The following is a 144,179-nucleotide window of genomic DNA, read 5'->3' as shown; positions in this document are numbered from 1 at the left end:
TAATATTGTACAGTAGTGGGCATTCTAAAAACATTTAAACCCATAATGTGAGTAGCGGTTGCCTGATAATGGTGACCTTGAAATCTGTAAGTACCATCTATAACTCACAACTGTTTGGGGTAATATCTGAGCTATGGCTCCAATATAACTTTCTTATTTTCAAATTTGATAAACCTATTATAAATTAAACAGGCCAATACTGAAAAATTTCAAAATTGCCCCATTACCTTTAATCCCGCAGCGCAGTTGATCAGTCCGAAGGTGTCTTTCATCGGTCCTGCAATGTCCCGGCATCCGTCTCCGAGCAGGCGCGCCAGGCAGCGCCCTCTTCGCCTCTTCTTCTTGGTTCTTCTTCCCACGTCACCTGACCCAGGTGTGAGATCGGGTGACGTAGGTTGGAAAAAAAACTTGACGACCCCACTGCGCATGCGTGATGCTCAGGTGTGCGCAGAAGGAGCACCCAAGAGCCTCCAGGGATGCGTGACGTAGGTGTCCCGGGAGGCTTTGCGCTCCCATTCATTCTCTATCGCCTAGGCAAACGAGAATTAGGGGGCAGTGCTGCACCCCTTTTTTTAAAAAAAAAAACAAACAGAATTTTTACCCTTTTATGTAAAGTGAAATTTCTGAGTTTAGGTACGCTTTAAGGAGTACACAAGTACGAGAATCAGGGTGGTTACAATGCCAGGGTGGACCCAACCAGACAAACTGGGAATCCCCTGAATAATTTCTACATATTAATATGAATTCTGTGGCTGTACAGCACTACACAGTACAAATACACCGAGCTGTAGCTTTACATTCTATGGCTGTGCTGGCCTAATATCTATGCAGAAACAATGAGATCCGTTTCTGATACCAGCTGCAAGAGGGCAACAACAGGATTACCAGGAAAACATCCATCCTGGCCTGCCGGAATCCTCATCTCAGCACATTGCTAATATACCTATTATATCTAAGGCCGGCCATCTAATCCTGGCTGCTTTTGTTGGTGCTTCTCCTTCATCCAGCTAGATGATGAGTCTGTATTCCACGATATACCCTCTGATGTTGGAGTAGCTGGGATTGCAGCAGATGTCATGGGTCCTGTTCTGTTTTTAAACATTAACCTTTCATAGCTTTTACTTTCTGGCCATAGAAGGGCCAGGGCCAGGGCAGGGCTCCCTGGGACGGTTCTTACCTTGCAGCACTAGGGTCCCAGGTTCATCTGCTGGTCAGGACCCCTACCTGCATGATGTTTGTATGTTTTCGCGATGTTTGCATGCATTTTCTTCAGGCATATTTGGTTTCTTCCAACATCCTAAAAACATTATTAGCTTCTGCATTATTATACAGTATTTAAATAGCACCTGCATATTACACAGCCTTGTCACTAGCTGTCCCTCAAAGGAGCTTACAATCTAATGTCCCTACCATAGTCATATGTCATTATTATAGTCTAAGGTCAATTTTGAGGGGAGGTCAATTAACCTAACTGCATGTTTTTTGGAATGTGGGAGAAAACCAATGCAAGTACAGGGAGAACCTCCAAACTCCATGCAGATAGAACCCTGGCCGGGTTGCGAACCTGGGACCTAGCACTGCAAAGGCCAAGGTGCTGACCACTGAGCTGTTGTCCTGCTCATTACTGCTGCAGAAATTGCACTAAATGGGTCCATACATCGTAGATCAGTACCAATGATCAGTACCAATGATAAGTATCTATTTTATATTGATCATTTACCTTGGTACCTCCGTGCACTTATCAAACAGCAAAGCAAATGTACAGCAGGAGTGCTCCCTTACAGCTATCCCAGCCACAGGGATCATTCGCCATCATTTTTTCTGACAATTCACATTGTTATGGTATTACTAATGAATTACTATCAAAGATAAAATGGGCATTCACAATCAATATATTGATCAGGTATCCCTTATTTTAATTATGATAGCAATATATTCAATGATTTTATTGAATCTAATGTCCACTCTTTGTTGAAAATCTGTTGAAGTAAATGGCTGCCAGGCCATTGAAATATAGTGAGGAAATTAGATAGTGAGCTCTGGGGACCAGATCAGGAAATGAACCCTGTAATATGGACCCTGTAAAGTGCAGTGTAATACACATTTTTTTAAACAAGGTTTTATTTATTTTCATTTTTACCTAAACTTGTATTCAATAAGAAAATGTGTACATCAATGTTTCAAGCATTTTTTAATTCAATTTTCAAAACGTATTGTGCAAAGTTGGGCGAATCTTTGGTGAAAACATTTATGAATAACCCCCTATATTTTCTCTTCACAGATTCATTTAAAGACAATTTATAATAGCTGAAGGGGGGCGAGGTGATATTTAATGAAACGTTAAACATTGACCTGAATTTATCGACACTTTCCAGAGGTGGTTATGGCTGATCGTAATGTGACCGATAGAATCATAAAATTTATAGCTGAATTCAGCTCCTGATGTAAATGTTGTGCTTTACCCGGCAGTGATTTTAATGGGAAATCTGTTATGATAGACGGAGTTGAGGATAATATAAAGACTAGGTTACTTATCATGAAATGTGGCATTTAACTGCCAGCCGTTGACTCTCGTCGGCGATGAAACTGCACCCGTGGGGGAGCTTTGCCTAAGGGACCCCAGGGACCGTTCACCATATGTCAGTGTTTATCACTGCTGGGTTTGCCTCATATAACTAGCAAAGGGATGTTCCATTACAAAACTAATTATTACAAAGTGATGTTTTCTTGAGACAGGTTAATATAGCATCTCCCAGGGTAACAAGGTGCGCTTGGGATTTGTGGTCCCACAGAAGCTGGAGAGTCTTGTGTTTGTCTAACTGGTATGCCGATCGTCTATTTTTGCTTTGGATGGAATAGGGATGGGGTAAAATTAGAGCCCCTTTGCACACACTTTGGAGGATCCAGTATATTCATGGGGATATAATCAAAACCTAAACTATTTTATCAGGGAATTGTAATAACAGGATTATCCAATTCTTGAAACCTTTGGTGAGGATTTAGTACTCCTGCCATGGTAGCCATTCACTAACTGATAAATAGAACCAAGCCATGTTTAATTTATTATAAATGGAAAGAAGAGATGAGCCTAAAGTTCAATAGTTGATTAATTTTATTGATGCATTTAATGCAAATAATCAATGGGCACGGTGAACTAAAATCAAATGTGAAAGGTCAATGCTCTTCGCATTGTTATGTATGTGCAAAATCAATCGATTATGTAATCTATCGTTATTAGGTTTTTCTTCCCTTATTACCCCCAAGATATACTGACTGGCCAAAAAAAGTCAGACACTGTAATATTTTATTGAACTGCCTATAATTTCGATTTAGTATAATTTTGATAAGTTTATGCAATGTTCTCAACATTTATTTCTGTCCAGACCTGGATTACTTTTTGACCAAGATCTTGTATTGATGATAGGAGAGTCAGATCGCTGTGCAAAGTCTTCTCCAACCCATCTCAGATTCCCAATGGGGTTCAGGTCCGGCCAATCCATGACAATGATGTCTCGGGGTTCCTAAACCACTCTTTTGCAATTGAATCCTGACATTATAATCTTGGATTATGCTGTGGTATCAGGGAAGAAAAAAATCCATTTTAGCATACCTAAACTCAACATTTTCACTTTCCATAAAAGGTTTTCTTTTCAATACATAAATGGGTGAACAACCCTTATATCTAATGGGAAAATGTTAATTACTTTTTAATTTTATAAGTGCAACACCCTTGATCAAGACTGAATGGGAGCGCAGATCCTCCCAGGATACCTTGGTCACGCATCCTGGGTGGCTCTGGGTACTCCTTGTGCGCATGCTCTAATCTCGGACATGCACAGACTTTTTTTCTATTAGGGTAAAAAGAAATGCAACGTGATTGGCTTTCTTTTTTACCCTTTACAGCGTCACCAGATCTCACACCTGCACATAGGGTGACGTAGCAAGAAAACAAGAAGAAGATGGAAGAGAAGAATGAAAATGGCAGGGCCTGGTGCCTCATTAGCGCCAGGAGGAAGAGGAATTCCCTGACGCTGCGGGACCCGATCGTGGGAAGGACCAGCACCATGGAGAAACCTGCAAGATTAAAGGTAAGTGTAAATTTTTGGTTTTCAGTTTAGTTCCGAAAAACACGGTCTATCAGTTATTCAGTATATTCAGCTGACCTCATTTTTTGAGCACATTGCTGAATGACCAACCAAAGCCACCCCAGATCATAACACTATGTATGGGAATCATAGCTGGGGCGTCTTTCATTTCATTTTCACTTGTGAGCCTGCTAATATTACACTAACAATCCTGGGTGACAACACTCACTTATTACACTGATTTGGATTAAAGCGGTCCATGCACCACCCCATGAAAAAAACTCTTAATAGTCCCCTTACCTGTGTTTGTTTATTGAGCATACACATATCACATGCCAACTATATTCTGCATTGTCTCACATTTCTGCATAGGCATCAGCCCCTTGATCACATTGGGCCTGATTTATTAAAGCTCTCCAAGTCTGGAAAGGATACACTTTCATCAGTAAAGCTTGGTGATCCAGCAAATCTGGAATAAATCTGGTCCAGGTTGAAAATATTTGCTAACAATGACTTTTAAGAAATCCATTCCAGGTTTGCTGTATCACCCAGCTTCACTTAAAAAGTGTATTTTCTCCAGTCTTGGAGAGCTTTAAAAAAAATAAGGTCCATTGTGTCTGATTTTGCCTATGTGTCCCATTGTAATAGTTAGAAATTGGCAACATGAACATCCCAGTCCTTGTGGTATTGTGAGAGCAATAAATACAGCTTCCTGATAAAAGTGACTTAGGTCTTCTAAGAGGTCTCGGTAGACCAAAGTAAATGTCAAGCTCACCTGGGGCAGAAGAAAAGAGATGATCAGATGATTTTTTTTCATTATAGTTAAAAAAAGATCTGTTTTAAAGTGCATCCCCTCTTATCTCCTTAACATACGGCTTTTTGTAGTCCACCGAGGAAATCCGAGCAAGCCTGATAACACTGCTTGAGATACCATTGCAGATCATACGGCCTCATTACAGCACTGGAGAACATCGACGGGTATTTTTTTTTAATTTTGTATTTTTTTTTATATAACAAAACACATTTCCAATGGTCAATTAAACCAATCAAATGGGAGGACACATACAATGTTCATTGACAGAGTAAACATGTTAATGATTTAATTAATTCTTCTTTAAATCACACCTGCATTCCTTAAATAAATGAAAAGTGTCCGACTTAAGCACAGCTGTCATATCAATCCCATTAACAGTTCATGGAATGCTTCTGGCCCTTTGAAATGCCCTTGAAGGCATTCTGCACAGGCTTAGAGTACTAAAGACTACATCATTCCTTCCCCCTTCCTTAATATTCCACAATTGCTAAATGGCCTTCTAATACACTTTTATGGCAATTGAATAGGCTGCATTCTTCCTAGATATTGGTCCTGGCTGTGACAGGTATACCCTGCACCATTTGAAACCAACTCTGCGCTCAGCAATTTATAAACGAGGGCCAACGTCAGGGCATAGCAGCATAGAAATACCAATGAGATAAGGGCTTTCTAATTCTGGTTTAGCTCTTGGCCGCATCGAGTTACAACCGAACACAAACCCAGAGGACTGTTATGGAAACATACGAGCTTGCATTGTGTCATTACATGTTCTTGCCAGGGGTGACATGTGGAGATTTACAGCTAGGCTTGCATTGTGTCCATCCCAGCAGATATGTCCTTGGATTTATTCCAAACCGGAATGTTTTCTGAGTTCTGTGAAACCGTATGAAAATCACAGGAAAGAAGGATGAACTGTGAATCAAAAGGGCTGGGGGGATATTGAGAGTCCCTAACCATAAGGACTGCATTTCTGGTAAATTGCAAGTACTGAAGACAAGCAAATGTCCACGCCATTAGACAGCTGTAATGGTAGAGTTCCCAAATGAAGAGAACATATATATGGCAATAAGCTAATAGCCCATAGAAGGTTAAAAATCAACAGCTTTCGTTGCTATATTCTCTACAATTGTTATATTCTCCTAGATTGTAAGCTCTTCGGGGCAGGGTCCTCTTCTCTTTCTCCTTACTGTCTGTATCAGTCTGTCATTTAAAATAATAATAATAATATATTCAAGAAGAATAAATGTCCCCAGCAGTACTTCTTTTTCACCACTAGATGTCCTCAGTCTGATGACTGACATAATTGAACCCAGCCTGTTGACTGGACGGGGAAAGGAGAAGCAGCACTGAGCCCATCCCCCTAGCTCTCTGATTGCTCCCTTCAGCATGCTTCTTAACTGTTTGTACTGCTTCTATATTACAACCCAGTTCTGCTGTACAGGGACTATTCCAGGTCAGCTACTTACACTTTATATATATATTTAGAAACACACATTTCTTTTGATATAATTTTCTTTCTATAAAAAAAAAAAAAATGTTGTGCAAAGGAATGCATGTCTAAACAAAGCTCCCTTGTTCCTGGTATGTAATTCCACAATTGCTGCATGCAAACGAAAGTAATTATGTCATGTTTTACAAGGCATTATCCCAAATCAAAGCTAAAATACTTACCAAACGAAACTGAACCAAGACAGAACGTGCCCTGATGTTATTTTCCTTTCTTTAATTACACTTCTCTTTGTTGAACAGACCCGTCTATAATTTTGCCACCGGAGTGAAATCATTAGAGATTTCCGTTCATGATAACAGGTGTGCCGGCTGGTATCTAGTCTGGTATTAATGCCAGGCGTCTGTGCAATACAATACCATTGCCTATTGGCCTAATTACGAAAAAGGGGGTCTAGCTTGCATTGGGGGGGTTGCAGTATTGGGGTCCCGGGTTAATTTGCAGTCAATAAAGTCAATGAATTAAAGAGACCTTATAATCGGTCTTTTTTTCAAAAAAATTCTTCCCATAGGATTAGATGGGCATTTAATGTTGTTCAGGTGTTAAAAGTGTAGACATCAAAAAGCCCTGAGACTCCTCTGCAAGCTGGGAGACTGCCCCCAGGGTTAGATTATCCCAAAGACCACCTAGGCTGGGGTCTAGGGCAGCTAGGATCAGTATTTCCTCCATCACTTACGCAGCTCCTGCCCACTCTTATCATGGCCACTTTTCTATATCCAGCCCTCGCCCAACCAGTGTAGCCATGCTCATGTGCTCTGGATACCTTAAGCATGCGCCAAGGAGCAGACCATATATGGAAGCAGCCAGTGCCCCTCCCCCAGTATGTAAAACCTGCACGGTCCTGGACCTATCATCTCTGCCGAGTGGCTGCATACAGATATGTGTGTTCCATGTTTGGCAATTATGCTGTGAATACTTGTTGATTTTGGGAAAAGTTTACCACCCACTGAGTTGCCATTTAGATGTCACTCTGTATTTTTATTGGAGTGATCAAAATTTTTAGCAAATAAAAAAAAAAAATCATAATGCAAAGAACACCTAATCAAATAAACCTAGATCCTAGATTGTAAGCTCTTCGGGGCAGGGTCCTCTCCTCCTCCCCACTGTCTGTATCTGCCTGTCATTTGCAACCCCTATTAATGTACAGCATTGCGTAATATGTCGGCGCTATATAAATATTGTTTATTATTATTATTATTAATAATAATATTAATAATAATAATAATATCCTAAATACACCCACAACCCCCAAGTCTCTGCTATTTCTCAGGAGGAACCACAGACAAAATGTTCATTCTCAGGGTACAGCTTAGGCACAATAAAGTGTTTCTAAGATAAAAAAAAAAAAATATATTTGTCTTTTTCCTATTGCTCAAAACATATGTGTTCAGTGACCCCCCAAAAAATCCCTTTATCCCTTGCATAGAGCTGCATATCCTTAATGCTTGCGGCTACAATTCATGCTTCATTCATAATACCAACACTTTTGATACAAAGACTGATTTAAATCAATCGTAACTAAAATCATTATCCAGTATTTATATAACATAGCGCTTTACAAAGTCCATATCATGTCACTAACTGTCCCTCAAAGGAGCTCACAATCTAATGTCCCTACCATAGTCATATGTCTCAGTCCAATTTGGGAGGAAGCCAATTAACCTAATTGCATTTTTTTGTACCCGTGGGAAACTTACGCAAACACAGGGACAACCGCAAACTCCATGCAGAGAGTCCTGGCCGAGATTTGAACCTAGGACTTAAGCTAGGTACAGACTTCCAATAATTATCGCTAGAAAACTAATGAATACGACCGATTAATGATTATGCATGAATATACTTGAACAATTGTATTGTGCACAATTCTGTACATGCTGTAACAATACGATTGTTCAAATATAATCCACCAACAGTGTCCACACACTAGATACTATCTGAACGATGCAGGGAGTGACATGTAAAGGAGAAAGTGTACCCCAGAAACATGAACGATCACTGTACACACGATAGATAGTGAACGATCGTCGGCTAATCAGATCCGCCGTGCTGGTCGTTCATTTCTAACGACCATCCTGGTTCGTCTGCGTCATTGGGCACTTTTTTTTTGAACGATTTTTGGACAATCGGTCGTTCGTCGTTCGTTTCTAACGATATGTAGATAGATGGATTATTGGCAAAGGCCAGAGTGCTAACCATTGAGCCACCATTCCGCTGATCATAAAGTTGCATAGCATTGAATAGCATTAGACAGAAGGGGGCAATCCGGACCGCAAATACATTTTGGTGGATGAATATCCTCCCATCCTTTTTTCATCATACATAAAGCATTTTTGTGGCTGTAAAAGTCCATAACAATATACAGAAGAGCTGTGTAATAAACAGGGTGGAAGAAATGGGTTTTGTTAATGGCTAAGGCAGAAGTCCTAAGAATAGTAATGGATTGCTATGAGCACTCCCGGAGATAAGTGCTAGAACAGAGTTCTTAGACAATACATGGCTTTAGCAGACAGCATAAATGACTCTTCTAGGTGCTGAAGACAGAACAGCAACCATTCACCAGATAAAAGGGGCCATGGGTGGGAGCGTTCCTGCAAATTGTCACAGGGATACTGGAGCCAGAATGGAGTGATAACAATTTCTATTTTCACCCCTGGGACGAGAGATATGGAAGAGCAGCCAGCTTGGGTAATATGGTGCTATTAAAGCGGACCGTTCAGTAACTTTGCATGAATTAACCTTAGACAGGCCACTCTATTTGGTATTTTTTTCATAAATAATCTTTTTGCTCTGATCGGTGACTTTGCCTAGGCTTGGATAATGTCACCAGTCTGCTGCAGGACAGTGGAAGCATTTCTGCAGTCGGTTCTTCTAGTGATTGCAACTTTGTAACAAGTCACAAGATGAGAGGCATCAGCAAGGGCAAGGGATGGTTAGTAATATGTCCAGGTCCAGGAGGAGCATGGTGACCCTGGATTATTCCTAAAAAAGATGGCTGTCATTATGTCAAGAGCAGCGCTTTATATTCACACATTACTTTGTAGTGCATTGAAGTAGAAAAAGATTGAATCACTTGGAACATTACAGCTGTCAGTGGGCTAAAGTTAAAAGCTGGTTATGTTTCCAATAACCAACACCTAAAATATTAGTTTTGGTTGGACTGACCCTTTAAATCCAATCAATAAGCACACAGTGCATGCAAACACTCTGCGGAGGGCTATACAAGCACCATGCCATCCTGATGGCCCAGCACATCATGCCATAGCATCTTGATAGGAAATGTACTGTTATGTACTAATGGAACATGCAAATGGATCTGCTAAGTAGGGCACCGAGCCCACAGTAATAGCTTTTCAGGTGTTTTAATAACTAAATGGTTTGATGGTAATGTTATCACTCTTCTCGGAATATTGTTGGATAATGAGCGCAGATGCATAATATGGCTGTGTTATTAGGTTGAGCACCAGCAGATCTTGTGTATCAGCCACAAATTGCTCATCGGTTCAGTTCATCTCCTATAGGATTATTTAAACCAGGGGTGCCCAAAACGTTGATCTACTAGTCGATCGCAAAGGCAACGCGAGTCGATCGCGGAGCCCTGCCTTACCCCTCCCTGCTATTTACCAGCAGCCCTGCTGTACTTCTTTAGGGATGCTAGGGATGTCTTTCGTCAGACAACACCAGGAACTTTGTGTCCAAGGCTGGTGTAACAGAGGGGAGGGAGGCAGAGAGGACGGGAGGGCAGTCTGAGGTGAGGGGCGGCCAAGTCAGTTCAGGCTCGGTGTCAGGGTTCAATTACCGAGATACCTTTGTACAGATTAGCAGTTCTTTTTCTTGTGCAGCACGTCATTCTCCTATGACAGGTGAACTGTAGCTTTCCTGTCATTATATAGTCTTGTAGTGCAGTGTCTGTGCAATGCTCTGCCATTCAATGTCTCATTAGCTTCAGTCACTTCTGTGTCATATTCAGTATATATATAAATAAAGATATATTTAGCATTTTTATTGTTGGTAGATCAATATGACTTAGTCATTTTAAAAGTAGCTCGCAAGCCAAAAAAGTGTGGGCACCCCCGATTTACACAAAGTTATAATTTTCTGAACCTGAGTTAAAGCAACCCTGTGAGTTGCCTAAAATTATAATGTCAATTCCTTGCAACAGAACTGTTATATTCACCTTTCCAGGCACCATCACTCCAGTTCAGCACTGCAGCCTGTCTGTTCAACAATTCCAGGTGTGACTGTTTTCTGTGCTCCCTGCTGTGCACATTGGTTTCATCCAATGTATAGTGATGAAAGGTTGAAGGAGTGAACCATGGCAAGCAGCAGGGGACACAGGAATTCAACACTCCCAGAAGTGTCAGGTGATGATTAGTCTGAAAATTATTCATAAATGTTGGATTTCCATGTCCCCTGTCATACAAAGTGGTTCCATCCTCTGATTTCTGTGTCCTGTGGCGAGGTAAGGCTTAAGGGATAGAAACACTGTGAGCGGGGGAGGGACATAAGAATCCAATCCATTCCTCCTGGAAGTGTCAGGGGAGGAATCCAACCCTCCTGGAAGTGTCAGGGGAGGAATCCAACTCTCCTGGGAGTGTAAGGGGAGGAATCCAACCCTCCTGGAAGTGTAAGGGGAGGAATCCAACCCTCCTGGGAGTGTAAGGGGAGGAATCCAACTCTCCTGGGAGTGTAAGGGGAGGAATCCAACCCTCCTGGAAGTGTAAGGGGAGGAATCCAACCCTCCTGGGAGTGTAAGGGGAGGAATCCAACTCTCCTGGAAGTGTAAGGGGAGGAATCCAACCATCTTGGAAGTGTCAGGGGAGGAATCCAACCCTCCTGGAAGTGTAAGCGGAGGAATCCAACACTCCTGGAAGTGTTGAATGAGGAATCCAACAAGTAAAAGGTATAAAGAGGGATAGTCTCTTCAAATCAGGAATACGTGGAAGGTATGAAGAGGGACAGTCTCTATAAATCAGGAACAGATGTAAGGTATAAAGAAGGACTGTCACTCAAAATTAGAAATTTTTGGAAAGTATGATGAGGGACATTCTCTCCAAAACAGTTGGGAGGTACAGAGAGGTACAGACTCTAAATCTGGGTCATGTATATTTATCTCTGACCTTTGGATTTACCTTCTCCAGTGATTGAAGTGACATTCCAGTACCTACACATCCTAAAAGCTTGGTGCAATTCATTATATTGTACAGAGAATCCTCCATCCAGTAAGTGATGCATATTGATCAGTAAGTGCTGGCAATCTGCCTGGAGTGATCTATAAAGATTATTGCTTTACTACATGTTTCTGATGCACTAAGCAGCTTTGTAGAAGCAATGGACCTGAATAAATTAAACATGTGTTGCTGGATGAATTCTGGAACTTGATCGGTCATGAAACAAGTCCAATAAAAAAAAAAAAAAATAGTTTCCCAAAAACTTTAGGCTTGCAGTAAGTTTCATTCGATTTTTTGAACACTTTAAGTTGCTTATTGCTTTTTAATCCTATATCTTGCCTTCCCTAGTTCCAGTTTTTATCCCCTAATAACACGCTAATATAATTTTGCTTTATTACGCACCTGATTTTAGACCCATTGAGGTCATCACTTTTTGCTTTTCTTTGCTGGTGGATCATGGCTGGTGAGAGGGCCGGCCAGGATGCTGTACATAGCTTCCCGAAAACATCACAACACTGAACCTCAGTATTATTCTATAAAGCCCTCAGCCCTGATGCAAGCAGTTGGCTGGATTTTAGGAAGAGTTAAGCAAATCTTAAAATGCCAATGAAGAGTAGGAGTTTCCATGCTCAATGGGTTTGAATTCTGGCCATTCGTTGGTGATGAAATCCAATGGATGTGAGGGGCAGACCCAAGCCAGTCAGGTTGGGGAGGGAGGGGCTAGATAATCCTGGATGTGCTGAGGCTCTATCCGACATGCTGCAGCTTCTAATGCACACCTTGAGATATTTCCAGTAAAAACAATTGAGCAGTTTTAGTATAGTAGAAAAGCTTGTACAACAGTGCATATTACCATGGCACAAACCCATTAATATAGGCTACACAACAAATTACTAAAAATGTATATTAATGTAATAATTCTTCAAATTTTGTAATACTGACTTCACTGCAGATGCCAATGCAGCCTCCAGGTGGTAGTCTTGAGCTGTAGTTTTTATTTTTTACCATTGAAGCCTCCAGCCTGTAAATGATCACTATGCCATGGCGGACATAGTGATCCCATGATCAGAAACTGTTTGGAGTTTTGATTATCAGTGGGGACCTGAGAAGTGGCGGCTCTGAAAAGAGACATTTATTACTGTATCCTCATTATGGAGCATTATACTGCAGATGGGAAGGGTTAATGTATAATATTTATAAATTTTAACCATGTTTGTAGTTGTTTTTCTTAAGTTCAGCCACCATCGGCTGCAAAAAAAAAAAACATTGTGTGAGCTTTACAGAAAAAAAGATAGCAGGAAAGGTATTTCTATAGATATGCAGGTACCAGGATGGGGCCCAGCTGGCGATATTTCCGCTTATTTTGATCTTATTTTTTTTGCGATCCCTGCATTGTTTTCATTTTAGGGAGAGGGATCGTAGCCGGGTAAATTGTCAGCGGAGTGATCTCCGGCTAAAGCTGTCTCCACTTTTTGGAATAGGCGCTGGAAAACAGCCCGCTGTCCTTAAATATGCTGCTGACAGATCAGCTCCAGATGTTAACATGGAATAAAATATTAACAAATGGGCCCCGAGAGCCAAAAGGAAAAAGAAATCTGTGAGTGGAAAGTATTAATTTAACAGAAGACATGGAACTCTATATCAATAAAACATCCAGAGCCATGTTTATTATTTATGCACGCCTGTGTCCGCTGGAATCTTGAATGGATTTGTCGATCTATTATGTCATGTGTACTTGTACCCTTCCAGGTGTTTATTACCACTCACGGAGATCATAGTATTCACCTGACAAGCCTTTATCTGCTTTTCTTTCCAGGAAGACCGAACCATCTTTGTTCAGGTGTCATTCAGGGTCACCATGGACTTCTTGGGCTGAGATGCTGGTTCACGGATAACACAATCCTAGTGGCTGTTTCACTAATTTCTGATAATACCCTGCTACAGCCTTTCAAATTGCTACAAAGTTGCAATATACAGTCTGACAGGTCACTGAGGGAGAGGAGATTGAGGAAATGATCCATTCTGCCTGCAGCAGATTGATGACATCACATGAGTTTAGGAATCCAGGAGCTCTAAGAATGTTTTTTAATGATGTAATGCAACTGGAAATTGCACATTTTGCATTGCAGTGTACATTCGAACTATCTGTAAAGTTGCAGGATAATGTAACCCCAATATGGGGGTGACATAATCAGTGTGCAAAGAAAGAGGATACCAGTCCAGAATAAGAATCTGACAATGGAGCAGCCATTGTGGAGCTGCCAGTGCTTAAGGAGGACAACCTAAAGCCGCATACACACTTGCAATTATAGTCGTTGGAAAGGATCTTTCACGATCCTTCCCAACGACTAAGCACTGCACGATGCATGAACGAGTGTTTTGTACATAGCACATAGCACCGTTCTGCTCTATGCAGAGGGGAGGGGGAGAACGATAGAGCGGCTCCCTGCAGCGTGCTCTCCTCCTCACTTGCATTACGATCGTTCGTCGTTCATCGTCCATAGATCTGCCAGGATGGTCGTTCGGATGATGAACGACGCACGCTGTACACACATCCCATATCTGCCCTGGGACGATTATCAGGCGGGAACCATTGGAAGTGTGTATGTAGCCTAAGATGTACGTTAGCCATAATGCCACAAATGCTTTCATATTACAGAAAGCCTCTGGTACCCCCTGAGCAGCTTAGTTCCACTTTAAAGGGAACCTGTACTTTGATAATTTATTTAAAAGCCCCCGCCACTGTTAATACTAACTTTGATTATTCCTTACATACTACAGTCATTATCATGCAAAGATTGTGATAAGCCATGGCATCGCTCCTTTCGGAGGAGGGTATATGACATCCTGCACTCACAGTATTTCCTAAGTCTAAGGGCGTCATTTAAGCTGGAAGACTGAGGACATCTAGTGGTGTTGCTTGGAATTTTTCTTGATTACGCATTGAAATCCCCCCAAAAAAAAAATTATGGAAAAGCATATACATCATATTTTCTGCAACAAGTTATCAGGGGATGACTTGTATCTGATGCATTCTAGCTGGAAGCACAACAAATCTGCAAAAAAACAAGTCTGTGTAGGAGTAATTCAAAGGAGCTCCTCAATAGTCTTGAGCACAGGTCATATAGGACCATCCCAACCTTGCATACATGCTTCAACATGGGACCATTTCAATGTTGCATGCACACCTGTGTTTAGAACCAGGAGCCCCAGTCAATCAAATGAGGAGGAGGGTACTGGCCTGGTGTAAAAAAGGTCACATACCGGCCTTTGCATGGAACAAAGCTCATGCATGCCTGTCCCATACCTTGGGAGCCACTATCAATTAACTAAAGAGTAGTGGAGTGGGGGGATAGTTGAAACAAATGGGCTGCAGGCTTATCTGTGCGTGCAGAGCTATTCTGATGTAGTCAGGAGCAAGCCTGCAAGGGTGGCTACAACAAGGCCCCATGGGACAATTCAAGGTGGTGTAGCCACCCTAAAAAAAAGGGGGAAGAAAAAGAATATATATTACACCATGTAAGTGCAGTGCTGAATTTTGATGGAGGAGTAATCTCACTTCTATCTTCCTGAATCTGGTTACAATAAGTTAATTAAAACTCAGCCTAAGGGAATGAAACGGTGAAATTGCTGTCTGGAATTGTTCTGCCTGCTAAATAGGGCTAAAGCTAATGTAGGCACAAACCCCAGGTATTAATAACGCCGTTACTGCTCCTAATCAGAAATCCTAGCAGCCAGGACCTGAATCCTCGATCCAGCAGAATGAAGTGTTGGATCGGCTTCTGTCCATTATTTTATGGAACTCATTCAGTTACGGACATCTGTCGGCTCTTTCCTGCGCATTCGCTTCCACAAATAATCTGCCTCTGTTTTGGATACTAGAAAACTGTTTATCCAATGTCCCTTAGCAATTTTTAGGCCCAGCCGATAAAAGCAAATCAACAAATGGAGAAGTTGGTTTTGGAGTCCTGCCTGCCATGGTGTGGGCATGTATCCATGGAACGCTGGTATTTAAAACCCCAGTGGGTTACACGAGCAGGCATGTGGAAGGCCTTCAAAGCAGTATAAATAAACGAACCAACTTGTATTGTTGAGATTTTCTTGGCATCCGCGTTTGGTTTGCAGCCACCACAATCATTTGCTGGACACAACAGTTAGATGATGTTGTTTTGCGGCAGGAAGGCTTGTCAAGTCTAAGAGGTGCTTGGTATAAGTTAGTGAATGGCTTTGCTGTCATCATTAGCGTTTGTGGCTTGACGTTATTATGTGTACAGCTGTTAAGTAAATAAGTGACGCTATCATCCAAATCTACACATGGCCACACCAATCCTTAAGCTGACCTTGCAATGCAAATTTATATCCTTTTCATTTGCTGCAACCTGTGCCAAATTGCTGCAATAAGTAAAACAAAAAATGCATAAAAGAAGTTAATAAAGTTACTTTTTCCTGTCTTCTGTTCTGCACAAAGGTGGCATCACCCTTCCATTATTGGAATCCTGAGAAATGATCCTGAGACTTTTCTAAAGCTGCCCCAACTCTCTGGAATGGTCTTCCTCGTCCTTTTCAGCTTGCTCCTACTTTCTGCTTATTTAAAAGAGCTCTCAAAACACTTTTTCAGACTTGCCTACTGGTCTTCTTCTGTCTCCTAAAACCCTCACTACTTCCCACCACTCCATATCCCCCCCTATTGTGTGAGACTTCCCCCACCTCCTAGATTGTAAGCTCTTCGGGACAGGGTCCTCGCCTTCTCCTGTGCCACTGTCTGTATCGGTGTGTCATTTGTAACCCCTATTTAATGTACAGCTCTGCATAATGTGTTGGCGCTATATAAATCATGTTTATTATTATTATTAATAATAGTAATAATAATAATATTAATATTAATAATATTAAAATGCAAAGAAGCCCAAACCTTTGTGCTCCTGCAGGACCTCCACGTCTATTACTGCTTTTGTTTCAGGAAAAAGAAACTGATATAATTATTTATATGGGTCAAAGAATTCAGAAAATGAGAATATGATCTAGTCCGTCAATTGCATCAGGACAGCAGTTTTTATTTTTTTGTTTTCTTGCTATACCAATGTTTTATAATAAAGTGACAACGCTATTTATTCCGCTGAGAAATTGAACAGCAGCAGTGTCATAGCAGACAAGGCAGTCCTAGTTCTATATGTAGGATTTTTGGGGAAAATATCTGTTTGCAATGGTTTATTTTTGTGTAATTTGTCCTTTGTAAATACTTTCATCAGTGCTGCTATGCGTTCCTCTTGTCATTCTTTAAATTCTCTTGCAAATCTGTGCCAGCTCTGCACGATGACCGGTCCCCTTAATACCTCTATGTAGCTCTCTGCATGATTGCTCATCTATTATTATTATTATTATCATCATCTACCTCCCAGCTAGAATGCCCCTCTGTCTGGCATCCTGATTCAGTGGATAATTAGAAGCGAATTGATGATATTTATATATCTGCACAAATCAATACGACTTTTGTGTTGACTATGGCATTGAAATAAAAAAATTATACATAGCTACTGGAAATGGGAATTCTGAAGAACTTTGAGCAAAAGACAACCCATTATAACTGTCACCTTTACTGGTCTTCTATTTTATTGTATAAACTCAGATGTTCTGTATTCCAACAAAAAGTCTATTCCAGGTTTGATGACAGCCATCTTTATTCTACCCACTTTCTACTTTGCCGGGTGTCATGGACCCGTCTCCAATGGGAAGTGGCTGCAGCAACATGCACTCCTAGGGCCTGATTTATTAAAGTTCTCAAAGGCTGGAGAACATACACTTTCATCAGTGAAGCAGGGTAATCCAGCAAACCTGGAAAGGATCTGGTCCATGATTCAAGACATTTACTACCAAATAGCAAATGACTTTTTAAAGAACTTAATGGATCACCCAGCTTCACTGATAAAAGTGTATCCTCTCCAGCCTTGGAGAGCTTTAATAAATCAGGGCCAAAGTATATGCTGCAGATGGCAGAGCACAATGGAGCAAAGGTGAAAGTAGAAAGACTGTGTACTCTTGATACTAAGGGCCTGATTTATTAAAACATACCAAGGCTGGAGAGGATACACTTACATCAGTGAGCATTGGTAATCCAGCAAACCTGAAATGGATCTGGTTCAGGATTCGAAACATTTGCAAGAAGAGAAGAAGAAAGAGAAGAACTCCATTCCAGGTTTGCTGGATAACCCAGCTTCACTGATGAAAGTGTATCCTCCCCAGCCTTGGAGAGCTTTAATAAATCAGGGCCATAGTATATGTTGCAGATGGCAGAGCACCAACACAATGGAGCAAAGGTGAAAGTAGAAAGACTGTGTACTCTTGATACTAAGGGCCTGATTTATTACAACTTACCAAGGCTGGAGAGGATACACTTACATCAGTGAGCATTGGTAATCCAGCAAACCTGAAATGAATCTGGTTCAGGATTCGAAACATTTGCAAGCAAATTGAAAAGACTTTGAAGAACTCCATTCCAGGTTTGCTGGATAAACCAGTAGCACAGTACACAGTGCACAGTATACTGTGCACAGTAGTGACCCCCCAAATCTTGCTCCAAATGTCTGGGGACAGCAGAAAGTGGCTGTGGTGATCTCACACTGCAGATACGCAGGCACAAAAATACCTAGGGACGCTCACAAGTGCATTGCAAACTTTTAGTAAAAGTTCCAGAAAAAAGGTAAATTTTTCAGAGTACTGCTTAGGAACAATTACCAATTCTACATTTCTCTTTATCACCTTTTAAATTCAGTTTCATTTCGAGTTTATTGAAAAGAATCTCTGCAGATGCTATGTCCCTCTTCCAGACATCATTCCATTATAAATTCCCAAGCAGACCGCTGCAGCCCGCAAACCATAATCCTTCACTGTATCTATTTCCTTTTCATTAACCTCTACAACATCTCCCTGCTCTCCTCTTCCACAACCATGATATTTCTTTTTTTTACTTTGTCTTCTGGATTTTTCACAAATGTCTTGGACCAGATGTTTCTGGCAGGATCATCTTACATTTTTTTTCTGTTGCTAAGTGCAGCTCGGAGAAAAAATAGGCAAAGAAAATAAATATTATTGTGAATCTACGAGGATGGCTCCACGGGGAATTCTCTTTGCTTGCTGGGAGATTTCCAACATTTCTTCATAACGGCAGCTGTAGAGCATTTTTAAATTCTCTTTTTATTTTAGGGGCAGTGGGGGGTGAAGATTGTGACGGTTTATTATGTGCATATTTTTAACCACAAACACTGGAATCCTTCACGATAATTCCTTTGCTTTAGGCATGGTAAAAATGTTGTGAAAGGAAGTCCATCATGACAGTGAAGTGTGAAGAAGATTGATAGATGGTGACTGGGTTGAGGGTTTTCCTACAGAAAAAAACTTCAAAGGTTCAAAGTGAAAATCTGAAGTTTAATATCTATAATGTTATGCAATATTTCACAATTCATCCGAATTGGAGAACAGTTCTTAGAGACTGATTTCTGCAATGCCAACACAGGGCTGGGTAGGGTGATACAACAAAGGTTTAGGGAGGACTTCCAGATGTGGCACAGCCACCCACCTATCGTGTTGCTAACATTACCGATTTATTTTTGAATTTTTGAGTTTTTATTTGCATTTTAAAGTTTAAATACCAACTGTACAGTCATCAAAAACAATAATGAAAGGAAAATGTTACATCCAACAATAAACAATAAGAATGAAGTGCATGGAGGGGGCTGGGGGTGATAGCGGGACAAGCGGAAGGTAGGGGGCTTTGAACAACCGTCCTGTCTCTCAGAAATCTGGTCTGGTCCCCACTGATGGCCGTTAAGGTTTGTGTGTGTTGTATGTGAAATTGTGTTACAGGTTATTCATAGGTTGGCCTATGAACCCAAAACCAATCTGCAAGTAGAGTAGAGTGACAGTTTACCTTGTTCTTCTAGTCTTTGTGATTAGGTGAACTAAGGGGACAAATCGTTTAGTCTTTCTGCCCAAAAAGGTTTAGCCAGGTGACTGGAGTAGGAATATATATATATATGTCCCATTTGCTATGTTGTGAAGTGCTTTTTGGAAGGACTTTGGATAGAATTATTGTCTCTTTTCCATTGATTCTGCATTGTGCTTCAGTGGGAGTGGGGAAGAGGCATAGTAGTGATGTGAATAATTTCTTTATAATCGGGAGGAATGTGTGCATAATTAGAATCTGGCTATGTAGAAGAATCTATTTTAAAACATACTAGCAAAAGTGTACTCATTCCAAAATAAGTAAGCAAGCAGCATCTACACAAAATAAAACATTAAATTCAAATAATAATCAGAATAGTGTCATAATTATATTATTTTAACGGATGAGGAGCTGTATTTCGATAGGGTTCTAGAGAAGGCGTGTACAATTGTTATACCCCAGTGTTTGAATCTGAGGGTATTTTATATTGTTATAGATGTCTATTGTATATTTTGTTCCCTTGCAGTTACTGTTACAGCATTTTCTTTTACATTGGTATATGTTCATGACTCATTACTGATTTTGACTATGCAATATTAGTGCCTTATATAATAAATATTGGTTGTAGGCATCCTGAAAATTTTTTTCACTCGTTCAAGGTTGAAGTTGATTGCACTGGATTCTATTTTGTAAGGGTCTTGAAAGACTACAGTTATGATTTGCTGTACAGTACAGAACTCCACTGATTTTGTATTTACTGTATTTGTGGTACTTTTTTGGTAATTTGTTCAGCTTTGACACTAGGGTGTCTGCAGTGCTAAGAAATGTAGACATTTGCCTATTTTCTATTTACCTTATTTATTGCTCCTTATTTTCTTTTCTACCTTGCATGTCCTATTAGAGACTTCTCAACCTCCATTTGCTCTCATGGGACACCCTAGGCTGTAGTTTCGGCATCTAATTGGCTCTTGAACCTTTTAAGCTTCAAGGGTCAAAGTTTTTTTTGATTTGCCTTGAATTGCAGCATTCAGAATGCCACAGGGGAGAACTCGTCTGGGAAGCCAAACAGAGATAGATGGCTCATAGATGGGCTTGTGGAAATATTTCATCATTCAGACAGACCGAACCCTAGTTAGTGACTTATGATGGCCAATATATACCTACCTTCTTCTATTACCAACATTCTTTGTAGCACTGATATGCCACATGACCAAATGCCAAAAACCACAATGGACGTTGATGATGGACGATATTATCCGGCATATCCTATATTGACAACCACCTTTCACCATGCCCACCAATAATGGTGCCACATTTTACACTTTCTTTAACCCACAGAAATCTGTTTCCATCACTAAAGGGCTAATTGGCAGCATCTGTTCCCTTAGGCAAAAGGATCCCAGTCCCTCCATGTGTACATTACAGTGAAATATTTTGCTCCAATATATTTTCATAACATGTTTCTGCTGCTAGGAAGTGTACAGGTCGCTAGCAGTGTATTTGTTAGTCTTTTCCAGAGATGTACACATTGTTATCAATATCCTATTCACCTAGGATACATTCCTTGTTCTTGCTGACGTCAGTTGTTTTAAGAATAATGGCTGCTTGTTCCTCTGAGGCCTTTGACATTGCCATTAATCATACATTTAGATTTGAAGCTACTGGTGCATTATATTGATTTAAAGCAGAACATGCCAATGTTTTTATCCAATATGCTATATTAGATTTTTTATGCCCCATGTATTATGACTATATCATCTTTTTTCAGTGCAAGAACTTTGTATATTTCCCAGTAACTGCATAAATTCCATCTTTTAATCTGGTAGGTTCATTGGGTTTTAAAGAAAGTGTTCTACATTGTTATTAAATTGTTTCAATCCCTCTCTCAATGTCCCAGCATTATCATTTGTTTTTACCTTCAGTATTCTCCCAAGCCCCTTTTAGCTGCACGTTTCGGTGACCACCTAGCTGTTTTTGGGTGGTTACTAAAATGTTGGGTCACAATCAGGGGCTTCCACAGCTTCTTTTCATCCAGTTTAACAAAATTCTGGGAGAATACTGACCTTGTTTCTGTAGCAGATCACAGCTTTAATTACCCCCTGGCATATCATCACCAGGCTTATAAAAAGTTTGCAGTAGAAGTGGCTGGTAATTTAGTTCCTATTGATCTAGGCATGCCTCCAGAACAACACTCCTCAAGAGCTCTTTCTTTACACATTGATGCTAAATTATTAATGGAATTTAATCTGTGCTCACTTGTCAGATAATAGTTACTTGAGACAAACGATCTTGCTTGTCTCAGGTGAAAATATGACGTCACCCGTTGTCAATCATCAGTCCCTCACATTCCAGACCCTAACCTATTTATAATCATTGGGATGTGCTGTAGAGGAATGAGTGGTCCAACTTTTGCCAGGATTTATTGGGATTACATTGTGAAAGAGTGGTTTGGGGAGCATGGGACATCATTGCCCTACATGGATTGGCCACATGGAGAGTCCAGACCATAACCCCATTGAGAAGGTGCTGGAGAAGGCTTTGCACAGTGGCCCAACTCTTGCCAGGATTAATTGGGATTAAATTGTGAAGGAGTGGTTTGGGGAGCATGGGACATCATTATCACACATGGATTGGCCACATAGAAAGTCCGGACCTGAACCCTATTGAGAAGGTGCTGGAGAAGACTTTGCACTGTGGCCCAACTCTTGCCTAGATTCGTTGGGATTAAATTGTGAAAGAGTGGTTTGGGGAGAATGGGACATCATTGTCCTACATGCATTGGCCACATGGAGAGTCCAGACCTTAACCCCATTGGGAAGGTGCTGGAGAAGACTTGACGCAGTGGTCCGACTATCCCATCATCAACACAAGATCCTGGCAAAAAATTAATGCACACCTGGATGTGAATAAATGTTGTGACTTAAGTTTATGAGTTTATCAAAACCATACCAGGGTGAACGTGTGCTGTAATCTAAACTAAAAGCAGTCCAATAAAATATCAGCGTGTGTGACTTTTTTTTTGGACAGGCAGTGTATGTTTGCAATATCCAAAACAACAGAATTCATCTGGTTGCAGTTCTGCTTAAAACTTCCACAGAAAATAAAACCAATGACATTACTGAACTGGCCTAAGGACTGCAGACTTTAAAGTATGTATAAATATTTTTTTAAATGCCTGGAAGGGAGGGCAGTAGGCGTATAATAATAAAATAAAGATGTGCACTTAACAAAATCAAAATTCCACATCCTACAATAATCAAAAACCCTTTGTTACCAATCCCAATATATATTATAATACTCAAATATAAGCTGCAGACCAAACAAAGGATAATATTAGTGGGATTGGTAACAAAAAGTAATGGATTGTTGTGGGATGTGGTATTTATTTTTGTTGGGTTCACAATTTCTATTTGAGTATTATATTAGAATTGGTAACAAGTGGACAGAGGGAGGGTGGGAGATTTTTTAAAAATAATAATAGTTATGGTTTAAACATGCCACAACATGTGAAAGATTAAAATTGTTACTGAATCGTTGCTTAAAATAGGCAGATGGGATGTTAGTATACTGTATATAAAAAAATGTGAAGGTATTAGCATAGTTATGCACTAAAAATAAACATAAAAAGAGAAAAAATCTGGACCACTTGGTGCTTTTAATCTATTTTGTTTCTAAACTGTTTTCTAAACTTGATTTTTTTAAAGAAAGGTTTGTTTAAAGGATATTATATATTTAACTGTACTTTTCCTTTGGGTTCTTGAGTAGGTCGTGCCTGAAATTCTACCTTAGGGGATCTCCGCTTATCACTAAGTCTAATGTATCAGTCTTAAAATATTCATACTGCTTTCTTACATAGAGCACAATCTGAAAAAGAATCAAGCAAGCAACCAAGCTTAAACGTTTCGCAAACACTAACATCCAATGATTAGATATTTCCTCTTTACAGCATATTGTTTAGATAGTCTTTAGTTAAATAAATGTTATATATCGAAAAAGTTGAAGAATATCAACTTTGTATATGGTTTTAGCTTCAATTCTATTGTGAAAAAATAATGTAATCAGAAGTAATATAACAAAAAGTGTACCTATTAGGAAAACCAAGGAGTTAAAGTAGATAAAACTCCTAAGGGCCCGTTTCTATGTTCCAATGCACTGCAGCAATTTGCATTATAAGGTTTATTATGGTGTGAACCTTTTAGTTGGCCATGGCTCTGTGTATCATATTTGCCAAAGGGAACTGGGTGTACAAGAAGGAAAGTGCCAGGGGCAATATGTATAAAGCCCAGATTTCATTTTATGTGTACTCTTATGTCTTAAAAATCAATGCATTTTGGGGATCCCAAGGGTCCTAACCAGCATCTGGAGCAATCATCAGATTAATTAGTCTGCCTCTATATCTGAGGTCTAATAGGGCTGGTGGGTGGCATGGCCCTTGAGCACCCTAGGGCAACCTGGCTGTTATGTACCATCTTCCTAGGTACATCTCTAATACAATATCACTTTTTTTATTCTTTGCATCTTTATTCATTGCATCTTAGTGTTGCCAATCTTCTTGCAGCCCCTTTCAATTTAAAATGCAATGACTGCATGACATTTCTTAAAAAGGGTTATCTGATGATGATGACAGTAGACTATATGGGCCTGGTTTATTAAAGCTCTCCATAGCTGGATAGGATACACTTTCATTAGTGAAGCTAAGTGATCCAGCAAACCTGAAATGGATCTGGTCCAGAATTCAAAACATTTGCTAGCAAATAACAAATGACTTTTATTCTTTTTATTTATAACAAAAGAAATTTATTCCAGGTTTGCTGGATCACCCAGCTTCACTGATGAAAAGGTATCTTCTCCAGCCTCAGAGAGCTTTAATAAATCAGGCCCTATGTGTGCAATGTGCATCTGTATAGCCACTTGTAGTGTAGAGTATATGACAGGGTGACAACACAGAATCTGAACAAGGTCAAAAAGGAACAATTAAAGGCTTGACTGGACTGACTTTTCCTAATTTTTAGTGCCTCAGGGAGGAATTTCATGTAATTTATGCATGTAACTTAAAATTTTAATGATTTTAATTTTCAGTTCTGTAGTATAAAACTGTAAGCTGTCATTGGGCTCTATTTATAAAATAGTGAATCTGACATTCACTGAAACATTCCATGGTGGAAAATCAATTACTGCCATGAAACACATGGACTGGGAAGATTCCACACCAGTTTCAGCAAATGTCAGTTTCACTCAGGTAAGTATATAGGGGGTGCAAGGTGTGCAACAGCACAAGGGCCCTGGGCCCTCCTCATCCAACAGGGCCCCCACAGGTGCCCTAAATCAGTTCAGCAGTGGTCAGTTCTTCACAGGGGCCACTGGATTCACTGCTTTATAAATACACCCAATTGAGTTATTCGCCGTTGTTTGAACAACTTTTGTCCCCATAACCTCATGTGAACTGCACTGAAATGGCAAACAATTATATTAAACTTCCCAGATATCCTAAATGAGCAAGGAACAGAGGGTAAGGTGTTTGTTGTCCGAATTGTGTGATACTTCCCCCACCTCCTAGATTGTAAGCTCTTCTGGGCAGGGTCCTCTCCTCCTGTGTTATTGTCTGTAACTGTCTGTCATTTGCAACCCCTATTTAATGTACAGCACTGCGTAATAGGTTGGCACTATATATAAGTCTTGTTTATTTATAATATTAAAAGTAATAATCTGCAGCACAGCCTAAGGTGACAACTCTGCTCCTCCAAAGATGCAATGTAGTCAGAGCTGTTACCCTATGACACAAGGGCCTCTGTTTATAAAACAGGGAATCAGACATTCCCTCAAACATTCCCTACTGTGAATTATTTAATAATTTCTTTTAGTAAATAGAGCCCAAGGTGAGCCACTGGCTGTATAAAGGGGATAAAGATGAAAAATAAAAACGTATACAGCCAGAATCTGCAATTTAATACATTTCTGTTTTTACTATACTTTAATAAAACTTTCCTATAGCTCTAACACAATAAACAAAAACAAAAAATTGCACGGATGCCTGGGCAGAATGAGCAGCCATTTTTCTTTCTTCTCTGCCAAATGAGACCATACAGCTGTGATATTTTAAAAGGTCCACCGAGAGTGTTTACTGGAGTCAAGAAACCAAACACCTCTTCATTGTCTTTATTGACTGTTTGCATCCTGGTGATAGAAGCCTCCCTCAATTATTCATGGACCATTTGGTAGAAATATCCTGAAACAGTCAGCCATTGTAGGATGATAGATTTTTATCTATTAAAAAGAAAAAAAAAGCCATGCAAATACTTGTATATTAAATTGTGCATCATAGAGTAAATCGAGAATGTGTCTGTTTTATATTCAGTGGATCCCAGATACTTTAGCAGTGGTGACCTCACAAGCTCAGGGATGGATGTTCGGTTTATTAGCTCGGCTCCCGGTGAGAGAAGATGTATTGTTCAGAGCTGAATCTGTGTTGCTGAAATAATATGAGCTGAAGATGGATAGATGCAGTTTGAAGTTTTGTAACTTTGAAGCTACAAACCATCCATTAAAAAAAATTATTACTGCTGAAACTTTAAAGTAGCTTCTCAAGAACGGATATTCAATTTATTTTTTTTACAGAATGGAAGGCTTGTATTGGATTTTTACTAAAATCGTCCTAAATTGATGATGTGTATAATAAAATATAAAGTACATTTCTCTATATATACCTAAGTTATGTATTAGAGTGTACTGACTAAGAAGAAAAAAACATGAATCTGGTGCTGGGAAGAAGGTAACTTACCTAAAAGTACAATAATTGGTTAAGTAAATCTAAAAAGATTACAGAGGATGTCATTGCCATTTACGAAATTGCCCATAATAATTACTTAAGTTCTAAGCAAACTTTAAATGTATTTGCAATGTACACTATCCTAAGCCTTAAAGCAGAGCCAAAATTGCATTGGTAGGGGTGAGCTTTTGCCATAATCTTTTTATCTCATTCTATGCACCCTACATTGGTGATAGTTCCAGGGTGCTATCACCATTACATCCTCTGAAGCTGCCAACGTTGCCACTAAGTCCACCACAATCTTCTTTAGCCATTGGGCAGCCACTGATGATCTGATTGAGTGTGCAGAAGTTACATTGCCTCTGACATCTAGGTCTACTCTTGGGGCCACTAAGAATAGAGCTGACCCCTGTACACCATGATGTTTTTTCTCATGCATGTCTCTTGTGCTAAAAAAAAACTCTCTCTCAAGACTTGTGGCTTGAAACCGCGTGGTTGGCAGCTCTACACAATGCAAATTGCACTGCAGGTAACCAGGTTTTAATGTGGCTGTGATTTTCAAGCAACTGCATGGTCATAAGCAACATGTGACTTTTGGGAAACATACCACAATTCACCATTGCTGCAAAAAAAGGTTAGCAACCTCCCTCTTTCAGCTTGGAGCAGATTACCATGGTTCTGAAATTGACCCAAGTTTTCTGTGACTTTAAAGAGCTGCAATGTAAAACATAATTGAAATAGGAAAACAGTAGCCATAGGCAATAACACCACTGGAATGGAAGGTCCACTTACCATAGCCGGGCCCCTCTCCCCAAATCAAATGCTATATGTAGGAAATATAAATCTCTAAAAAAAATGTTAGGAGTAAACTTGCCTCTGTCTACTGCAACCCTGGGAATGACATCATTATCATTCTGGACTAAGTTCTTTGGAATGCAAAAGACCGTAGACTGTAGACAAAAACAAAACACAGAAAAGTATATTGACATAATATGAAAGTGGAATGTGTTGCCCAAAACAACCAGACATTTCCATTTCCAAAGCTGTTCTTTGGACATACACACAACAATACAACAACAAAAAAAGTTCAGTGTTTCCATTGTTAGGACATTTGTTGTCACGTAGGTAATGTTGTCTTGTAACCTGTAGCCCATAAAGCAAGAGATGCAAGACTATTATATCAATGGTTACTCTGGCAATTCAAGGGTTGTTTGAAAAGGATGTAGTGAAACACGAGAGCAGTTTGTGTTGCTGGTGTGCATTGTGAGTTGTATTTGGTGACGTTGTCATACCGATATATTTCAGGCGTGGCGCCTAAGCCGTACAGTGTAATCAGGTGACAATGAGTCATTAAGTCTCTGGGAAGAAATCTCCTAGTAAAAACTATGGAACACAAGCAAACTCTGACTAGCTTGATTTTTTCACCTGTTTCCAAAATGAAAAGAAGGCTACAGGCTTCTGCTTTTCATTTAAGTTTAGCTGCTGAGCACCATGTCAACACATTTGCCAATTCTACCTCGTTGCTGGTCACCTTATGTACTGGAAACATCATCTTGACAAAGATTAAAAGTTTTGATTTGAGAAAGATAACTCAAAAAGTAGTAGAAGCTTAGGGCCTATGGGCCTAGTTGCAACCATGGTTCTGATAAACCGGAGTGAAGGGTAATTGGTCAAAGCTGTGCACCTGCCTATGACTTTTTCAAGAGAGGATGCTCTTGCTAGTTCTGTAGCCTTGCCAGAATGGAGAATGCAATTGTGGTGGCTTCTCTGTGCCTACTGAAGTCTTAATCAAAGTCAGTGGATAGTATAGAGGAGGTGAAAGTTTGACTGCAAAGCTTTTTTCTTCCACAAGACTCCATTCTGTCCTAATTCATCCACGTGGTTAACCAGTATGTCAGAACCTGCAACACCTAAACTAAGAATTGGAAAGTCATAACAATATCAGTGGTCATTGTTGTCTTCTCCATTGTGCTGAGACTTCCATTCTCGATTAGTTTTCAGATCTGCATTCACTTTTCTTCTTTTATCCTGCAGCCCACTGAAAGACATTTGTCACCCCATACCAGAAGGAACCTGAACAAAGCACTCCCTGATAGGATCAACAGCTATTATTTAAATTAAAGTTCCAGAAAGTTTGAGGGCAACTTCTAAAATTACAATATAGTGAAGCTGAAGTTGATGAGATGCTAGCCATCGTTCAACCAAGAGTGGTGCAGGACATTGAAGTCCGTTAGGGACAACACCTCTTTGTAAAGAAAGACGTAGGTGGTATTAAAAACCTGGAGCCCGAAACAAGACAATGATTTTGTTTATACCCTAAATTTTGGCTTTAAGAGATACCTGTACACTTACCTAGCCCTCCAAAGTCAAGCCTTTCTGATAGAATGTTCCCCTGTCTATTGATTAGAATACTATGGTGTATCAATTAGAATACCTTGTGCTGCAATTTGCATGCAAAGTCAGATTAGGATCCAGCAGGGATGTTTTCCAAGCAAAAGCTCAGTAATTATCTGTGCAATGGGCTGGAAGCTACATTCAGAGCAATTGGGGGTACTAAAGGTATAGTTTTCCTTTAACAAAACTTATAGAAAGATATAAGCACTGCCAGCCTCCTTTAAAACTGTCTGCCTCTTTGCTTCAATGCTTTCTGACAGCATACTTGAACTTCTGTAGAGTCATCTGGGGACGACGTTAATCTAGTCTGAGAATTTTGTGGTTAAGACAGGCTTAATAATTATTTCCAAACCACGAAGCCTTACAGACTGCTTCTAAAACAGATATTTAAAAGGAATACCATAAAAACCATCACATGCTTATGACTAGCCACCGCGAAAGGGAAAGGTTACAGAACTGACATCAACGTCATTTGTTATTAAACACAGTCCCACTAACGTCTTTATGACAGTAGTATTGCAGTCTTCTCTGGGTGAATGGGAAGTTCCCCAGGTACTGCACACGTTGCCGCTTGTTGTTGGGGCCTGCCAGGTTTCGCTTGAAAACTGTCAGTAGTAGCTGTGGTTACCGAAACAGGACATGTGGAAACTTTGGCTTCCATGACTTGTGTCTGTTATGGCGGGGATTTCTATTTCCCAGCAGGGAGCCTACAGTCAACGCTTGAAAGGTTCCAATGAAAAGTAAAAATATATGTTTTTCTGCACAATAAATTATATCTTTAAAAAGTTTATTTGTAAGTTAGTATAAAAGCATTCCTATACGTCATTACAAAAAACATAAGTTCAGTGCATGTGGACGGTTTGGATTTGCAAATGTTTGCAGCCAGAAAAAAGGAACAACTTAATGCCATGCATAGCCTTTGCCCTAGTCACGGGAGCCAGTAATTGGAAAAAATAGATATCCTAGCCTTTTTTTTTTAAATAAAACGGTGAGCCATATTGTCTGTAGAGGGAAGTATACTGTTTGTTTAAAATTTTCACAGGCATGTTCAAACTAGCAGTATTTTACTGCAGCATTTACTACCATGTGCCCAGGAGCGTACTATGCTCTTCCAAAGGTTTGCAAGCACCTGTGCAGCTATTTGTAAGTGGCTAAAAAAGCCTAGCAGAGCAGCGTTTTTCATGTTTTTTTTTTAATTAAAAATGCGTGATAAAAGTTTGCATATGCTTTAAAATGCAATGGAGACAATGAGCCTGATTTATTAAAGCTCTCCAAGGCTGGAGAGGATACTCGTTCATTAGTAATTACTTTTACAAAATCCATTCCAGGTTTGCTAGATCACCCAGCTTCACTAATGAAAGTGTATCTTCTTCAGCCTTGGAGAGCTTTATTAAATCAGAGCCAATAAGTGTGGCAAGCTGCCCCTGGATGCTGTATGTAGCTTCTGAAAAAGATCCACCACCTTACCCTCTGTCAAATTAAAAAAAAATATCCAGTGTTAACCCCTCTTTTTCTTGCAAGTGGTTTTACGTGCCAAAAGTGTTTGCAAATATCCACATGTCCTAATTTTGAAATTAGTATATGCCCCCATGGCAGTGCCAAGATTCTCATGTCCTTATTTATGTATTGCTTACTAACCCTACAAATTTGCTTGTTACACACTTTGTCTTAGTTCTCTGCAAACTTAAGCAAGATTTGTAAAACTATTTGCCAACTGACCGAGGCAGATTTTCTCATCCCTACCTTTTCCCTGTGCTGCTATGAAGCTATAAAGTCAAAAGGAACTTTAAAAGTGTGTTAGATGCCTTGTTCCTGACATTCTGACATTTTCTACCTGCTCTTCAATTACTGTTGGGTCCTGCTGTAACATAGAATGGGAGAAGAAACCACAGAGCACAATGGTAGGCACCTGAAACTCATGGAAGTGTGGGATGCTTTAGGTTCTGCAAAAAAGGTTAGTCTGCAAAGACTGGGGGAAAGAACGGCTGGATGAGTAAGTGTTAACTATTTTTGTTTTCGCAGGAGCCCTCTAATTGTTGGTTGTTGTAAGTCTAACCCTTGGCAAGTGGAAATTCCTCTTAATTGCTCCAAAAAAAAACTTCAAACATGACAACTCTTCCATAATTATTACACAGTATTTATAAAGCACCAACATATTATGCAGCACTGTACAAAGTCATGTCACTAGCTGTCCCTCAAAGGGGCTCACTATCCCATGTCACACATCTTTAATACATTCTAAAGCCAATTAACCCAATCACATATTTTTGGAACATATTAGGAAACGCATGCAAACACAGGGAGAACCTGAAAATTCCATGCAGATAGTGTCCTGGCCAAGATTCAAACCTGGGACCTAGTGCTGCAAAGGCCAGCGTGCTAACCACTGAGCCAGCTGTGCTGCCCATGACATTTCTTCTGGTAGTATAGACTAGTGATGTACAGTTGCAATATCGGACTGCTGCTAACCATTACTGTAGCCACCTCTTGCCATGAGATCAACACACCCCTGATAGAGTGTTGAGCACCACGTGGGGACCCCACTGATGGACTCTCCTTTTAGCTTACAGGAAGCAGCCATATCACCGGGGAGGGATGCAGATGCTCGAAAGAGGAATAGATAAGACTAGAGACCTGATTTGTTAAATTTTCATAGATTTGGGTCATTTAGTTTAGTATTTTTAGGATAAACTTTAGGAATCATTTAAATGTAGTAAATTTTAATCAGGGGTACCCTGGCCATAGACCATTAATTCTGGAAATTTTGATTTAGGAAAGATTGCAGGTTAACTAATAAAAAATATATAAAATGCAAAAAAAGAGATGATTGTATCAGCGGTTAAACACAGTGAATAATTGTCAAGATCTTCACCAATGCCCTCCAGATTTAGGGCCTGATGAACTTAACAGTAAAATGCAGGTTTCCTTCTCTTCACCGCACTTCACCTCACTTCATGCTTTAGCAATAATCGAATTAATCTGTTAGTGTCCATCCTACTGAGTCAGCTTGATGATACATAACCGAGGTCTGGTGAATTTTATGCAATGGTGCATTACCGATATCCCCTGGCGATCACAGTCAATCCTGCACAAACATATTTTTCAAATGATCAGTGATGCTAAAAAAAAACAAAAAACAATTGGTGAGCTAATTAGCTTATTACGGTTGTCTCCTTATATAAACCCTAAAACATCTGCAATTAAAATATTGATGAAGAAAGGATCAATTTGACAATACCCCTGCTTTATATCCCCACATCAAACCATTTCCTTTATTTTGTTGTCAACAAAAATAGTTTCTTTGTGGATTAGACATAAAATAGAACACTGACTCATTCTCAAGACGTGTAATTATTATTTTTTGTCCCTTTATAGACTATTACTATGTCTAGCATGCTGCTGTGTTTTCAGACGTGTAGGGGAATGGTGTCTGACACAGAAATGAATTGTGTAAATTTCACTTTGACTCATTAAGATTTATAGGTGAAAGACATATCACCCAGGGACATGTATATCTCTATATCTCAGACATGGTTAGTGAGGCCTGCACTATATGGAGTCATTCGAGTGTGTAATGCTCTTTCACCATACTTTCACTCTAACAGACAGGGTATATTTATTCATTGCACTCTTACCGCTCCCCCTGTCTGATCATGAATCATGAGCATCTGAACATTTAAAACCACCCATGCTGGTGGCTTTGAAGGCAATTTCCTAATGATAGTTTTAATTTTAATTTGTTTTTAGCTAACATGGGTGTATTTTATTTTGCTTTACGGAGTACATTGAATTATTTCCTGCCAGTGAATAGGGACAAACAAAAATTAATTTAATTTTTCCAAAATTTTGGTAAAAAAAATCAGGACATATTTAGGAAATTTTGCCATTCTGGATCTAAGTGGCAGGCTGAAATTTGGGGGTTTTGTAGGGGTATAATACATTTGAAATGGTACCTGAAGGTTATGGAAGCTCCTTTGAACTAATCTGGTCCTGTTCTTCCATAATTTTATAGCATTCTTCTTATTATTTTTTCTTTTATACAAAAACTCGAAGCAGCTGTACATAATAATGATCATGTAAATACATACAAAACTACAAAAAAAACACTGAAATCAAATAACTACCCAAGTGTTTCACTAAAATGGAACCCCTTTAAAAAATTATGACCAGGCAGGTGCTAAAAGGCGATGTCCCTTCTGTAATAATCTTACCTGCCTGATGGCAATTTTTTAAATAATAACCTACCCCTGTTTCATTGCTCTCCTCCAGGTTACCAATTTGGTAAAAAATTGGGTAAAAGCATAATAAATTATCATTATATTGGGTGGTCATGGACATACGTGAAATAATTTTGAGAAAACACAATACATTTTTATTAGTTTTTATTGTGAAGTTGTTTACAGACACACATATGTAGGGCTCTATTTAAAAAAAAAAAAAACAGACATTCCCTTAAACCTTCCCTATTGGGAATCAATTACTGCCATTGAAACATATGGACCTGGAAGATTCTCTCAAGGGAATGTTTGAGGAGATGTCAGAGTCTCTGTTTTCTAAATAGAGCCCATGGTGTAATTTGGAGAAAGTACAATCAAATAATATTCACTTATTGTTATTGGGAAGTCATAGATTTGGGGTCATTTGGAATAATCGATTATTATTATATTTTTGTATTGGGGAGTTGTATACAGACTCACACACATGGGGTAATTTAGGGAAAGTTTATTAAATTAATATTATATTATTAATATTGTTATTTGGTAGTCACAGACACAAACATGGGGGCTCAGGGATATTTTTGTATCAGGTTGGGTTTTAAGAGCTTTTTATTGAGGCCAAGCTGCATGTTGTCCTCTCACAGCAACCCCTACGTAAAGTACAACGCATGGGCCAAATCTTGTGGCACATGTGCAGTTTTAGCAAGTGGCTGCTGGAAGAAACATGACAGGGATTCTAGTGCTTGCTGCTACCACAGGTAAAGGCTGTCTTGTTGGTTTAGCTCAGACCTTCCACTTACACCGGGCTATTCCTTGCTGGCTAGACTGGTCCTGTTTTGTATATGGCTTCCATGCGGGCTAGCCAGGGGCATGAGAAAGGGTCTGAGCTTCACTTAGTGTTGCAAATGTTGGGTTTGGGCCAAACTGCAAAAAGAACCTGGTGCAAGGTCCGGCAATGCAACCAAAAAGGGAGCGGGTGCAAAAGGCATCCAGGCTTGCCAAAAAGGTGAGCAAGTGCAAAAGACAGTCATGCTACTGTGAATCTGACATTCACCTAAATATTGCCTGAGAGAACGTGAGGTAACTGTTTACAGTTCATGGTTTTAAATGTATGTACTTTATTGTATAAAAAGTAAGATTTTATTGTAACTATAAGGATGATGACACCACAGTATATGGAATTTAGAATAAACTGAACCCCAAATCTTCTCGTCATGCTTACAGACATCAGCACCTCAGCTGAGGCGCCCATGAAAAAGGCGGGAAGGGGCGCGCTTAAGTAGAGCGCGAGGACCCCAGCTTACAGCGCGGCCAGTGACGCAGCCACTACAAGGGGGCGTGGCCACCGCTCCTCCTCCTAGCTTTCTGCCCAGCCACTAATACGTACCTGCGTGCGCGGTCTCGAGACTTTGACTGACAGCAAGCGACGCAAGGGCTGCCTCGTGCACGCGCCCGCTCGTTCGCTACCTCAAGCCCTTCCGCAGTGTCTTTTCTGTGAGGGGGGACAGTCCGCGCGCGCGCTGGGAAACCCGGTAACGACGGGAGGAGGAGGCGGTGGCGGCGGAGGAGGAGGGGAAGAAGAAAAACAGCAGGCTTTTACGTGACAGGAAGGGCGGCCGAGCAGAGGTGAGCGTGCCCGGGTCTGTTTCCTGAAGAAGGCCCGAGTGTGTGAGGGTCTTATTGTAAAGCGGATGTGTGTGAGGTAAACATGAGGTAACTCATCCCCCCCCCCCCTCTCATAGCAGATCCTAAAATCCCTCCCCCTTCAATGTACCGGGTGTCTGTGTGAGCCCCCCCCCTCCGGCCTAATCCGTAGTATCCATCCCCCACCCTACCGGGCCTAATCCCTCCTCTGTGTAGCCGGGTCGGTGTGTGTAATGGTCACTATGGAGGCCCCTTTGTGTCTGCCTGTCCTCCATTGTAGATATTTATTCCTCTTCCATGTCCCCTCCCAATAATCCTGCCAGCCTCATTGTCTTTTATTTTGGCCAATCGCTTTTTACTGAATTGTTGAATCCATACATCCGCCATGCTATGTATGCCATGGCGAAACGCGTGTCTGCGCACATCTGACAAATTACGTTTTATTTCTACACCAGATAAACATTTGCAACAGATTTTCCTTTACGTTCCCATGTTATATTGATTTCTCTCGCCATTTATTTCTGAAATTTACGCCAGAATGTTATTGTTTACACCGGTAAAGATTGGCGATCCTCGGTGAGCTTGTAGAATCTCCGGGTCATGATCCCCGCAGGGACATTTTTATCTCATTAATATTATTATTATATGGTATTTATATAGCGCCAACATATTACACAGTGCTGTACAATAAATGGGGGATGCAAATGACAGATATAGATACACAAGAGGAGGAGAGGACCCTGTCCTGAAGAGCTTGCAATCTGTTTACATTATTATTAATTGATGATATTTATACAGCGCTAACATATTATACATCGCTGTACATTATATGGGAGTTGCAAATGACAGACAAATACAGACGGTGACACAGGAGGACAGGATCCTGCCCCAAAGAGCTTGCAATACGTTTAAATACCGTTGATTAATAATAGTAATAATAATGTAAACAAATTGCAAGCTCTTCAGGACTAGGGCCTCTCCTCCTCTTGTGTATCTTTCTCTGTCATTTGCAACTCCAATTTATTGTACAACACTGCCTAATATGTTGGCGCTATATAAATACTGTTGATTAATATTAATGTAAACAGATTGCAAGCTCTTTGGGGCAGGGTCCGCTTCTCCTATTGTTTATCTGTATCTGTCATTTGCAACCCCTATTTATTGTACAGCGCTGCCTAATATGTTGTTGCTAAATAAATACAGTTGAATAATAATAATAAGGTAAACAAATTGCAAGCTCTTCAGGACAGGGTCCTCTCCTCTTGTGTATCTTTATCTGTCATTTACAACCCCCATTTATTGTACTACCCTGTGTAATATGTTGGCGCTATAAAAATACTGTCTAATAATAATGTATATAGTGCTAACATATTATGCAGCGTTGTACAATAAATGGGGGTTGCAATTTACGGATATAGATACACAAGAGGAGAAGAGGACCCTGCCCTGAAGAGCTTGCAATCTGTTTAGATAATTATTAGTCAACAGTATTTTTATAGCGCCAACATATTACACAGCACTGTACAATAAATAGGGGTTGCAAGTGACAAGCACAGACAAGTGACACAGGAGGAGGAGAGGACCCTGCCCAAAGAGCTTGCAATCTGTTTACATTATTATTATAAATCGGCTGTATTTATATAGCGCCAACATATTACGCAGCTCTGTACAATAAATAGGAGTTGCAAATGACAGACAGATACAGACAGTGACACAGGAGAAGGATATTACATTGTATATATATATATATTGTACTTTGTACAGCTCCATAGCATATGATGACGCTATATAAATAGCTACATTTAGTTTGTTGGCTCTCTCCCTGGATTGGCAGCTTTAGAGGTAGAAAATAAAACTTGTTTTGTTTCTAATATAGCAGACTTTGATTTTTCTTTTTTTTTAATGTTTTTATGCATCAAATTGTAAAATGTGGAAACTTTCACACCCCGACCTGTGCGCTACAATGCAAAGGGCTTTACCGTATGTGTGGCCCTCTCCTGGGGATAACATGGGCCCCACATATGTGGTTTGGGTATATGTTGCTGTAAGCAAGCCTTTGTATTCCTATTCCATATGTTGTCGTTATTATTAATAATAAACCGGATTTATATAGCGCCAACACATTACGCAGTGCTGTACATTAAATAGGGGTTGCAAATGACCGTTATAGATACACAAGAGGAGGAGAGCACCCTGTCCCGAAGAGCTTACACTTTAGGAGTCCTGGATCTTTGTGTTTCATCTGTCCCTTTGGATCGTATAGTGCGTGTGCGCACGCTATGGGTTGAGCTTGTTGCATCTTTGTGCGCTGCAAATATGCATACCAGTCATTGTTGTGCGTCTTTGTGTCTATTTTTTTTTCTTCCTTACGCCTTATTAGTTTGTCTACTGTATCGTGAATCACACAATCGAAGGCATTGTTACATTTTGGATCTGGATTCTGGTTGCTGGTTTGCACCTGTTTTTGTAAATTGACCCCCTGTGTGCGATTGGATCTAATGCTGTGTCTCGCAGTTGTTCAAGGCCACGTGTGTCTTGTGTAGTTGTCCTGCATTGTGGAATATTTTTTTTTTTTTGTCTGAATGGTGCATGTAATTGGATCTGTCTTGGCATTCAGCTTGAAGATATGTCTTGCATTTTGGTGCTGTATATTGAAGTGGGTCTACTGCTTCATCTGAGCATGTGCTGTTTGTTTTGTATGTTTGCTATGTGCATCCATTTTTTTTACCTGTCTGTATGGTTTTTGCATGCTTTTTAGAGGTTCTGATCATTACAAGAGATCAGTGTCCTTTTCTTATTTAATTTTAAAGCATGTTGAGGTACCGGAGGTTGTAATTCAACATCTGGGATGCTTTATTTTAACTAAAGGAAAAACATGTAATACATGGCATACAATCTTTTCAGGTGTAGTTCAGTTTTAATAATACAATATAAAGCACAAATCTTGTGAACACATTACCTATATACTGGGTTGTGTCAGGGTGTATTGTGATGCACCTATGTTTATTAGACGCTGGTAAGTCATGTCGGTAGTTGCCGACGACTGGCGTAGGTTTGTTCCCGTCCTGTATCATGGTAATCCCTTGCAATGCCGTGTGCCGCTTGAGTTTGAGCTTTGTGTTTTGGTCTTTTTTGCATGTCAAGAAAAAAGGATGGTGTTATTGTGTTTGTGCCAACATGGAAAGGCCTGGCTGCCTTCCTGGTGGGGGTCTTGCAGCGTCAGGGGCGGGAGTCTTCCCTGTCATACCCATTGTTCCCAACAAGAGATGGCTGTAGCATGTGGCAGCTTAGGATATCCTCTGTGTACACAAGTCTGAGCCCGATGATTTTTTTCTTAGCTGTTCATGCATATAATGGGTTTGCATGACAGCAGTGTAACAGCCGTAGCATTCGTTATTTCACTTTTGTTGTACGTTCTGTTTTTAGAAACTAGTTATTAATGTAGTGTTTTGTTTTAGAGCGCTGTTGAGTAAAAACTGGTTCTGTTACCTCCCCTTTTGAAGTTAAATGCCGGTGAGAGGTGGCTATGATAAAAAATAAAGTGCGTTACGGGTACGGGAGTCTGTGATCTTGCTTTTTTTTTTATAATGGAATTTTATGACTTGCAAAATTCAGTTTTGTCAGAGCTTACAGAAGACTAAACCCAAGGGAGACTCTCGTCACCATTCCATCGCAGGACGCTGCTATCCTCTTCCTTCATTCTGATCTTTGGCCATCTTGATTGGCTATGCCAGGATGACGTAATTCCCATCCACAAGGGAAGACATGGGTCCAGATGGGTATCCTGGGAGCACAGCAATTTTTACAGATGCTAAGAAGGCTTTTTGTAAAAGGGACATCACCTGTCCCTTTCTGTGATAAAACCTTGTCTGAAGCCAAATATTTTAATTTTAGTTACACTTTGAAGGATAAGTGGACTAGTCTGGTTATTCTTAGTACCCCATCTGTACATAAAGAAATGTAAATAATACATCATATCTGCAATGTGCTATTAGGTATATTGAATTACTGTGGCCCGCGGTGTCCTTTGCTTCCGCCCTCTGATGCTTCTGTGCATTTGCTGCTTCAAATGTAGACCCAGCTCCTGCTGTTCTCTAGGGAAGCTTCTGAGTTGGGCCATGCTCACTAGCTGTCTGCTCAAGTGCTTGCATAGAATGGCGGCAACCAGGAACGCAATGAGACATGGTAATTACATCTGCTTAATGGAACATATCAGGTAGTAAATGCCATTTACAGTTTTTAAAGCAAACTATGCACCCACCTTCCCACTTCTTTTAAAAATCTCGGCATACAAAAAAAAATGGGTTCGGAGAATTAGATATTGTATACATCTTCCATCCTTTCACATTTTTCATCCTTTTGACAAGATCTTGGGAAGTTATAGGTACTCGACATCCTACGCCCATGGTCTTTCATTGCAAAGAGAAGCATAGAAAAAAAAGGATATTATATATATCTTCCATCCTTCCACTTTTTTAATCCTTTTGGCAAGATCTTTAGAAGTTGTAGGTACCCCACAACAAAGAGAAGCTTGGAACATCTGTAGTGTTATCAGTGGGTCTAAAGCTAGATATGTAAATAAAAAAATCATTGAAATTTTGATAAAGTGAAACCTAAACAGTAAACATGAGCTTTAAAATTGTTTGGGTACATCTGTTAAAGTTATTTTCTCGTTAAGATGCTTTCATAACTTTATAGAGTTCATATTTGGGAGATACTGGGTTCTAAGTTTACTTGTGTTTGGTTGTGGTTTGGAAATGGCTAAGAATGTATCTTTTGTGCAAAACTGTAAGGTGTGTGGTGGAGTTCTTGATAATCCGAAATCTGCTTTCAATTTCTAACCTCTAGAAACTTGACACCTAAAAACTGTCTGTTTTAAGTAACACAGGAACTTTCATTTTCAAGAAATTAGAAGTTTTTTGTTTTAATATTATTTCTTGATTGGTATTAAACGATTGGCTGAATGGTATTTGCCAGGTATTTAGCTGTGATGGACAAAGCTGTCTTGTTCTTGTTTGTGTTTGGTTCAGTAAAGTCAGGCCACTGTAGGTCTTCATTTCATTTATGTTGCATCATTCTTTCCTTGGAGGTTTGTACAGTAGTAACCATGATATAAAAATTGCTCCACAGTCAGGCCTTGCTTTAAATGTCAGAGCAATGGAACCCATATTACAAAACTGTTACATTATTCTTCCATCAAGATGTATGTTTTAACACTAGGGGACCAGAGTCTGCAGAGTTCTCCCTGCCGATTCTGCAGAGTAAACTTTGACTTCAAAAGATGCTGGTCATTTTATTTTAACAGGCCACGACTGGGGTCTCCTCATTTAGATCCTTTGCTTCGTTTACTAATGTATATGATGCTCTTCTTGGTCACAGAACAAGTGCTGAGCAATGCAGGTTGTCCCCGGCTTAGCAAGTGGTGAGCAATACAGGTTGTCCCAGGCTTACCATTGGAGAGTTAAACTTTTGGCAGATTGACTTTGTAGTGCTTGTTGCGATTTTGCTAAAATACTATTGTTTAGATAAAGAGTTTCAGGTATTGCTCTTTGAATTTAGTTGCCAAACGGCTCATATTGCTATGCAGTGGTCTTTAATTTTTGAAAGTGTACCTTCACCACAGAAGTACAGTTTTTGCATGATCAGTAGCATTTTCAGTAACATTGTAGATATCGTACACAAGGGTACTAACAGTTCATAATCGTAGGTATGTTATAACATACATAGCATCCAAATAAAACTTTCTTTTTTGAGGAGAGACAAAAATCAAAACCTGATGTTCCATGAACCTCCTAAAAATATATTTTTATGTTGGAAAATAGAAACAGAACTATTAATTGCTGCTGGTCAGCCAGAGGTGACCAAAAATAAGTATAATAGTGTTAAGTGTGTCACTTTTCTAGGATATTGTTTCTTATATGTGGTAACAACATCTTGTTCTGAAGTACAAAACGGTTATTCTAAATCTCTGCAGTGATCTGCAAATGGGTACTATGATATCGGGCTTACTGAATTATTGAAAAGCAATGATGTGTAAAATGCATTAACCCATCATATCTAAATAGATGCCAGTTTACTTGTAGGATCAATGAAGTTGGATCAATGTAGAACTTGGCATGGTTATGTGTACTTTCTACTTCATCTCCTCCTTGCTTTGAGAAACTTATCTGTTTGACATGCAATTGAATATTCTGCTGAAAAAAATAGCCTTCTATAAGGCAGCAGATGTGCAGGAACAAGGGGTGATGAGGCATAAGCCAGCACTGCAATATCTCATGCCACTTGCTTGTATAGAAATGGCACATGCATAAAACCTTGCCAGTACCCACTGAAAGAATACAGGTTGTGCATAAAGTTCAAAAATCTATGTGATGATAAACTTGGATCTGCCAGAATTGTTTGCTTTTGCCACCTGGGTTGTCCTAAATAGGCCATTGAATAGTCATATCAGCCATTGTATCGGGCAGAATAATGAACAAGATTGATTGACCACAGTACATATGCTAAATTTTTACCAGTAGTAGTGCTTGTCTCTGGTGGCATGTGTGCAAATATGAATTAATGTGTTTCAGGAAGTTAGGTACACTGATCTACTGTTTTTTTTTAAACGTTATTTATTTGTTTCGGGGGGTACAGAAAAAAAATCAGGGATGTAATAGCATAAATGCAATATCAGTACAAACCGTATACAACAATCAAAAATGTGCAAACCTTGTAATTGCGTATAAAGTATGTTATACAGTTTCATAATTTACATAGTACAGAAAAACAAATAAACTGACATGTAGGATCCTAGAAAACACAAAAGAAAATATGGGCGGGGAGAACAAACTCTATCAATGGGGAACCGCAAATAGGGGAAACCTCGTGAAAGCAGGTGGGGAATGTCTCATATATGGACAAGAGGAAGAGGATAAACAGACAGCATGCCTCCAATAATCTAGATTTAGGAGAAATAGCTATGGTATACATTGGTTGTAGTAAATTGTGACCAGTACTATTCTGCTTGAGCCTCTGATGGTAGAGGTAAAAACCTCAATACGATAAGTTTTGTTAACCCTGTGTAGTCATAAATGAATCGTGGGTGGTTCAGGGCTCCGCCAGCAGGTAGCTTTGCATGAGATTGCAGCTATAATCAGGTGTCTAATTACCAAAGTTTTGTATGTTTTCAGAGGGAACGAGTTGTGTTGCAGGAGCAAGAAGGCTGGTCATCTGGAATATGTTGGTCCGACATTTGTTGTACTATGGATCTACTTGTTACTCAAAAGTTTCTCAGAAAGGGACTGTCCCAGAAAATATGGAGAAGAGAGCCCTTATCTGCCTGACACCTCCAGCAGCAATCTGGCACATTAGGAATCGTATAACCGCCTTATGAGCTTCCCAAATTAGTAACCAGGTCACTATCAGATGTATTATTAGTCTAAAAGTGATGGGTTGATTCAGTATCAGCGTTCGCCAGTACTGCTGCGTCCTGGAGGAGGGACTCATTTAGGCTCCAGTTCCAAGATTTGGGGACAGTGTAATAACGTTCCACAGAGATATAGATGGGAGTGTGGTCTGATAGGGTTATCGAGCCAATAGAGCAGGATTTTACCCTATGGAGCTCAAAGTGTGAGAGCCAGAAATGGTTAATCCTTGAGTACGAGCTGTGAGGAGAGGAGTAATACGTATAGTCCCCACCACTTGGGTTGAGGGTCTGCCATATATCTAGTAGTTTGTGGTTAGAAAAGACTTTTAGGATCTGACTATAGTTACTGTTGGAGGGAGGATTGCAACAGCTGCGGGAGGTGTCTAATGCCCAATCTGGGGTGAAGTTAAAGTCCCTCCTAAAATCAAGATGCCTTCTTGAAAAGTTTCCAGTTTCTCGAAGATCTTACCTAAAAATGAGGCCTGTCCAGTATTGGAAAGGTATATGGAGACAAAGGTCACCATGCATCCGTCAAGAAGACCATTAACAAATAAAAACCTACCCTGCTGACAACAACCGCTCTCTAAATTGCAGAGTGACTGAAGAGGCCACAGAGATACTGACCCCTTTATATTTGGAGGTGTCGGTACAACTATGATGGACTGCAGGGAATCTCCTATTCCCGAGCCTCAGAACCTTGTCACTGCAGAAGTGGTCCCTTGAATAAAATCTATTTGCACTTTTTGTCTGTACAGCTCAGCCAGAAGTATGGATCCCTTCTCAGGGGAATTTAACCCTCTAACATTATATGAAACAACCTTGATCGGACCCCTCTCAGGTAACGAGGTCTAATACGTGTTACAATGAAGCTGAAGCAGGGGAACGGGTTCCCCTAACTGAAGAGCTAGGAACAGTATCCTAGAAAGCGGTTCTGGCTCGAGTGGTCAGCAAATAGCGTTTGTTGGGGGGGGTTAAGGACACAAATATAAAAAAAAAAAAAAAAAAAAAAAAAAAAAAAAATACAAAACAAAGTAGGTGCAGAACAACTGTGCTAATTCCCTTAGGGTGACTCGGTTTCGTAAAATAAAAAAATACCTAAAAGGATCAGCAACCAGAAACAAACACTGTAAGAAAACTGTTAGGTAAATACCCGTCCCACCAAGAGTAGATCTTGAGCTTGATGGTCCCAACCAAGGTTCATGGTGGGGCTTGTGGAGAGCGTTGCGGTTGAGGGGCAAGGTAGGCCAATCCGGGAGTTTCACTTGAGGTAATTCAAACGTGCCCAGGAAAGTTGCTAGGTCTCAAAGTTGGTGAAAAGTAGCAGATTTGCGTCCTCTGTGCTCATAAGTTTGAAAAGGAAAACTCCATCTGTACTTAATGTTATTGTCTCTCAGCATGGCTAGCAGTGGTTTTAGAGTTTGACTGAGTGCTAAAGTGTTGCGGGAGAGAGATCTGTTAGGAACAGTATGGGCCTGTTGTGAAAGTAAATTCCTCCTGTGATCTGGCCTCCTGCATGAGTTCCCTAGGATATTAGGAATGGATGTGGCAAATAACATCCCTAGGTCTGTACGGGTCTTGCTTTTTGGACCCAGTGTCCTATGTATGCTGTCTATTTCTATAAATTTGTCCCTCGGTTTTTGAAGGAGATTGTTAAACAAGGAGGTGGCAGCTGCATGAAGGTCTTTTGGCCTAACTGAATCGGGCAAGCCAAGGATCTGTATAATAATATGGCAGCTCCGATTCGTCAAATCGTCTTGTTGGTATAACTGCTGCTGAAGCAGCATGGAGTGTTCATTTAGAGTATGGGTATGGCTTTGTACATGACTGCGAAGGTCTTCAGTGACTTGTTCTGTTTCCTCCATTCTAGAGCCGAGGTCTGATCTAAGTGTAGCGAGCTCGGAACAGGAAAAACATTTTCAATGTGTTTAATACAGGCTTCAAAGTCTGTTTTGGTAGGTAACGATCTTAGATAAGCATCTCAGTCCCATATATCTAAGTAATCCATGGAAGCCTGTGCTGGGCTGTGCTGGGAGAGGATTCTCAGTCCTCTCTGACCAGTGAAAGTGAGAGAGAGGATAGTTCATTCAAAGTTCCCAATCACTTCTGAGAGGTTTGGCTATTTGGCTTTCCTTTGCCCATGATAGTAAAACAGTTGTCTTATGGAGTTGTAGTGAGATGAAAAAGGTGCAATTCTTCGTATCTATGCTTGGGTAATCACCAACCTGTAGGACCCGGCGGGGGTGGGTACCCCACACACCAAAAAATGTATGCTTTAATAAGGGGCAATGGTGGGTAATATCGTAAAGTAATGTCCATGCCTCAACACCAGTGTACAGGGGTTATTGTGTGGTATTACCCAGAATTCAGTATGTATAGTTGTGAGATTGTTAGTGGTAATGTTTGGGAATACAGGTAATATATATTAAAAGTACCCTTTTTATAGGGTAATGTGAGTCCCAGAGGGAGTGGATGAGGTTTCCTCTTTGAATCCTGCTTCCTTACTAAATATCCTTTTCTCTAGTGGATGATGCTGGATTGCGGTGGTGATGAGGTGAATCCAAGTAGTGAAGATGCTGGGCATGCAGTGATAGATACTTTTGGGCGCCATGTGGTCAAGATGGCTGCCAGGGTCTCTACTGCAGCGGGATCCCCTAAGGCAGTTCGCGCTCCGGAGCGGAGATCAAAAGAGGTTGAGGCTAGACAAAAATGCCCGGTGGCTCCACCGAGTCTCCGTGCGTCGATGTAGCAAGATCGCAGGTGCAGGACCCGCCTCGTATCAGAGCGAGAGGCTACTTGCAGGCTTGACTCCTTCCTCGGAAGTCCGATCTACTCTTTGTTTTGCTATTCTTTCCATAGGTGTTTTCTTCATTACAGCATTAGGGATTTGCCACACAGTCAGGTTAGTGGACATGGAAATCAGGGTCATTCATCAAATGTGCAAGGTGTCCTGTAATGATTTGAGATCAACAAGAAAAAGGCAGTGAGAGCTGTAGGGTAATGCTGATTTCCTAGTGGACCAGGGTACCATTTCATGATGGAGTTGAGTTCTGCAGTGTTGTATACGCTCATTCTATACATCTTAAGTCAGTGGCTTTAAGATTGTTGGGGATTTTCGATTTCTAGTGTCAGTGTTTAAGTTGAGTTGTTTGCTACCCCTCTGACCACAAGTGACCTCAGACCTACCTATGTATAAGAGTGAAAGTACCTAAAGTACTACAGGTGCCTGTTTGTCAATAATGGATCTAGAACTTGGTAGCAAACATGGCCGTTCATCATTGCCAAGGATATATCTGCTAGTTGTGCACCTTTATTTTCTTCCTGTGACTAACTCTGCTTGTGCCTTTGACCTTGCACTTGTCCCACTCACCCTTTTGGATGCCCATAAATGGCTTGATGAAGGCAAACTATGTCCCCGATCTTGAGTGTCACTTGATGTTTGGGTTGTTGCTAAAATTCAAGGTAATAAACACATCATGCTTTTAAAGATGCTTGGCAAACTTGGGTAAAATTCCTCACTGTCTAGAGACGTGCAGGAGGCATTTGTGTAAAATGAGGCAGATATCTCCCTTGTTTTCATGAGGGTATCTGTCCTAACAGTGAGCAGCCTTTGTGTCTGTTGCCTGTTCTAGTTTTAGGAGTGTCCTTTTTTTTTTTTTTTTTTTTTTTCTTCTTCTTAGTTTTAGTTGTTATTTTTGACATCGCAATCCAATAACTGTTTTGGAGAGGGATATAGGACTATATGTCCCAGCTGTATTTGATTATATTACATGGCCGAGTGCAAATTAGTCTGTGTTCAAGCTTGTTTATCTGTAGCCTATGTAATTATGCTCATTTGCAAACTATTTAACTTCCACATAAGCAAACAGTTTTCCATAGTTGCTTGCATGCCAAGAATATGAAGATCCCGTAACATGAGCTAACATTTTTCTCGTGCCGCCAGACATAAATTCATAGAGGAGCTCTCTTCCACCATGTGTTTCAATACATGTACAAGGATGGTATAATCATTCCTTAATATCTTAACTAGCAGGTCACATGTACACTCCACCACTAATTGAAAGGTGTTTTTAATAAGCACGGAAGACTTGAATTCTATGTGGTTTTAGACATCTTTGTTGCATCTTTGCTGCACTCTCAAAGCCTTTGTGTATTTTTACTCAAAATCTGACACAGGCTTTAGCACTTCCATACTGAAGTCCTCCCCCCAAAAAAAAAATTAAAATAAAAAGGTGTGTGTCCGTGTCCCTTTTGAACTTTGTGTTTTGTATACCAGACCATAAGTAAAAATCTCTCCAAAGGCTTCCAACAACAGTGAAAATGACAGGAGTTCTAATTTTGTTTCACTTCTGTTTGGCCAAGGTGTTTCTCTGTCTGAAATAGAATTTTTTTTTCGACGTGTTTGCAGAATTTGTTTGGATGTGACACCATCATTAATTATAATGCAAATTCTAGTGGGGATGTCATCTGTTTTTGAGCTATAGATAAAACTAGGAAACGTGACAGTCTGAAATATTTTGGTTGGAGCTTTAATTTTAACCAGGTGCTTGCTCAGAGCCTGCACACAAACTGGTAAATTTCAGTAGCAATTACAAATTTTTTTATTTTGTTTTTGACCCCAGATGCTTCCACTGCCATTATGTTCCTGTAACAACTGTCAAATTTTGAATTCCCCATCACTAAGGCACAGTTCACATTAGTGATTTACCACTGGGCATTTATCTGATGTGTGAATGGTCTAGTATACACATGTGGATGGAAGAAGGCATGATTATCTATAGTGTAAAAAAAGGGACTTTCAGTGTTTTGATAGAGGTAACCGTGGATAACCTCCCAGAGGGGTGTTTATGCGCCCTGCATTGAATGGAGGGTGGATCAATGCTAGATTAAAATCTATCCAGGGTAACCAGATGACAGTTGTCTGTGATGGAACAAATAAACTTTTGTTTGTGCACTGTTTGCTTGCGGTGCCAATAGCAGGACTTGATTTAAAAATCATGACCTGCACTGGGTGTTAAAAGGTAAAGTAAATACAAAAAAAGGGATGAGGGGCTAATTTGTTGCTATAGATTATTTTTTTTTTTAATTAATGCTTGAACACCTTTGCAGTAAAGCCAATTTCATTTTTCACTTTTAGAATAAGCACATTTTGGACTTGATAACTCTGTAAATACCTCAACGTTATTATTATTATTTTTTTAAGCAAATTTACAGCATTATTTGTTTCGCATCCTGCAAGTTTTGGAAAAATGTTGATCAAAGCCAAATTTTAATTGGATACCATAGAAATATTGAAATATTCACAAATCCAACAGTCCACAGTTTCCAACTTTAAACGTTGGAACAAAAAAAAAAAAAGCCTGACATAGGAGGAAGAAGCTATTGAGAGCTTCTGGGATGAGGTAGATAATCCCTCACAGTTGGTTTCACAGCAGACATTAAATCTTCAGATTTGTTGCTTTGGGTAAATGCTCCAATTCACTTCATAAGCCAGCTCTATTAAGACTGTTTCCTGATTATTTTTAATTTTTAGCATATATTGCTGTAGTAGTGTCAATTCTCTTTAATGCTTTGGCTCTTAGCTTCATAATTTGGCGTCCTTCATAAACAAATATTTCTGTTTAACTAGAAAGTGACATCACTCCCCCGTATTCTAGTGCTGCAAGTCTAACTAATAACTGCATTCTTCCTATTTTACTTTGGGTGTTGCTTGCATATTGGGCTGCTCAAGCCACTCTTTGAAGCAGAACAAGCTGCTGATTTGTTTGTCACCTGAGTACGTGTAAATACAATAACTAAAGCGTTCTCTTTCTAAAGATATTGAAATTTGCTGAATACAAAGACATTGGTTGATTTCAGGGTTTGTGACAGCAGTTTAGAAAAGGCCGGTTTCAGGATGATTGTTCCAGCTCTAGAAGGACATGGGGGAAAGAGTTTAGGGTGAACGAACTGGAGTGACCTGGACAGAGCCCTGACCTCAGCCCTACTGAACATCTTGGGAATACATTGGAATGATCATCCAGCATTAGTAACTCATTTTACATGTCGCCCATGGTTTTGGGTTGAGATGTTTAATATACTTACTCCAGTGTGACTGTTGGGCCTTCTAGTATAGATTCAAAATTAAGTCAGGTTTTTGTTCCTATTCTTAAAAACTGCAGCTTTCATTAAAATAGTACCAAGTCATCATAATGTGTGTCCCCATGTATGCACACCTTGTTAGGGGTTGACTCGGTTTGTCTATCTCCTAGTTTTGCTCTTGTGTTGTCACCCTGCTGCACAAGCTTCCAATGCCAACTGCTAGTGGCCATATCCCTTTTTAAAAGAAAAAGAAAGGGACCGTAAAAGACCAGCAGCAATGAAATGCAGCAGGAGAAAGGGCTGAAAAAAGTATTAAGGGAAAAAATGGCTACTGTCTATGATAAACTGCATTGCAAATGAAATACCATTAGGTTAAAGTTTACATCGGTGCTCAATCCAGATAAAATTTTAAGCTGGCTGGGAAGAAATTGTAGTAACCACCCAAAAACAGCCTGATGGTTACTGCAAAGTGCCGGGTGGTGCGCCCAGCTAAAAGGGGCTGGGGACAACACTCTACATCTATAAAAACATTTCTAATTTTGATATCTTGATTTATTGCCTATTTAAGTGTATGTTGTTTTTGTATTTATTTAATAAATCAGACTGTTTTTGTGAACCACTTGGGCATGTATTGGAGCATTTTGCTCCACTAGATAGCAGTTACAATCTTTGATCAATCCATTTATGCAGATTCTTTCTTCATCAAATATATATATATATATATATTTTTCCCCAGGTAATTTTCCATGGCTTGCATGTAAACTTCTAGTTGGACATAATAAATAGTTTAGTGACTCCTGATATCGGACACTAAAGAAATACCCAGGAGATACGATAAAAAACATGTTTCTTAATAGTCCACTGGAAGTTTAGTTTGGATAGGTTTTGCATTATTGTCTTTACAAATGTGTCCAAAGCCATGAATGCTGCTGGCTCCTCAGCTTGGCTACAGCACATTTTCCAGTGTGGCCCTTCCTGGCTAAGGTTACGAAGACTTATATTGAATGTCTAAAGGTAGTTCAGCCAGCGGTCTCTTTTGGCAAGATGAAGGCTAGATTTCTAAAACTAGCACATAAAGTCATAAGCACAGTGTTGATTCTAATGGGTGATGGACACATCATTTTGGCATTTTACCATTGGCAGTATAAGGACTGTGAGCTTGCAGTGTGTGTCATGGAGGTAGGGTGGGGGGTAAGGTACTGTAAGGTTCTGTCAATCAAACAAAGTGTCTCCATTTTTGCAGATGAGCCAACATTCAGAAGTTCTTAACTGAGAGTGACGTTTCTATCAAGGGTCTTGATAAAGTGGATACTAGGTGAGTAACTACTATGCCTGCATGTATTACAGCTTTGAAAATTGTATCCAGAATTATTTTTTAAAGCTGTGTATTGTAGTTGTGGAAAAAAATAGGGGGTTCTGCTGTTCCTGGATATCTTACTATAATCTCACAGGGTGTCAAAACTGTAAGCTAACCCCTAAGCCATGTGGTGTTGTGTCCCCCTATACCTGCTTACTGTGGCTGGTATAAAACTTTACTTTGCTTGGAAGGTACTGTGTACTGGTCCGCTAAGACCCAGTTATATCCTAATTAGGCCCCCTGTCTTGCATATTGGTAAAAGCTCTGTTTAGTCCACTTAGGCCATGGATTTTAGAACTGTGGAAGTATATTGGTATCCACTGATAAATTGTACTATAAATATACCCCTATGTTCGCATGATTGGGTCAAAGTAAGGTTTACTTTTAAGGCAATTATGGGAAAACCTGCTCTCGCCTCTATAGAATGTCATAAACATTGCATGCTTTGGTACCCTACATGTAAAAATGAATCCTCTACTTACAGGCATTGATAGTCTTTTTGCTGTTGTTGCCAACAAAGCACACATTTTTGTTTGATGTTTTATGTTCTGATTCTTTAGATGTCTGGTAGGTGATTTTCTGATGGCTTGGTTATGCTTCTGAGTAATAGCTTTGGTTTAAAGGCAGCTAGAATAAAAGTTTGTTTTAATGTCCCATGTAAAAGAAGACTAAACATACTTACCTCTCCAGCAGGCCATGCCTCAGACTTTCACTTGAGCTACAGCTCCTGAATTTGGGATTTCCCTCAGTTGCTTGCCATGATATTCTTCAGATGGCATACCTCTTAAAGAGTAAAGATAAGAGTCATTTCTTGGGGTAACGTTAATAACCTTTTGCTATGTATCCGCCATGAATGCTTTAAAACTGTTCACATTTTTGCAAATCTATGAAAATGTTTGCCATTTGTAACAAACGGGTTCACCATTTTAAACAATTTTATTAAAAATATTTGCTTTGATCACAACGATCCTTCATGTCCCTATCTTAATTAGCACTCTGTTATTGAGGTTTGACTTCAGGATTATCCCCCTCACTAGCAATTAGTTTCCAAAGCTTAAAATGACCTCCTAGGTCATTAGACAAAATTATTTTTTGCTCCATTGAAAGCACAGTGACACTGTATATTGATCTTCAAGAAGGAAGTTTAATGATTGGGGCTGTGGGAACACTAAAGCCCCAAGCTATAACAACTCTATAGCTCCGGAGCTATAAACAACAAATTCTTATAGACTGAATTTTTTTTCTTGATGGGTTCCTAAAGAACTGGCTTCTGGTTACCCTGAATATACTTAAATTCTGCAGATCTGTGTTGTCTGAATGATGGCCCTGACACCACTAAAGACATGGCACTGCTTCTTCCAATGGATTTTTGTAGTGTTTACACATTTATTGGCGTTCTTGCACAATGTTGCAGGGAATACTGGGGTGTATGGTGCAAAGCTCCAGTTATCTGTGGAATGTTTGGAGCAGGCAGATAAGTGGCATGGTATGTATAGCCTCATTTTTTTATTGCCTGCTGGACAATATTGGCTCATTTGTAAAAATAGAATGAACTAAATAGAATAGATAAATCTCCTGCTGCCTGAGACTTCTCCTCCTTCCCTCTCTAGCTAGGTGAAAGATCTTCAACATCCAATATGACCCGATGATGTTTAGGTTTGTATGAGATTTTTCAGATAGGAGCACCAGCAAAGTGTTAGGAACCAGTGCAAGGATCATAGGATTTCATGCTGATGCTGTGGCTAGGACTGAAAGGAAGGCTTGTGTAGCCATTGAAGGGGTGGTAGACTTGTCCTCCAGCGTTTTGCAGTGACATCCCGGTCGGTGATTGATCCGACTGTGCGGGGATCCTGTTTGCCATCTCCGGGCGTACAATGATCCCGTTCTGTGTTGCATTAACACGTCATGTACCGGCCTCTCAGCCCCTGGCCAGTAAGATAATAGGACTCGAGGAGGGACTTGGTGGAGCGGGGAGGGTACGGAGCATGCGCAGTCTAACGCCTGCGGGTGTGGCCGGGTGCTCGGATCAGCGCTGCAGTGAGTCCCGGGGAGGCCAGCTGGGAGGAGCCCCCCTTCCTTTTCTCGGTGTCTGTGAAGCCCGCAGTGTATGGAGATCGCACAGTACACGGATACCCGATCTGCAGAGCCGCTGATCTATTTCCTGCCTGCACGGAATGTGAGCGAACCTTCAGCGGAGCAGTTCAGCGTGTGCTGGCCCGAGTTTGGCTCAGGACGAAGCTGCGTCCTTCAGTCTGCCATAGGAAAGGTCTATTTGTGGGCTCTTACCTCAGCCCCTCCTATGACAACAGCTGAGGCTTTACCAGGGACTCCGATATGAACTGCCCAACTCATGACTGGCAAAGCCACCCACAGCGTGCTCTACTCGTGGAAAGGGGTGCTCTTCACATGCCTGTCAGGGAGTGACCCCAAGAAGAGGAAAGGTAACCCAGCTTCACCCTACACTCACAGGTGGCAGCTTGACATGCTTGCTGTTGGCTTCTTACTGCAGACAAACCCAAATCTATGATCGCAAGTGCCAGCTTCGATGCTGTGTGCCACATTGCAGTGTGTGTGTGTGTTTATTTGTCGGGTTGTGATACACCCAGCTTTGTCTGTGTTACACATAATGATTTGACTTGCACATTCTCTGCTAAGGGGAGCTGTCGGCACAGTATGTAATCATCATGTGTGTGTTCTGCTGCAGAGCAGACTGCACTGTTCTCTGGATGCCTTCTTGGAGTCTTCTTATTTCATTTAGTAATTAATGTGTATGTGGAGAAGCCGCAGTCCTTAATTATAGTAACTTCCTTTTGTCTCCTGTGACTCGCAATGTTTTGATTGGCCACAAACTGATTTTGTTTAATGAGAATGATGTGCTTTGCTCGATTCTTGCACCTTTGAGATTTTTTTTAAGTGCCCTTCCATCACCAAAATAGTTCATAAAAGTAGATGATGCAACTTTCCAGTTTGTTTTTTCTTTCTCCTATGAGGGCATACCACATTCAGGTCTTTCTAGGTTGAATTTATTCCAACAGTAAAGGTCGATGACTGCAGCTGCTGACTTGCTTATCTAGTTTTCTATATAGCAGTTTACGTCATCTGTTCATCATGTAATTGTGATTTTTTTTTTTCTTTCCTTTTTTAATGTTGATGTTTGACCCTATAGAAGAATGAAAGCATAAATATCTGCAAGCTTGGTCTTTTTCTTTTCTTTATTGAATTACACAGGACTTTCCTTTACCAAGTTGTGATGTAAGGCCTTGCCAGACTGAAATGCCAACTAGAAAGTCCTGCCACCAACACAACTGCAGAATCCTAACCTTCAAAGCAGAATGCTTCTTCATATCTCTTGAATGTAATAAGACTTCTATGAGCTGCACATGGTTGGGGTTATTTTTTTTTTTTTCTTTTTAAACTCTTTATTTAAATATGCCCTAATTACCATGTAAGATCAGAGACACTTATAGAATGCTTAGGGCTACAGGAAGCTGGCACCGCATGAGACATTTCATCTTTAGTTCTTACTAATGTCTCTGGGGTCCCAGAAGTTGTAGCAAACTTAAGTGAACTTCAAGCGCCCCATCCCAGCGCTGAGAATATCCAGAATGTGGCTGAACTTGAAATAAAAGGGGGATGGGCTGTGTGTACACAGATATATTTGGAAGCTCTTGAATCTGACTAGAAAATAGTCCAGTGACAGGCTGGGAACATTTGTATTACTACTGGCGATTGTAACTGGATACATCTATATTGTTTGTGCTGGCTGTTTTGCACATTTCTGTTCAGAATAAACAGCAATGTATTTGTTTTAAGCCCACTTTTTCTTTGCTGCTCTTATGACTCGTCAGCACTGTGTTAAAGCTAAAACAATTTGGTGAAATTTTTCTTGGTTAACTTTCAAGGAATGCATACCCGGAGCTCTTAGTAGACATGTGATCTTTACAGGCCTCTTCTGACTTCATTGGTATGGAGAGAGGAGTGAAGTGCACAGACTTGCTGCCAAGTCCATTTTTACCATTGGTGGTTAGTGTTTGTGGTACTCTGCGTTGTTTCCACTTGCTGAAGATCACACATTAGTCTTTTAGGTCTTGATTATTGGAATACACATGCTTTTTGTAGTTCTTTAGACCTTACAGCAGTGTTTCTTAACCTGAGTTTCTCCAGAGGTTGCTAGGGGTTCCTTGAGCTATGGGAAGTTTGTTCCTCTCAAGTGAGTATACCGGACTCCAATGATCTTTTTGACGTATTTGCGATTTGTAAGAAAATTTGGTGAAATTCTTCCCCCTGGCCAGCAATGTAAGAGGCATTCTTCTCACTGATCATTACACTAATGTACTGTAAGCTGTTAATATAGTAACTATAGCAGGGGTTCCTTAGGACCTGATTATTTTAAGGTTTCTCCTATGTTAAAAAGTTTACAAAACGCTGACTTACAAGGTAGAGTCCTGTAGCTTGTGAGCTATTGTTCTACATCTGTCTATAAACCATTTTGCAATTATCATGTTTTGCTGAAGTTTCCTCATAGTTGCACCAAGCTATTTGCAAGCTTTTTGACTATTAGCAAGTTGTTTTTTAATTCTCTTTACTGATATTTTCGTATAAGGGAGGCCCTGACTTTGCAAGCTGTGTGTGTGTGTATGTATATATGTGTGTGTGTGTGTGTGTATATATATATATATATATATATATATATATATTATATATATATATATATATATATATATATATATATATATATATATATATATATATATATATATATATAAATTCTGAATGCAGTTTACTATTTTATATATAGGAGGTAATTGCTATGCGTATGTGACTTAAGTCTTGAATAATTGGTTCCTTTTCACTAGCCCTAGTCCAGTATTTTTTGTGTTTGTAGTGACATGCATAGCTCTCCTAGCTGCCCCCCCCCAGTCAGTGCTTATATGGACCGCTTTACTGCTAGTATGTCTGAACTCAATAATGTAATGATCCCCGTCATTGTTTACTGGATGTTTTCGAGCGATATTATTATATATCTTGTTGTAAAAGGCACATCATTTTGCTTAGTCATAGTATGCGGTGTGTGGCTAACTTTATCTGTTTATGTTTCAGATATGAGCCGTCAGACTGCTGCAGCCATCCCAACTGGTACATCAAAGTGTCCACCTTCTCAGCGGGTGCCAGCTTTGACAGGAACAACGGCTTCCAACAATGACCTGGCGAGCCTCTTTGAATGCCCTGTGTGCTTTGACTATGTCTTGCCACCAATCCTTCAGTGTCAAAGTGGACATCTTGTGTGTAGCAACTGTCGCCCAAAGCTCACATGTTGCCCAACTTGCCGGGGCCCTTTGGGATCCATTCGCAACTTGGCAATGGAGAAAGTTGCAAACTCTGTCCTCTTCCCCTGCAAATACGCTTCCTCGGGTTGTGAGGTAACATTGCCACACACAGAGAAGACGGACCACGAAGAGCTGTGTGAATTCCGACCGTATTCGTGTCCCTGTCCAGGGGCTTCTTGTAAATGGCAGGGTTCCCTGGATGCAGTGATGCCACACCTCATGCACCAGCATAAATCCATCACAACTTTACAAGGGGAGGATATAGTGTTTCTCGCCACAGACATTAACTTACCAGGTGCTGTTGACTGGGTCATGATGCAGTCCTGTTTTGGCTTTCATTTCATGTTGGTCTTGGAGAAACAAGAAAAGTATGATGGCCACCAACAGTTCTTTGCCATCGTACAACTAATAGGAACACGCAAGCAAGCGGAGAACTTTGCTTACAGGCTTGAGCTAAACGGTCACCGTCGGAGATTAACATGGGAAGCTACTCCCCGCTCTATCCATGAGGGCATTGCAACCGCCATCATGAACAGCGACTGCCTAGTGTTTGACACGAGCATCGCACAACTCTTCGCGGAAAATGGCAATTTAGGAATAAATGTCACTATCTCCATGTGTTAAAATGGGGATTTCCTGCAGGGCCAGTGTTTAGAAACTTTATTTTTTTTTTAATTTTATTTCCTTTCTGTTGCTTTATTTTTTTTTTTATTTTTCACATACTGCATTTAAAATTCTATTGGCCGCCACGGACGGTAACATGGAGGCACAGCCAATAAACAGTAACTATACATACAGAAAGCAAATGCATGTTTAAAAAAAAAAAAAAAAGGAAAATATAAAAAAAAGAACCATCAAAAAGACAAAACACTAATATTTAAACATCAACCACTGAAATAAAAATATAGACCCATTACCCAGGGCATCTTTTTGTATTTAAAATAAAAGTAAAAAAAAAATTGGAAAAAAAAAAAGATGTAAAAGTACCCAGAATTAATTTGTGTTTGTAGTTTGTACAGTGAAATACTGTGTGTTTCTTTCCCTTCCCCTCTAACGGAGAAGCCATTCTGCGCGGTATTCCGCGTTCCTCATTTGTACGTCACCTATATAGAATTGCTGCTGATTGTGTACATTTTCTGTGTATTGCTAATTTTTATTAACTTCTAGTTTTTCATTCAATAAATTTGACTTCCTTTTTCTGTAAGTATATATTATGTACATATGTTTGCTATGCATAATTTCACATTTTTTTGAAAATTTTGTTTTATATGAAAATATTTTCCCCAACCCCCCCCTTTTTTTTTTTTTTTTGTTGTGTCCCTCCTGGAATGAGGAATGTGTACATTTTCAGTGACTTTCGGAAATGACCTGGCATGATTTTTTTTGTTGACTTGGCCTTCATAGTATAAAAACCAGATTAAATGAAACACTTCTGCCTTTTTGTTCCTGATTTTTAGAATCTGTAGCGCCCCAGCTAACTAGACTAGACTGAATGGCTCTTAAATTTGATGTCTGCATTTTTTGTGGAAATTTCCTATCTGCTTGAAAACCCCCTTTGTAGTTACTGAGATCCTGGGCATTGAGCTGAGGCCTACAATCACAGATGACACTTCCATTATCAGAAAAGTTTTGGTAGAACAAATCGACCTGTTTTAGAGGTGACCTTTAGTATGCTATGTGACCAAAATGAGCATGTTACCGCTTTGGAGTGTTCCAAGCAGATGGGCCAATTTCCAATAAAGCTGGAAACATCTAGTGAATGGCAGCGTCTTCAAAACTACTTGTATTCCTATTTTAAATTTTTCACTTTTTACAGACCTGGTTGCCCTTTTTGCAATGCTGTAATAATAAAGGGAGGGACAGGATTTGTTCCCTGGTGAATCAACTTCTAAGTGAGAGAATATAGGTATTATAACCATTGCAGACACTTATTGTCACTTTTGAAAGAAGCAAAGGTGTTGGCAAGGAAATTTTTTGTTTCTATGGCATTGTCAACTTCCAAAGTGGGGTAATAGTGTCAGTCAGGCTCAAGCCTACAAAAAATCAGCATTTGTATATATATAATTTTTGGGCAGCCTAGTCTACTCTTTACAAATAGGCCTTTTAAGGGCCTGTTTGTAAGGAAGTGAATGTTGGAGGAATGGGGGAAACTGTAAGCACCAGAGGTTGGAAAAACTGCTAAATTTGTTGTGATGTGATATGCAGGGCAAAACAGAAGGTTCACTTTAAGAGCAAGAATTGAGAAATTCAAATATGATGCAGTCAGTTACGATCATTTTGTTTTTGCAGAGTCTCTCCTGTGAGCATCATGGGCACCCTGGCAGTGTGGTCATTTGCCCCAATCCTTATTGCTTTGAACTTGGGTCTGCAACTAAAAATACATCATTTATGGCTTGTGAAACAAAAGGAATTATTTTACCAAATGCTATCATTATGTACAGGTATCAGAATGTGGTCATTTTTACACTGAGGGCCTTCAAAGTGTTTTGCTTACTGTTGTAACGTCATTAGTTAATGGATGGACTGGTCTGTCTCCATTGTGATCGGCCCAATGTGGAGCTTGGGAAATTTTTTTTTTTCTGTTGTCCTTTGTGTTTATTGCATTTATGTTGTTTAGAAAAGGCTTGTTCGCCTTGGATGCACTGAAACGTATGCGTTGGTGGCATGTTAATATAATTTAGCAACAGTGTGGAATGTTGTAGCTGGTTCCAGGAAGGTTTAAAAAAAATTGCAAGCATAATGTATACAGCAATTAAAGTGTATATCTGGGTAAAATATAAATGTTCCCTCTAGTACATTTTTGCAATTAATGTTTATTTCCCTGTTTTGTCCAAGGAAAATATAACTGCTGATCCTATAAAAATAAATCCTAATTTTTCTGTTTTAGAATGGTGTTTGCTCTGCCAAAACTCCATGCAGTCCTGTTGGTCCTGATTAGTGTACCCTGTGCCTGCCTTTGTCATGAGAAAGGGAGGTGTTTTGTAGTCAAGCTTAGGGGTCTGGGCATGGCTGACACCCCTAGATGGGATTTTTAGTGAAGCAGAGAAAGCATTGTGTTGGCCAATAGAAATAGTTATAAGCTCAATTTGACAAATCGGATATTTGTCTGTACATAAAATACTTTTAACAGAATAAAACATGGAGAAATGTGTGTTTCAAAGGTGTACTACATATGTTTTTATTTCGATCAGACACGCACTTTAAGATGCTTCCATTATTGCTTGCAAAATATTTCCAACTGCTTGATGGTTTGTAACATTGTTATGAATTATACAGTACTGTATCACATCAGTGCTAGTCTGTGAGATGATGGCAGAGTTGGCTGTCTGGCATTCTCAGATGGAATTACATCTTCTCTTTGTTACATTTGTTGTCTTTTGTGGAGATGAGGTGCTAGACATTGTATAGATGTAATACACAAGAATGAGGATATTCTATGCAAAACGACTTCTTTAGGTGCAATAAATGTAACCAAAAGGTGAATGAAGGCTTATTGTATGGATAATGTGTTAAACCACACACCTCAAATCTAACCAAAACTTTTTACACCGAGCCCCAGCTATCTAGCCTAAATTACTACTAAAACTTATGTGATGTTTGCCCACAGTAAAGTGGGCAAACAACATCCCTCCAACACCATCATCCTGGTACTCTAAGTATAATGGTGACATTCTAATAATTGATGGCTGCCTGAAAACAAACCCTTGCAGTGCTCAACCCAGAAATTTTTTTTAGGCGGGTGGCAGCCCCTGTATTGTGACCTAACTCATCAATAATCACCCAAAAATAGCCGGGTGGCTCCTTAAAATTTCCGGGTGGTGCGCCCAGCTAAAAGGGGCTGGGGAGAACACTGCCTTGCCTTTGACCTTGTGAGCTTTGTTTTGAGGGTCAGCCATTGGAGCAGGTTCACAACTGTGCTGATAGGGAAGTATTACATAAGTTTTATTACGATTAGGTTTCAGGAGTAGATGAAAACTTTAAATTGGGCTTTAGCTTTGCTTTTTAAAGGGTTTATTACATCAAAATGGTATTTTTGTTTTTGGTACCAACTGGAGAGTCAAATTGATTGTTTCTTTCTAAAACCTAATCAGAAAGATCTTTGTACCCACATCCTTAATGCAGTGCACCTGTTGGAGGTCTCGCTCCCTCTGGTGGATGTTTCATTTGTTTTACATTAAGGAATATGCAATAGTATAAAGTACAAAGCTGGTACTATGACAGGGGGATTGCAATAACTCGGCGCACCAGACCCACAACGATATCATTTCTTTGTGTACCTGGAGACAGATAGGTGGTGTGTTTTTTTTTTTTTTTTTTTTTAAGTGGAAACAAATGACTCAGCAACTGTAAATAGGTGTAGAAATGTCATTTCCGTTGCATACAGATACACTACGTCCTCCTGCTTTAAAGCACCAAATGCTTTTGGCATAGCAAGGATATATTTTCGTTTATTTTAATTTGGAGGTAGAAGCGGCTGATCCAAGATGCCTGTATCTAGCAGCGGACCCTATGGTTTTGCAGTGTGAATGGTCCTGATTAAAATAGGTTTTAAAGTTGAACTGTATTTTTAGATGTGCTGAACAGAAGAATATCTACCAGTGCAAACAAAGCCTTGGATCAACTGAAACTAAATTTATCTCAGTACAGATGGCTTTGTTAGTGCAAAACCCCTCCTTCAATATTACTGAAATCGGATATTGTTAACATTTGAGATGTTCCCAATCCCTTTTTTTTTTTTTTTTTTCATTAAAATATTTCTTGGAAAACATTTTTTCAGATGTAATTTGTATTGCAAAATACTTGTTAATGAAAACTTTTCATTGAAAACACCAGCTCATCCTGCTTGGGGTAAAGCTGGCCATGAAGCAATGAATGATGATTAGTGACATATTTGATTGGCCTTAAAGTGTTAGCTCTAAACCTATTTGCACCTCCCAGTATACAGTTTGGTTGTCCCCCACACCCCTATTTACCAGTTTCAGCCTCTATACCAGCGGTCGCCAACCCATGGTATCTGGCTCTGGCTGGTCCACCCACAAGTGGGGTCAGGAGAGGTACCCTGCTGGTGGGGTGCACCAGCTGGAAGCGCGTACCCCTGTACAGATCCCAGGCTTGGGAGTGGGTGGACTCTGTCCTTGGACACAACACCACCCACTCTCCCATCGCGCATCTGAGCCTGTGATGGGAGAGGCGGATTATGTCATCATGACGTCACTATAGGGAGGGTTCTCCCCCTTTGAGTGGCACCTGGCTCCCCACGCATGTGCGGACAGGACTTGGTAATTTCAGTGGTCCACGGAACTGAAAAGGTTGTCAACCACTGCCTTGCCATTATTTAGTTGAGTTGTCTGCCCGCTTCCCTTGTATGCTTCTTCAACTGGCTAATGGGCTGCCTTGTAAGCCCTGACCATACCTCCTACACACCTAAGGGCTGCTCGGCAGAGAGAAGGGCACACATAGCATGATGACAACATTTGCAAGGCAGCAGGTTTGTGTTAGAAGTGCTGCTGTTGACAGGATCTCCATAAAGCAAACTTTACAGAAGCGTCTCAAAATTGATTTGCTTTCATTACAAAGGAGCTTGTTTTCCCCCTCCTTCCCAAAAGCCATTTGTAAACAGTTGCTTCTCTAACACACAATGTTGGCCTTAAATTCACTTTCTGTCTTAATGACTGGTGGGGATTAAATCTCCCTAGGAGGGACACAGACCGCAATGAAAACTTGTAAGGAAGAAATTGTGGTGCTAAAATACACGTAAATAACTTTCATATATATTTTTTCCATACATTTATATTTGTCACCTACCCACTTCATTGTGTGATGCTTTTATGAATTCTTTTGAGTTAGAGGTATTTTTGATTGGTAAAACATTTCCATTCCTTATTGATAGTAATGAAAACTTTAGTGTCTAACCCAAAAACCTAAAAAGAATCGCTGCATTGTGTGTAATAGTTTTTCTTTCCCTCTCTCCCAGACTGCTGTCAAAGACTAGGTTCACTTCCTGCCCCAAGCTCAAAAGTTGGATCTTCCAACATCAAACATTATGGTGGTAGGGGTACATATGACAATAGCTATGTGTGTTTGCCTGAGGTTTTGTAAGCAGTGTAGATTACGTATAATCCCCTAAATATCCGCTATGTCTATGCAATATTCACTTTGTTTTCTTGTTTTTAAACATTCCACATTTTACTGCTGTATGAGTGTTTAGTATAATTTGTGGGTTGTAGCATCACTTTCCCACAGTTCCTGATAGATCTGCTGTCTTTGTAAAAATTCCAACTATGATGAGTCTTATTCAAATAGATTTTCACACCCTTAAGCTGGAGATTGACCAAGAGTCATTTATAAAAGCTTTATGCTTCCTTGGCTGTCCAGTTGAAATGTAGATTGCTTCTGTGCCAGCAGTTGACACAAACTTCCTTTAAAGACAATTTCTCACTGAAGATTTGCATTTACACATGGACACCAAATACAAGGTTGGGTGTTATTGCACTTCGTTAGGCTGTGCAGTGAAATGGGGAACAATGCCCCATGAGGAGGGGAAATGAAATGAGGCTAATTTGCTGAAAGAGTTGGCAATCCTGACAATACATTTAGCATGAAATTCTCCAATAATGTAAGAAAAGTTTTTCTGATTTGTGTATCACTTGATCTATATTGAATCACTGACCCAGAATCATAATGCAACACACAGCATTTAGTCATTGTATTATCTACATTCCTGTGTCAGGTGTGTCTGAAATTTTTGAAGCCAAAAAATCAGCTTTACATCTAGCCTATTAGTTGTATTTAGAATATGTTCAGCAATAGCAGGCTTCCATAATCTCTCAATATATAGAACCTCTGGCAATCCCACTAATAAAGGTACCTTGTTATGGGTTGACCATTGTGCGTGCACCTGTTTGGGGAGGACATTGCAAAGGTAGTATGTGAATCTGGAACAAGTACCTTTCAGGTAGAAAGTAGCCAGAGGAGATAACCACCACTGAGATACCAAAAAAATTGTATAGAACATGGCTGTATTTATAATATTTGTTGTGTGGAATGTTTAATTTTTGCAGTGTTATTGATTTGTATAGTGTCATACCAAGACTACATTTTCTTTAATGTTGCATCACTTTAGGTGTGTGATGCATATATTTACCCTTCCACTTTAAATTAGATCAAAGCATCTGGGTTCGTGTTTTCTTTTTACAGCCTTGTACTTGTCTGTTTCTAGTCCAAAGCAATCTTGGCGTTGTGGCTTCTTCAGTACTGAACAAAATCTCTGTTAGGCCTACAGCTGCCACAGAGTATGGAGAATCTAAAGGATTCAGTGGAGCCTGCAGAACATTTTACAAAAAGTACAATTAATTGGCCTGTTTCTATCCAAAGAATTGTAATTACTGGACACAGCTCTTTCTTGTGGGTTATATGCAGTAAAACATCGTTCGTGTTGAACATCGTTCGTGTGTACGGTCGTTCGTTGATCGTCCATGTTCAGAGCATGCGTGATGAACGAACGTCCGTTCACTTTTCTGTCTGCACATAGTTCCTCTATCGCTTAAACGATTGTATCTATTGTGTGTACAATATCTACGAACGATCGTGTCGTTAACTCTATGTGCAGGATCGGTGCTATACGATCGTTCATATATATCGTGCATGAACGTTCGTTTTCCAACGATAATAATTGGAAGTGTGTATGTAGCTTAAAGCCCCATTGACTTTGTTGTACAGGTAAACATGCCAGGCTAGCAACTCCAAAAGCCAGATAAAACTGAAATTCTTCCACAATGTAAGTGGTTTGATTTAAATAATACAGGTGCCTATTTTACAACTTCACAGATGCTTTGGCTTTAATTGCAATTTCTAATTGCTGTCCTGTATATTCTCCATGTCGGCTTACATGAGTATTAAACCCCCACCTTTGTTATGTGATAATGATTGGCTGCTAGGATTGAGCACTGCATTGGGGGCGGGGGGTTATATAAGGGCATGTTATTATACTCTAAAACTTAGGCGTCAAACTCAAATACACAGAGGGCTGAAATTAAAAACTTAGACCAAGTTAGGGGGCTAAACTTTATTGAAAAAATTGAGGTTGTTTACTACTTCATAACTAACAAAAACAAACCCCTCTACACCCACTGTGAAGTTGAAAAGACTAAGTGATGTCTATCTATTCAGCCTGTGTGTTTGTTCATCCTCTCACATCACAAGTTTGACACTAAATATTACATTATGCAGTCTCTAATGGATTGAAACAAACACAATGCCCCTGGTGGTCAGGCACCATGTGATCATTGCCTAGGTTTTGTGTCACATGATGGGTGTTCAGGAATAATGTCTTATGTATTTGCATGGATTGAAAATGATGATGTGAGGTAGTAACAGAGAGATTCAGGTGGATCCTGTCATGTGTAAGGAAATGAATAGAGATTCTCTGTGCATGTTCCAGAACACTATATTAGATCCCCAGCCTTAATACAGACTGTAAGTCCTCCCAGCTCTATACTACAATAATAGAAATACAGTTGGGACGATTAAACTCATCGTTTTCCTGCTGCTGGTATACCGGATATAGAGGATTCAAATTAACCGCTGTGCCCCTTCTATCATTTACATGCAGAACTACAGTTAAAATGTATTACTGTAGGCACCTGTGATGGTGTGGGAGGGGCAGAGATATCTCACCTACTGTTCCATAGACTTGAGTGATGCCAAGACTATAATTCCCAGCATTATCTGCGGCTATAGAACAGAACAACAATGTGGGGGCCACACATAGGCCGTTGGTCTACAGACACAAGTGGGGCTGGAAAGTGTGATAGCGGCATCACTCGCTGCAATACGTAGGGGCGGACAGGCCAGATGTAATTAATTTTCGGAATTCTTAAGGGGTCAGTTTGACACCCCTGCCTCCTTATTATAAATGGGTCGGGGTAGTTATAACGACAGGGTCTCATTAATGTGCTATCATCCGCATTTAACGTCGCTGACCTGGAATATGCATATTTTTTGCATAGTTTATTTTTTGGGATAGAACTAAAAGACACAGTGCCCTTGCGTTTTCATGTCTGCTTAAACAAAAGAAAACAAGACTGTTTGTGATATACATCTCTTGTATAATGAACGTAAACTTATATTATAATAGCCTTTTCAATTTCAGAAAATAATTATTTGTACAAGTTTTTCCTCTGAGCAATTAATATTAAATTAATGAGTACATAACAAACATTACTAACATTCCTGTACAATTAAACTCCATTTTACTTCCAGTTAATGTGTAAAAGAAACATTAACTTTTAAATGTTAGGCAGTTCTGTTAGCAAATTAAATATTTATTTCTTTTTCTGTCTGGAAATTAAACATAAAATGTAGTCAAAAAAATTCTGGCGAGCGCTGAGTGTATTAGAGCGTGCCTTGAGTGTTTCTTTTCTCATCACTTCCTAGCCTAGTGATCACAAAAAAACCTGCCAGAAGTTTAAACCTTTCACAAAGTTATAAACAAAAATTGTTAAAGCAGGCTTTGGGATTATGCTATTGAGATGGTAAGGTAGACAGACAGACCTACAAAATGGCTAAACCAATAGCCACTCCGCATACAACAATAAAATTCATAAGGTGCAAATAGCAGCAGATTTGAAGAATACAATATCACAGTTTGCTGTTCAGCAGCTCCTGCCCGCTTTTCTCTAAAAATCCGCCATCAAAAGCAGCATTCAAGACATCTTCCAAGACTGCTGCTAAAATAAAATTCAGATCCCTTCTTACGTTGTTTGGAATCTCTTCCAGATCCTTCTCGTTCCGCTGTGGTATAATCACCCGTTTTAGTCCCGCTCTGTGTGCTGCCAGGACTTTGTCTTTAATGCCACCGACCTGGAAGAGGAGAATAAATCTCTCATTTAGAGTAGACAGTGGAGGTCAGGATAAGGAAAATGTTCAGAGCGACATGGTATGCTAATATATGATGGCTGTCTGCTTGTTTCTGATTCATGGGTAAAAAATGCAAGCTCTGAGCATGGGTCTGTTACAGTTCACACATGCCACCCTTGGAGAGGGGTGTAACTGCAAATGTGGCATTACATTTAGTGACAGCAAACAGCTTGTGTCATTGCAGACTATGCAATATAGTAACTTGACAGTCATACTGCCCAGCATCCTCTGGCAGAATGCTCCACTAGGATAGTAGTACATTTTGGCATGCAGCAGTCTCTGGTAACAGCAGAATGCACCACCAGGATAATATATTGCACCAGGATAATATATTGCACCAGGCACAATGGGACCGCACAGGACCGTATACTATATCAATGCCGCATACTTACAGTATGGCAAAACATTTCTTTATGAGAAGTATTTAGTACTATGCAACATTTTTTGGCAACATGAGACTTATTTTATTTTTCCATGAATCCGGTTGTTTTGCCAACAATGTTCTAGGTCACGTTGCACCAACACCGGAGCAGCACAAATGGATGACCTATGGGAATGCCAACCATGAAGATTCCTTTACTTACAATCTGATATCAGAAAGAAGAAATGAGATTGGAGATATTTGCGTTTGATTGTGACATTTTCTAAGATGCTTTGACAATGGGAGCCCATACTTAGTCTATGACTCCAACCAGATAATAGAGACTAAATCTTATTCTGCATTCGCTCCTAGCAACCAAACATATTACATCAGTATGCATTGATGAATGACAGCCCGCTACCACAGCTGCCGCTTGACTTACAGGTAGGACAAGTCCCCTCAATGTGATCTCTCCAGTCATGGCAACATCTGAAGACACCAGCCTGCCGCTAAAGAGCGAGGCAAGGCAGGTTACTATGGCAACGCCCGCAGACGGACCATCCTTTGTGACGGCCCCAGCTGGAAAGTGCAGATGAATGTCGGTGTTGTCAAGGAGATCAAAGCTGCCAGACGCTGAAAGAGAAGAGGATGCGGCGATCATGTTAAAGGCTAAGAGCGCAGGTTTTGCAGCGTCTATATATTGCACATCTATGCGACAAACAAATACGAAAAAACATTTTCAAGGACATATAACATCATAAAACCAGAATTGGGAAAAGCAATAAAAATTAACATAAAACTGAACAATGATGAAAAAAATAATAATACCGGAATCGGTGTTGATATTGGCCTATTCCCCTGCCCAGCACAACAAAAAGTGGGTGGAGCAATACCAGGAGCCAATCAGACTGCAACTGCTAATCCCTGTTTGCCCAATCATAAAACAGAAGTTCGTGCTTACCATTGGTCAGCTGATACTTCTTTGCGTTGCTGCGCAGCCAGCTGATGGCAAGGTGAGCCGACTCCTTCATGACGTCGCCAAGCTGCCCGGTGAGGGTAAGCTGTCCCTCCCCGTCCATACGGCTGGCCTCCACAAACATGATCTCCCCTCCCAGCGGAGTCCAGGCCAGGCCAATGGCCACCCCGGGCTGGTTCAGCCTCTCAAACACCTACAGAACACACACAAAGACAACATGAAAACAGGAAGGTGCTGAGTCAGGTCATTCCTGCAGATACAGATTCTATAAGTGGAATCCTATTCATCATCGCTGGCTCACGTATGCAGATGTGTTCTAATTATTCATGTTCTGCTTCTGCAAATAATACGTTCGTGCTCGCCTGTGTGACAGACACAGAAATAGCTAGGCCTTTGTCTGCAGAGTAAAGACTCGCTAGTAACGGATTAATAAAATCCTTCCTGTCTGTGAATCCCATATTGCAGAATGCTTGCAGTGTCATCCCTTCACCACTGTTGAAGTTTTCAGTAGTAAAGGACAGTGAAAAAAGGAGAAGTCAGGCATATACAATTTTTTAAGTCATTAGTAGCCCTGTAGCTGTGAAAATACATACAATACTGCAATACTGACTGCTGCAACGCTTTGCCATGCAAGCACACCAATCTGTGATCTAGCACTGGATATCTGGAGTTGTTTGATGCCCAGATGGGAGAGGAGTGCTTATGGACCAGCTATTTTAGGAAAAGCTTCACCTCGATACCCTGCACCAGTAATATGATTCAGAGATTGAATAATTCAATTCAATAATTCTACACCCATCATTTATGGCTAACTCCAAACTGACGGGCTGTAAAGGCTTTTACATATGGCCAAATTTGGGCACTAGTTTTTCTTGGGTCGACGTTTTGAGGGTTAAAAAATTTGGTATCTATTTTTACCACACTTATGGTATCTATCCCAGCCACCTAGTGGAGTACATACTACCCAGGAATGAATTGGGTCACAGTACAATATGTATTTCAGGCAGAAGACTCGGACCCGATGTTTCAGTTGCAAAGGCTGCGTGGTGCCAACTTGTAGAGCTGCGCAATCAAAAGATAAAAGGTAGACAGATAGTAATCATATACATGGACAGTTATTTAAAGGACACAGCAATTTTTAAAACCTCTTGTGGGGGGAGCTCTTCGGGGCAAGGTCCTCCTGCTCCTCCCTATATAGAGGCAGTATATAAATACAGCTTAATAAGAATATAAAAATATTACTTTAAATTATTAAATGTCATTGCAATGCTACATATTTCAAAAAATTACATGCCACTACACTACATGGCTTGCACAGGTCACACCTTGGGAGTCATTAGCTCCAATCTCGTATCTATCCATCTTTCCTCCTCTTAGCCATTTACAAGCCTGACTGGGCTACTATCAGCCACATTCATTTGCATTTCTTTAACGCAGTTGGAGATTTTAAACCTAGTTTTGCTGTATTAGTAGGGGGAAACTTCAAATTTTGCTGTTGGGGGGGGGGGGGGGGGGTTGAGGTCTAGGAAGCGGAGTCCACACCACCAATATATACCTGTCTAACTATGATAAACTCAAATATGCTTTGATGGAAGTTGATACAAACTAAGAAGGAAAAATATGGGCCTCCAGCATAGACCTAATGCATGCTAACTATGGAAGAGAACCGTGATGACAATGTAAATGTAAAAACGCATGTAAATTATGTGTGTGGACTTTGTAAAACGCTGTGTAATAAGTTGGCACTGCAAAAAAAAAAAAGTTAATATCAATAAATAACAACATAACAAAACCAACAAAATGTATTTTCAAAAATAGAGAAAAATAAATTGTAGTGCTGCTTTACAGGTCTTAAACAACCACCCAAACTCAATGCCAGCCAGAGGATTTTAAGATTTCAAAGAAAAGGCAGAGTCCGCCCAATCTATTCATCTTCCTTCCACTGTCAGTGTATCCCCAGATTCCATTGTTTTTCAGCAGCAAGTCAACACTGGAATCCCCTGTAATGTGGCAGGACAACAATATCAGCCCTGCAGGCGGAGGATTCCTATAATAGGCTCTCCCGGAGTCAGGGCACAAAGGACGCTTGTTTCGGATGTAGTTCTTACTCCTTAATCCGCTTAGTTTCACTCGCATCATTGTGCCGGCAGACTTCCCTTGTTGATACCATGATTCTTCCAGGTGTCACGTCATGCGGCCTCAGTCTCCCCTGACACATTGTACTGTCTGCACCGCAGGAGAGAGTGTGCCAGCCGTGACTCACCTCATCGGTAGGACGGTGCTGAAATGTGTCTGGAATTATCACCATAAGTTCCCCTGGGATTATGTCCCAAAAGAATTTGGAGCAGCAGAAACTCAATGTGATGCTTTTAGGTCTCTAATCGTAGAGATGGCAGCTGCAGGCTTATGGGTCAGCTGAGGCCTTGTTCACACCAGCAGCATTAGAAACTGCCTGGGATATACTCGCTTTTATATGCAGATATCTATAGGTGCTTGATTGCTGATTTTTAAGAACAGTGTGAAGTTCAGTTTTACTCCAGGCTGATGGAAAATATACCAACTAATGCAACTGCCCTGCAATCATCCAGAAATCAGACTGTACACGCTGTTCTGCTAACATTCCTGGTCAGTTTTTGCCGCAGGTGGACAGAACTTTCGGCTATATAGCTTTAATCTAAAACGAGTCATTGTTTTACCAAGATGCCTTACCTCAATCTCGTATTTTGGTGCTCCCAGGATATCTTTCAAAGCGTGATGGTCAATCAGTATTGGCATTTCAGGAGGAAGGGTCAAGTCCGCCGGGTCACCGATGTCCCTGGCTCTGGTGTCCTCCGACAAGCTTGCTTTGCTCTCTGTGATAAGGAAACCACAAGGGATTAGAGGAAGTCAATGTGCAGTGACACAGAAATGAAATGGAGATAAATTGCCACTTCAGCCAGCAGACACCTTCTGTAATAAGCAGGAGAAGATGCTCATCTCTGTCCCGCCACTGACCCTGAGCGACCCTATCATCAAATTAGATTCACTGTGTACAGATAAGCAGAGATTGTAATAGAACTGAAGGGAGAAGTGCAAGCGGTTCATCAAGTCCCAGATCTTTCACAGGGCTTCAAAGCAAGATGGTGTTTTCAATGCAGCCCTCAGGCATTTTAATTGAAAAAGGCCCTCACAACATCACAGACATAATAGTAAATCTGGTCATGCACCATTCAATATTTTATTAAATCAGGTTTTAGACTTAAATGGAAAAAACTATTAAACTAGGTAACGATCGATTGACATTTATTGGAAATGACCCATTCTTGTACTGGTTAAGCTGCACTGAGCAGTACAAAGTGAACAATGGTGACCAGGGCATGGATAAGGATTGGTTTACGTATACTGCAGGGAGTAATTCTTTTGGTCAATAGTCTCTATGATCTGAATTGCCCCTGACAACCACAAGCTCAGCAATTCTCAACCACGATTTCATGGAATCCTGGGGTTCCTCCCCAGGGATGGTGACCTCATTGACCCTGACCCTCAATGAAGCCTGAACAAAGATGGCTTCATCTTCCAAAGAAAAGGAGATGAAGGCATCGTTCTTAAATGGTATAGTTACACATTACTGTATCAGATGCAAGGGGAACATTAACTATATTACGTTCAGATTTAAAAATGTAAATAAAAACCGATTTCTCTGTGTATGGCTAAATTTAGTCCAGTTAGATGGCAGGAAAATTGGTGAAGAACTATAATGATGACTAACTGAGAACAATGGCCTCCTCCTGCTATTGGTGTATTGATTAGACTGCCCTGGAGATAAACACAGAAGCCTTTGTAGAATACAGCGGCTACCTCGGAATCCGAAAGATGAATCACACAACGGCGAGCTGCAAGGGTGGACAATACAGTAAACATCTTGCAATGACGATACTCATCCAGCAGCTCATTAATTTTCCCCTTTCTCTGCCGGTGATGGGGAGTAAATCTAATACTGGAGACAGGGAAATTATATTAGCAAGGAATTTATTGCAATGAAGGTAGGGCATTGTCACAGGGGAACGTCGGCAGGGCTGGGGGAAGACGAGGATTTGTATAAGCAGCTTGTGCTGTGCGATGATTGGCAGGAGGGTACAGCGGGTCTGAGACACTCTGTACTGAGAATGTGGAATGATCAATACAGCAGCTGTGGCTTGGGGAGAAAATAACCAGATAAAACTTCAATTATCTTCTGCTTCTTCCTAGGTAGCGAATGAAAGACGTGACAGATCAGTCTGACCTCCAAACACTGCACAATACTGACAGCGAGATCAAAACACAACCTTTTGTGTGTACCAGAGCCGGGGCATTAAAATTGGTCAATTGTGGCATCGATGAGGGGTCTGAATAATCCTTCAGCTGTGTTTAGCTTCTGCCAGAAAGTTCAGCTGAGGTGTATACTAAATTTGCTAGAAGTGCAGGATTTTTAATATTAGTAGAACAGTGTTTCTCAACCAGGGTTCCTCCAGGTGTTCTTTAAGTAAATTCGGCCTCTCCGGTCAGTTAAAGTGACATCAATTATCTCTTTAGTTATCTATCTGTAAGGGTGACATTCTTCCCCTGGCCAGCAATGTCAGAGGTATTCTTCACATGACAACCACACTAATGTACTGTGAGCCGTGGATCTAGTAAATATATAAGGGGTTCCTTAAAGCAGACCTAAACTAAAATGTTTAACTTGCATAAAAAAAGGGTAGACAACATATTTTTGGGGGAGGGCGTTTAAAACCCCTGTAATAAAAAAAAAAAAGGTTAAGCCCCTCCCTCTCGTCTTGATCATATTTAGGACCGAATGGAAGCACAGAGCCTCCCAGGACATGTATCCCAGGAGGCTGGCTGCTCCTTCTGCGCATGTCTGATTTACGCATGCCCTAAAAAAAAAAAAAAACAATCTCACGCATGTAGTGAGATCGGCACACTTTCCCCCCCCATCTACATCACCCAATCTCACACCTGCGTAATGCGAGATCAGGTGACAAAGGTTAAGGTGTGTGTTTTTTTTCAGTTTACTTACACTTTAAGACCTGAGATTTTTTCAAGAGTTCCTCCATGTTAAAAAGCTTCAGAAAGACTGTCAGAGTAGATGATGTTTGAGCACACTAGGGTGGTCTGATGCTCTAAATATCATAGTAAGGAACTACAGGAGATCTTAGGCTCAGGTTCCCCAAAAAGAGCAATTTTCATTTTTGACTGATATACCAGTGTTTGGGTGAACTGACCTATTAAGAACCCCACAAGGCACTAATTGGCAATAATAATTTTTTACTTTAAAATTATATTGAGATTATTATGGAGTTCTCGGGAATCTAACAGTAGTTGAAAGCCAAACTTTGGGTTTGTATGTTTTCCCTTATTTGCAGGCCTTGTGGCTCAAAAACATTTGAGTATTTTACCAGCTCCTCCATAACAAATCGGTCTTACACTATGTCGGGGACATAGGATTGTGATCTTCTATGATAGATAATTAATGACATGACTATATACAGCATTGGGCAACAATGGCACTATATAAATACACAATACAATTAATAATCAGGTCAAAAAAAGAAATAATAGGGGGGCAATAGAATCTCTTATCCCCCTGTGCTTATTGTAGGGCAAATGCAGGGCAAATTATTGTATTGTAGGGCAAATGCAGACACATTTACACACACACAAGTAACCTCAAATTCTAAATGGATGTCATTTCTTTCCAAAAAGCACAGATTATGAAGAAAAAAAAAAGCCTTTGAAAAAAAAATATTTTAAAGTACATTTTACACAATTTTGTAGCAGCTACCAAATTGCCACATTAAGCATTCCTGTGCGAGGAAAGAAAAAAACAAGCTGCAGTCAACAGGTGACAGTTGCAGTAATTTGCAGCGTTTGGGAATTGGAGCTGCAGAATCACCAACCTTGGCATATAATTAGTGGTACCTTGGTATAAGTCTAATCCGTTCCAGATCCTTGGATTTATACCAAACAGGACTTATACCAAACAAATTTTTCCCATAAGAAATACAAGGAAAATGATTTATTCGTTCCCATGAAAAAAAATCCTATTGTTATTGGCATATTGATGGGGCTGTATAAAATAATTAAAAAAAACACTGCTTATTACTAAAATACATATAAAAAAGAAATGCAATTAGATGAAATAAATGAAAATTTACCCTCACTACCATGCTGAGAAGAGTCGAGTGCCTACTAGGATGGTGCTGAGAAGGGAGGAGGAGATGTTCTGTAATTCACAGAGAGTTATGGCGCGGGTTGTTCACTGAATGGTAGCAATTGGTGTACTGACTCTTCTGGGCAGTGGTGGCTTTGTCTCGAGAGAGGTAAATAAGGGTAGCGCGTGGTGTTATGACTCATTTTGACCCATACAAGTTCTAGCACAAAGGTTGTATAGCAAGCAAAATTTTTTGTGTCCAAGCAGGACCTATACAAAGCTGGACTTATTCCAAAGCGGACTTATACTGAGGTACCACTGTATGTTGCATCCTCATGTAGCTGTACCTTGGGGGACCCTGACATTTTTTCTTATTAAAAAACAGTATTTAATTAGTGCCAACATATTACGCAGCGCTGTACATTAAATAGGGGTTGCAAATGACAGACAGCTACAGAAGTAGGAGAGGACCGTGCACAGAAAAGCTTACAATCTAAGTATACGTTACCTTTTATTAGAACGATAATTCAATACCATTCACGGATTCCTTCCAAGAATATTTTTATGTAACAAATGTAGTTTTTGCATGCTTTTGCCTAATTTTGCACCATCTGCATGGACATGTGTGTTCCTCATCATGCTTCAGTTTACTTCCAAAGCTTTCATTCACACGGATAGGTTAGCTATTGGTAGGTTAGCCATCTTGTTGGCCCTTGTGTGTATTCTGGTCACAGTGATAGGAACATTTGGGTCCATATATTGCATGTTGGATCTAAATAAAAAAATCTAAATTACTCCACAACCTTGTGTATTATAGAAATGCCTTTGAAATTGCAGTCTTTGCCAAAAGTATGAGGTGCAAAAAGCACAGCTGGCTGCAGAAGCACCCAGCAACATGTCTCAGTCCCCATAATAAACACCCTTGTCCATCTCTTCCTGGTGTGATTCTTAGAGTACTTTGCCACCTTCTGTTTATAGGAAAACCATGTGGATTTTGCAGTACATTATGGAGAACATGGTTTCTTTTGGCCTCTCACCATAACTAGACTTGCTATCCCATTTCTCTGCTTTAAACACAGCAGATGTATTTATCGTATGCAGGCCGGGAGTTTGCTTCCCAATGTTTTCTCTGTAAACCTCCAACACATTTGTTTTACAGACAGGCTGTAAAACTCCAGGTGTTGGATTTGCTTATAAGGCAAATGTTTTCTTGCAGCTCTTTCATCCGCTGGATGTTCACCCACTCGGTGCCATTTGTTAGGGTCGGACAGCCGTGAGGGGAGGGTAATCAGGTTAAATGCCCACTAATCTGTTTTACAGAAACATGGAGAAGTGCATGCTAGGGGTGTAGTAATAGCTTGAAAAGAGTTTATCTTACATCTCATCTTGATTCATTATTACTTGGGCACCTTACTGGCAAGTTTACGCCATCTGTAGGCTCTAAATGCACCCTCTAGTATGATACCGAGCAAAGCAATCTCATCTTCCATGCTGTTATATATGGAGAGTCCAGCTGGTTCTGTTTTTAAAGGACGGCACAGTGGCCAGCATTCTGTCCTTGTGGCCCCGGGGGCCCAGGTTTGAAACATCGTCCGGGACATTGTATGGAGTTTCTTTGCTCTCCCCAAGTTTGTGTTGGTTTCTTCCAAAATACAATGAGGTAGGTTATTTGGCTTCCCCCAAACTATATTAATGATCGTGAGAAGGACATTAGATTGTGATCTCCTTTTGAAAGACAATTACCTCACTTTGGGCTGCAGAAGATGACAGCACAATAAAAATACATAAATGAACAAAAAGTATTAGCAGCAAAAAAAGACCCATTTTTTGTTTTCCAGCAAATACAGAAATTGTGTGTAATGCACTCTGTAGATCTGTTGGTCACACAACAAGCACAGGTTAGTGTCTTTGTACAATGGACTGTATTCTAGTGTTCAACAGCACACAGAATTAGGGTGCAGGGTGTGCAAAGTAAAGTGTCCCATAGTAACCAAAGCTGTGATTTGCATTACAGAGGACCCTGGGCTTTGCGGCTCCTGGGGAACACTGCAAGCTTTGTGACTTTGGGTGCCTTTTGTGTTCTGTGTTACATGGCTGCCTGCAATTCAGATTATTAAAAGTGCAATTTAAATACCAATATATTGCCAGTCCTGACAACCAGCTGGGCTTTGTATAGTTGTGTGTAGATATATAAATCATAATCTGTGTGTGGAAGGTCTATTATATAATATATATTTGTAATATGTGCCTGTAAGTATGCACTGTTTGCCTTTATTAGCATATTTTGTGCAAGGCATGCATTAGTATTTTGTATACCGTGTGTTTTTGTATTCTGTGCACTGCATGTATTACTATTGTACATCTGCTTGTAATATACTGTAGATATCAGTGTAGGCAGACAGTAATGATTTAATCTGGGTGTTTCAGTGACCCGAATCTTGCCCTCCACACCTGCTCTCTTCTCAATAACCCCCCCTGGGGTATTTGGCAGCATTACAGCATGCTGGGATTGAGGGCAGACACTTGATATAATTATGGAGGGAATCCTATACAATGTGTATGAGCCTTGGACTGATAAGACACCACCATCATTAATGAACAGCTGTGGACCCAATGCGAGCGTAATATTACACAACGCTGCAAAATACCAAACACATGCAGATCGGTCAACGGATACAACATATCATCCTGTACAGAAGGAAACTATGGGAGTAGGATCATCGGGCAAATGTGTTTTAAGGTTGTGACATAACTGTCAAAGCCGAGTATGATGCTCTACTGTAACACAAAGCCTGGGTCTATGGTCATATCCACAGCTAGTAAATATATATAATGCAAACCCATTGGATGTGATGGCCTATGTGCATGAATCACGTGACCCGCTGGCATAGAATTACACAGGCTGCATTACACTAACCATAGTTGTCACATGACCTGCTCCCCTCCAACCATGGAGCTCCTTTAGCTACACTGAGCAAAAAGAACTCAAAAAGAACTCAGTGCACTTTCTTGCACCCCCTGATCTCCTGCAGCTTATTTCAGCTTTCCTGTCTACATGCATGTTAGTCGCACATAATTACTCCTTAAGCAATGAATTTGCAACCTCAGGAATGGGAGCTTTGAGGTGCTTTCAGGAAGAAATGGATTGATTAGAGATGACTTTACGATTCGTTTGACAGGACGGGCAGCATTTCCAAACGCTGTGCATGGCTAAAGCAAGAATGAACAAATCCTTCCTGGACTCAAACAGAGAGATCTTAAAAGGAGTTTCTGGAAGTTCTGGGATATCCCTTTAAGGTCCCGGGGACTCTACATAACATGGCAATTACACAGTGGAGAATTTATGGAACCACTGAGTCAGGTGTTGCTCAGCCAGGTGAGGTTGACCTTGTCGGTGACACAGACAGTCTGAACATTAAACAGAGGGCGTTTCCTGGAGTGTAAATTTATACATGCACAAGTGATCATATTGGGCTCCACCTAGTGCATCAGCCTCCCGCGGTGATTAAATTATCGGGGTCACTGGGCCGTTTCTAGAACACTGAAAATTTAAAGAAGCAGCACAATACTATATCTCTTGTTGTTTCAGACCAGCCAGGCTACAGGGCAATGCAGGTCAATAAAATACCGTACACAAGGCAGAAGAATCCACATCATTTCTACAACTGAAACAATAAGCACAGCATAATAAATTTGTACAGTGACAGGCAAAACATGTAAAACACACTCATAAAAATAAAAACACATGTATTAAAGTTTATAAGGCTAAGAGAGAGAATTTAATGTATATGGATGAGGTCGGAAAGTTCCATTTCTGCACAGCAAGGAAAGATCAAAGAATTAGACTTGATGAGCATAGAGGGACTAAAGCTGAACACCCTCCACCCCTTGACATTCAAATGCCTGTTGCTGGGTGCCACCATCTTGGATATGATGTCAGCAGCCCCAGTGGACTTAAAACAGAACTAAGGTTTTAGTTTCGAAATCTGCAATCAAGCAGGGCTTTATTACACAAAGGTATAGATGATGTCCCTTCTGCAATAAAACATACCTATTTGCCTGATCACTCCCATCAACTGTCAAAAATTGCTGCATGCGCAGCTCAGCGTAAGAAGCTGGGATACCTGGCACATCCCATCCTCTTCTGTAGCTGCTGAGACTGAATGAACTGCGCAGGAGTTAAGTCATCCTGGCTCGGCCAATCACGATGCCCGAATATTAAAACGCGGAAGTGGATGAAGGCGCATTGCGACAGAATGGGGACAGGTGAGTACAAACAGTTGCACCCAAACAGGGTATTGCAGAAGGGACATTGCCTGTCCCTTCTGAAATGGACAACCTGTCTGATCACAATTTGTTTTGATAAAAAGGGGTTTCGTTCCTCTGTAAAGCGGTCACTCAAGTGAGATTTGATTCCCTGGCAGCTCCTTTAAGGTTATGTAGGGAGGCAAAGGGAGGAGCAGAGGAGCTGGGCCAGCAGAGAGCAATTAGACACATCAAGAGAGAGCTGTGATTGGCAAGAAGTATGATGGCTGTGTGATCTTCACTTAGAAGCATTCCCGCTTCCTGTGTGATCACGGGCATAGAAGTGGTGATGCATTTCCGCAGTTCTAACCAATCCCAATTGTGCTGCATTAATGGCCTCAGTCCTTGTGTCCTCAGCATGAAATTTCATCTTACTCCTCTTACAAAGATACCTGACCCTTTCTAAATCTATCTAAAACAAAATGCTTTTTTGTTGTGTTTGTTGATGCACTGACACACATCCTGCAAGCACAATCTGTCGTTGTCAGTAACAGGAAACGGGTCCACAGCAATGAAGGAAGTGCAGCCAGCTGGAGCGAATGCATGAAGACAGGAAGTGGCTAAGAGAGGCTGGTGGAAATCAGTTCTGAGAGTGAAAATACGTGCTGAGATACAAAAAGAAGAAAGTAGTCTACTGTAACCAAAAATATGGATTTTTTAATTTAATACAAGTGCTTCAGCAAAACTCATTCAATTGGGGTCTAAATCTACAGTACATCACTTTAGAAGGAACAATTTTTTAAAACGTAATTAGTAAATGCGTTTTGGACTGCACAGCATGAGAGAAGCTTTGAAGTCTGCGAGAGAAAGAAAAATATTATCGGTAACAAGAAGCTTGAAACTGGAGCTCAACACAAAGATCTGCCAAAACAAGGCAAGTTTACTGGCGCTCTTCTTCTCTTTGAGATACTATCACCGTGTTATTTTAAAAACCAAAAATCTGACATTTGCTCTGAAGAAAGTCCTGGCTGAGAACGTGTTTGTGGTTAGAAGCGGGGAAACTATCACAGGCCACGTCTAAGTGGATGAAGACTCAATACTGTAATCCGTATTAAATGTTCTGCAACGGGTTTGGTCTATGTAAGTCTCTTAAGGTGCAACTAAAGTTCGGCTTTCCAAATTTTTAAATCAGGCCAGACTATTGCAGAAAGTGACAGGCGATGTCCCCTCTGCAATAAGCATTCTTACCAGCCTGATCTGAGTTTCTTGCCAAAGTACACACAGGCTTCCTTTCCGGAACTGAATGAACTCCCCCATGCCTGCCCAAGAGTTATGCCATCTCCGGCTCAGAAGAAGATCAGAATGCAGAAGAAAAGAAGAGACAAGATGGCGGTTCCCTGAAAAAATGCAGGCGAGTATCCCCAAGTTTAGTTCCCCTTTAAATCTACAGGCCATGCGTTAAGACAGGACATCTATCTAGAGAGCTGGGCAATGGTACATTTAGGGTCAGTATTGCTATTTTTGCTGATTGGACATGGCAGCCATACAGACATGGGCAGGTTACAGGCTGACAGATATACTGATGGGATGGAATAAGCAATATATACAGTCCAATCCAGTACAGTTGTAAGCCCCCTTGAGGTACAGGTATTAATACAACTATGGACTTTGTAAAGTGCTGCGTAATATGTTGGCACTATATAAATACTGGCTAATAATAATAATGATAACTACAATTTGGCATTATGTCACCCCCAAAAAATGCTCAGAATTAACTATTGGCTACATCAACTCACATGTGCCTACACTTCTGATATCTGCAATATAAATACTATACCTCCCCCCCCATAAACAATCATTTTGCCATGGTCTGTCTAAAGCAAGGTACATTTATGACAATATAGATCTTTCTAACACAAGTGCAAATGAACTTTGAAGAAAAGGGACATTCCATTGAGTGCAGTGAGGTGTACATTTTGTACACAGAGGACAACTGGATAGCATAAGGCATGAAATTGACCATCTACATCACCCTGGAACAACCATCCCTAAAGATGATGAGGGTCTTTGACCTCCATCTGTCACCCATATATAATGCTGTTTTAACATCTGTAGCTCAACAATAACCAATCACAGCTTGAGTAATATATAACTTTAACAATTAACAACTGGCTCAGCCTTCAGGACAGAATGGGTTTGGATTATATAATTAGAGCATGATTGGCTTTTCCAACTTATCGCATGTTCTTCGACAATCAACATCTGCCTTGACACATTCGGTGGTCTTTGAATCAGTGTGACAGTTATCTGCGTGGCTGGGGTTTATCTTGGAACTCATTACAACCTAAAAATAAGCTGCAAAGTCAACAAGTTAAATGTGAATAATCAATACTAGCTAAGAGTGAAGGACTAAGGCTCTGTACACACACATGCAATAATTGTCGTTGGAAAGGATCGTTCAGACGGGTACCATTGCACATGTGTACCTAACCTAAAGCTACGTACACACGTCAGATGATTCTCATCTGATCCTTGTAAAAGGGCGTATCTCGGATGAAAATCTGATGTGTGCAGAGGCTATCCAACATCATTCATGGATCCCTCCTGAAGGATCCACGAATGACAGAAGATGAATGACTGCAATGGAAGGTAACGGAACAGAGCGCATCGGGGTGCTGCTTGCTCGTTCTCCCCCCTCCATAGAGCAGAACAGTGCTGTATGTACATTGGTTGTTCATTCATCTTTTGGTCTTTTGCCTTTGGAAACAAATGTGAAAGATCATTTTAAACAACAAAAATCTAGCATGTTGACCTGAGAAAGATTTTACAACATATTGCTAAAACTTCCTGTGTGATAGGGGGCCGTCTAGGAGCTGTAGGCAATGGTGATCTCTGCCTAGGAAAGGCAAGCAAATGCTAAAATGCAAGATCAATTTCTGTAATTCAATGTTTAACAGGACCCTTTTCCCATTTTTTGTCTGTCTCGCAGGTAATGGATCGTGTACCAGGTAATGGTAAGAAAAGATAGAATCCCAGTTTCAGGATCTTCAAAAGGCACAAGTGCTCATCTCATTCTATGCAGTCATGTTCCTGGGATCTATCTAGAATTTTTAGTTGATGTAAAATCTCAGAATTTTTCTCCCTAGGCCGGGCCCCCATGGCACAGTTGGATCTCTTATTGGCACAAGTTTCACATGCTTTTACTAATTTTACCACTACAAATAAATCCATCATCCTACACAGAGTCTGTTTAACAGACAGCTTTCCTTCTCTGGAACGTTAATTGTGAATTCTCTAATACATGAAATTAGAGACGGCTCGTCTCGTTTGCAGTTTACGGATAAAAGTCAGAGCCCCTTAATTGACTCTAAATCTCACTCAAATATGTTCTGGAATCTGGCAACTGCTGCAAAGCTACAGCAATTAGGAAAGAAAAAATGAAGTCCAAATCGCAGCCAAGACACCCTGCCACTACACCAGTCCAAAATGTTTGGTCAATTTACCTTTAGTAGTAGAATTCTAGGCTGACATAAAAAAACTCCAGCTGGTGCAGTAAAGCATTTATAAAAAATGTTTATTATATTTATAAGTTTAACTAATGCACAAACCTAAATCTGATATGGTATCAGTCTGTTGTATATTCTTAGACTCAGAAGGGGGGGGGGGAACAGAAGAATAGTAAAAAGGAAAGCACCAGTCTGACCATGATAACCTTGATCCCCTGTAATAGAGCACCCTCCTAGGTTTCTGGTATAACAGGAATATGACTTGCATCTTGTTATACCTATCCTGTTATATCCCACGTCTGCATTATAAAATTTTAAACTTACACGTTACATTTTTAGCTAATCCATTACAGTCGACAGGCCTTCCACAATACAACATGAAGGAACTACAACTTCCTGTCAGATGAATATTTGAAGGAATCCGTAAAAACATATGACGACACAAAATGAGCAATAGGATCCAAAATGGAGGTAATCACTAGGCTCTGCCTGAGTTTACATACAACAGTTTCATTGTTCATTACAGACCTATATACGTTTTCCTATAAATTGCCTATTTTTGTATATATTTATTTAATAAGACCTAACCTGCTTGTGTATACAAGTTAAAAAAGTGAACCTGCAAGTCTAAAAGTTTAAAACTGGTATTGAGGATGAAAATTCTTTTTTGGGCACAAAGGAACCCAATGTGAACCAGACCATTTTTTTTTCCCCAGAGATAAGCCTACCCATTTATCACCTCACTCTCAAATGTATAAGTTCCCAAGGCTGTCTTATTAGACATTGAGGGACATAATGAGCATTGCTTAGCTCCAAAGGACTGGGAGCCTAGATCCTCCTAACATGATGCTCCAGGGTTCCTTTAGGTAATAGAACACCAAGTGCCAGCAGGTACACTGGAGTGTATTTTCTGAGACAAAGATTTTAGTTTCAAAGGTACATGAAAGCAGTTGTTGCATTCTGTTACTTTTTACAGGATTTTGGGTTCTGAAATCTCCCAATTTTTCATTAATGAGAGTAGGTGAGGCTGTAATGCCTTCAAACACCAATGTAAAATGAAATACACCTACAAAATCTGATTTCTCTCGACAACTGTGACAATTTTGCATGACAAAGTGGCCAACCTTTTGAGACCCAAGCATCTCTTGGCATACCTGAGCAGGGCCCAGGATTAGCAAAGAAGTAAAAAATTGCATTTCTGAACATTTACAACAGAACAAGCCACTGTCCCTCAACAATTTTTATTATTACACAGTATTTATATAGTGCCAACATATTACGCAGTGCTTTACACACTCCATAGTCATGCCACTAACTGTCCCTCGAAGGGGCTCACTATCTAATGTCCCTAATATACCCATATGTCTTTAATACAGTCTAAAGGGAGGGAAGCCAATTAACCTAACTGCATGTTTTTTAGAATGTGGGAACAAACCTGAGTACCCGGACTAAACCCACGCAGAGGAAAAACCTGCAAACTCCTTGTGATATTGTGATAGGCAGTCTGAACTGGCAGATCTTTAGCCTCCTGTCATTTTCAGTGACATTTTTGTCCAAGTATGGCGTCCCTACCCTTTGCCAGGTGATGTACACATATAAAAACAAAGTTGTCTTCATTGCTATGCGTTGCTAGCAGGTTAGGATCTGTGTGCGTTAATACACAAACTGCAGGCTGTCGACAGATCCTGAAGTCAGGGAATTGGAGTTGCCAACGCTGCGTCTGAGAAATGCAAAAGATGTGAAACAGAACACTGCCACGCTCAAGCTAAGGGCACATGTCAGCCTTTGGCTGCAGCTGTGCCCTCGGAATGCAGAACCTTCAGTTCTAGGAAGGCCGCTGAAAGACCGGGTTACCAAAACCCCAGAAAAGGTCACAGGGAACACGACGCTTAAACTGACACAGGGTAAACTAATTCTTAAACTGTTGAATAAAGAGGAATGTGATTTGTGTGCCAAGGTGACAGGGCCAGGATCAAACGCTGGCTATCGAGGAAGCTGCCAATGCTTCATTTTCCGTGTTATTTCAGATCCAATCCTAGCGCTTATGATTATCCAGTAACCAGAACGGCTTTTTCACCTTTTCTATTAGGAAGTTATGTCTTAAGAAATCCATAAGCATGAGATGGCCATTCCTAATCTGTTCTAATATGCTCACTTGGGTTTAATAATCACATTTCATTTGGCACTTCATGACTTCTGAGGACACCTATTTGCTCCCTGGAGAAAGCTGGTTAGGGAGGTGTCCAGTTTATAAACATGCCTGAATGGCTATGCTCACAAGATTGATGTTGCTGGAAATGAACTTTCTTGGTGATAAAAAAAAGCAGATTGGCTGCCTTGGGCCAAGTAAAGTAAAGAAAAGAAATTCATCATTACAAGCTACTACCATGTCCTTGCAGCACAAAGGTCCCAGATTTTCATCTTAACCAGCACCATATCTGAATATTAGACATATATGTTCTCCACAGTCTACCAAAAGCATCCTGGTAGACTAATTCGTTTCCCCCTTAAAACTGGCCTGTGGCTATGGTGACAATGGAAAGAAAATTTGGATTGATTGGCAGTGCCATGACCGACCATGGACCATATAAATAGCATTTGCAACATTTCAGTGCTATACAAGTGCATAAGAAAAAAAAAATTTGAGAAGAGCACAAACAAACAAAAGTGTATTACCAAATAGAAATGAGATCAGGAGTTCTCTATAACGCACTCACATCTCACCAAATATGGCTAATGTCTTTAAGGAGCTAGCTTTGTTCACCGGGCCCAGTCCAGATGACACAGAGAATGGGCTTCACCCAACTAATGCCACAATTGTCCAATATGTCTTTTTATGCTATAACATCAACAAGACCCTTTACTGGAAGTCCCTTATCTTAGTCATTTGGCTGTCCTTTTTACCATATGGGTAGGTATACACTAGATCCGACCAGAGGCGGGTACTGTAAAGGCCATCAAACACTGTGTCATGATACAATGGAATCAGAGGTTGTGGTAAAGCAGTGTTAGTAGACCACTATTGTCTTCTACATAGCAAGTTGTTACTACTTTTATTGAAATCCACCACCATAGAAATCCTTTCTATGGATGTAGATAGGGATAACGCTACATACTGTCACTTCTAAAACAATGGTAAAGGGGCTTTCATTATACTAGATATGAACAAAAGGTCTAATTTAAAATTGAGTGACTGCCTGTCCAGCATTGCGCTCTCTATCTAGAACAGACATCTCTGAGTGGATCTCTCGAAGGCAACATGTGATGAGATCATTAAATTCACTGATGGAAAAAAGAAGGCCTGAGGCAAAGAAAGGTGAGACGCTTCCCATAACAGGATAACACAAAGTAAGTGAATTACCAAACGTCACTGAAACTTCCTGCGTCAAACGTATTGCATTACAAAGATTTGTAGGTGCCGCACTGTCCAAACAAAGGTGTTCTGATCTCCGTGTGCAATGATGCCATCAAGTGAGCAGCAAAAACATACAGAAAACACAGCAATGACTACTATTTTGGCCATTTTACCTAAAGCGCATCTTCAGAGCAAGAGAAGGTTAAAAGCTCCTATTTGTTTTACTACCATAGGGGATTCCGTTTACCCTAACTTCCCCTCCAGATGACAACACCGAAGGCAGAAAAGGAAGTGGAAGTTTGTTTTTTTATTTACTAAAAAGTTAACATGTTCAGAGGGTTTTATTGGGCCACCCTTATCTGGGTTTCAAGCTGATCCCCAGCTGGTATCCTGTCCCACCCCAACGTCTTTAGCCAACTTTAAGTCCTCGTTTCTTACCCAAATTTACATTTAGTATTCAACTTTAATACAATCTTCAAACTAAACCTAAATAAATCTATTAAATTTATAAAATTACTATTAAAATGTCACCCTAAAGTGGAGCTGAACCCATTTTGGGACTCACCTATCCCTATTCTGCCCATCATTTTTGTACAGGTGGTCCCCGGGTTAAATACGAGATAGGGACTGTAGGGTTGTTCTTAAGTTGAATTTGTATGCAAGTCGGAACAGGTATATTATTTTATTACCTGCAATTAGGACAGATGTTTGTCTTAACATATTATTAGGCAGCATGGTGTCAATTAATGTATAAAATCCTTACTGTGAGCTAATCACAAACAAAGCAAAAAAAAAAAGCCAAAACATTTTGTGGAGCCTAGACATTCATTAACTTCTGGAGGTTATGCAGAAATGAAACAACTGCAGAGTTTGTCTTGGTCATTAAGGAGTTACAAGATGCTACAGCTCAGCTCTTAAGCTGTGTTTAGCAAAAGATTTCTTCTGCAAGTCATGCAAACCGTCCCCCTACAAGCCTCTGTCCTGCACACGAGGGAGCAGGAAAGACCCGCTTGTATCTAGGAGCCGTCTGTATGTCAGATGTCCTTAACCCAGGGACTACCTGTACTTCTTCTCTTCCTAAAAACAATCCTTGCCCAGAGCTGGATGGCCTAAGTCCCATGTAATTCCCAGCATGCACATAGGAAGCCGGGATTGCCAGGTATCTCTGGCAACAAAAGCTGAGATGCGCATGTGCACCCGGGCAGCAATCGGCCCGGTAATACATTTGCAGAAAGGGACACTAAAAATCAAAATTACTATTACAAAAGCCTGTTCTTGATATGTAACACTAAAAAAAGTTACCAATTAATAAAAATGTAAAAATATTTATAAATGTCAAACAAGGAGGAATGAACCTGATTAAGGTTAACCAAAGGTTAATAAAAGATTCAATAGGAATGCATTTTATTAAAGAAAATTCTTCTTTGACTTGTAAGTTCTCTTTAACCGCTGCAGCTTCTGCCAGATTCTAAATGTTAAAAAAATGATGTTGTTAAAAACAATTTATAAGACTAGAAATCATTTGTCCTAAATTTGCAGACAGTTGCTTTCATATATAACAAGAGGTTTCAAAGAGAAAATCCAGACATGTCAGGACGCCCTGATACGGGAGTTCAGTACTACCATCTGATGCCCTGCGCTATAAAATAGACATTAAGCATCTATAACCTGATCACAGGTCATTTAGATCTATGCGGCACTGTATCCATTGCACAGAGAAAAGACAAGGAACTGCCGAACATAGAAAAAAAAAAAGACGTAAAAATGATCTGCTGCAGACAATGAAAGATGATTCACAGGACAGACGTCTGACAAGCAAACCAAAGATGAAAGAATGGAATTTCAAAGCCTACCGAAAGTGCAGGAGAAACAGACAGTGACTAACTGGCATAAACTGAGTGTTAGAGGTCGTATATGGAGGGTAAATCTAAGGTGTAACCTCAGCTAAATGATTTTTTAAGCTGAACGTTAAATTATTCACAAATTAATGTACCTAATATAGTCATAGTCCAATGCCCCTAACGGTCTCGGCACAATTTTTTTTCACTAGGTTTTTGGAAAGGAGAAGGACGCACATACTAACATGCAGGGAACATAGAGCTCCATGTACATAGTATCCTGGCCACGTTGTAAACCTGGGACCCCTATGTTGCCAAAGAGTGCCAGCCAATAAACCACAACAATGGCTGCTGTGAACACTAACCAATTAGGCCCGCATTAGTCTGGTCCATTCTATTGCATTTTGTGCCCCTGCAAAAATGAATTTTCTGCATTACCAGGAGTTGCATAAATGCGGCCACTTAATGGCCGTCTAACACACAATAGGCCAACAATCTGACCCGCTACACTTTTGGCAGCACATTACAAGATAATTTAATAATCCGGACACATTGGGCCTGATTTAATAAAACTCTCCAAGACTGGATAAGGTAGACTACCATGGAAGAACCTGAGTGTTCTAGAAAACTTGGAATGGGTCTGATCCAGGAAAAACATTTGCTAACTAATGGCAAATGATTTTTACGAAATCCATTCTAGGTTTGCTGAGTCACCCTGGTTCTCCCATGATAGTCTATCCCTTCCAGTCTTGGAGAGATTTAATAAATTAGGCCAATTGGCTTCAATTTGCTTTGTTTGGCATTCAATGAACTTGCTCAATATAAATGTTGAAATCAACTGATGCACGGTTCATTCAGTATTGATTATAGGTAATCCAAACTAAAGCTGATTGCTCTATTTTCACTCAATCAAGCTCTCTTTTATTGAAGATAAGCATATTTGTGCTCATTCCAATGGAACAGAAATGAATCAAGACGTCTAAAATTTAGTCTTTCAGCCTTGGGTACTAAGGAACCTTGTCCCGTCATTGGGCCAGATTTATTAAAGCTCTTCAAGGTTGTAGAGGATACACTCATCAGTGAAGCAGTGTGATCCAGCAAATCTGGAATGGATTTCTTCAAAGTAATATGCTATTTGCTAGCAAATGTTCCGAATCCTGAACCAGATCCATTTCAGGTTTGCTGGATCACCTCGTTTCACTGATAAAAGTGTATCCTTTACAGCCTTAGAGATCTTTAATAAATCAGGCTTATTGCCTCTCTATAACATTTACAAGGTGAGCTGCTCAATCTGTGTATAATCTGAATCTCCCCTCATTGTTTTTGCAAATGTGTGTACTTTGCATTGTCTATTGTACAGCACAACTGAAGATAAAGATGCTATGCAAAGCACTAACCATAACAAAATGACCATCTGTTCACCCAAGAGACAGAATATTAAAGTGAGTCTACCCAGCAACATATTTCCCCAACAAAAAAAGGTACTGATAGACTAGACCAATGTATCTATAATCAATATGTTATCAGCTGTTCTCCTAAATCTTTACTGTGACCCTGCTCCCTGAGGACTCATCTATCACTTTCATTACCTTTTGTGGTTATTGGTTAATTACCTGCAAGGCAATCTAGTAACATGGCATGGAAGGGGGTGTGTGTGTATAGTTTATATATTTTATATATATTTATTAATATATATATGTTTTATCCATTGGGGCAGCAGGGTGGCTCAGTGGTTAGCACTCTGGCCCTTGCAGTGCTGGGTCCCAGGTTTGAATCTTGCCCAGGACACTATCTGCATGGAGTTTGCAGGTTTTACTCGTATTTGCGTGGGTTATTATTATTATTATTAAACAGGATTATTATAGCGCCAACATAATACACAGCGCTGTACATTAAATAGGGGATGCAAATGACAGGCTAATACAGACAGTGATACAGGAGGAGAGGACCCTGCCCCGAAGAGCTTACAATCTAGTAGATGGGTTTCCTCCAAGTTCTCTGGTTTCCTCCTGCATTCCATAACATACAGTTCGGTTAATTGGCTTTCCCACAAATCTGACCTTAGGTTGTATTAAAAGACATATGACTGAGGTAGGGACATTGGATTGTGAGCTCCATTGAGGGACAGGTAGTGACATGACTGTGGACTTTGTACAGCACTGTGTAATACATTGGCACTATATAAATAGTGGATATGAATATTAATGCCACACATTAAAGGGACAATCTTCCCAAATTTACTATTTCAGTTCTAAGTAAAGTCAGATTAGCCGAGCCACCCCCTGGCTTTTTATTATGTCTTTTGGAAGCAAAATCTACCTCAACCCCACCCCACCTTGTGTGTGTTCCCAGCTCCTCCTGTTACATTTTCCATAACAAAAAAATGAATAATAAATTTGGTTAGGATGCCGGGAGCCCCCCATAATGGGTACAGCAGGTGTACAGACCCAAGACACCTATAGGTAGTAGATGCTGGAGAGTAAAACCAAACTTAAGTGACTTTTGGGTGGTCTGGTCCTTTATTACACAGAATTCTGGATTTACTTCCCCCACCTCCTAGATTGTAAGCTCTTTGGGGCAGGGCCCTGTCATTTGTAACCCCTATTTAATGTGTAGTGCTACATAATATGTGGCGCTATATAAATCCTGTTTAATAATAATATTAATGGCTTTAAGGACACAGAATATAACTTTACCAGGTTCAAAAGATTAATGTTCCTTCTTGACCTGCAATGTGCCTATTATTCTGAATTGTTGAATATTTTCTAGAAAAATTATGCAGAATGCAAGCCTGTCCAATACTTCTACACCTGAATAACAGCAGTAACATGAACTTCAAGCTGAAATATACCATTAATAGCTCCAATTTCATTTCAGACAATTAAATCAGTAGGTACAGATGGTGGCCACACAGGCTGAAACATCTCCTGTAGATTAAACACATCATAATTTATTTAATTTGGATACGATGGCGAGCACTCTGTCCAAGCCTGGGATTAAGACTAATGAGTGCAGCAATCCTATATTGTGACTTGAAAGCCGTTTGGGTGATTTGCAATGGCTATAAAACGGTGAGCCTGAGAACGAGTCCTGCAAAGTGCCGCTCAATAGATCCTTGTGCCGATTCTCCTGCAGAAACTGCGAACGATGAACGTGATTGTATTTATTCAAGTAGAAGATGCAGGGCTGTCACAAATCTAGTTAAATATCACACCAAAATATCAGAAAAATAAATATTGGTATACACAGATCATATAAAACCGCCTACTGCACTGTGATAAAAAATATTTCCCAGATGGGGAAATCGCACTTAATATTTGTAAATTAAACCGAGAGTAAAATTTAGAGCCCAGTTAGTCCAATCTCTGAATTGGCAGACATTTTTAGGGCACTGTATGAGATGGATGCTTGGATGCAGTGTATTAGAGGTTAGTGATATAAAAGCAATAGAACAGAATTACTCTATGGAGTTCGTAAATGTTTCTCCTTAGCAAAAAAAAAAAAAAACACAAAAAATATTTTGCTATGCAGAAGTTAAAATAAAAAAAAATCACAATACTTACTTTCCTTCCAGTTATGTCCCAAAAACTTGCAACTTGCGACCTATGCCCTACGGCGCTGGTTCTTCTGGGTGGAATTACAAAAAGCATTATTCAAACCATTTCCTATGATCCCAGCATGTCAAGGACCTGCCCCCAGGGATATTTTATCAAGTTGCCCTGGGCACATGAGGCAGGGTACACCATTACATCAATATGTGGCAACCTCCTCAGCAAAAAATAGGACATTCTCCGCTGTCACTGGAAGACGATCTGAGATGTCATTATTAGGCAAAATGGTGCAAAATGCAATGGGGCAGAAATACCTAGAAACTTAGAAATCTCACTGTGTACTGCCTTAGGAAGTAGTAACTGGAGGCAACAAAGGAAAGCAATCACAGAACTGTCAATAAGCCATATGAACCACTGCAGAAAGATTTTATTAAAATATGCTTCCATGCATGGAAGAGTACTTTATTTTGCAGGAGTAATGATATTCTGAGCAGCTTTCCACTATTTCTAAACATTCTTTAATAGGTTAAAACGTACCTAAACTCTAAACTTTTTACTTTACATAAAAGGGTAGAGAAAAAAGGGTGCAGCACTGCCCCGTTAAGTCTTAATCTCTGTGCCTGGGGAGAATGGGAGCGCAGAACCTCCTGGGAAACCTACGTCATGCATTCTGAGAGACCCTGGCTGCTCCTTCTGCGATATCAAGCATGCGCAGAAGGGGGATTTTTTCCACTAAGGGTAAATAGATGCTGATTCCATGCATGCGCAGTGAGATCCGCTATTCTTTTTTCCCCTTTGCAGTAGGCTATGTCACCTAATCTCCCACCTGCGCAGTGCGAGATCGGGTAACATAGGAAGAATAATCCGGAAAGGAAGCCAGAGGATGGCGGCACCAGGCGCTTTCTCCGAGGAATTCTAGAACGATGCAGGACTGGATTGAAGGAAGGTCCAGCGCCATCAAGGGATGAAAGCAAATGTGTTTTTTATTTTCAGTTCAGTTACGCTTCTGAAACACAGATAGATATCCATAGAATAACTAAAATAAAAGCCTATCCCTCTTCACAAGGAGAACGCTGAGCAGTACAGTAGTGACCACCAAAATCACCAAATCTCTAACCAGATTTGGCGACACTAACAGTAAGGCACTTTAAAGCTGGCTCGGACTTCAGATTGAGCTATTGGCTCAAGGCACCGGATTGTCTAAGTACAGAAAGTGTATTGCAATTTTTTAGGATGAATGCAAAAAGACAAAAGATGCCACAATGGCTCTGTAGGTTTACTCTGGGCACTCCTGTTTTCCTTCATATGCCCAAAATACTGCTGGGTTAATTGGCTTTGTGCTTGAAAAATTGGTTGTGTACTATGTTAGTGACAACAAATTGTGAGCTCTTTTGAGAAACAGTTGGAAACATAAACTATGGAAATACATGATAATAAAAAAATTTGCAATGTACTGCTTAGGCACATAGTACATACCTAGGTCCTTATAGCAAATCTTCACTTTTTGAATTTTGGTCTACATTAAATTTAGAATGGGGTGGGGGAATTAGCTCTAGTTGTAAATCTGCATATGCGATGATAGATATGAAATATATTAAAATCATTTACATTTTGCTGATTACATTATCTGTTTTTAAAATCATAAAACTGTAAATATATATATATATATATATATATATATATATATATATATATATATATAGTTTTTTTCTGTGTATAAGCCTGTAATTGTCAAAGAGGTTTATTTAGGTCTACCTACACAGGTGCAGTATGGCCACAGGGACCTTGCCTGGCTAGACACGGCTTCCTTTACACACCTTATTAGCACAAATAACATGATTTCACATCATACTGTTTCTGCCTCTGCACTTCATTTCCTACCAACGATTAATATGTAATAAAGGTGCTGTGAGTTGGCTTGTCTCTGTTACGGCAATCCAGCGCTGAGAAGTGGATTTATAAAGCTATTACAGAAGCCTTTTCCTGGTAGTAAAAATGATTCTGTAGGCAAACAGAAAGGAGAGTGCAGGCCCTTTATAAACCCGCTAAAAAAAAAATCCCCTCTTGGTCATGTTTGACGATTGAATGAGAATGGTTATTAGCTGCTCTGGCAGGTGTGCAGCTGTTTGCAAGGTGAGAGGTGATAACTCACATGTATAAAGCGGGCTTGGGATGCTGGAACAGTGCACAAATATCTGGAGAGTCAAGAGTAATTCCTTGTGCTACTGCTGGGTAACCGCAGGTTGCTAAATGAACGGCAGGCTCTGAACACACAGGCTTATTCTCCTGCCGAGCTGAACAGGAAATAGCTGCCGTAAATCTGTTAATGCACCTGATATTGTTGAAATAATGGCACCTGAAGTCCAAAAATGATTAAGTTGGCTGAATGCTGAGCTAGCAGCTCAAAGACAGGGATTTGGATGCCTAGGGCCTGCCTTTAAGTTGGTGGCTGTAAGGAGTGTTGAAGGAAACTTAGCCTATGCTAAAACACATGAAAAAATGTATCAATATTGCAACCTTGTGCCCCTAACAAGAACATAGTACATACTCAATCTTTCTTGCCACCTGCATTACTAATCTCCATTGAATTAAAGAAACCTTGGTCTGTACGTGGGCTATCCCAGGTTCCCACTCTGTTTTATGCAGGGGTGTAGTTGTAAAAAAAGAAGAGGGGGCACAGTATTATCCGTGGTGAGCATGCATGCGCATCATTGTTGTGTAAACGTGCCCACTACACCCCTGGCTATGGGTCACTCAAAGGGGAAGAAACATCCCCCAGAGTGGCGTCATGATAACAGAACCCACCATTTCCATACAGGAGACATGGTTTGCAGCTCTGGCCGGTGCGCCCCCCCGCCTCTTCTTCTGACCCCGCGGGGGAACGGACTGACCAGAGCCTCGGGCCACCAAAGAATTTTTTGCAAAATAAGAGTGGGCACGCGTGCCCATTCCTGAAAAAAGTGAGGACAAGGCATTCCTACCAGTGCCCAACCCACTACACCCCTGGTTCTATGTTGTTTCTACTGCAGGCCCCTACATCGCTACAGTAACAACATATGGAATAGCAGAATAAAATCATTGAGGACAGCAGGGGACCAGAAACCTAACATTCTAAGGTTGTCTGCTATTGTTGTTGAGCCCTCCCATTGCAAGCCTCATGATCACTGGCATGTGGCAGCTTGCTATCAAAATTGAAAAGTAATCTCATGACTCTGAACGTAATGCATAAATATATTGTACTCATTGTTTAACTTACTTATATAACAAATAGCATTGTAACATCACTAACCGTCAACATCAGTCGCCTCTGTGGCGTCCGGCTTGGCTTCTCTGTGTTGCCCTTCTGCAACTTTTACTGCAACTGCTCTGCAAATAGCTCCCAGTTTCCTGTCCAGTGAGCGAACCCCTGCTTCACGAGTATACCTGCCAGAGAAGAACAGCATGGCTTTAGAATACACGGTTGTGCTAAGTTTTAAACAAGATTCCTAGGCAATATGTGTAACCAATAAGAAAAATGCTCAAAATATTCTTAGTTAAAATGAGCTGCAGACTAAAGTCATCCAATTCTGTCCAACTTCCTCCCATCGAAAAAAAATCCACAGTAGGCAAGACTGTGACCTGTATGTTCATGTGGCTCAGCAAACGATATTTTCAGAATCCCAAATTACCAGGAAATGGAAATTGTAAACTGCAGGTCTATGTGATGATCTGCTTCACAACAGATATGACTATTTAGAATTTGCCCTTTGACTAAAGAGAGTTTTTTTGGCCATGTGGGGCAAAGTGAGTCCATGTTCTCCACCACCACCCCATACTCTTCAGTACTACTCTGCCATTACTATAATTGTCTCAGCAGCAATATACCTGGTGCTTCTGGGTATAAGAAATCGTGTGACTTTTTTTTCCATGATACAATGCATGGACCTAGAAGAAAATTGCTAGGCCTGAGCATTTTAAAATTATTATTGTTACACAGTATTTATATAGCACCAACATATTACACAGCGCTGTACAAAGTCCATAGTCTTATCACTAACTGTACCTCAAAGGGGCTCACAATATAATGCCCCTACCATAGTCTTTAATACAGTCTAAGGTCAATTTTGGGGTGAAGCCAATTAACACAACTGCATGTTTTTTGGGATGTGGGAGAAAACCAGATTACCCAGAGGAAACCCACTCAAACACAGGGGGAACCTGCAAACTCCATGCAGATAGATTCCTGTCCAAGATTTGAATAGTGGGGTGACATCCCAGCTCCCACAGAGCAAACTCACATAAATGTATTTTGGTGATAGCTGCAACAGAGAAAGACAAATGGAAAGTAGTCTGAAATCGGCTTTAATTGTGTCACGATGTGATTTGCTCAAAGGATAACCAGACACCCTGGTTGCTAAAAGCAACATTCACAATTTTCTATATATGAGGTGCTCACCTGGTGATAATTTCCAGGGTGGTTTCAGGTGGAATCTGAATTTGCTGAGGGGTCAGTCCATGCTGTGTCAGTTGTTTAGCAATGAGATGTCTGTGTGCAATCTCAATCTTCTCTTCCTGAGTGTACCCTGTAGGAATGACAATATTTGGTCCATGCAACCAATATACATATTACAGACACATGATTCAAGTTATGCCTCTGCATTGTTCTGCCCAGAATGTTTTTTAAGCTGAGTGTAAGAAAGCTGTATGCTGTATTGTGACCCAACTTTTTAGTAACCACCTAAAAACAGCAGGGTGGTTACTAAAAAATGCCAGGTGGTGCGCACAGCTAAAAGTGTGTGGGGAGAACACTGGTCTGATATTTAGTGAATGCACCAGAAAAACCTTCAGTAAAACTGCAAGCTTGAATTGTCCTTGTGTATGGTCCATAATATGAAAGAGTGTAGGCTAGGCAAGTTTACAGCTTCCTTTCCTTTTAACATATATGACAGTGCTGGTGTTATCTTAGGGCTGTATAATAGAGACATCATAGAGAGCAGCATGCACGCAGCATGCTTCCACATATGCTTGCAATTTTAGGCAACGGATCACATTTTTGAGTTAGAAAAAGATTAGACAGGTTTTCTACACAAGTTTCTGCACAGGAGCATTAGTATTAATCTCTAGAATGACCCGAGGAGTATCTTAGAGTAGAGCTATGGCCCTTTAAATTCAAAGGTTCCAGTTTAGTTTAGTAAGTAAAGCGTGATAGACCAAGATGAGGGACTTATTTCATTTTATTACAGAGCAGTTGCCTAGCCTAAAATAGGATCATTTGTTAAAGAAAGGAGAGAGTAGTTTTGCTTTTCTAAGCAAAACTACTTTAAAAACAAGGATATTTTAATTTCTCAAAATATGACAACTCAAGTAAATAAAGAAGCATAGTACAGTTTCCTCAACTAGACATCACAAAAAATATTTTTCCCAGTTTTGTCTCAGGGCCCCAACGTGTTTCGCCCGAAAAGGCTTCTTCAGGGGATTTTGAGACTGGGGCTGTTTGTAATAAACAAAACAGTCAGGTTTCAAAAATATTAAGAAAGGGGTATATACATAATATTTATATGATGATATAGGGTATGCAATAGTTCATAGTTGTAAATAATAGTAATTACAGGATACATAAGATTAGTAAAGAGACTTACTTGACATTAAGGTAAGTTGATCCTAAAAAGGACCCTGTAAATATTATTATATACAACTATATAAATATATTGCACTTAAGTCTTTTTTCAACCTGAGTAACTATGTGCAGAATGATAGAGAGCACTGTGCAACTTGCAATGACTATTAGATAGATACCTGGGATAATGTTATTATATTATTGGATGATGCTTTGCTATGTACAGATGACTTCTCTTATACCGACCTCTTTGCAGTATACTGCAGCTTGTCATTTCTATCCTCCTCATACAAATCTCCTGCATTTTATTATATCTACTTAGACATCCACTTTAAAATCTGAGCTTACCAGGAACCTCCAGAACCTCCATACGATCCAGCAGGGCAGGTGGAATGGTGGCGGTTGTATTAGCGGTGGCAATGAAAATGACCTGGGAAAGGTCGAAGGGCACATTCAGGTAATGATCTGTAAAGTTGTGATTCTGCTCGGGGTCTAGCACCTAAACAAGAGAAACAAACAACCACAAGTAGTAATATTAAAGATAAACTGTAGTGTGTTTTATATGAGAATATTTTACTGCATTATTTACCTAAAACTATTATTTCAAATGTAATAATATTTATTAACGTCTGTTAAGAATATCTTGTAATGAACCCGTAGGCAAACTATGGGCAATCAAGAACATATATTTTTAGCAAATAGTGCACAAAATTTAAAATTTATGTCCAAGGAAAAAAAAAAAAGGCTAATCGTTCTATAGTCTTTAGAAAAGGACTAGTGTGGGGGGAATAAACACTCCAATAAAATAACATTATTATTGAACAAAGGAAATCTCTGATCAATGGCATGATTAGCAAACCGAAAAGGAAGCAAAGTAGGAAGTCCATTGTTATACATGGAAACAAAACTGTATGGACATTGTTACCTGCAGACACCATTAAGCAATTTATATTTAAGGTTGACAGCAGAAGTACTGCAGTATCTGCGAGCAAGGGGAGGTGTAATGTAGTCTGCAGAAATTTCTGGGTACAATGTAACTGATATAAAGAGTTCAGCACAGGCAGAGAGTATAGGAAGTTAATAGGTTACGTACACATGTAGGATCTTTCACGATGCTTTTCAACGTGAAAAGACTGAACGATGTATGAATGAGTGCTGTACATACAGCACCATTCTGCTCTATGGAGAGAGGAATGAACGATAGAGTGGCACCCCGCTGTGCTTTCTCCCTTTAACTTGCATTGCGGTCATCATTCGTTCGTGGGTCTGCCAGTATAGATCCATGAACGATGTTGGACGGCTGCTATACACATGCCAGATTCTCGTCCAAAATAAGCGGTAATCAGATGAGAATTATCTGACGTGTGTACGTAGCCTTACTTCCTGAATTTTTGAGCTCTTCTCAAACAAATATACCAAATGCTTTAATGGACTGAATACTAGACAAAAAAGGAGCAATGCATTAACTTCAAGGAAAATTACATCCAGATCAACAACTGTGATTTAACGGTGATCAACAACTAGTTTCTGAAAGGAGCCGGAAAGTTTTACACATTCTCACTACAACTGCAGCCAACAGAAAATGTTGAGAAAGCTCTAAAAAAGAACACAAGATGACAATAAACAATGACTGAACTCAGTAAGACTTCCACCCCCCAGCACAAGCAGACATGTCACAGACTACAGCGCTAATCACACAATCTATCACCAACTCGTTCAGAAAATTTGTGGGAAGGGAAGTAGATTCCAAAAATAGCCCCTAGACTTTCTACTACAAAAATCGTTTCCCTTTCCTTCAACTCCTGCAAGACAATGTTCTCAGAGGCCACACAAAAACATTGATCTGCAATTAAAGCAATGTACAGATTTGTAATTATTGTCTCTGGAAATGATATATTGATTGTGAATAAATGAGTGAAAGAGGTTTCCGTGTTGTTTAGGGATCCGGTGAAACAGATTAAGAAAACGTCTGAGAGCTGCTGTAGAGGCACTAGATCTTTGTTCACGGCAATGAAATTCTTACATTTGTATGCAGTTTAGTGCCTTAGTACACACAGACATAATATTTACTTTTTACTGCTCCAACTCACAATATAAGATCTGAGTGGGCTTAACCACAGTCCTATCTGCTCCCATTCAAGTAAATTGGACAAGATAGAAAACGTTTTTTGTATGTGGCTGCATGTGGCTTTTGGATGTACAGTTGCCAGTTAAAAATTCACACCATAGCTCCGTACAAATGTCATTACCTGCAATGCAGTTTGCCACTTTTGGATACACAACAGCAGTTTGCTGTGTGACCGGGAGCAGCCAACAGTGCTGTTTCACACCACTAGTGTAAAAGGGCCCTAAGTTGGCAGACTTGATGGAAAACATGCAGCCCTCACATGGCTGGTATCCTTTCCTAAAAATTAGTGAAGCAGAACTTCAGATAAATACTGTAAAAGACACAAATGAATGCACTTTATTCATCAATACATAATAAAGTATGTTTGTTTTTGTAAATGCATGCAGTGTACTGGGTTCTCCCCAGCCCTTTTTAACTGGGCACACTACTACCGGGCACGTTTCCGTAACCACGCGACTGTTTTTGGTTGGTTACAATATAGGGGCACTGGTCAGATGAGACATAATACAAAGACGATGGAAAAAATGAGACATGCTAAGGACGTGGACATTAGGGGAAAAAAAGTATAGGGGAAGAGTAAAAAGCTATGGCAACAACAGCATTCAATTTGTGTTCTCCCCAGCCCCTTATAGCTGGGTGCACCACATGGCATTTTTCAGTAACTAACCTGCTGTTTTTTGGTGGTTACTAAAAAGTTGGGTCACATTACAGGGACCACCACCCACCAACAGCTTTTTCCCACCCAGCAAAAAAATGTCTGGAGAGAATACAGAATTCTTCCGACCCAGGTGGGACAGGTCCATGACAGTGTGGGTTCACAGGAAACACAGTGGCTCAGTGGTTAGCACCTTTGCAGCGCTAGGTCCCAAGTTCGAATCTTGGCCAGGACACTATCAGCATGGAGTTGGTATGTTCTCCCTATGTTTGTGTTGGTATCTCTGGGTACTCCGGTATCCCCCCACATTCCAAAAACATGCAGTTAGGTTAATTGGCTTACCCCCAAAATTGACCTTAGACTGTGGTTATGAAAATGGTAGGGACATTAGTTTGTGAGCTCCTTTGAGGGACAGCTAGTGACATGACTTTGAGCTTTGTGCTTTATACCGGTAAATACTGTGTAATAATAATAGGTTTTTTTGGCTGCTTATAAAATACACACACATATATACAAATAGTATTAGTTAGGATACAGTATAAAAATTTCTATCATATAGTGTGCCTTGTTTTAATTGTTAACAATTAAATTAAAATTAAAATTTTGTGATAGAGATAACAAAAACACTGTATCGCCAGAACCATTCATACTTAACATTCAACAGTAACATCATTCATGTGCCAATACAGAATCTAATTCCAAAAGTAACACTTGAACACATTACTGTCCAAGTGACACCTACGTATAATTTTTGCAAAATACACTATATCCATCAAAAAGGTCAGGTTATTGCACCATGCCTTGTATATTGATATAAAAATTCATCTTTATGACTGTCTGTACTATATATACAATCTCTTAGCTATTCATATATTTGAACCCTATTAGTTTGTCCATCTTGAGTGCCCCTGAGGAAGGCAGTAGGCGAAACGCGTCAGTATAATAGAGACATTAAGGACGTATGTGTATTGTTTTCAAGCAACCTATTCTTTCAATAGACTTTATGATTTCTTTACTTAACATGATAAAAATGTACGTAAAGCTAAACACCCCAAGTACACCTAGAAGGCCCGAGGAGGTGGGGTACAACTCAATTAAAACCACTGTAATTTATAATGTATCCTAACAGATACCATTTGTATACTAGCCTACTCTATATATTTTAGATTCTAGGGGTTGGCCAACACTACGGTTTTGATATATGGAAATATAGCCACTTTCTTCTCTTTCAGAGGAAGTGAGCTGAATGATGATGGTCATCAGATGGAGGACATCTAGTGGAAGAAAACAAAAAAAAAAAATACCTACGGGAATCATTTTTGAATTGAAATGATGAACAATGTAGAAAAAGATGTTTTGTTTTTTGTTTTGTTTTATTTTACAGTGGGCTGTTCATTTTTATTTAAATTTTGGCTGCATTTCCAATTTAACCAGGCAGACCCTGCTAATCTGCAGCTGCTAGTAGAGAATCAAAGTTTAAAAAAAAAATTAACAAAATATGGAAATGCAAACATAAAAAAATGTAGTCATAGGAAAAAAAATGCAAGCTAAACACCAAAATATCTAAAAATAGGTCCACTGAAAGTGCATTATCCTTTCCCTTTAAAGGACGATCTCCCTGGTGTATAAATATCTACAAACGTCTGATAAGCGGCGTACAAAGAGATATGACAAAAATAGAAGGTCATTCTCATAATAATACTGTAAGTTGTGCAACAGCAGCAGCATCTGCCAGGCATTTACACCACTCGGCTTCAAGTCTCTCCAACAGCGCAGGAGGGTCGCGCAAGCGTCCAAGACAAATACATAAAATATACGGCCGGTCATAAAGCTGAACATGTTCGTCCCTGGAAACTGCAATTTGGGAGGATTAAGCCATAGTGTCTCTCTGGCACAAAATGAATATGTTTCAGTCACGATCTTTCGGCTAAGTGCTCGCCTTTGCACAAAAAGCACACTGTAATATTTTATAACGTGCTGGCCGAGGAATAAATGAATGAAAAATAGAGCAAGCCCCGGGCCCCGTTTTAGCAGAATATAGCAAACAATCTCTTGTAGACGTATAATCAAAGGTCATCTAGAATTAGAACAAATGCGGCCCTGTTGTTAAAGAACGATTGGAAAAAAAAGAGAAAGGAATTTGCTATTTTCCTAATGACTTCGAAGACAGGAAACTTCGGACATTCCGACGACAAGGGCAGGCCATGTGATTTCCCTGTCTCGGACGATGGCTCCGATTCCAAAGATTTCAGCAACACATTGAACAAGGATCCGTTTCACTTCACAGGGAAATTTTGTATTTTCACTTAGCATTCATTTTTAATTGATTTTTGGAACATTTAGCCTATCCTAACAAGAGGAGCTGTAAATGACTGGCATTAATACATTAGCATTAACAGGATTTAAGAAGTGTTTGCAAGGTTTTGCATTTCGGAGTATGTTTTGGAGGGATTTATTATGAGATTTTTTTTTTTAATTAAAGCCAACTCTGGGCTATTTGCTTTGGACACCCAGCAGTATTAAAAAAAATAAATAAAAAGCAGTTCTGGTTACAACTGCAACCTGTTGTTTGGCACATTGCCTCATGGTACCTCTTTTCTGCCACAAAGTGCCCTCAGATTTCCAAGCTGAACAACACCCCGTGTCAGACAGTGCCTGGCGTCATGAACCTGCCCCACCTGGGGTGTCACCAGGCACCGTACAGATGAAGTGCTATGTCTTATCGTGGGGTGCGGTAATGCATATTACCACAATACGTGTTTAAACAGCCTTTTATGAATCCAAGATCAGGCAGGTCATTATTGCATGCAAGGGACAAGCAAAGCTCGTTCTGCAATAAACCCTCCTACCTGCTTGATCGCTCCTGGTATCTGTTAAAACTCTGAGCTGCGCATGCGCAGCCTTAAGTTTGGTTGGCAGAATATCTGGGGGGGATGAATGAACTCCTGCATGCCTGTGACGGAGTTACGTCCTCCTGGCCCGGTCAATCTAGATGACCGAAGGACGAGAAAAAAAGATGGTAGCATCCTGCAAGGTAACAGGGACAGGCAAGTATTGCGGGTTTAGTTCCGCTTTACGTATGAATGCCCAGCGTGTTCAAAATGGAATTTTTTAAAAAGAATTTTTGAGTTAGAAGTTGTTTATTTTGTATGCCTGCGCTTGTCTCTAGGATAGGAATTGATGGGTAACCTCACTGCATAGGAGAACCTTTAATAGGTTCACCCCACTAATGGAATGCTTTTGATACTACAGAAGAAATAGTCAACCCCCCACACACCGCAATTAAACCTCCACATAGTTTGTAACCATGCTTTTCCACTCCAGGGGTTCTTCTCAGCCCCTTTTAGCTGGGCGCACCCTCCCACCACCCCGCACTTTTCAGTAACCACCTGGCTGTTTTTGGATGATTACTTAAGAGTTGGGTCACAATACAGGGGCTGCCACCCACCTACAATTTCTTCCCACCCAGCTTTCCAAATTTCCGGTTTGAACACAGTACTCTATCCAAAGCAGATTTTGCTGAAGTTCCGCTTTAATCCATTAAACTGAAGCCAGGAGGCAGCATCAAAATCAACTAACGGATATACAACTTAGTGACACGGCAGATTAGATCCATCCAGACAAGTCAGGGTAGATTACAATGAGCCTAAAAGATTACAAGTGAAATAATGGGTTACAATAGTGCAGAACTTATAGTTCTGGCACTGAAACAAAAGCAAATAAACAAAACATTAGCTCTAATTACTACTAACTTATGGACAAGATGTTTTCTCGAATAACAGATTAAATGGCTCAAATTGCAAGCCAAACAAACAAATCCTTCAAATGCTCCGTGCTAAGGCAAAATACGGCATTGTGAACTCAGGTCTATGGAAGTCTGTGGAATCGTCTTCTGTACTACGAGAGGCCTTTGTTAGCAGCTGTGTAAACAGCTGGAGTGGAGGTTGGTGCTTCTTAAGGCACAGCGAGATCAGCACAATACCACGAAGGCAGAATTTTATTTAAAGGGAATGCACAAATATAATCATTATTACCATTACTATGCAGGGCTGTATGAAGTCAAAAGACTCACAATCTAATGTCTATCTACCATAGTCATATGTCTGTGATACAGTGTAAGGTCACATTTTGGAGGAAGCCAATTAACCTAGCTGCATGTTTTTGGAATGTGGGAGGAAACTGGAGTAAATCCACGCAAACATGGGGGGAACCAGCGAACTCCCTGCAGATAGTGTCCTGGCAAAGTTTCGAACCTAAGACCCAGCACTGCAAAGGCCAGAACACTATCCATGCTGCCCAATTGCAAAATACACCTATGAATATTATCAGATTCAACTTACCTGGCATAAAAGCTCTTCATGTAAAAGTGTTTAAAGTGGACCTGACTGTATCAGATATATCATGCATGTAAAGTGTTGTACTTTCAAATATTTATTATCTCTCACAAAGTTCACAGAACCCCCTCTCTATTATACCTTTATCTGCTTTCTATTCCTGAAATATGGCACCTTTTCATTTCAGACACCATCCACTTCTTGGACCATACCACAATCATGTAAATCCTGGTGCCTGTGAAGTTTCACTCAAATGTCCGACACAGATCAGCAAATTTGAGCTTGTGAGTTGTTGCAAAGTTATAATGTACATCAAACAATCGATAGGGGAACTGACTTGCACCAGACTGATGCCCTCACCCCAGCCTAGCCAAAGTCATTTCAGTGGAGCTGTTGTATTTTGTTAATATGACACTAATGTGTCCGTGTGGATTTGTGTTGTAATTATCCACTTAAGGTTAGTGAGAGTTAACCTAGCAAAACATGAAAGTTCAAGTGCATTAGTCTTGTGTTGGGCTTTCAAAAGGAACAGGGACTTCTTTATGGCCAAGATAGGCCTCTTTTAGCAATTAGGATGTAGTACATTTCCAATCAATCTACAATATTTACATTTGTGATAACATTGCAAGCAAGTAATATATAGAAATTTTAACAAGCATGAGAACTCCATGCTGGTATACACTCAGAAATATATATATATATATATATATATATATATATATATATACACACATATACACACACACACACAAACACATATATACACACATTCCACAAGGCCTTTTAGCAGCAGATGCTTTATTTCCTCTAAGTTGCAAGGTGGGACCTCACGTATTGTTCCGTTCAGACCGAACATTTACCAAGCCATTATAGTGGTTTTCGGCAGTGGAGAGAGGTCAGCATAGGTATTGACCAGTCCGCAGGTCTGCACCTGATACACAGCAAGCTGAAATTAGCTGTGTGTTCCGATTCCTTTTTTTCAAATTTTTTTCTTATTTCTGGAGCAGTAGAATTTCTGTGGCTGACCACCAACGTGCATCAGTAAACTTTGGGCACCCATGACTGGATGTACTTTTTTGACCACTATTAGGTACTATCTATTAAACTCTATCCCTTGTCACTTAACCGAGAATTTCCTGTAGTAAGCACTGAGTAATGATAAAGTGTAAATCTGGGACAAAACACATATACAACACATTTTCAGTACCTCCACATTTATTCATGGTTTGTCCATTTTTTAAAAAAAAACTTGAATGATATAGAAAAGCTTTTATCCCTTTTCATCAGTACCACTCACCCTTCCTCATCAGTTCTGGGACGTAAAAATACATTACCTTCTAGTGACAATATTTCAGCAGTAAAGAACTAGGTACACTTAGGGGCCAGCGCATACACAAATGCAGGTGTTGTGTTGTAAAATGAAGTCTGCAATGATGCTATGACCAAGCATTTTGGTAATGACCAACGTAGACATGGCTGGCATCTATTGTACCTGCAGCCCAGATTTTGGAGGGGGGCAGGGTAGGAGTTTGATGGAAGTACAATAAAATCTGCTCAATTCAGAGCAATGAAAATCTATTCTTTTAAGTGGCTTTAAGAAAGCCAGCATGTAATGACTATATAGTAGAGGTGAACAGCTACAATTCCTTTACAAAAGCCAACACAATGATGGCTTCCCAATGCTGGACTTTATGTTTATCTTGGTATGTTATACAGTACAATGCCAGAACAAATTGGAAGATTTATAAACCCTGAGGGGACCTTGGAACCCCGGAAGATTTTAGTTTTATTTCTGAGCTGCCTAATATTAAGCTTGCTTGTGAATCTTGCTAGCACCAGAGGATAGAAAACGAAGTTGTGCTATGCACTTAATGCAATAAAACAACTTTTATTTCCTTTAATCACAAAGTAAAACCGTTCTTCAGCAAAATATCGCTGCACATATTTTGTATATTTACTTTAAGTGGTTTAAAAACAGATTGTTGTCTTATTGTTTATGCTGCATCTGAAAATGTCTGCCTTTATCTTTGCATTTCATTACCCAGGTTTGGGTAACAGGTTTTGCTGCTACAATGGTGATTCGGCAATTTGGGCCGGCGGCTGCTCTGCTCTCCTTTTGTCCTTGAAGAAGACACAGCGCACGGAGCGGCTGATGGAGAAGTATGGTGTTTTTCAGGAGGTAATTTGATCCAGACAGAGATCGGGTCACTGGACAGTATAAAATTGCTTTGTTTTTGATGCTCTGGTTCGGATTAGTGTTCCACGCACATGCACCCTGTGAAAAGGTCTTCTTATGCCTCAGGGTGAGTTCATAGCCACAGCTGGTTGTGATCTTAGAACTTTTTAGATTACTTGAAGGCATATAAAAAAAAAATCTTCTGGTTACTTCACTGTATTGGCTTGTACATGCCGTCCAATATCTCTTACTTAATGCATTGCTTGATCTGACTCCAGTCTGTCCCAATTAGGATTTTTGTAATGCTATCAGACAATGATGCTGACTGATATGCTCGGAAATAGGATGGAAGGCTGCTGCTGTACTTGTACAAATTGCTGAGAACAATTTGTCTTGTCTGAAAGCAGTGAAAACAAATTGAACTGATATTATAATTTCAGCCTTGCATTGTTTAGAATGCTGAAATTTTAAGCAGTGAGGAACAAACTGATCTGAAAATCAGAATCGGTAAATAGTATTTGTACATAGACTACGAAAATTTAAAGTGGTATTAAAATCCTACTTCGAACATGGCGATTAAGGCAGGTGGTTATATATAATTACTGTTCTTACCTGCCTGATCTCTGCCCAGCTGTCAAATTGTACTTATCTGTACATGCTGCAAATCTAGCAATCCTGGCTTCCCTTATGTGCCTTACCTCATGCTGGTCCAGCCAAAGGACATCTCCAGGAAGAAAAGAAGGAAGATGGCGGCGCCCTGCGGTAAAATAGGGACAGGTGTGTATTGCGGGTTTAGTTCTGCTTTAAGGTATACCACTCCAAATGATTTAAGATTAGGTGCTCCCAGTGAAGGCCACTGTTAATGATACAGCATAGAAAGAGACCTGTGTTTTCAGCCCCATGCCAATTGTTAGAGGAAATCTCTTTTTTATTCCAGCATAACTGTGGCCCTTTGCACAAAGCCAGCTCCATAAAGAAGTGACCTGCACAAAGGCCTAATTTCATTCCTACTAAGCACATTTTGGCTGAGGACACAGACTGTGAAGCAAGGTCTTATTGTCATTCATCAGTACTTGACCTCATGAAAGCTATTTGGGCTGAATAGGCACACATTCCCATAGACTCCAAACGTTTGTAGGAAGCTTTCCAGGAAAAATTGCAGCTGTTACAGCCACAATAAGGTATTGATTGCTTATTAATACCCAATGGTTTTAGAATTACTGCAGCAAGGTGGCTAAGAGATTGGCACTCTGGCCTTTGCAGTGGTAGGTCCCAGGTTCGGCTCTTGGCCTGGACACTATCTGCATAGAGTTTGTATAATCTACCCATGTTTGCGTAGTTTTCTCTGGGCACTCCGGTTTCCTTCTACAATCCAAAAACATACTGTAAGGCCCAGGTCAGTACCAGTATTCCCCAGACACCAGTCCCCCAATCTATAGCCTCAGTCTTCGCCTAGAACAGCCCCCGCTCAGCCTTGGGAGACTGGTTGGGTCTCCCAGCACTTGGCTGCCCGCAGGACTTGGTGTGCGCAAGGGAAGGGATGGTGTGTGGAGATAGGCCGGCAGTTGACCTGGAGCCCACAGTACAGAGTAAAAAATGTGAGGAAATCCAAAAACAAGCCAAGGTCAAAAACACAAGGGATCAGTCCACCAAGTGAAGTACAAAGGGAAAAGCAAAAAGGGGTCGGGGTCACAAGCAGAGGTCGGTCCAGGCAGAGTTCAACGGATAGTCAGGAACAGGCACAGGTCAGTAACAGTGAAATACTCCAAAAAACACTCCAACACAGGTAGGCCCAGAAGACGCTATAACAGGCACATCTGACAGGGAGCAGAGAGGCTATAAAGCCCCAGCAGCCAATGACAGCAAGGGAATTATTAGGAACCACTCAGCTAATCAACTGCACTCAGCTCCAATTCCCCCCAGCTGTGCGGCCTAGTGCAGAGGAAAAACCCCAGCTATAGGGATGCTACCACAAGCGCAGCCCCCGGAGGGAATAGGCTGCGCGTGCCCTACTACGTTGGGGCATCGCCTGGGATTGTAAACCCAGAAAGCGCCTCCTAACACATGAAGTTAGGTTAATTGGCTTTCCCCAAAATTGATCTTAGACTGTGTTAATGACATATGACTATGGTAGGAACATTCGATTGTAAGCCCCTCTGAGGGACAGCTAAGGACATGACTATGGACTTTTTACAGCGCTGCGTAATATGTCAGCGTTATAAAAAAAATAATAATAATCATGTTACTAGATCCACCATTGGCACTAACAAACAGAAACTAGCATTAAGAGAATGGAAAAAAAAGCATCAGAAGCTAAATGGTATTTTTTAAGCAAAAAAAAAAAAAAATGAAACAAGCTTTAACTTTTCCCCACAGATTTCAGAGCAGAAGGGCACTGTGTTGTCAAAATGCAACAAGAAACTGGGAGCTTCTGCATTTCTGCAAGACTGAATGGTATATCCGTCCTTGCAACTTTTTCAAGAGACAAACATCAGGAAGATGTACTGAAGACGTACTGAACATTGTTTTTTTTCACAGGTACACGTTTTTCTATTACTGTACTAGGCTTACTACAGGAAATTCTCAGAATATTTGCATGATATGCTACATAGACTGTCCACATCAACATGAAACCCCACAATCTCACTGTATCCGTTTAGAAACAGGTTTTGTGGTAAAAACAAAATTCTGAGGCTCTATGAAAACTTAGAGAATTGTTATAAAAAAAAACAAAACTGGTTTCAGTACTGATAGCTCAGTTTGTGTTTGTGTTACTACGTAAATTACCTATTCATTGCCTTGTTTCTTTAAATCTATGGTGCACTGTAAGATCCTATCCCTTATGTATCACAGGGTCCATTATAACGCCCACCCAAAAGCGTGAAAGCTACATCATTCCAGGATGGCTAATCAAGATGGCTGAAGGTCGTCTTTAGGAGAAAAAGAAAAAGTGAGGATAGGTGGGAAACTGGTTTTAGTTCTGCTTTAACATTTCCTCATTCTGCCCAACAGCAGAGAGAAGGTTTTGGCTAACAGCTAGATTTGGCTCAAGGCAAGATAGCAGTGGCCACAAATCCCTTACATTATCATCTATTGCAATGTACACAGAAAAGCCTCATGCATTGGAAGTTCAGGCAAAGCTCTCCCTACCAACTGCAAAGTTTTATATTGTCTTGGTTTACTGCAAGTGCACTGTATTTGTTGCTGGGCTCCTCGACATTCATCAGGCTCTTACATTTTGTCTATGGACTACTGTAACATCGTCCTCTCTTGTATTCGACTAACCCGACTTTGTCCTCTACAATCTATTATGAATGCTGCAGCCATCCATCCTTCCCACTGCTGCATCTCTTTGTAGTTCTCTTCATTGGCTTCCTTTTCATCTTAGAATCAAATTCAAGCTCCTGTGCTTTGCTTTCAAATCCCTCCACAGTTCTTGTCCCACTTACCTTTCTGACTTGATAGAAAAATACCCCCCTAGCCGCTCTCTTCACACCTCCAATGACCTACTAATGACTTCCTCACTCATAACCTCATCACACGCATGGCTCCAAGACTTTTCTTGCGCTGCCCCGACTCTCTTGAATGGTCTTTCTCGTCCTATTCCACTTGCTTCTACTTTCTGCTCATTTAAAAGACCCCATAAAACCCATCTTTTCAAACATGCCAACCGGTTTTCTTCTCTTACTATTTACCCACCATTCCATATCTGCCCTCCTATTGTGTGTTACTTCACCAACCTCCTAGATTGTAAGCTCTTCAGGGCAGGGTCACTGTCTGTATCTGTCTGACATTTGCAACCCCTTTTTAATGTACAGCACTGCATAATATGTTGGCGCTATATAAATAATAAAAATTGTCTTGTGTCTGATCCAGATCTTAAGCGTGGCAATAAAGAAAACCTGTTGCTTTGAATGGGCAAAGCACAGGTATATTTTAAAATATGACAAAACACCTTGATTTACTTGCTTCTGGTATAAAAAATATATAATGTATTCCTCAACAATAATGCGCAGCCCACAAAATACCCCATCTTCATTTCATGCACATGAACCATTTCACTGCAGACATATTGAGCCAACTTGTAAAGTAGGTTTGCCCTAAAAGGAGCCATTGTATTTTAATTTAAATCTTATGTAAAAAAAAAAAAAAAAAAAAAAAAGCCTTCTCTGTTATTTTTTTCCTGGCCTAGAACAAATTGTTACAAACACATTTATTTGTTATCCCAGCACCTCATCATTTGCTTATGCTTTACAACCGCACTTAAAAGAAAAAAAATCGTCCATAAAATACAGAATTTTTAACCGGCCTTTTTCAAGAACAACTCTCTAATGAAAACAATGTGGATTTTGGCAGACAAACTTTGTTTTTTATATGTTTTCTTTAGTTTTGTGTCCATTTTAGAAAAATAAAAAAAGTAAATAAAATAATCCTGTCAACAGCAGGTGCTGAACTGTTGTAGGTCGATATTTCAAGTCGCCTTCTGAGCTTTGTGTAAGTAAAACTCCAAACCAAGCATTCAACACATAAAGAATTCCTTATTATGTGTCCTGGGAGGCATTATTAAGGCTGCTTAAGGATGTAAAATGCATCAGCACATATAAGATGTGGTGCAGCTGTCTGGAGCGAGAAAAAAAAAAACAACAGTTGACGCAATTAGGAACAAAAGGAATACTTAAAGGAAAAGTCGACCCGAAACTGATTTTTCAGATTTCACTCCAAGAGTGACTGGTGAGAAATTAGGCCTGGGATCATGTTGAACCCACCCCAATTCTTTGCCCCAGAGGTTAGTACTCTGGCATTTGCAGGGCAAGAATCTAGGTTCGAATCTCAGCAAGGACACTATCTCCATGGAGTTTGCAGGTTCTCCCCATGTTTGTGTGATTTTCCTCTGGGAACTCCGGTTTCCTTCAACATTCGGAAAACATGCAGTTAGGTTAATTGGCATCCCTTACGTCCTTACGTCTTTGCAATACTATAATAATTGACCTTAGAGTGTATTAATGACATATGACTATGGTAGGGACATTAGATTGTGAGCCCCTTTGAGGGACGACGGCTAATGGCATGACTATGGACTTTGTACAGCACTGCATATTATGTCGGCGCTATATAAATACTATTTAAATATAATATTAATAATATTGCTCATAGGCTCCCTGTAGCTGATCACCATTGTTGGCTTAGTGTGACTTGCATCCTGCATTTCTGTGTAAATGTGGCCATCTTGGTAGAGGAACAGTGCTTCTTCATGTCAAAACTACTGCCCTGATGAATGCAACCAGATGGCTGGTAATGATTAGGGAGCAGCTGGAAAGGTGGAAGAAGCACAGATCCACAGAATGCATAAGGCAGGAGCAGGGAGGTTGTGGTCCTGTAGCTCCTCAGTTACAGCTTCCTCTCCAGCAAGGAGAATATTGAACAGCACAACAGGGACATTTATCTGATCTCACCCCAAACCAAGTGATGCTAGCAGTCAGAGCCAGCAGTGCCTTAGATGACTTTACCCTTCAGATATACACATAGGTACTGTACATGGACTAATTCTTTAGGATTTAATGCAGAAGTGCCTACAATCAAACTGTCAATATAAAACACAAAAACTTACCTTTACTTCTGTAGATGCCTCCACAGTTGGGCCTCAATTAGGTCCCATGCAGTCCAGGAATCTTCAAAGATTAGGCATGCACAGAAGGGGAGCAGCGCAAAGCCTCCTGGGATACGTAACATATGTATCCCAGGAGGCGCTGCATTCCCATTCAGTCTTTACCACCACGTTGGTATCAAACTTATGAGAAAAAAAAGCTGAACTTGGGCAAGTTTTTCTATGATCACTTATTCAGAAGTTATGGTTTTGCGATAAACTTTTTAAACCATTGTGAAACACTCAGTAGTTGATAGGTTCTAATAATGCATGTTTAATACAATAAGTGTGAACAACAAAATCATGATTTTTCCACCACTGTCATAAGCCTATGTAAGTCCCTCAATCTTGTGAAAAATACACTAAAAGCCAGGGCACAGAGAAATGCTCTAGCATTCATCTTTTATAGGATTACCCAACTGAACATTAAGGCTACCGACAACAATAGGTTGTCATTTAAAATGATATTTAAAATGATATTTAAAATGTCATTCCCATTTTCCAACTGGAGGCAGGAACCAATACAGATTTTAAATGGATCAAAAACTGCTCCGTTTTGTGGATGATGCCATTTTAGTGCTCCATTATCCTAAATTATACTGCTTGCAAATAGAACTAGTACGGCTCTGCTGAAAACCAAATTCTGTGTTACATAGAAGAAGAGTTGAAGATTATCTGGTGCTGCATATGTGTTCAGATAGCGGTATCTGTTTATACAAAAGATATGAATTGTTTATTTCTTGCAAAATTTACTGAGCTAACCTTAGAAGTTTCTTATCTAGAAGTTTATCTTGAATTCTATCAAACATTAAGTAATACCACAAAGTGATGACATTGCTGTTTGAGATGTTCCATGCAGATAAATTACCTCCAATAGTGCAGCTGCTGGGTCCCCTTGTAGACTCTTCCCCAGTTTGTCCACTTCATCTAGCAGGAAAACCGGGTTATTCACTCCGACAATCTTCAGTCCATTTAAAATACGGCCAGGCATGCTACCCACATAGGTACGTCTGTAATATAAATTATAGAAATTACACATTTCATACAATGTTAAATAAACTACCTGTTGTGAGATACATACACATATGGGCTATCATCTACACTAAATTTTATAATCCAAAAGTTTATGAACACTTGACCATGACACCAAGCTTTTTGGTCACCCCATTCCCAAACTATATGGAGTTGTTCCCCCACAAACCTACTTTGCAGTTATAACTGCTTTAACTTTTCTGACGTTTGCCACAAGATTTTGAAGTATGTAGGAATTTGTGTTCATTCAGCCGAAAAGAGATTTTGCGAGGTCAGGAACTCATGTTGGGTGAAATATTCTGGCTTGTCATTTGTAGTTCAATTCATCCACAAGGTGCTCCAACTGGGCCAGGGTCAGGGTGAAGTTGAGGTTCTGGGCAGGTTGCAAGAGTCCCTCCACACCAGACTTGTCAATCCATGTCCATATGGAAATGGCAATGAGAAAATATTCTGTAACAGAAAAGGTCCTTCTCCGAACTGGAAATATAAAGATATCTACACTGGAAACACCTGAATTCAATATTTTGGAGGAGCATCTTGATACTTTTGGCCATATAGATTGCAGTGTTGTTCTCAGCCCCTTTTAGCCCGGTGCACCACCCTGCACTTTTCAATAACCATCTGGCTGTTTTAGAGTGATTACTGAAGAGTTGGGTCTCAATACAGGGGACACCACCCACCTACAGCTTCTTCCCACCAACCCTAAATACATTTCTGAAGAGAATACTAGGATTTTTATATGTCTATGTTTAAATAGTGTTCACAGATGCTGCTTGTTAGAACAGTTTGTCAGAGTTTAGAGAGTTCCAGCATTCTAATCTATGCATAGCTGAAATTATAATACCAGGTCAGTGTTATTGTGCTTTAACATGCCAAATTGTTCTCACTAAGGTGTAGAGGTATGTAGAAGATTTCGCCTGTGTCACTTAGGAGATTCCATACTTACTTGTATGAGAAGGAATATGATCAACTTCTTATACGTGTCATTCGGCATCATAATTTACAGTTGCTGATAACATATGCATACCATAGCAAAACACTGACTTATTCACACTTAAAACCAATTTTTAGGTTTTTCAATAATGTTGGTGAGTTAAGGGAACCCGTACTTTACACATAGGGCCTGATTAATTAAAGCACTCCAAGACTGGAGAAGATTAACTATCAACATAGAACCTGAGTGATCCAGCAAACCTACAATGGATTTCATTGCTATTAGTTGGCAAAGGTTTTCAGTCCTGGACAAGGTCCATTCCAAATTTGCTGGATGACCCAGGTTCTCCCATGATAGCCTATCTTTTCCAGTCTTGAAGAAGTTTATAAATCAGGCCCATAATATAATAGCAGAGTACAAATCAACCTTTTATCTGCCCTCCTCTTAACACTTTTCAAATAAGAAACATATAATATTTCATGGTGTCCATTGGCCAAGGACTTGTTCATTTAAATGATGACAGGAGTTTTGGGAAGTGGATGGTATGTGTAGGTTTCATCTTGCACAGGCCCCCGGAAGCAGATAAGCGTACACAAGACTCTGCTTAGAATCAAAATAAACCTACCTGCTTTGGTTCAGGTTCACGTCAAACTCATTTCTAATGTATTTTGGGAACTTCTTGCTTCAGTCACTGCAAAGGTATATATGCTACCTAATGTACATTTTTATTAATATTATGTAATATAAATAAGATCCCCCCCTCCAATTGTACATAAAGTCCAAGGTGATATAGAAGGCAGATTTGACCACTGGATTTTCCAGGGAATTGTTCCACCATGTTACACCAAAACCAAAATATCTTTTTGGTCAGATGAAACAAGTTCTAATTTCTTATTTTAAAAAAATAAGCAACAGGGATGAATGACACAGTCAATTGCTTTATTTTTGTGTAAACTGTTGTAGAATCAGGAAACATTTTTTTGGTTTGTTTTTTGTTCAGATGAAGGGCCAATGTTTTTCTAGACTGCTTCCAGAAGCATTGACATCATGTAATCATAACATGGCCAACCTTAGATCTGAGTGCTGACTCGACACATGCCATCTTGGATCAGCTGTCTTTGGATACAACTCAAACTTCAGGTGAATTTTCTTATCTGGTGTAAGAGATTCACAGCAGTGTAATGGCTGCTGTATGTATACACATAGCCATAATTAACCAGAATAGACGGATTGTTGGATTCATCTTTATCTACAGTCATACTTCTGTGTTACTACGTAAAAATTCCTCACATGAAAAATGGGCCAAATTACCTCTCAGCTCACAGCGAATGTTTATTTCTCAAATCACGAGGCCAGAATTAGTTACATTTCACTTGTAATAGATCAAGTTCTCCTGCCAAGAAGGCTAACGAGAGTAGGTTGTTAAAGGGCAACTCTAGGGAATAAGTTATTAGTGAAGGGCTTCGGGCATTTGAGCGAAGATACAAGGGTAAAAAAGTGAAAAAAAAAACAAATTTACCTTTAGTCTGAATTAAAAAATAAATTGTAGTCATACTTCGAAGGCTTTACTAGGTACTTCATTATGCAGATCTAGGTTCTTTTTTATCTGACTCTATGGAGTTGATGTTAGTAAGACACCATCATAGGGACTTGTTTCTAAAGGTACAAGACTCCAAGGCGTTCATCAAGATATTGGATTGAAATTCAATCCAAACATTTGAAACAAATATGCAGCCAGTGATACCTTAAAAGTTGGAACTTCCAAGACACAGCATTGTGTGCAGCAATATGACTATCCACAGAGGTTTACTTTAAAGTCAGATTGACTTTTATTTTGCAATCCTATCTCAGAAATTAAATTTATATATAAAGACAGGGATAGGTTGCATGGCTAGTCTTCCTGGGGCAGCTGTTCTAGGCATAGAAATCTGACCAGTAACTTCTTCCCAGGCAGTAGTATGATAATTTGCTCTTCTTCAAAATATTAACACAGTGCTGTACAGGTTTTTCAAATAAATAGGAATGCAAAAAAAAGAACAGAACCTAACAACATCTCTGCATCCACTAAGGCTATATACACACGTCAAATGATTCTCATCCGATATTCGCATCAGGGCGAGAATCTGGTGCACAGCGCTCGTCGTACGAGGAATGATCATATTAAAAGTGAAGGGAAGACAGCACAGCGAAGTGCCGCTCCATCTTTCTCCTCCCTCCCCTGCTGTATGCTGCTGTATGTACAGCGCTCGTTCATGCATCATGCAGTCTTTTGTCATTGAAAAGGATTGTGAAAAGGCTGCTCACTGCCCATGCATTTGCAGTACATTTACCACTTCCTCATGCCAGGGAACCACTACATGTAGCTTCTGCTAGCAACAGCTCCATAGGGAATGAATAGGTTCTTAACCAGCATCTGTCAAACAAGCAGGTGCTAGTTGAAAACCCACGATGAAGTGCAATTGACAGAGCGGCTGGCAAAGTACCAATCATGGAAGCTGCATGGGAGTGCTCGATACTGAAGCAGGTTTAAACCTGCCCTAAACAAGAATACACAGCTCTTGTTATCAAGTTAGATAAGACTTGCACTTGCCAGCCACCCAATTTACAGATTTTTTAAGAAATATTCAATACTGACTAGATCTAGCTCAAGCAGAATCAAGCGGTCTGCTCCCCAGACTACAGAGCAATGTCTCTGGGTATCCTCAAGTCTCTTAAAGCATTGAGCTTGCTGCATAAAGCTGATCTAAATGGAGAAAAAAACACCAGGAGGCAATACAATTTGACGTGAGACATGAAATGTCAAATAAACTCCATGGCTCCTGGTGGCTTTTTGTTTCAGCTCCAAACTACACAGAGAATGAGGCTCACGCTTAGAATTTAGCAAGCCACTAGGAATAATGAACAATCAGGAAGATGGATCGCCATCTCAATGGAAGTCTGCTGTGGAGTAGCTGATAAGGATGGTAGGTCACAAACTGCAGCAATGACTGGTCCTGGACCTGTTACCACTGCAGGACAACAGCACAAGGCAAGTTTGTGCACAGCACACTTGCTGATTATGTCAGAATCTCACCATCCACCAACATGTTTAGCTCTGCTTTTCTGTAGCCTGAAACATGTGCCTTTCTGGGGTGGATCAGAAGTTCTGGAAGGTATGACATTTTATACCCACACAAATGTGGAACGGTAGTCTTGATCCATTTAATCTTTTTTACATGGGCAGCACGTTGGCTCAGAGGTTAGCACTCTGGTCCTTGTAGTGCTGAGTCCCAGGTTCAAATCTTTGACAGTAGTATCTGCATGGAGTTTGCAGGTTCTCCCCGTGTCTGTGTGGGTTTCTTCCGGGTACTCCGGTTTCCTCCCACATTCCAAAAACATGCAGTTATGTTAATTGGCTTCCCCTAAAATTGACCTTGGACTGTGTTAAGGACATATGACTATAATAGGGACATTAGATTGTGAGCCCCTTTGAAGGACAGCTAGTGATATGACTATCGACTTTGTAAAGTGCTGCATTGGCACTATATAAATACTGTGTAATAATAATAACAAGAAAATTGCCCTTCCTTGGAGACAAGTAGATATCAAAGAATAAAAAAGGGCAAAATCTTCTCATTTTTGATCTCATGATCTTATTGCTAGACAGCCAAGACTTGTCATAATGAAGTCTTTGTCTTGCTTAACTGGTCAATGCAGGGCACTTATGGGTATTATGTTTGGTATTTTCCTTGATAGACAGAAAGGGGAAGGATTTGAGGTCTCAACAACCTTGAAAATCTCAGCGCTATAAATCTTCCTTTGAGTTTATTACTGCCACTTGGCCAGCCTATATGCTGCAATCATTGCAATAGATTGAATTAGGCAATGAATTAGATGTTTAAGGGCATTATAGCTAAGTTGAAATATTTATACCAAAAGAAAAATCCTCTTATTTGGTCCTTTCCAGTCTGCTAAATATACTATTGGAAAGGTTTTGTTATATCAGTAAAAAAGGAAAAAAAATATCTGTTAATCCTACTAGAATTCATGTGACAGGATCTCAGTCTCTCTACCTGTGCTGAATATCATCACTTTCACTGGGTCTGGTCTATTAAATCTCTCCTGGAGATGGTAGACTATCATGGGAGAATTGGGTGATCCAGCAAACCTTGGATCTGGTCCAACTATTAGCAAATGATTTTTAATCGATTCAAGGTTTGCTGAATCACACAAGTTCTCCCATGACAGTCTAACATCTTAGGGAACATCCACTCCTGGAGAACTTTATTAAATCAGACCCATTGTTCCTATGAAGATTACTTTATGTTATGGTAAGTAAGGGAAGAGCAGAGTCCTGTGGTCCTTTCCTGTTTCTGTTGTCTTGATACAGTAGAATAAATGATGTCATGCCAGGACAGGAAGTGTATTACTAGCAGAATCATATAAAAGGGGGGAAGATTAAATAAAGAAAACAAATGCAGCCACCACATTTTTTAGAATGATAGGCTGCAATACATTATATTTTTGTTTTTAGGTTTAGATATACTTTTCACGTATATACCTTATTCAGCGAATTGAACTCCAAGGGCATGACGTTGATGGATAGGGTCAGAACCCAATTGGTGAACAGGAGTTCAGAAATACAAAGATGGGTCTAACAGAAGGAAGAAGCAGATTGAATCTTGTGCAGCCTCACAGTGAATTGGTTTGTTTTATTTTTATTGCAGAACAGACCACTATTCATAAGTCTAACAGGCTCATGTGATCGTCAGCAGTGTCGGCCTCATAAAAAAATAAGTTCTGAGGATTCGCCCAAATATAATGAAATTAAAAGCTTCTTAAACTGAGCCTTTGAAAGAACAGAAGGGTGGCCTTGGTGGAAAAGAATAGCCTTCAAGTAAAATATATATTTTATATTATCCGCTTTAGAGTTGTGCTATGTATATATTAGCACGGTGGCTCAGGGGTTAGCACTCCGGCCTTTGCAGCGCTAGGTCCTAGGTTTGAATCCCAGCCAGGACGCTATCTGCATGGAGTTTGCAGGTTCTCCCCGTGTCTGCGTGGGTTTCCTCCGGGTACTCCGGTTTCCTCCCACATCCCAAAACCATGCAATAGGATTAATTGGTTTCCCCCTAAATTGACCTACATTAATGACATATCACTATGGTAGGGACATTAGATTGTGAGCTCCTTTGAGGCACAGTTAGTGACATGACTATGGACTTTGTACAGTGCTGCGTAATATGATGGTGCTATATAAATACTGTATAATAATAATAATAATCTCCTGAATACAATTTAGACAGGACAAGCAGGAATTATATGGACCTTGCCCAGAAAAGTTATATGAATTGAGATTGCACTTTGATGAATGTCAAAATGATGGCTATTATTATTCAATTAAACAATCATAAAACAAGGTCGGGGACCCAAACCCACAGCCAATCTCCTTACCTGTGTCCACGGATATCCGACTGGTCGCACACTCCACCCAAGGCAATCCTGTGGAACTCTCTGCCCAAAGTCTTAGCGATAGACCTTCCTACACTGGTTTTGCCCACACCAGGGGGTCCAACAAAGCAAAGGATAGGGCCCTTAAGGTTGTTTTTGAGCTGCCGTACAGCCAGATATTCCAGAACTCGCTTTTTCAGCTTTGTCATGGCATAGTGATCATTATCCAGGAGAATTCGGGCAGCACGGATATCCAAGCGATCTGCAAGATATTTTTTCATTGCTTTAGATTTGGATTGCATTGACAGATAACAGTTTAAAAAAAAACAACATGCATAAATGATTTTAAAATGATTTTCAGTCTATTATGCAAAACAAAGTGCCCATTTTTTCTTGCAAAAAAGATGATTTTTAATGTGTAAAGCAACACAAAGAATGCCTATAACTAAATATTTTTACACAAGATTACATCTTTCAACCATGATTTACACATTTTTCTTCTTTAAAGCTCACACTTATGTCTTCATAGTCAAAGGCTAATTTTGGGTGCAGCAAATTAACCTACAAGTGTTTTTGGAATGTGGGAGACAACAAGGTGAGTATATTTAAAAAAAAAAAAGTGATCAGGCAGATAAGGGTATTTTGTTGCAGAAAGGCCATCATGTTTGACAAGCAATGCCCCTTCTGCAACAAAAGGACCTGCTTGCTAGCAATTTTTTTAAAAAAGTTTTATTTCCAAATATATGTGGATATATGAAGTTTAATTTATGTCCAAATATATGTGGATACCAATCCAAATTATTGGTGGAAGGACACTGTTAGAACAATGTCATACAAAGGCATTATATACAACTGTGCTCTCCAACCTTGTGCTAACAGTTTGGTGAAGGTTCCTTTCTGTTCTAGCATGTCTGTGCCCCCTGTATACAAAGCCAGTTCCATAAATACATGGTCTGGCGAGTTTGGTGTGCAGGAAGGTAAATGACCTGTAGAAAGCTCTGACCTCAACCCAACTGGACATGAATTCCAATGTTAATTTCAAGTCATCTCTTCCTATTTAATATCAGTACTTGACTTAGCAGCCATGCTTGGGAAGTGATTTACAGCAAGCTGAACAATAATACAAACTGGAGGGAGGTCTAACCCTTTCCCCCCCTACATCTTCTATAGAGATATTCCTGAGCATTTACTGTACAAACAGCAGCATGATGCAAAGAAAGTGGAAACCTGTCCCCACACCATGGCAGTTTCTAACCCTTCCACATTTTATCTAAGACTCTCTCCTCTACAATCTATTGTAAATGCTGCAGCCAGACTCATCCATCCTTCCCTCCTCTCCTCTTCCGCTGCATCTCTTTGCAGTTCTCTTCATTGGCTTCCATTTCACCTGAGAATCAAATTCATCTCCTGTTCTTTGCCTTCAAATCCCTACACAGGTATTGTCCCACTTACATTTCTAACCTGATAGAAAAATACTCCCCTTGCCGCTCTCTCCGCTCCTCCAATGACCTACCAATGTCTTATAACCGCATCACACGCATGGCTTCAAAACTTTTCTAGAGCTGCCCTGACTCTCTGGAATGGTCTTCCTTTCCCACTGCTCTTGACCTTCTATGTAAACTAACCCTTAAAGCTGACATTGAATCAGCTTATATTTTGCTTTTCCCTTTCCCTTCTCCCCCTCACCAACATACTAATAAAAGTACAAGCTGCTGTGCTTTGCCTTCAGATCCCTCCACAGTTCTTGCCCCACTTACCTTTCTGACCTGATAGAAAAATCCCCCCCAGTGGCTTTCTCTGCTCCTCCAATGACCTACTAATGACTTCCTCACTCATAACCTCATCGCACGCATGGCTCCAAGACTTTTCTAGAGCAGCCCCGACTCTCTGGAATGGTCTTCCACGTCCTATTGGACTTGCTCCTACTTTCTGCGCAAGAGCACTCAAAACCCATTTTTTCAAACTTGTTTACCCATCTTCTGCTGTTTCCTAAACCCTCATTACTTACTACCCACCATTCCATATCCCCCCTCCTATTGTGCGATACTTCCCTCAACTCTTAGATTGTAAGCTCTTTGGGGCAGGGTCCTCTCCTCCTCTTGTGTCACTGTATGTACCTGTCATTTGCAACCCCTATTTAAAGTACAGTGCTGCATAATATGCTGGCGCTATATAAATCCTGTTTAATAATACCAATAATAATAGTAGCTGGAGTTCCATCTTAGCTCCTGTATATTAGTTTCTTCTTTAAGCTATTGCTAAAGAATATTTATTTAAGATTCTATCCCCGCTTGCGTTAACACTGGGATTTGGGTCAAAAAGGATGCTGGTTTGTTTTTCAAGCTGCTCCTGCAGGAATACAGCAAAGGAGCCGAGTTTAATTTATCCTCTAAATCTTTTTTTCATGTTACTTTGTTCATTTTAATTAAAAAAAAAAAAATACTCCTTTGATCTTTTAAAAGTGCGCAGATTAAAGAAATCCTCTTGTGATGGGCCTGTTTTACATGCAGAACAATGGAGTTCGTGACACAATGATTAGGTGTGGACTCGTCCAAGATTATTACATCCCTGTATTTAAGTGACGCCCACCTTTGGAACTATGACGCTCGCCCTAAGTGCCATTATTTGTGCGTGCAATTTGGGGTCTTGAAAGTAATGTGCCAATTGCCTCATGATCCATTAATGAGCCCATACAAATGCTGCCATTAAAGCCCCAGTTAACCGCAGCCCACCGCTAACTATTTGTGACATAGTTGCTATATGTTCTGTATATCCTAAATTATATTTAATTTCTCTCCTTTTTTTTTCTTGATGATTCTTTAATGTAGTAAATTCCATCACTAAAATCTCATAAGCTTAAACATGTTAGAGCCCATTCACATTACCCAAAGGTGGTTAATGCGCCCATTGGTGCAATGCAATGTAAATAATTGTGAATTGAACCCTAATACACCTGTTGAATGGAAAAGCACTGCAGAGTGGTAATGCACTAGAGTTGTGGTGCAAAAGGTTGTTTGAAATATACATGTGCCTTTTTTTGGCATAAATTAGGCAGCTTTAACACATTGCAATAATGTGAATGAAACCTTGGTGTAATGCAAGAGTTTTTTTTAATAAGGGGTCTGTAGCCTTCATTTAAAGAATACTTGGCTATCTTGCTTCGCTGAGACGTTTCTTGTTTAGGGTTGGCAATACTCTGTTGCCAAATTGTGCCCCTGCATTGTCACCCAGCCACAAATGCCTTGAGAAATGCCACGTAGCCACTGTATGTAGAGAAAATAATAAGAAAATATGGCTACTGACAGACTGCATGTAACAATGCCAGATAAAAGAAGCTGTAGTCACACTTTAAAGTTGTGTATCTCTGCTCCAATGTTATCTGTTAACAGGACATAATGTGGGATGCTCAGACAAAGTCAGTATTATTGCTGGGGTATGTATTTTGAGAAGATGTCAATCTGCAAGAACCTGAGGGCTACCTGCCCTCCTGCAATGAGAGCAGCAGATGACTTTTTAATAACTTTTTATCTAAACTTTATATCTAAAATATCACTATGTATAAAAATATAATATAAAAACAAGCAGCAACAGTATAATTTTGCAAATAAAACATATAATCTAGCAAACGCCGGGGAGATGGAGGTGACACAGATCTAAAGAATAAAGCGGAAGCAGGGGTATTCTTGCACTGAAGGTGTTCAGGAACAGCTTCCCTTCCAGCAAGGAGAACACTAAGCAGCATGATGACATTAACAAAGCTCAGTCTGGTGAGCTGAGCAGTCAGTCTGTATCTCAGGTGCTCCCACAGTGCAGATTTACAGCTATCAGGCTGTAGGCACGGTAAGTGCACAAATTTTTTTTTTTCCATAACAAAAAAGTAGATTTTGTGGGGTACAGCTCAGGCACATGAACATTTCTAGATGTTCCTTGTAACAAAAATCTTCACATTTAGAACTCTGGTCTACTTTAATACATACTTCATCACAGGTACATTTTGAGACCTAAAATGGTTTTTCGTCGCGGTTTCATGTCTGCGGTGGATGATAACACGGCGTTCTATTTTCGCCGTAATCCATGTCACCCGGCTGGAATGTCAGGCATCCCCTGGGAATGGAGCCTTGTTTTGTTCAGTCAAGCGATGTGGAATCAAACCCTTTACGCTGCTAAAGGTTACTCGGAGCCGTACGAAAACAATTAGCTGGCTCGCCACCAAGTTCTTGTCTTTCCGCTGTTCCCTTGTTTTATTTTCTTTTCCTGAAATCACGATGGCGAAACAGAGACCTCCACGAACAAAAAAAAAAAAAAAATCGTAGGGTCTGGGAATGTTTTCTTTATGATCGGAATCTTTTTACGAATTGTGCAGATAAGGGCTGTACAAACATCAAAAGCGGAATAGAAAAAACAAGAGATGTCGTGTAACTTTTTACCTATTTATACCTAAAATTAAAGTTTCAGACCTTTTAGTCTTCTTTATAACCCTGTATTAACACGTGGGATCATTTTCAACAGATTTTTACTTGAAAATGCCTCATCCACACTTTTAGTGGAAATGCTATTTTGCTCCTCCTATATTCTAGTGCTTTATGCTGGAAGAAGAGAGAGTCCTCCCAGACCTGAGGAAAGGAGGGGGCAGTCTGACCAGGTCTGTTATACGATACAATGCTCAGAAGAGTGTGGTGTGATGCCTTTACATTGTGTTTAGATATATCCCACGGCATCTATATAGGAATAGAATATTCCTATATAGAATACAAATTGTAGGCGGTTGGCAGCCCCTGTATCATGACCCAACTCAAAAACAGCTGGGTGGTTACTGAAAAGTGCCGGATGGTTAACTGAGCTAAAAGGGGCTGGGGAGAACACTGCTAATGGCTGATAGCACAACTGCTGCCCAGGTGCTTTACCAGTTGCAACTTTATGCAACACTTGCAAAAAAAAAAAAGCCACCGTGCATGACAACTTGCCTGCTTGTTTGCTAGAAAAACATCTGTGAGAGTTCAATGTCCGCTGAAGGAAAGTTCAGTGGTCTAATGTGGCATAAGCCAACCACTGCACGTTCTTAATAATGCACCATCCCTACCGTGAAGCATAGTGGCGGCCTTGAAGGCTTCCAGGTAAAAGGGAACAAGATAAAAGGAAATCCTAAAGCAAATGCTTAATACAGTCTGCAAGACACCTGAGCTTAGGGAAATGATTAAATCAATGTACTTAAATTCACATTTACTTTCAGCGCTAAAAGTCCTTGCCCAAAATGCCCCTTCCCCAGTCTCAGTGCCAAGAAATGATTGCACTGGTTCTAAAAATATCAACAATGTCAGAGCTATTCTTCATGAAATATCAGTTTTATGCTTTTAAAAATAATTCCTGTAGGCTGGGAGAGAGTATAGAAACCCCACATACAGATATGACCTGAGGTTACACGCTGCTGATGAGGGATACAAAACAGACTACACACGGCCTTGTGACTTGTCGTCCTCCCACAGTCACAACCAGCTCAGGAATCTGCAGGGGGACACAGCTAAACAATATACAATTACAGTGCGTAGCATGTTACAAATACTTGCTGAAAATACAACAAAAACATTTAACTTTTGGTTAAAGCAATACAGACCCTTAAAGAGGACCTGTAAATAACTAAATGCTTCTTATGACACAAGATCAGCTAAATGTATATAATTATATTAAAGAGCTATGGCAGGATTGTAAAAAGACATCATTCTAATGTGGAATTGCTCCCTCGCTAGTGAAGCCTGCAACATAACTAGTGGTAACATCCATATTTATTTAATGCATAAGCAGGCTTTGCTTCCTGCTGATCCTTTTCCTGTATGAGGACAATAGATTCTCAGCAGTCTGTAATGATGGCAAACACCCACAATGCACCTAGAAGCTAGAGGCCAGGATATCTATGCTTGTGGCAAAAAATTGACATAATTTGATATGTGTGCTTATTTGTCAATAAATGAGAGAAGGACAAAGGCAGGGTATTTAAATGCAGCAGTGTATTAATAATCCGTATGGATATAGCATGTACAATGTTTCAATCCACAATAGTACATGTATTAATTATGCATAAAATGTTTCCACTTGATATTCAGTGTAGTAAAGTGTGGATGCTGGACATTGATTCCTAGGTGCACATAAGCTAAATGGGAAAGGCAAGTAGATATTAAATCCCGACGCGTTTCGCTCTATATGGCTTCCTCATGGGACTTGTAGACATCAAATTGCACTTAAAAAATAATACTGTACTCTCATCAGGATATGCAGCAACCTACCGCTTAGAGGAGAGGAATTGGTGTTATTCATAACATTCTGCTTTTTGTCTTAGATAAGTTTAAACCAAGCAGGTACCAAATCACGCAAAAAGAAGGCGAATGCAAAAGATTAGTGCAAGTGCACTACAGATGCTGAAGCCTTTCATTTTGTGATTTGCTGCAAAGCTACAAGGTTGTAGTATGATCTCTGAGGGAGAAACTGAGCAAATGCTTCCTTTTGCCTGCAACAAACCGATGATATAGTCTAGCCAGAAACGTCCAAGGAGCATAAGGTCCATTTTATTAATAGGAGAAGGAGCTTTTATTGTAGTATATCAGAGATTCTAAACCAGGGTTCATCCAGAGGTTTCTAGGGGTTCCCCGAGCAATGAGCAATTTGTTCCTCTCAGATCAGTCTAATTGACCCCAATGATCTTTTTGGCTGTGATCTGTAAGGGTGACATTCTTCCCAATGGCCAACAATGTGGGAGGCATTCTTCTTACTGACCAACATACTAATATACTGTGACCTGTGGTTATAGTAATTATAGTCAGGGTTCCCTGAAGACCTGAAAGTTATTTCAAGCCCCCCCCCCATGTCAAAAAGATTGAGAAAAGTTGCACTATATTATTGTTAAATATTGTGACATGTTGGGTATATATTTAGGCAGCCTTTTACCGAATTACTGAAAGACCCATTTTAAAAAATTGCAGCATGGCCGGATCATTTACCACTCAACGTACCTGACATCAGCCCACCTACGGTTGCCGTTTTCCCTATAATTCATTCTGGGTTGGAAAGACTTAGGCTCAGCCTTTCCACACTTCCTATTTTCATCTGCTACAGAACAAAGGTCTTGTGGAATAAAAAAAATCACAAGTTCCCTGGTTGTAATCCAAGTTTTATGATGGTTTATGGAAACAGGAAGGACAATATCCTGCATGAAAATCTGCAATCTTTGTGAATCTACTTTTACTACATTCACTATTGTCTGGTATGATGACCAGGTAAATCTGCAGCCCTCTGGCGGGGAGAAAATTTTCATCTCTGCAGATGGAAGGATATGGAATGTGCTAGAATGTGTAGTTCCTTAAGAATGGGAAGATCAAAGGTCACTGTGCACCAACTGCCCATAAACTCTAAGCCAGTGTTTCTCAACTTTTTTAACATGGGGGAAGCCCTTAAAATAACTTTCAGGCCTTTAGGGAACCCCTGCTACGATTACTATATCCACAGCTCACAGTACATTAATGTGGTGGTCATTAGGAGAATACCTCTTACATTGCTCACCAATGTTACAAATGGCAAAAATTATCATTATCAATTCAATTGACCTGAAAGGCACAAATTGCTCAAGGAACCCCTAAGCAACCTCTGGAGGAATCCTGGTTGAAACACTGCTTTAAGCTCAAATCATTCAATTAAACCTTATTGCATCTCCCCTTCTATTGTGTGATACTTCTCCCACCTCCTAGATTGTAAGCTCTTCAGGGCAGGGTCCTCTCCTCCTCCTGTGTCACTGTCCGCATCTGTTCTGTCATTTGCAACCCCTATTCAAATTATAAAATGTTGGCGCTATATAAATCCTGGTATTAATAATATTAATAACAGGATTTATATATTATAATAATAATATTTGTAATAATGGTTTACCATCATGCATTGTTGCTTCTATAAGAAAATCCTATTTTTGCAAATCAATTGTTGATTGTGTTGTCACAATCCAATGTGGACCTAACCTGAGCAAATATAGAGGCTGCCATTGCTGAACTCATTCTTACTGCTAATTTACTGTGCTGCAATGAAAATATCAGAGTGCCTCCTTACCCCTGTAGCATGTAGAGAATGTCCTCCATTGATGGTGCTTGTGAAGTGACCTCTAACATCAGTGGTAAGTATTGCATGCCCATTACATACTTCTGATATTGTGCATGGTTGGCTCAGTGGTTAGCACAGGGTCCCAGGTTCCAGTCTCAGCCTGGACACTAGCTGCATGGAGTTTTGCATGGGTTTCCTCCGGGCACTCCAGTTTCCTCCCACATCCCAAAATTAATTATCTTTCCTTCAAAATTGGTCTTAGACTGTGTTAATGACATATGATTATGGTAGGGGTATTAGATTGTGAGCCCCTTAGAAATACTAGAAATATTGTACAGCTCTGCGTAATATGTCAGCGCTATATAAATACTAGTTAATATTAACAATACTTGTGGCAGTGGAATGTAAATGTTAGTGATCCCTTTGGATCACAGTAAATCTGCAACTATGGAAAGGGAGGGTGGGTTAGGTTAGAGAATAAGAGAAAGTTTTGTTAAAATGCACTTATGTTTTAACTCTCCACAAAATGCTGCAGGCAGGGCATGCTGAGAGTTTTGTCCAACAAAAATTCCCTGGCAAAGTCACAGGTCCAGGTTAATTTTCTAAAAAATGGAGCCTAACATGCCAAGAGTTCTGGTCAACAACCTATAAAGGTTGAAGGGGCCAAAATTTAAGGAACATTTAGAAATGTACAAAACTTTCCTAATCTCTGCACACAAAGTTCCTACAGCAAATCAATGGTCTGAAATATAACTAAAACTTTCCATTTATAGTGGTCACATAATTCACTTTACACTTTACACTTTAGGGTGCAATGGCAGTTACAAGGCAGTGACGACCTTGCAGACGTCACAGCTTTGACTGACTGGTGCTCTTGAAATTACATGGATGCACTGAAAAAAATGAACTAAAATATTTGGGCTTACTAACACTGTAAAGCTCTACAACCCCCTGGAACGCCACAGATCCCTGGGAATGATGGGATAAGATGTGGACATCCCAGTGCATGCTGGGATTTGTATTGCCACAGCAGCTGGAGCGCTACAGGCCAGCTAAGCCCGCTCTCAATGACCCCAGGCTAACAATTCTGCAGCAGCAGCAGAAATACATTCCGGCGGTCCTCTTCGTCATACGTATTATGCATCAGCCAGCTGTTCCCTCTTAAAGTTTGCGGTGCGGGCTGCATGGTTAAAAGATGTGAAATGACACGGTAAATTCCTGTCTTACACACACAAATATATCATTATTACTATCTATTGACAGATCACCATTCTGTTTTAGGCAAAAGCTTGTTTTGATGTTCCTAACCAAGTCATCAGCCACTCTGGGGAAAAAAAAAAGTTTATATGAAAGCAAAGCATAAAATCAATAAACAATAAACAATGTGACTAAAAGCATGAGAATCCTAATAGTCTTAGTGTAAACAGGGTTATGTAAGAGAGGCACCGATGGTCCTGTGACGCCATCTGCTGGATTGAAGATAATTCTACATTTCATATTAGGTCACAACACAGATTTGTGGTTTTCCTGTAGTTAACTGCTAAATTTGAGACGTTAGACTTTTTTAGTTGGAAAGGATCTTTCATGACTGAAAGATGCATGAATGAGAGATGTACATACAGCGTCGTTCTGCTCTATGTAGAGGAAAGGGGGGAGAATGAGCAAGCGGTACCCAGCTGCGCTCTCTCCCCTTCACTTGTATTACAGTCATTCATGGATCCATACTGTTGTACAGGCGCTGTACAGATTCTCATTCAATTCCAGCCCTGAAGTGATAATCACACGAGAATCATCTGACCTGTATATTTAGCCTAAGACTGAAGAAAGCAGATAAACATAGGAGAACCTGGGTGATCCAGAAACCCTGGAATAGATCGAGTCCAGGAATGAAAATATTTTCCAATAGCAAATTAATTTTAGGAAATCCATTCCATGTTTCCTATATCCCCCAAGTTCTCCCATGATAGTCTACCTTCACCAGTCTTAGGGAGCTTTATTAAATCAGGCCCAAGATCTCAAATTTAGCAGTTGATAACTACAGGAAAAAAAACACAAATCTGTGTCATGAGGATGCACAATAGTGTTCTGATTGGCTACAGGTGAGGTGTTTTATGTTAAAGCCAAATAAAATTAAAGCGAACATATTTGGTACACCTCTTTATATATCATATTATATACAGTGTTCTCCCCAGACCCTTTTAGCCGGGCGCACCACCCGGAAATTGTAGGCAGCCACCCGGCTGTTTTTGGGTGATTACTGATGAGTTAGGTCACAATACAGGGGCTGCCATCTGCCTACAATTTTTTCCCACCCAGCTTAAAAAAATTTCTGGGTTTAGCACTGATATATATATATATATATATATATATATATAGTATTTCTATTCTTTTACAAAATCTGCAAGCACTAAAAACTCTATATTGTGCTCCTTACTCTGATATGAAAACACTGAAATGGACATGAAAAGTTCTTAACTGCTATCCTAAGGGTTTCTTTAAAAACAATTATTTGTTAAAAAAAAATGAGAAGCGATGAAAGCTAACCATGTAGGTTCTCCCAGTGGAAGCCCCATAGAGAATGAATAGGGTGCTAGTGAGTACTAGTATTGCTCACTGTACAAGCTGTCAAATGTGCGATTCTTTAAGAATCAGCACTGCAATGCAAATGACTGAGCGGGACGCAGCGCAGGGTTGTTCCAACCTGAAGCAGGTCTGCACCTGCCCAACGTCTTGTTGGTGGTCCAGTAACATTAAAGGACATTCTACTTTTTCTTCTCGCAGTAGTGACATTGTTCCATGGCTGAATTGCACCCACACATGGACATATGAGCACCATTTAGCCCTGGAGTACCGTCAGCCTGGTCTGGAAGGGTATGCACATGACAGGCTGGGCTCACAGGAAATGTACAGCATGGCACAAGTGTCATTCTGCACAAACAGGACTTCCAGCATTGAAGCGTAAAATAAGTAGAACTTCAACTTACAAAAAAAAAAAGAAACTTTTACAATGCAGTGCATTGACTGCCATCAATAAGTTGAAGATCTGGAAATGCCTATTCTATTTGTTTCTGCAGATCAGGGATTCCCCATCTCTCTCCAGTCACATCCTCTTGAAAACACCAATTATGAGTTTCTTCGATCCCTCTGGATCTCCTCTGGTGTTATTCCTGCTCTGGGCTCCAGGGTCTGCACACCTGCTGTGCTTATTATGAAAGTTTCCCACTATCCCTGATGGATTTTAATAGGGAGAGCTAAAATATACAGTGGGCAGAAACACCCTAAACTCCCAGGAGGACAATAAGGGAATATGACAAATCCACTGTTGGAGCATCCAGTACATTTAATAAGCTCAGGGATGACTCAGCCCAGCAGTCCTCCCATAATAAAAATTCACTTTTGAGCAAGCTAACATTTTAAAGCATTATTAGATCCTTGTTAAAAAGGCAAACATGGCTGGTTTACTGTGCTTTTTGTTTGCCAAGTCGGTCATAATACTAATAATATTATTCTATGATAGATCTCTTTTTCCCTTGCCTTTGCTGGGTGGCTATGATGCCTTGCTGAGTCCAATGGAGCCCCTCTATAGCCACTTGTGTGCAGTGTTCAACTCAGAAATTATTTTAGGCTGATTGGGAGGAAATTGTAGATGGGTGGCAGCCCATGTATTGTGACCTGACTCCTTAGTAATCACCCAAAAACAGCTGGGTGGTTACTGAAAAGTGCCAGGTGGTGCGCCCAGCTAAAATGGGCTGGGGAGAGCACTGGTGTGTGCTCCCACCCAGGGACTACAGACTGATATCTGGAGAGGCCAGGAGAAGCACATGCATAGCAGCTAAACATTAGCATTATGCTAATGCTGCACATGCAACTGGAGCAAAACTATAGAATGAATGCTCATGGGCAGTAGAACACGTGCTCCGTACATGGAGAAGGGAAGTGTTCATGCGACGTTCAGTCTTGCCAAAAGTTCAGCAAAGTTTTTCCAAAAGGAGAAAACCAGCAGGATCTCAATGGCATAAACCATTCTATAATATCTCAAAAACATTTTGGGATTATTTATTTTCTTCTGGAGGGTTTTGCTACCTAATCTCTTACGTTTTAAACTATTTTTGGATGCTTGAAAGGCCTAATCCTAACATTGTATAAAACTAACTTTAATGTTGATACAATATCACGTATCATATCATGGAACAGTGTTTGCCGTATTACATTGTCGTCATACAGCTAAGAGCGCGCAGCTCTCCAGGGTTTCCCATGGGAAGCAGACAATGTCTCAGTCCTGGGTTCATGCTGTGTTACAGTGTTGGCAGAGCTGGCTGCATTCCTGAAATAACAGCTGCTGCGATAGATGTCATGAGATAGCGGCATGGAAAGTTTTGAAAGTAAAATCATTTTCATGGGGAACATACTGTAAAAACACAGACAGGAGTGAAAGGCAATGAACTCTTAAAATTGACAGAGATCCTATCACCCGCAGCAGACAGAAGGAGCCGTCAGATCGAGTTAACAAGCACATCGGCAGGTAGTGGAGCCAAGACAATAAATACGAGGACGTAATGATTGAATAACGCTGCTGTTGCTGGAAGAACAAAGGGACTACTAGATGAACATTTTTTTTCCTCCTAAAGTGCTCCCCCAGTTGGCAGGTCTGTGAATGTGCACTGGATCACACACTTCAAAGGGCCTGAATTATTAAAGCTCTCCAAGGCTGGAGAAGATACACTTTCATCAGTGAAACTGGGTGATCTAGCAAACATGGAATGGATCTGGTCCAGGATTCAAATCATTTGCTTGCTATCATTTGCTCTGAGAGCTTTAATAAATCAGGCCCAATGTTTTCAAGGCTGCTCAAGCAATGCTGGCCTCTGACCTGCATTGCTTTTTCTAGCCATGTACTAGCCAACATAGCTTGGTGTACTAAAGCCCACAACACACTTACTGTAAAAGTTGCACCGGCAGCAGAACAAGGGTCGTTGAATTATGGTTTACACCTACTTTAAACTATTATTTTTATTATTATTATCAAGTATTTATATAGCTCACAATCTAATGTCCCTCAGTCATATGTCTTTAATACGGTCTAAGATCAATTTGGGGGAAGCTAATGAACCTAATTGCATGTTTTTAAAATATGGGAAGAAACCAGAATACCCAGAGGAAACCCCATGTGGATAGTGCCCTGGACGAGATTTGAACCTGGGACACAGTGCTGTAAAGGCCAGATATATATTCTTTATCACACGTTTTTATAATTCTGCAATTGTACAACTGTTAATCAAAGTGACATCAAATGTGGAATAATGTGGGTAAAATACAAAAGGTTAGGTTGTGTCCAGTAAAAAGATACAAAATATATTAATCACTGCATTGCAAGAGTTCTGGTCTTGAATTATAACTCTCACTCCAGCACATGGGACAATACATATTATGTGTAGTGAGATTGTCATTCTTGTACAAGGTAACATTCTGAGCAAACTTTTGCAAATTGTGTGCGATCCAAAAGCTTTTTGGATGTAGTTTTTTTTATTAAACATGAATTTTTTTTTGCCATAACAAGTAGGCTAAATAAGCCCCTAAATGATAGCAGTGACAGGTTCTAGGGAGTGTATAACACCTCCAATGTAGTTTCTGCATTTGTTAAGACATTTTGAGAACAAACCATGCTCGTCCAGTGACTTCCCTGGCCACTGTTTTTCAAAGAATGACAGCTGTGAACCAGAAGTGCTCAGAGTTGAGGGCTTCTGAAATTATTTTTGTCAGCAAAGATCAGTAAACAGAAGCTTGCTCCTTTCCCATCACTTTCCATCCTGACCCCCATCATGTTTGCTAGAGCAACGTGTGTGTGTGCGTGTCTATATATATATATATATATATATATATAATTATTGTACAGGACAGGATGATGGGGATAAAGCATGGGGTCTTTAAACCAGGGTGTATGCTGGGAAAAGAATCCAGGAATACTGGGTGGGCCTTCCCATTCCATTCTGGTACTCCCAGTGATTTGACTACAAGCAGACTGCAGGTCTGCCATATGTAGCACAGGTGTGCTGTCAGGCAACAAGAGTGGAAAGTTGTGTTGCTTTAGTATGAAAAGCTTTTGCTGATTTGATTTACTTTATGGACTGCAGAGTCGTTGATAAAGACTTTAATAAAAAAGGACTGTTCTGTACACACACACGGCGATATAATACACAGTGATGAAAACAACAATTCTAAGGGGACAGGTATTAGAAAGCTGGAATAAATTATAGTTGGTAGTAGACGTTGACACATTGTTAGGGTTTACTAGATACCCAAGGCACTAGTAACCAAATTTGTTTCATGTACTAGTAACCAAATTTGCACTAGTAAACAAATGTGTTTCATGCTTGTCCACTTTTTGACCACCTGTAGCCAGGTGGTCAAAAAGTGGACAAACCTGAAACAAATTTGGTGTTCAGAGTGCTTGACCACACTGAAAAAAAATATCTGTAGAGAACACTGCAACTGTGCTCATATGTTGTCACTTTGTCACATGTATCCCTGGTGTAACCCAGCATGGTATATGGCTGTCACAATCACAAAGCTGGTCCAAAGCAATGTTGTGCAGCTGGCACTGACGGAAGCAACTGGTAATGATAGACAATGACCCAGTTAGGCTTTACATTTTCTTCCAGTTGCATTTCCTAGCATGCTATTCTAGAGAACCTACCTCGTGTGCTCTTGCTCCAGGGCAACTCAGACATCAGTTCAAGGTAGTTCCTAGTTAAGGCATACTCCGGCATTGATTGTGGCATCTTCTTCAGCCTGGGGAATAAAATAACACATGGGTGTATAATACACTGGTGTGGTGTTCAGCATTTCATCCATGGAATGTCCTGATAGTGTCCTACCTTTTCATTTCCTTCATGCAGACTTTTAGTGCTTGCTCTGGCATGCTGCATGATTTCACCTTCTTTTCTAGCATTAGAATGTCATCAGAATCATCATCATCATCATCAGCGTTTTCCAGGGAAAAGCCTTTACCAGAGATCCCACCCAGCTTCTTCAGGGGACGAATGGCTACCACCTAAACAAATTGAAGGAAACTTTTAAAATATTTCCATAAATTGAGCCTGCTGCATTATTTTTTTTCTTTAAAGTGTATCTGTTTGACCAGGTTAATTTCTTGGGCCCCCTTCCCTCTAAGCCAATAACATGGAAAAAGCAAGATGACCGTTGTGGATGGAAAAACCAAGAACCTCTCAGGATATAAGCACTGTCTGCCATCAAACAAAAAAAAATCACATTTAATGGCAGGATTGATAATGGACAGGGGTTTCGAAACAGAGCTGTCTCAAAGTTCAGAAAACCTTATAACCGTTCAAAAGCACACATAAAGGGTTTTAGCTTAACCACATGGGCTGTATATCCCTTATGGAAAATTCTTACATTTCAGCTATAATTAGGTAAGATTTTTAACCTTTCATAACAAACGCTTTACAGAGCCCACGGCCATGTCACTAAATGTCCCTCAGAAGGAGTCACAATCTGATGTCCTTACCATAGTTAAATGTCATTACCACCATCTAAGGGCAATTATTGTGGTGAAGTTAATTATTCAACTTGTATGTTTTTGGGGCGTTGGAGAAAACCAGAGTGCCCAAAGGAAACCCATGCAAACATTTGAAGAAATTCTATGCAATTCGTATCCTAGCAAAACACTGAACCTGGGACACTATTGCTGCAAAGGAGTGCAAGTGTGAAAAGAGGGCAGGGGTGAAAACAAAAGTCATATTGTATCTTTGGTATATTTTTCTGTTTCGGTTGTGCCTAAACAATGTTTATTAAGCACAGTGTCAGATGTGTTTTGACAACAACGGCAGACATATTTTGACAGCAATAGCAGAAACAGCTAAAGCTGATCTATTTACAAAGCAACTCCTGCTGTCACTTTTGACAGGTATAAACTACTGTCTCATATTTACACAGCTGAGGAATAAAGTGGAAATTTGTGGAACAAAAAGTCACCAGTAGGAAGAGGTTTTTGGGTGAAGAGATATTCAAAGTCTCTATTGCCAAAAACCCTTTTACCAACTTCTAATGACTTTTCTTTCTCTGTTTACAATGTGCCATGGAGTGTTGAGCCAGGTTAGATACTGAAAACAATGTATCTCCTGCACATTACACATCAGTGCACACCCCAATGGCTAAAGAAGTTCACTGTGCACCAAGTTGGCAGCAGAGATGAGGGCTGCGAGGGATGAAGTAGTATTGGGATCCTGGAACTGTCAAACCCAGAGGGCACAGAAAAGGACAAAGGTGTGTACTAGAAGAGGCATGTATGCTGTGCAAATTTGTTGACTGTGGAAATTGTTTTCCCCTTCAGTGTTTATTCCCCTGTTAATGAAAGTTGCAAATGAGAAGAGTTTACTGTAGTCAAAGCAGAAAGTGGTTATCCACTTGTTATTAAATGCTCTACATTACTTTGGGGTGCATCATAAGAATAGGTCACTCTCACATACCCTTTTGTCATCATCTATTTTGGGGTTCCTTGTTTTGTTGAGCAGTTTTAGACCTTGAATCTGTCTCAACAACAGTGGGATGGTCACCTTGAATCTCTCTTCTAACCCAACAGCATCGAGAATCTGCCAAGAGAAAAAAATATAGGAAGAGCGGGGGTTAGAGTTCTGTTATTTCAACACATAAGATATAGAAATAATTAAATTGTCAGGTGTGTCAGAAGCACATTAGCATTATTATTATTATTATTATTAATAATAATAAAAATAATAATAAACAGTATTTATATAGCGCCAACACATTATGCAGTGCTGTATAATAAACAGGGGTTGCAAATGATAGACATATGCAGAGTGACACAAGAGGAGGAGGAGAGGACCCTTTCCAGAAGAGCTTACAATCTATTGAATATACACACATTTAAAGTGCCTAATGAAGATGATCCCTATGCTGATGATAACTTCCTTACTTCTTTACCCCCTCTTCTACCCGGCTTCTTTCTTATGATGATGTCCTTCTGGGGTCCATATCATTACCTGTGTAATGTCAGCAAGCTGGTTCAGGTGGGGACCGACCAAATTAGGAACATCTTTAGAGCTGGCTTAGCATCCCCCTGCATCTGGATGCATACATCTTTCTTTACAAATAATATGCAGTATGGGTCAGAGGAGGGTGGGTTATGAAAAAGGTTTGTCCCCAGAGATCAGCTTTAAGAATATTGGGTCAACTATGTATAAAGTGACTTGACCCAAATATATAAACTATTTTAGGTGATGGGGGCTGATCCACCTACAGATTTTTACTGATGTCTAGGATCAGGAGAAAGGCAAAGTTTACCTGATATACCTTTCTTTTCTAGTCTAGGATGGTAGGAGGGGAGGTTTATTAATCTGCTGAAATCTAGAGCCTCCCTTAGGACATGGCTGGCACAAACAATCTGGAAGCAGGCAGCCTGGTTTACAATCATATGACTAATATGTCAACATACAAACTTAGACTACTTCAGCTTTATAAGTATTTTTCTGTACAAAGCTATAGACTGCCTAGGAGCAGGTGGAAGAATAAGTTATTTTACTTGGCTGGAGTTCAGCGTCATAGCTAAACTCTAAGCCAGTGATTGTAAACCTTTTCAGTGAAGGTACCTGCACTAACTTCACAGGTCACCCCACATCTATTCATAAGGCGGAATATAGGCTCTGCTATCCTCTCCATACTTTCTCACCACTCCTCTGCAACTTCTCATTTGCCCTATTGTTCCATGGCTCCAGTTCCTTTTCTTTCACCTCTGCAGCACACATTTTCTCCATGCACATAGTTCCCTGTCTGTTTTCTGCAGAACAACTCCTCTCCAGCTCTGTGGTTCCCCAGCTGCCCTGTCCTGCTCTTTGGCTATTTTCTACCAGAAAGTAGGACAGGCTACATCTGGTGGCCACGAAAGTGACCAACTAATTCTTTTTCCCTTCTCTTGTGCTACACTGCAAAATCAGGGAGGGAGAAATGTGAAATGTCAGTAGCAATCGGTGGCTTCTTGTATGCAACACTGTGGACCCTAAGGACAACACTGCCTGCAAATTTTGGGTTACCCTCCTGGCTGGTGCAAAGTACCCCAGGGGGTCTATGAGCCCTGGGTTAGAAAACACTGCTCCAGGCAGATATAAAAAACACAAATAATGCAGATGTATAATCAGCACATCATTAACCACCTGAGCGTTACACTGATTTCTAGATTTCTGTTCCAAAAGCGTCACAGGTTTTCATGAAATTTTTTTTTTTAAATTGTAGACCTGTAACTTACAGAAATATGTCCGAATAGGGTTCTAGTAGATATCATGAATATAAAAAATGTTTGAAACACACAATCATGTAAAAAAAAAACAAAAAAAAAAACTTTTAATAAAATTAAAGGAAAAACACAAAAATCAGCTTAAACAAGAACACATAAATAAATGAAAAATACTGAAAATGCGATAATTCGGTATAATGTATAGTAATATATTTTTCTAAAACACCTCCCTAGTGTCCGTCACAAACCTATAGACAAAACCACATAAATATATTTTCTATTATTTTGTATTGGATTGGATACAGGACTTTGTATTAAATCCAATACAAAAAATTTGAATTTTCCGCTACGACCCTCATCGACGGGCGCACGCACGCGCATCACCAGGAATCGCCGAGGGACGCGTACGCAAATGCCGGGTATTCTAATTCTTTCCAAACTTCCATGCAAAAAGTGTTACATTTTTTGCATGGAAATTTATTTTGGATTGTAGGCTCTAATTCACCGAATTACCGCATAACTCACCAAAATATGTCCAAAATTTTATAAATTTAATAATTAAATTTTTTTTATAAAACATAAAAAAAACATAAAAAAAAAAAAATCTTTAAAAAAAACTAAAAAAAGTTAAAAAAAAAAAAAAGTGTAAAATGTAATGTACAGTAGCTTATATAATATATATGTAATACAATTATATATATATTATATAAGGATTTCTTTGTATTGAACTCAGTACAGCTTTTTTGTATTGAGTTCAATACAAAGGAACTCAATGCAAAATTTTGAATTTGCCGCCCCGCCTCCCTCCCGCGCCGACGCACGCAGCGACGTCACCGGGAAACCCCGGTGATCGTCTCTGCACTCGCCGGCTGGACACCGAAGAGGACAGACGTGTCCGGAGGAGCGGAGGGAGAAGGTGAGTATTTTTTTTTTTTTTTTTGTCCAGCGATCGACGCTGGACAGGCACAGTGACAGGCACAGGGATAGGGACAGGGAGAGGAGGGAGAGGAAGCCGGCTGGCTTAGAAAAGAAAGCCAGCTGGCTTTCTCCTCTAAGCCGGCCGGCTTTTTCTTTTAAGGAGAGGGACACCCAACGCTGGAGGACGACGCTGGAACATGGACCCGACGCTGGAACATGGACCCGACGCTGGATTAGCACAGCGGGACCAGGTAAGTGGGGATTTTAGTGTAGGCGAAAAAATACGGGCTTAACCAAAAGAGCAAAAATATTTAGTGCGAGAAATTACGGGCTTAGCGGTTAGGGGGTTAAATGTATTTTTAAAGCATGCTACGTATCCAACAGTTATTATCATCCTTTTACAATATACTAAACAACGGAGCTCTGAGAGGGGGTGAAGAAGCAGAACAAGATGTACTGAAGAGCAAAGAGCATGTTGATAAGAGAAGAGCGCAAAGTGATAAGGATCATTCTGCGTTTTTTTTGTTTTTTTTTTATTGTACAGTCACAGGCTGGGGTAGGAAAAAGCCTGTCAGTGTTACCTAACTGCAGCGGAGAAAAATCAGGTCTCCTGGACTGTCAGACCGAGTTGTGCTTTCGTAGAGCTGTGGGAATCCCATAACTAGATAGACCAAATACAAAATCCTTCAGCGGGTAAAACAGCTCTAATATACATATTTTATCTGTGTATTTAGCAGATTGCCTGGAGTTTAACTTTAAGATAGGACACTAGTTTCTGAACCAGTTCTTGTTATATAATTGTTGCAAATATTTTCTTTAGGTTCTTACCTGAAGCTTCTCCTCATTGGTGGTGCGGATAATCGATGTCAGGATGTCCGGCAAAAGCTCTCTAGGAAGGTTATCTAACAACCTTTTTAGTTTGGCAACTGCAGGCACTGAATTATCCAACATATTCACCAGCTTAAAAAAAAAAAACAAAAAAAAAACAATTTAGTTATGGCATGCTCATACGTCAGCTAGATAGCACAGAAAATAATAATCTTGCACTTTACAGGGTCTATAGTCATGCCACCAATAGATCTCGAAATCTTGTGTCCCCTCCAATTTAGGGGAAAGCCATTTGGCCTACCAATATGTCTTTGGAATGTGGGAGGAAACCCATGCAAACAAGGGGAGAACATATGAACTCCATGCAGATATCCTGTGCAAAATTCAAACCTGTGCCAAAGTGCAAGCCAGTGTACAGTCTACTTTAACTTTTAATGACGCACATAGCAACAACAAGAAGTCTTTTCTTATTGGAGAAATAATTTAAAGCAGCAGTCGCCAACCGGTGGTCCGCGGCTCTGGCCGGTGCTCTCCCCCAAGCAGGGTCAGGGGAAGGACCCCGCTGTGTGGACGAAATGGGCGGGCTGTGTCCCTGGACATAACCCGCCCACTCTCCCATTGCAGGCTCATTTCTGCGATAGGAGGGTGGGCGGACCTATGTCATTATGACATCACTATGGAGTTTCTCCCCCTTTGATTGACACCTGGCTCCCCGCGCACGCACCGTCAGGAGCTGGTGATTTTAGTGGTCTGTGCAACTAAAAAGACTGGCGACCACTGATTTCAAGTGTATGTTGGGGCAGTTTAAAAAATCTGTACATCTCTATAACGCTCACACATTTCTCTGTGTTATTTCTCTTTAAAAAAAACTATACAGAAATATCTGTTAATTGGCCAGAATCCGGTGTCTAACTTCCTGTTTGAGCTGACAGTGCACAGAAATCCACACTATTATCCTGCCAAGATCTCTTCTGGTGGACTACAGAACTTTCCTTCCCTCCTTATTTCAATAACATAAGGATGAAGTGTTTGAAACCTCACTATTAGTAATGCTGAAATCAGCAAATCCAGCACAGTGACTTGGAAAGGGTTATAAATAAAGATGGGAGTTCCAGTGTTCGTATAAATTCCTTTTTTAAAAGGCAAAACATAGGAACTGATGACCTACCTGCACAGCGTATTTATAGAACTGTTCGGACAGATCACCCAAAGCCTCTTTAAACTCGTCTTTACTGCTTAATTCCTCCAAGCGATCGAGTTGCTCCACCTCAGCGATTGGATAGGGTCGAGCTTTCACGATCTCTGTGATCTGAAATCGGCACAGCCCGGTGACCAATAGGGTGTAGTGTGGTTTGGGCCAGTTACTGCCAACGACTTGCACAGCTATTGCCGCTGTTCCGATCCTGAAAAGAAGTGAAAATGAAGTGAAATGTTTAGATTTTTGGTATCCAGAAATAGGAAGATTCTTCATCAGGAAATAAATTATAAAGTTTACATTTTAGGGGAGAGCAAAGCAAAAGGTTTATTAATGGTTTCTGGTGTGGAAACGTAGCTGCAGTGGCTGCGTTGTCGCAAGGTTGCCAAGAAGTACAAATCATTTTGCAGGCACTGCAGTAATATATTCAACCATATATTCAGCTTCCTGCATGGCCAGCTTGAATAAACTGTTGTTTCTGAACAGAATCCACTTTCTAGCACCCTTGGAGCATCAATCTATTCTGTATAAATCCTCCTTATCCTCTCCAACTGTTTTTAAATTGGCCACCTTTCACCCAAATCAAATGCTTTGCATTATCGATTGCAAGATACTTGCAAACAACGACTGCCTCTGGCTGTGCCAATATAAATATTTGTAAAGAAGCGATAATTAAACTCACAAGGCACAGAGATGAGGAAGCTGCAGCAAGCAGTGCCCTCCACATGATAACACGTATGTCAATGCACAAATGCTGCCCTGAACATCAAATTAAAGGATACCCGAGGCTTAAACCTAACCACATTTATGTAACCAGGGCTGGGTTTAGGGCAAACTAGGGCATTGGGAAAACCTAATAAACAAAAAGTGTAGAATAACCAATCAGTTCTAATCTCTGGGAAAGGAAGCAAAGGAAAGACTCTTAATTGGCCCTTTCCAGACTTACAATAAATTGCAGCTTTGCATTAAATACTAAATCAGGTTGAAAAAAGACAAAGTTCATCAAGTTCAACCACTAGGGAAATAAACATATCCCAGATATAAAACCCTATGGACATAGTTGGTCCAGAGGAAGGAAAAAAAAAATCCTAGTACAATTTGCTTCAACAAGGGAAAAAAATTCCAGTCGGATGTTCCCTGAATCAACAGTCTCTGTTATTTTTACTTTAAATCCTTAATCCCCAGTTATATTCTGTGCTTCTAAAAATCATCCAGCTTTTTCTTAAAGCAAACTATAGTAGTTGCTGAAACCAATTCCTGCGGGAGCCCATTAAACATTTTCACAGCCCTTACAGTGAAGAATCCCTTCCTTATCAGGAGAATAAACTTCTAAAGTGAATGATCAGGAAGAGAGTTTATGGACTGTTTATATATTTATACAGGGTGATCATATCTCCCCTTATACGTCTCTTCTCAAAGGAGAATAGTTTCAGTTCAGCTAATCTCTCCTCCTAGCTGAGCTCCTTCATTCCTTTTATTAGTTTAGTTGCCCTTCTCTGCACTCTCTCTATTCCACAATGTCCTTTTTGTGAACTGGTGCTTTGGGGTACGATTTGCATTTCTTGGCCCATTGCTGCAGTTTTGTGCAGCCAACTGTGTGTTTTTTGACTGCAAATTTAAAAAGGGGCCTAAAAGCAGAACTACTGTCTTATAGTATTAAAGTTCCGCTTTACAAATTTGCAAACATGCAGGATTTTTATTGCAGGCGACGTCTCTTCTGCAATAAAACACTTACCTACCCCCCACCTCCTAGATTGTAAGCTCTTCAGGGCAGGTTCCTCCCCTCCTCCTCTATCGCTGTCTGTCATTTGCAACCCCTATTTAATGTACAGCGCTGCATAATATGTTGGCGCTATATAAATCCTGTGTATTAATAATAATATCTTACATTATCCTGATCCCAAAATCAGAAGCACAGAAAAGGAGATGGAACTGGACAGCTGAATGTTCTCAAAACCTTACTTACCTGATCGCAAATTTATTTTATTGCAGAAGGGACATTGCCTGCATTACAGAACCTGCCTGGTTGCAATCTTTGATATGTTAGGATTTAGTTGGACTTTAACTATAGAACTATAAAAAAATTAGCTTAGGCCAGTGGTCTGCAAGAAAATTTTGGTGGTCCACAGAAAAATTTGGACAATATTTGAAATTTTTACGTTTTATTAATAGTAAAACAAAAATAATATTCTCATAAATTCTTATATTCTGAATGACAATTTTCGCCTTTATATTGCACTAAATTCAGGAACTGTACTAGAGACGGAAAAACAAGGCAGGCGCAGCGTGACGTCAGTGTAGTCTTAGGTTGTATGAGAGAACCGTTACCGAGCCGTACGCTTCAGTATTGTTTCCACCATTACAACAGTCACCCCGCTAATACTGATTCTCATCCCATTGTTTTATTTTGTTTATTTCTCAGATGTTCTTTTAGGTAAGTATGACCTTAGCTGTGTATTTTCTTTATCTGTTATATTTATTGGCATCAAATAGTTTGACTTTGATAACTATCATTTCTTGTTTGGTCTTAGATTCATATGAAATAAACTCATAATGAGTGAGAAAAAGCAAATTAATATTTTGCATTTCTTTAGTAATACCAAAGATAATACAACTAATGATAATAGTAACAATAGTAATACTTCACCTAACCATGAGCTGATCAATGAATCAGAACCTCCACAGTCCTTGTCAGCAACATTAGGAAGATCATTATTTTACAAATGTATTTATTTTTAAAAAAAATGTCATATTAATGGTCAGCGGGATTTAAAATTATGAATTAATTGGTCTGTGAGGTCCGAAAGGTTAGCGACCGCTGCCTTAGCCCGTGTCCATTTCTAGGGCCCATTTAGAGGTTTGTATTGTAGGAATGCATGAAGCATTTACTAATGCACATCATAGATTTCAATGCGTTGTTAGAATTGTTATAGAATAACAATCTTATATTGGTTTTACATAACTCATCTGACCTGCAATACCAGTCACATGACATACCGTGAGAGATATCCGTACATCTGTATGTTATGTCAGGGAAGACAAACAACAGTACAAAGGCTGGGGAAGATAGAGAGAGCGGGAGGTGGGGAGCAGCCAATCACAGGAGAGGATGGATCGGGTATATACTGCTGCCCAGGAATCCACTGATCACCTATTACCTATTTACATTGTCACTAGAACAGGAAGTGATTGGAACACAGAAGATTATAGAGTAGGCAAAGGTTAACCCCTGGGCCTCCATTGGTAAATCTCTGTGTGAAATTGCTAGTTGCTGATCTGTCTAAGGTGGGAACGGCTCTCGGCCCCCAGTGGCCCAGGTGCGCACGGCTCTCGGTCCCCAGTGGCCCAGGTGCGCATGGCTCTCGGCCCCCAGTGGCCCAGGTGCGCTCGCCTCTCGGCCCCCAGTGGCCCAGGTGCGCACGCCTCTCGGCCCCCCCGGTGGCCAGGTGCGCACGCTTCTCGGCCCCCCCGGTGGCCCAGGTAGAAAGGCTTCCAGGCCCACCCGGTGGACATGCCTCCTGGCAGCCTCAGTGGCCAGGTGCGGACCCTTCCCGTCCCCCTCGGTGGCCCAGGTGGAAACGCTTCCCGACCCCTGAGGTGAGAACACGTCTCGGCCCCAGGTAGCCAGATACGCACGCCTCTCGGACCCCGCGGTGGCCCAGGTAGAAACACCTCCCGGCCCCCGGTGGCCCAGGTGGAAACGCCTCTCAGCCCCCCATGGCCCAGGTGGAAACGCCTCCCGGCCCCCCATGGTCTAGGTGGAACCGCCTCCCAGCCCCCCGTGCAGTGCTCAACCCAGGAATTTTTTTGAGCCGGGTGGGAAGAAATTGTAGGCGGGTGGCAGCCCCTGTATTGTGACCCAACTCTTCAGTAGCCACATAAAAACAGCCGGGTGGTTACCGGAAAGTGCCGGGCGGTGCACCCAGCTAAAAGGGGCTGGGGAGTACACTGCAGTGGGCCAAGTGGAAACGCCTCTCAGGGGTGGGGGGAGCCAGTGGAGACAGGGTAGCAGGCTGGGATTTGGAGGTAGCCAGAGGGGATGGGGCAGCTGGCCAGGGATGGGGGAGGGAGCCAGAAAGAGAGGGCCCCTATGATTCTGAGCAGACCCTTTGCTCAGAGGGACCCCAGGCCCTTGCACAGGAAGGCTTGCATCTTTTTTGGGGCCCCTGAGGGACCAGGTACGTTCACAGGGGCCCCAGAATGAACAGGCAGTTTGTCAGGTGCCCCAGAGGAGGGCAGGCACTTGTAGAGGGGGGCGGGGCAAGCAATCTACAAGGGCCCCTATAGAGAGCATGCACTGTCAGGGGCTCCTGGGGGGCGTGTCAGACTCTCCAAGTGAGGCCCAGGTAGGAGTGGCGAGCCCCCAGAGTTCCCTGTACACTGACCTGTGCAGGGCGGGCAGCTCCTCGCTGTCAGAGGCTGGGTCGCTGGTGTTGGGGGTGACCCCAATGATGGTGCTCTTCAGTGAGGTTCCCCTCAGCAGACGGTTCCGCACCAGCTCCATGTTCCCGGGGGTGTCCACACTGCACCTCATGCTGGAGCCCGGCAGCAGTACCCCGTCATGGGTCAGCAGCAGAGGCAGGCGCCGGGGGATTTGGATAGAGCCGCTGGAAGCCATGGTGACCGACCGAGCACTGACAGTCCCGGGGCAAAGAGCAGCCGGACTACAACTACGGGGAGCGGCAGGAGGCAAAACACCGCGGAACTCGCACCGGCGCACGAGTGCTCTGCTGCCACCTAGTGTCCATTTATGGGTATTACAAAAACAGCATTTCCCATACAGAACCGGGGAGAAGAATAATCTCCAACCCCTATAGACCAAATACAGCATCCACTTAAAAAAGAGCAAAGAAACTCTATAATGTAATGTGTCCCCACAATCATATGCCTCAAATTACATCCAATATATCAAAATTTATAGGCACCAATTGAAACAAAAAACTTATCTTTTATGAAGATTGTTAAAATTGAATAAAATCAACCGTGGCAAATTCTAACCTATCACCACTACACAAAAGTTCATGACAATCTTCCTATTTAAAACACACACACATATTGCAAATGACCTCACAACCATAGTTCAACACGTTTCACAGATTTTAGCATCCGCTTCTTAAAGAATCATATATCATGAGATATATTTGTTTGACAAACCATCAAAAAGGTGAAAGTCCTGGTAAGGACGCTGACCTGGTAACTTTGTGCAGGATGATCTATACTGGCCACAACATAGAATGCTAGTAAGTTGCATTTCTATTGTTATCTACCGAGTGGGTGCTGAGAAGTTCCTGGCTTTACCCCTTCCAGATGAAATAGAAAAATGAGTGTGGGGGGATATAACAGCCTAATATCTTAGTATGCAACTGCAAATATCAGGTCTTTGTGATTCTTAAAACTGTTTTTTCTTTTAGTGAGAAGCTGTGACGGCAGAGGCACAAGTAAGTTTCACGTTATTGGAGTTACGGGCCATCATGAAGTTTTTGTTTCTCCAGGGAAAGTCAGCAAAGGACATTCACACTGAGATGTCACAAACACTGGGGGAGAAGTGTCCTTCCTACAGCACTGTCATTACCTGGATATCTCGTTTCAAGACTGGGCATTTCACGGTTTAGGATGAGCCCCGCAGTGCGCGCCCCCCAACCTCAACTGACCAGGCAACCTGCAATGCTGTCCATGAGCTGATTATTGAGGACCGGCGAATATCCGCAAAAAAGATAGCCCAGATACTTGACATCTTACGGGAGCATGTTGGGTTTGTTATCACCACTATCCTAGACATGCGCAAGCTTTTCAGCGAAGTGGGTGCTGAAATGTTTGAACAGTGATCAGAAAAAGGAATGAGTTGAAGCATCCAAAGCCATTTTGGCCCATTTTGAAGCTGCACAGGACTTTTTGGCTAAGTTAATGACTGAGGATGAAACCTGACTCCACATCTATGATCCTGAAACCAAGGAACAGTCAAAGGAATGGGGCCACAGCGGGCCACTCGAACCCAGAAATCTGCCAAAAAAGTCATGGCGTCCGTTTTCTGGGACAAAGACGGTATTCTGTTGGTGGGCTACCTACCTTAGGACTCTAGTATCACCGGACAGTATTATGCTATCCTCCTGGACCAGCTGAAGGAGGCAATTAAGACGAAACGCCGTGGAAAGTTGACCAAAGGCAGGACAATGCACCTGCGCACACGTCCAACGTTGTGGCTGCCAAACTGAACACCCTGGGTTTCCACTTGGTCCACCATCCCCCCTACTTACCTGACCTGACTCCTTCAGACTATTATCTGTTTCTGAATTTGAAGAAACACCTGAAGGGGCAACGTTTTGAGGACATTTCTGACGTCAAA

At 40.4% G+C, this 144,179-nt stretch overlaps 2 protein-coding genes and 1 long non-coding RNA gene across 9 annotated transcripts; 2 read left to right on the top strand and 1 right to left on the bottom strand.

Moving 5' to 3' along the window:
• The first annotated feature begins 34,306 nt into the window (after positions 1–34,306).
• On the top strand, positions 34,307–55,908 carry SIAH1 (siah E3 ubiquitin protein ligase 1). Of its 7 annotated transcripts, XM_072422467.1 has the most exons (4): positions 34,307–34,516; positions 41,707–42,780; positions 49,264–49,335; positions 54,478–55,908. In XM_072422467.1, exon 4 carries the CDS (start codon positions 54,480–54,482, stop codon positions 55,326–55,328), a length of 849 nt encoding a protein of 282 aa, XP_072278568.1. In that variant the 5' UTR covers positions 34,307–34,516; positions 41,707–42,780; positions 49,264–49,335; positions 54,478–54,479; the 3' UTR covers positions 55,329–55,908. The 7 variants fall into 7 exon arrangements, with proteins under 7 accessions (XP_072278568.1, XP_072278567.1, XP_072278571.1 ...); XM_072422466.1 differs by lacking the exon at positions 41,707–42,780; XM_072422469.1 differs by lacking the exons at positions 34,307–34,516; positions 41,707–42,780 and adding an exon at positions 34,574–34,592.
• A 7,882-nt stretch (positions 55,909–63,790) lies between these two features.
• Positions 63,791–142,505, bottom strand: LONP2 (lon peptidase 2, peroxisomal). The gene is made up of 15 exons (XM_072422464.1): positions 142,222–142,505; positions 137,810–138,044; positions 136,642–136,773; positions 133,115–133,237; positions 131,504–131,679; positions 131,323–131,417; positions 116,556–116,814; positions 110,025–110,166; positions 94,568–94,718; positions 93,059–93,185; positions 91,913–92,046; positions 68,669–68,811; positions 65,945–66,152; positions 65,426–65,616; positions 63,791–64,565 (listed from the first exon to the last, which is right to left on the bottom strand). Exons 1-15 carry the CDS (start codon positions 142,452–142,454, stop codon positions 64,344–64,346), a joined length of 2,571 nt encoding a protein of 856 aa, XP_072278565.1. The 5' UTR covers positions 142,455–142,505; the 3' UTR covers positions 63,791–64,343.
• On the top strand, positions 101,521–107,668 carry LOC140338258 (uncharacterized). The gene is made up of 4 exons (XR_011922216.1): positions 101,521–101,620; positions 103,382–103,515; positions 105,889–106,050; positions 106,366–107,668. It is a non-coding gene; the product is annotated as an uncharacterized lncRNA (long non-coding RNA).
• Positions 142,506–144,179: the final 1,674 nt, after the last annotated feature.

This window comes from Pyxicephalus adspersus, chromosome 9 (assembly GCF_032062135.1).
Source record: "Pyxicephalus adspersus chromosome 9, UCB_Pads_2.0, whole genome shotgun sequence".
NCBI lineage: Eukaryota > Metazoa > Chordata > Amphibia > Anura > Pyxicephalidae > Pyxicephalus > Pyxicephalus adspersus.
Note: the sequence above shows the minus strand (reverse complement) of the source record. Positions and strands in the feature narration are given on the sequence as shown.

Bases quoted from the DNA above. Each gene is read 5' to 3' on its own strand.
- LONP2 (XM_072422464.1), bottom strand. From the start codon at position 142,454: ATGGCTTCCAGCGGCTCTATCCAAATCCCCCGGCGCCTGCCTCTGCTG. The intron at 133,238-136,641 runs GTAAGAACCTAA...TTCTCTTGGCAG, and splicing joins CCAATGAGGAGAAGCTTCAG to ATTCTCGATGCTGTTGGGTT. The intron at 116,815-131,322 runs GTAGGTTCTCTA...AATATCTTGCAG, and splicing joins CTGGAGCAAGAGCACACGAG to ATCGCTTGGATATCCGTGCT.
- SIAH1 (XM_072422465.1), top strand. From the start codon at position 51,728: ATGACTGGCAAAGCCACCCACAGCGTGCTCTACTCGTGGAAAGGGGTG. The intron at 51,819-54,477 runs GTAACCCAGCTT...TTTATGTTTCAG, and splicing joins TGACCCCAAGAAGAGGAAAG to ATATGAGCCGTCAGACTGCT.